This window comes from Ochotona princeps, chromosome 21 (genome assembly GCF_030435755.1).
Source record: "Ochotona princeps isolate mOchPri1 chromosome 21, mOchPri1.hap1, whole genome shotgun sequence".
Lineage (NCBI taxonomy): Eukaryota > Metazoa > Chordata > Mammalia > Lagomorpha > Ochotonidae > Ochotona > Ochotona princeps.
In genome coordinates this window covers 32,300,109-32,441,919 of record NC_080852.1, presented here as the reverse complement: position 1 = coordinate 32,441,919, position 141,811 = coordinate 32,300,109, and the positions used below count along the sequence as shown (strand labels likewise).

The following is a 141,811-nucleotide window of genomic DNA, read 5'->3' as shown; positions in this document are numbered from 1 at the left end:
GTGGAACAGCTAGGGCATGAGCCAGCACCCATATGGGATGCTGGCACCATAGGTGGAGGCACACTCAGTTCACTATGCCAAGGTACGCCTGGCCCCTGCTATTGGTATTTTATCTATGTGAGTGAAGTATAGAAGCCTCCTCTCTTTTCATATTACTTTTTCTCCCTCTTTTATTTATTTTTTTTGTCATAAATATTTTCTATACCTATATTGAAAGCTGCACTGGCCAGTGTGATAGATTTTGTTTAACTTGTAACAGAAATCTTGAAAACTCAAAAGGTAAAGAAATGCCCATCATATTTGCTCATTTTTATTCTTCTTGATCTTCCTTCCAGCCATACCAAGTTCCTTCTTCTTTGATATATAGTTGAAAGAGAGAGATATGGAAGGAAACATCTTTCATCCACTCTTCAGATAGCCACATGGCCAGGGCTGAGCCAGGCTGGAGCCGGAAGTCAGTCAAGTATCCTACATGGGTACAGGGACCTGAGCACTTGAGCCACTTCTTGCTGTTTTTCCCAGGCCATTATCTGGATCACAAGTGGAGCAGCTGGGACTGTAGCCAGTGCCTGTGTGGGAAGATGGTGTTACATGGGGTGGCTTTACTCACTATACCATAATGCCAAACTCCCGGAGTTCTTCCTTCTATCATTTCTTTTCTCTTTCAAGAACTTGCTTTAACTGCATCTGGAAACATTCTCTCATATTTTCTTTGCTCTGAGAATGTCATGGTTTTTCTTGCATTTGTGAAGAATCGTTTTGCTGGATGTAGGATTCTGGATTGAGTTACATTTTCTAAAAAAAGTATTTTGAGAAGATGTTGTGCCACATCCTTCCTGCTCCCATGGTTTCAGAGGAGAAGCATGCCGTCATCCAAGTGGTTTTATTCTCACAGGGAAGATGTAGTGTTTACCTTGTTGTTTTATAGATTTTTTTGTACCTCTGCAATGGTTTTTAAAACTTAGTTTTTGGCTTTCTGTAGTTTTACATAAAAATGTTTTGTGGGATTTATAAATATATGTATATATTTAAAATTTTTATTTTTATTGAAAAGGCAGATCTACAGATAGAAGGGGAGACAGAGAGAAAGATTTTCCAACTGCTGGTTCACTTCCCAAATGGGTGTGATGGCCGGAGCTGAGCCAATCTGAAGCCGTGAGCCTGGAGCCACTTCTGGATCTCCCATCTGGAGACCAGAATCCTAAGGCTTTGGGTCATTCTCTGCTGCCTTCCCAGGCCACAAACAGAGGTTTGGATGGTAACTAGAGCAGCCAGGACATGAACAGGTGTCCATTTTCATTTTTCATTATTTTATGATACAGTTCAATAGGCTCTGTGATTTCCCTTACTCCCTCCCCAAAACCCCTCTCCCCATACGCTAATTTCCCCTGTAATATTACAATAGTATAGTTCTTCATAAACAGTCATAAGTCTATAATTGTGGTCATGAACGATGGCAGAGAGTCCAACATCCTATTGTCAAGCTATATTTAATAGTTTCATTGGGAGTCCATCTTTGATCTGGAATGGAGATGCGTACTGCACCATATCCTCACATCTGAGGATATGGTTTCTATTATATAGTTACTATACATCCCCTTAAATGAAAAGCCACAAAACAAAATCAACAACAGGAAGAAAAAGCTAAATTAACGGCGCCATGAAGTTAAATGATCTGCTACTGAATGACTAATGTGCCCCTGAAGAAATGAAAATCAGGAACTTTCTTGAGGAAAATGATGCTATTGTATGACATATGAATGAGGAATTGAATATGAGAAAAATATGTTTTGAAGAAATGGAAATAAAAGCAAAAATATCAAAATCCATGAGATTTAGCTTCCGCTGATCTTTGTTGGTGAGATGTGTCTCCTGTAGGTAGTAGATAGATGGGTTTTGGCTTTTGATCCAGTCCACTAATCTATGCTGTTTGATTGATGGGTTTAATCCATTTACATTCAGGGTTACTATGGTTATGTGATAATTTGGTTCTGTCATTTAAGCAATAAGTTGTTTATTGTTTTATGTAGTCTTCTGTCATTTCACTGGGATGTTCTCTGCATTTGCCTTTGGTTTTGGTAGGTGCTATTCCCTTTCTCTGTCAAGAGAACATCTTTAAATATCATTTGTAGGGCAGGTATGGAAGAGGCACATTTCTTGAGTTTGTCTTTGTAGTGGAAGAATTTTATTTCATTTTCAAAGACAAAGGAAGCTTTGCTGGGTACATTATTCTGGGCTAACGATTTTTTTCTTTTAGAATCTGGAATATGTTATTGCATTCTCTTTTGACCTGTAGAGTTTTCTCTGAGAGGTCAGAGTCTGATTAGGGTTCCTGTATATGTCAATTGATTTTTTTATATGCACATTTAAGGATCTTTTCCTTATGTTCAACTAAAAAGAGCTTGATTATCATGTGTCGTGCTGAAGATCATTTTTGGTCAATCCTAATGTGAGTTCTGTGCTCTTCTTGTATGTTGTTTCCCAATTCTTTCTCCAGGTTAGGGAAGTTTTCCTTTATTATTTCATTGAATACATCGTTAAACCCAGCTTCTCTTTTTATAGCTTTTGGAACTCCCATGACTCTTACATTTGGACTTTTAACAGTGTCTCTTAATTCCTGAATTTTTTTTTTTTTTAGCTTGACTCAGCTTTACTTCCAGCTTTTTTATTGTTTCCCCATTGTGACAAGAAATATCTTCCAATTCTGAGATCTTCTGTCTTCTGCATTCTATTATTGAGACATTCCATTGAATTTTTAATTTGCTCTGTTGCATCCTTCATTTGCAATAATTAAGCTTGGTTTTATTTCAGTGTTGCTATTTGCTGTGTGGCATATTCCTTAAATTCCTTCATGTGCTTTTTGTTGTTGATATGAAGATTTATATCAAGTGTTTTGAATTCAGTGTATTCCTCAGTTAACTCTGAGGTTGGCAAAGGCTTTTGCTCCTTTGCAGGGGAATTTTCAGTAATATTCATTATGCCTTTGTCTCTTCTTTTGCTCTTGGTCATTGTACTTCTGGTTAGCAGATTCTTCTCCTTAGGGCAGGTTTCCAAGCTGTGTCACCCATAGGTCTTTTTTTTTAATATTTATATTTATGTTATTACAAAGTCAGATATACAGAGAGGAGGAGAGACAGAGAGGAAGATCTTCCGTCTGATGTTTCACTCCCCAAGTGAGCCGCCACGGTCGGTGTGCGCCGATCCAAAGCCGGAAACCAGGAACCTCTTCCAGGTCTCCCACGCAGGTGCAGGAACCCAAAGCACTGGGCCGTCCTCGACTGCTTTCCCAGGCCACAAGCAGGGAGCTGGATGGAAGTGGAGCTGCCGGGATTAGAACCAGCGCCATATGGGATCCTGGCGCATTCAAGGCAAGGACTTTAGCCTCTAGGCCATGCTGCCGGGCCCTCACCCATAGGTCTTCAATTCAATTTTACTGATTGCAATTGGCACACACTTCTTTGTTTGTAGTCAGTTGTGTCATTCCATCCTGTGAGTTTCAGATCTGGGTTCTTATGTTAGACTTCTACCATGGTCTCTGTAGCCCCAACTCCTGGCTTCAGCACTCTGCCTCCTGTGATCCCATGCTGTTGTTGCACTGTTGTCTGTATAACGTTTCTTCCACTTCTAGTTCATGCAGTTCCAAGGATTAGGGAGACACCAGGTATTCTGAATAGCTAGGTTGCTGGCAATGCTGATCTTGCCAGAACCTGTTGGCTGTTAGGTCTGAGGGCCACCCGGACCTATTTTGAGTCATAAGATGCCAAAGTTGGTATTATTTTTAATGTAGGACCAAGGAACGTATTGAGCCTAGTGAGTGCTGGCTGCCTCAGAGCATGCACAGCTCACTGTTGTCCCTGCAGTCTTAAAACCTTTGCCACACTATACAAAATGGTGCCTAATGTGCTACTGCTAGAGTTCTTGATCTGCTGGCCATTAGGTCTGGGTGCTGCCTGTACCTGTTTTGAGTGAAACCTGTAGGATGCCATGTCATTGCAATTCTCCGAGCCCGAAATGAGTTTGCTCCCAGCTTAGTGCAAGTGAAGTCCTGTCTCGTAGACATTGCCTCCCTACACAAGATGGCATCCAATTCAGCTTTATTGTAGGCTTGGGCTGTGAAATTCACCCTGTTGCCTCACCGCCTGTTTGGGATCTGCTGCTCTGTCTCTGCTCCTAGTCAAACCAAATCAGCAGGATGGGCAGTTCTTTGTCTGAGTTCGCCTCCTCAGTTCCTGGTGAACTCCTCTTCCCACCTGGTTGATGGTGGAGTTCCAGCTGCTGATGGAGTTCAGATTGCCACTCGCTGAATGCTGCTGTTGTATTGGGTCACTGCAGCACCACAACATTGTCTCCAGTGCTTTCCTGTGTCAATCAGCCTCCAGGTGCCCCTCTGCTGTCAGTCTGCCCTCTCCTATTTCCTGGAATGTACCCTGTCTGCTTCACCCTGGCTAATGTTTCTCTGTGTGCTTAAATGTGTCCTCGCCCTATTCCTCCACCGTATTCTTGATTCCTTGTTTAGATTCTTGAATCTGGGAGTTGATTTTGAATCTGTGAATACTGATTGAAATAGCTTGAAGTCTAGCATTCTATCTTCTCTCATTGATTTTGTTTGTTTACTTCTACCAATCTCTTAGTGGGCACTAGAGTTTGGCCTCACCTTAACGCAGAGTTTCTGGATATGCAGTGAGTGGAAACTGGGCTCCCTTCTTCTTGCTTCCCTACCTCCTAGGGTTCAGGCTCAGTTCTACATTCTAGGGTAAGGGCACTTTCTCAGTGTTCTTGTCTATAGGAGAACTCAGCCTAAGTCCCCTACCCCTGAGGGACTAACAAAAGAGCTGTTCATTTGTTGGCTGTCTTTCCTGGATTGCGTTTCTATCTTCACTGTTCTTTTTTTTTCCTGCTTCCTCCCCCCCCACCAAAAGAACTTTAATCTTGTGAAGCAATCCATTTGGTCTCAGATAAATCTTTACCTGAAAATGCCCATGCTGTTTCTAGACTTCTCAAGCCACCTTCAGATGGGAATGGCATTCCCAGGTTACATACCTCACTGAGCTCTCAGGCTTGGATGAACCCAGTGGAAAAGAGCCCCAATTTTCCCATCGGATATTCTGGGGTCCAGTCCCAGGCACCACTTCAGAGTCATTCCAAACAAGATCATCTATGATGATTTTGTGTGTGGTATGTTTGATCAACTGGACTTATTTGACCTGCCAGCAGGCCCAAGGTTGGCTTTCATGGGCAAATGGGCAGTGCTTCTGTTCCCCCAAGACTAGGACAACTTGTTGCCTAAGCTGCAGCTTCATGACCATCACTGTAGGGCCCAGAGACCCAGCTTCTCCCCTGCACAAGGAGGGCTATGTGGATGACTACATAGCAAGGGATAATAATTAGTAAGCACCTACTGGGTGCCCTTTAATTTTCACAGTAGAGTGAGGCTGAGTTAACAGACTACATTCCTTTGAACTCAGTAAGGACATGTAGAAATATCTCAAGGGCTGACATTGTGGCATAGCAGGTAGAGCTTCTGTTTCTATAGTCAGCATCCCATGTGGGCACCAGTTTGAGTCCTAGCTACTCTACTTCCAGTCCAACTCCATGTTAAAGTGCCTGGGAAAGCAGCAGAGGATGGAATAAGTGCTTGAGTGCCAGCACCCATGTGAGAGATCTAGATGAAGTGCTAGTGCCTGCCTGTTGGGGCCATTTGCAGGGTGAACCAGCAAATGGAAAAATCTCTTTTTTCTGTCTCTTCTTTTCCTGTGTAATACTGCCTTTTAAATAACTAAAGTAATCTTTTGAAAAAGCAAGTTCTCAGGATGAGATAGCACAGCACAATCACTATATGGTAGGGAACTCTGCCCTACTTCTCCCCAGCTCATCCTCCTCTGATTGCTGCCATTCTTGCCTCGCCTCAACATCCCTCCCCCTGTGTGTGCTTGTGGAGGTGGGAGGGGCTGGGAAATCTTCAAGGAAATCCAAGACTTTACAGATAAGGATTTTTAAGTAACCTCAAAACTATGTGGCGGCTAAAAAAAATTTGACAATAATTCCTTAGCAGTCTCTCCCTTGGCCTGGATTCAGTTGTCCCTCTTCATCTCAAGAGTGTTTTCGCACAATTGAGTTCTTTGTGTGGGGATTCAGATAAGACCCACATAGCTTGCTTTTGGTTGATGAGTCTCTTAAATATCTTTTTTATTGTTGTGCCATTTATTTCTTGGACAGAATCATTTGTCCTGGAAAGCAGTGCCTGCTCTGGAATGAGTGCATGAGGTAGTGATGGCATGATAACTCACAGGAAACCTCTCGAGGCGTGTCTTTGCAGGAAAAATGGGAGAGCAACCTGAGGTTGTGGAGGATGGTACAACTGCAGTACTTGAACTCACTGATTTTTTTTTGCTCAAAATCTTTCTTCCCTGAAACTTGTCTAAGGGGCTGACCCCTGGCAGTGTGTCGGGCGAGAATCTGCAGCTCCTAGTCCCAAACTGGCCTTCTCAGTGAGCCATGGCATTATTTATGGAGACATCCGAGTGACAGGGGGAACTTCTGGCCAGGAACTGCCGGTGGTGTCATATCCTTAACCTGGCTGACATCGGAACCCCCTGGGGGGGCATTTCTCCAAGAAAGGATGGAGGGGTCACAAGCCCCCATGGCATCAATTCAAAGCAATAATAAAGATATCAGAGGGGTGATCTGTCAGGCACAGACGCTCCTGGGCCAGTGCTGGGGCTGGGCAGATGGTGCCGAGGAGAGGGCTGGGGCTGGGAACCAGATGTTGCATTTCCTGAAAATAGACATGTCAGGTCTTTGGGGCTGTCAGGTGCCCCCTCATTAGCCCATCAGCATGAACAGAGCCAGTTCATGCTGACATCTTACTTAGCAGTGGCACCTGGCAGGGGACCCAGAGCCAGAGCCAGCCAACATGGGACTCGGGCCTGGGATTGGAGGAGATTGTGAAGGAAGGGCCATCCTTCAGATAAGGATATGGAGACTTGGAGAGGGGGAGTTGCAAAGGACAGCAGTGACTCCATGGCAGAACTGACTGGGCTGGTTTCTACTTAAGGGCTATGTAGAAAGTCCATGCTCAGGGTCTTCAGGAAAACATGAGAAGAGCTGTAGTGTCTGGGTGTTCCAGATTCTCCCAGCTTATATCATTACCTCCCTACCCTCACCTGCTTTTCACACCTCTTGTCTCTGCTTTTGACACCTCTTGTCCCCTGTTTTCTAGTTAAGCAAGAGGATGCTTGGTCAACAGCCTTAATAAAAGCTCAGCAGACAGCAGTATCATGCGACATAAGTGAAAGGTGATCATAACAACCAGCCAAGTGATTGCTAAAGAAGGATGAAGGATGCTAGCCAGTGTCCATCTCAGGACCCTGAGCACAGTGCCTAGCCTCTAGGTTTGTAGAGGGGACAGGCAAGGATTGGGGGTTGCAAGAGACAGGCAGGTGCCAGATAGGATAGCCTGCAAACACATGTCAGGTGGAAGGAAGACCCTGGGGACAGCTTCATCTTCAGACTGCCAGCATCACTTTGCATCCAGGTCTCATGTGAGTCTGTGCAATGGGAAACTCTAAGTGGCGCTAACCCAGGCCAAAAGAGGGGAAACTTAGCGGCCACACAGTAGCAGCTGACTCTGAGAACCTAACTATGTTTTCCAGAAACCACTGGGTCTTGGTGACCAATGTACACACACACACACACACACACACACACTCACGTGTGTGTGTGACCAGGACCTCAGTTTTCTTAGCTCTACAACAGGGATGAGAATGCTCACTTTTCCAAGTTGTGAGATGTCATGAAGAGGAGATCACTTGTTCAATAGCTGCTTATTGGACACAGTTGTGTGCTGCACATAGTAGGTACTTAACACATGGGCCCTTCTTTCCCTTCTGCAAAGAGACTGGTGTAAAAGCATCATATATATTAGCATCACTAAGCACCAGCACCTGCTTTTCCTGCCTCATTCCCTGCCCCATCCAATAGAAATTCCCCTACCAGGAAACCCACCAGGAAATGGAGACACAGAATTGCTGGCTCAAGTGTGAAGGGACACTGGACAGTGTAGGAGTGGGAGGTTCCCACTGCACCTGTTGTGTGGAGACTCAGATCTATGGAACAGGGGCAGTCTGCCTAGGGCCACCCAGCCTTGATGCCGCCTCCAGGCTGCTGGCTGGTGGGTGCAGTCTTGAGGGCTGGCCTTCCAGCCCTAGGAGAAGAGCAAAGGTTGTGTCTGATTCCCCTGGGGAGAAGAGGTGTCATTATTTCAGCCGGCTGAATGCTGCTGACAAAAAGAAAGCAAGAGGAGGGAGCAATTAGGCTTGCTTTGCAGGCTGCTGGTATTTCTCTTGCAGGGAGCACTGCAGCCTGAGACGCTGTAATTAGGCCTTGGTAATGACAGGCTCGGTATCCCCCGCGCCCTGTCAGGGGGAAGAATCCATCTTATGGGTAATTGCAGGGTTGGCGGTCTTTGAATGTCTCTTTCCGCTAGCCTGGGCCTTTCCCCGGGGGGTTGGGAGGTGGAGAGAGCTGGCAGGTCTCTGAGCCAGTGCTGGGGTGCAGGGTGAAGGTGGGCTGTGTTTGGAGGGACTCCCCTTGTCCTGCTCCAAGCCAGCACCTCTGCCAGGATCCTTCCACAGCCCCCCAGACCCTCATTCTGTCCATCATCCTACCATTCCTCCCCATGCCCCTCCCTCCTTTGCTCCTCACTGTCCATGGCTCCCACCTTGCTCAGACGCAAATGAAAAGCCTCTATGGGGGTCTGCAGGCCTGCATCATCTGTCGCTGTCCATCAACAGCTCTGCCCTCTTCCCCCACCCCACCCCCCGACTCACCAGGTCTCTTTGCTGTTATTGCTGAGTCCCATGCTGTCACCTGCCCACCTCAGGACCTTGGCACTTGCCCTTCTCCAGAGGTTGATCCCTTACCTTCTTCAGGTCCTGGCTTTGGACACTGTCCTCTTGGGCGTGTGCGCTAGGGCCTCTAACATTTGCTATCTGCCCTGCCCTACTTGTTTTTCCTCTCAGCTCATTACTCTCTAACTCCCCACACATTTCACTCTTTGCTTGTTGTCTTCCCTAGAAGACTAGCACCTGCTAGCAGTGAGAGCCTTTCGTCTGGCCAGTTCCCTGCAGGACCCTTGCTGGCCAGTACATTGTAAGTGAACATAAGTGTTGTGGACCCCTACTGGCCAGCACATAGTGAATGCTCCGCAAGTGACATCGGCTTCGTTCAGATGAATGGGCTTCACCTGAGGTTCTGCTAATTCCTGAAGCTTACATAGGGCCTCCCTCTTATAGGGAATCTGCCTGGAATCTTCCAGGAGCTGTACCTACCCCTGCTGAAAACACTTGCTTTCCCTCTGCTCAGCTACCACTTGTGCCTGAATCTGTCACTGGGGATGCCTCCTGGGTCAGGGCTTGGGGCTGAGAGTTCTCATTCCACGTGGGTTGGGCGTTAAGCATAGCAGTTAAGGCAGTTGTTGGGATGCATGCATCCCATATTGGAGTGCCTGGAACTGAGTCATCGTTCTGCTTCCAGTCCAGCTTCCTGCTGATGCATAACTGGGGCAACAGTGATGATGAGGGATCAAGTACTTGGATCTCTCATACACATGTGGGAGAACTGGTAGAGTTCCTGTCTCCTGGGTTCAGCTTGACTCCGCTCTGACTGTTGTGAGCATTTTGGTGGCAACCAATGATGGAAGATCTCTCTCAGTCTGTCTATCTGCATTTCAAATGAAAAAAACAGTAACCTTGTGAGTTAGAACTCGTGTTCTAACTTACCAGATGTGGAGGTTCTTTGTCCATGGGATCCAAACTGCTTTACTAACCACCAAGACACAGTGAAATAATTTCATTACAGAAACTCATCTCTGCAACCTATTAATTTGCAAATTATGAATTAGTCTTATTTGTATAAATTTATTAATGTGGATTTATTAAATATATGAAAATAGGCATCAAATAATGCATTGAAATTTATTTCATGTGCTAATACAAGCATTTGTGTCTACAAGGGCATAAGGGCAGAAGAACACCAAAGAGGTGGGTGGAGGTAAAGAGAACCCCTTGCGTGTTCTTCCTTTCCACAGCACACCTTGCACAGACTCTGGGCTGCCCAGTTCACTGTGAAGCCCAAAAGGCTGAGGATAAGTGAAACCATGCATATGGAACACAGCAGATGCCCCGTGTCATGGCCATGGTGGCCAAGGTCACACACTCTGGAACCAGACTTCTAGGTTGCCTTCTTAGCCATGTGTCCTCATTCAAGTTTCTTAACTTTTGTGAGCTCTTTTCTATTCACAGGGGGAAATGCCAGTAACCTTGACTTCTTTGGTAAGGATTAAATGAGGCCATCTATTTAAAGTGCTTAGAGCAGTGCTGGCTGTCTTGGTAACTGCTAAGACTAACTTCCTCCCAGCTGCAAGGCTGAGAGAGAGGCCAGGGTGAGAAGACTAGAGTCTGGGCATTCTGGAAAGACAGCCTGCCCTTGTCCCCTCTGCTCCCTGTTGCTGCTGAAGCAGACCTGGCACTGAGGCCCTTCTTTGCAGCCAGCACATGATTCAACATGGGATTGTAGAATCACCTGTTTGGGAAAAAAATGAGATTTAACTTTTCTACAAAAGGACTGGCTGGTAAGGGCTCAATGAAATAGGCAAGATCATTGCTGTTATGATTGCCATCATCATCATCATCATTGTTCGGAATGGCTGTGTAACAGGTAAAATCTTCCTTTCAGGAGTTTTGGTTCAGAGAAAAAGATAAAGCTTGGATCCCCCAGGTCAGAGTAAGGCAGCACATTGCCTACTCACACACAAAGGGGCCTGGAGGCCAAATCAGTGCCCGTGTGCCTTCACACACAGTGGGAAGAGCTGCGTGTGAAAATGCTAAGTACTGGGGGTCAGCGTCAGGCCCATGAAGTGCTGCCTCTCTCTTTGCCCTGAAAGCTGAATGGCACACACAAAAGTGAAGGCTGGACGAGATTCAGCAGCAAATGAAGACCCGGGTGCTTTCTTCCATGGAAACGTGTGATGATGGTCAGTGGATTCAGAATGGGCTTTGTTGTCATTTAACACATACCAAATCATGGACACGGAGGGCCATGCCTAGTTTTTTAGTTTTTCACTGCCTACTGTCTCTCGATTGAGGCTGGCCTTGATACACAACTTTTTGCCCTCATTAGTATATTATAAGTAATTTTCAACTAAGCGACAGAGTATCCCATGATGGTGTGATTGGAAATAAAAAATAAGAACATGTGGAAGAAAGCCTGGCACGGGTTGCCACAAGAACACTCTGAGCATGCTCCAGGTTGGTTTGAGGAGTTTTCCTTGTGATTTTTCTAAACTTATTTCTTCGTTATAAATGTTCATTGCAAAGGTAAGGGAATGGGGATTGTAGATCCACATAGGTCACTGATAGGGGTAGAGAGGGTCGGGAGGGGGTTAGAGAATCATGTCCCCGGTCAGGTGGTGGGGAGTGGAGGGGAGGGAGTGTGCCACTCCTTACTGTCAGACAACATTAGGGCTGGGGAACAGAGAAGGCCTCTGGATGTTGCCTCAGGGGTCTTGGTGGGGAAGAAGGTCATGGGGGTGTTACTGGAGTGGTAGGCAGGGAAGACTGACTAGTGACCCTAAGCTTGCTATATAATTGATACGATTCTGAGCCTCGTCTAGTGAATGCTCATTGTTGGCCAGAGGCTTTCCCTTCCATGGCTATGGCTGTGGCCCCTGCATCATCTTGATGGCTCTTAGATGTTGTTGGCTTCGTTGTAGAAAGGTGACATAATCCAGCTGTCCTCACAGGGGCTCTTCATTTTTCTTTTTGTATCAGTTGTGAGACTTGTTGGTTGTCCATGCCTATCTCAGAGTGTCCATCGGCCCAGGTGCTTTCTGTAAAACTTGGTCTGCGGTGTTGTACCATTTGCTCTTCTTTCCATCCTTTGAATAGGTACTTGAGGTTTTCTGTTGGATTAGAGGAGATGATGTCTTGTCTTTCAGGTGCATCTGGGTATGTTCTTCATCCTTTTCCTGGAGTCAGTAACAGGTAGTTTGGTCTTGCAACATGTGCTCTGCAGTCAGACCACATGTTTGTGGATGTCCCTGAGATCTCAGGTACTCATGTGATTCAGGGGGATGCACTCTTGACCAGGTCACTGTACCTGTCTCGTCCCTGCCCTGGCTTGCTCGCTCCGCAGCAGATGTTATTGCCTGGTCTGAACTGCTACCTGCCTTGTCTTCCATACATTTCTGTGATGTGTCAGTCTGGTTGGTGGGGCCCTTTCAGAACCCTTACCAGGTCTGCTGCCAGCCCCTGTTCCCAAAGGCACAGTTAGGTCCAGTGGTCCAGTGGGGGAGATCCCTTGAGCCCCAACTAGGCCATGCCCCAGACTTGGCTCTCATGCACTCCGGTGGGTATTGAGGCCTGATCCTTTTGGCCCCCAGCCCAGCTCTTGCATATACCAGCAGGTGAAACTACCTTGTCATGAAAACCTCTACAGACTCCAGCAGGCCTTTCCTTAGACCTGGCACTTGTGTAGTGATGGTTGTAGTGGTGACCTGGCCCCCTTGCCTGCCCCAGATTCTGTGCATACTGATAGGTGCAGCTACCTGGCCCAGTTGGCCCCCAAACTTAGGTGTTGTGTTTGATGGCAGGTGCCTTGGCCTGTTCAGGGTGAGTCCCCAGAATTCTTACCACACTGACATCTACTTCCCAACTTCATGTGTACCAATAGGTGCAACAGCCCGGCTCCAGATGATTCTCCAGGCACCCTCATCTGGCTGGCCTTCAGGCCTCACTCTGCTGTGTGTTGGCAGGTGTAGCAGCTCAGCCTTGGGAGACTCTCTGGGCCCTACTATCTGCTGTATCACTTATTCACTTACTCACTTGTGGGTGAGTAAGCACTTTCACTCATGTGTGGGTGCAGTGACCTTTTCTATGAAAGACCTTAGCAACAATTTTGGACATTTTAAATAGCCCTCAGGGGCCCACTCATGCCTGTCCCTAGTTTGATGTGCACAGTGGCAGAACTGGGGTCTTGGTGACCCCACGTGGTCCTACCCCTTCCCTGTGATATTTTTAAAAAATTGTTTCTTGCTGGGCAGCCAGTTCATTTGTAGTAACTCAAATAGTTTCTTGGAAACATTATCTTGTGTTTTCATGCAAATATGATTGGGATCAGTATTGTGCCCTTGAATCTAGTTGGAATAAGCAAGGTCAAGCCTTCAGTGAAAATCATCCTGAAAAGCCAGTCCAGGGGCAGAGATTCAGTGTGTTGGCTTTCCTTGTGATATGTGCACAATTAGATGATGCCAGAAATCTATGCAGTATTATCAGAGCCCACCTGAATTTTGCTCAAGGGAATTTGGGATGTGGCAAACAGGAATTGAAAGAGTGACTTTCCATGTTACTCTTATCAAGACAGCAGCATTGAGACTGATGTAGTGACATAATAAGCTAAACCTCTGCTTGTGGCATCAGCAGCCGATTTGGATGCTGGTTTTTGTCCTGGATGCGTCATTTCTGATCCAGTGCTCATCTAATGGCCTGGAAAAGTGTCAGAGGATGGCCTGAGAACTTGGGTCCTTACTATTGTATAGCAGACCCAGATGAACCTCCTGCTTCAGCTTAGCCTAGCTTTGGCCATTGAGCCCAACCGGGGAGTGAACCAGAGGCTAGAAGATCGCTCTTTCTCTCTGTGTGTATCTCTGACTTTCAAGTGAAACAAATCAATCTTTAGGGAAAAAAAAGACAATGGCATTGTTCTTTAAGGATCAATCCATGATTCACATCCTTGTTACTAGGTCTTCCCAGTGGAGGCCATTGCCTGCTGCTGCTTGTCAACTGAGAGTTTACAAAGTGAGTAAATCCTGCGGGCTTCTCCATGCAACAGAAATCGATGCCCCCCACTGCACACCTCAAAGGAGCCAGTGAGCCACACTGCTCCTGAGTGAACTTCAGCAGTCCTGCTCTGGGACAGACATTCAGGGTGCACCTGACAGCTGTGACCTTGTGTCAGTGGTCTTAGCGACTTGCAGAGGAGCCAAGCAGGGGACTGGCTCTTTGGGCTTAGCAGCCTCTGCCCTCAGCATTTCTGGCGCTGTTTTCCCCAGCCCTCCCAGGGCTACCTGTGCAAAGGGTCTGTGAGCCCCACTTGGAGAAACGCCTCTGCATCAGCTCCTGTCTGGGTTTCTTTCAGTGCCTGTTGCATTTTGCCCAGTCCCGTTCTGGGGATGGATCTTCAAGATCCCTGACAGGATGATTTATTACTTGGTGGGTCACAGGGCCAGTGATGCATACAAGCATTGGTGGAATGCCATTGGGGTGTTTTCATGGGGGGCTGTCAGGAGATGGAGGTATGCACAGCAGCAGGGTAGTGCTGGGGCTGGAGGTTAATGAAACCACAGGTATCCCTGGCTTTCTTACGAGACTGCTTAGGACGCATCCTGATGCCTGGTAAGGCAAGCCCCCGAGCATCTTCTGCAGGCATGTCCCAGCTCTTCTTGGCTCACATTTCTGGATACTTTTTATTAAAAAATCAAGACAACTTTCACATTCCACAGAATTCATCATTTTAAAGTGTACAACTAAGAGGTGATTAGTGTGAGTGTTGCCACAATGAGACACTGTTATCTCAGAAGAAACCCTGCACCTGATAACAGTACTCCCCATGGTCCCTAGCAACTGCCAACCAACTCTAGAGACTGGCCTGTTGTGGACCTCCCCAGAGTGTAGAAACATGTATGTGGCTCTTATGACCAGCTTGTTCCATTTGCATCCTGGCTTCAGATTCATCCCTGTTGTGCCATGTGTTTTACATCATCCTTTTTCACATCTACGTAACGTTTCATTGTGTGATTGATCTCATTTGGTTCATCCGTTGGTCCATGGATGTTGACTTTTCCCCAACTTTAGGCTATTGTGAATGGTACTGTTATGAATATTATGTACAAGCTGTTGCATGAATGTCTATGTTCAGTTCTCATGGGTATGAGCCTGGGAGTGGAGTTGCTGGGTTAAAGGGCAACACTGATGCTAAGCTTTGGAGGGACTGCCTGCTGTCTTCCATCATGGCTGTGCCATTTTGCTTTGCTGCCAGGAGGATCTGAGGATTCTGATCTGCCCGCATCCTGGCCAATACCTGTCATCTGTCTTTTTTATTATAGTCATCCTAGTAGATGTGAAATGGCATCTCCTTGTGCTTTTGACTCACATTTCTGTTACGATTAGTGATATTGAGTGTTTTTTTCAGTGTTTATTCATCATTTGTACATATTTTCCTAGAGAACTGTCTATTTGAATCATTCCACATTCTAAATTATGTTTTAGTTTATTGTTAAGTTTTATAAATTCTTTAATCTGAATACTCAAACTCATATCAAATGTATGATTTACAAATATTTTATCTCATTTTGTGGATTGTATTTCTTCTTTATTAATGGTATCCTGTGATGTGCAAATATTTTAACTTCGATAAAGTTGAATTTATCAATTTTTTCTTGGTTAACTTGTGCTTTTACAAAAGTTGTCGCCTAATCCAACAAAGATTTGCAAAGATTTGAGTCCTGTTTTCTTCTTAGGGTTTTATAGTTTTAGCTCTTACATTTAGGGCTTGGGATTGCCTTGAGTTCATTTTCAAATATAATATGAAGTAGAGGTCTAAATTCATTCTTATGCATGTGGATTTCCAGTCATCCCAGAATCATTCATTAAGAAAACTATTGTTTCTCCTTTTGATTGTCTTGACATCCTTGGTAAAAATCAACTGCTCATGTATGCACGGATTTACCTCTGGACTCTCAATTCTTTTCCACTAATCTACATATTTATTCTTCTCTCACTGCTACATTGTTTTGATGATTTGTAGCTTTTTAGTAAGTTTTGAAATTGGGAAGTACGAAGTTTTCCAAGTTTGTTCTTTTTTAAAATGATTTTGGCTATTCTGTATCCCTTTCATTTCTGTATGGATTCTACGATGAGCTTTGTCAATTTATGCAAAAGACTGTTTAAACCAAGATTGTGTGGGGTCTGGCATGGTGGCCTAGTAGCTAAGGCATCCTCACCTTGCATGTGCTGGGATCCCATATGGGAGCCAGTTCATGTCCCGGATACTCTTCTTCCTATCTAGTTCCCTGCTTGTGGCTTGGGAAAGCAATGGAGAATGCCCAGAGCCTTGGGACCCTGTGCCCGTGTGGGAGATCAGGAAGAAGCTCCTGGCTCTTGGCTTTGGGTTGGCTCAACTCCAACTGTTGCAGTCACTTGGGGACTAAATCAGTGAATGGAAGATCTTTCTTTCTGTCTCTCCTTTTTTCTGTAAATCTAACTTTTCAAAAAAAAAATCTTAAAAGTCAATCAATATATAAATTGAGATTGTGTGGAATCTGTAGATCAGCTTGGGAATTAGTATCCTAACATTATTATATCTTTTTTTAAAGAAAGTTTCATTTATTTTACTTGAAAGTCAGAGTTATAGAGGAAGAGATGGAGGGAGAGGCAGAGCGCGACTGAGAGAGAAAGATCTTCCATCCCCTGGTTTATTCCCACAAAACGCTACAGGGACCGGAGGTGGGCTGATCTGAAGCCGTAAGCCAAGAGCTTCTTCCTGATTTCACACGTGGGGGTTGGAGCTACAGCTCTGGGGCCATTCTCTGCTGTTTTCTCAGACCATTATCAGGGAGTTGGATGAGAAGTGGAGCAGAAGGCCCTCATCATTTTGTTCTAGGATATGCCCTGGTGAGAAGAAACTGGGGTCAAAACTGGAGCCAGGAATCAAACCTAGGTACTTGGGACATTGGCACCTTAACTGCTGGGCTAAACACCTGCTCCAGATGAATATGGGCTGTCTTTCTATTTACTTAAATCTTCCTCAATTTCTTTCACCAGTATTTGTAAGTGCAAGGGTATTTCCTTTGTAAAATTTATTTCTAAGTGTTTTGTTATCTTTGATGCTGTTATAAATGAAATTGCTTTATTTTTAAAAATTAGTTTTATTTTTATTTAAAAGGCAGTGAACTGAGAGGAGAGACACAGAGAGAGACTCTTCCTTCTACTGGTTGCTCTCCAAGTGGCTGCTTTTGCCAAAGTTGAGTTGATCCCAAGCCAGGAGCAAGTTTCTTCTAGGTCTCCCACAGGGGTACAAAGTCCCAAGGACTTGAACCATCCTGTACTGCTTTCCTAGGCCATATGTAGGGAGGTGGAATAGAAGTGGAGTAGTCTACGCTCAAACTGTTGCCCATATGAGATGCAGTGCCATAAGCAGAAGTTTAGCCTAGTACGTCGTGGCACTGAGCCCAGCCCCTGGAATTGTTGTTGTTTTTCAAAGATTATTTTTATATTTTTTATTGGAAAGGCGGATAAACAAAGAAAGAAATACAGACAGAAAGATCTGTCTGCTGGTTTAGTTCCCAAGAGGCTACAACTGCCAGAGCTGAGCTGATCTGAAGACAGGAACCAGGAGATTCTTCCTGGTCTCCCACACAGGTGCAGGGTACCAAGGCTTTGAGCCATCCTCGTTTGCTTTTCCAGGCCACAAGCAGCAGCTGGATAGAAAGTGGAGCAGCTAGTGTAAAATTAGTGCCCATACGGGATCCCGGAGGGGGCAAGGCAAGGATTAAGCCACTGGGACACCATGCTGGGCTGTGTTTTGTTTTTTTTTTTAATCTCTAGATTGTCCATTGTCAGTGTATAGAAAAAACTGATTTTTGTGCTTTGATCCTGTTTCCTGCACATTACTTAATTTGTGTGTGTGTGTGTGTGAATGCCAAATAGAACAAACTTACCAAGGACCTAAAAAAATCTGTTAGGGGTTTTGATTTTGTACTGAATATATAGATAAATTGGGGTTGCATTGATATTCGTTGCAACATTAAATATTTCTATCTATTATTATAAAGTATCTCTTCATGAGGTACTTTTAAAATATCTTGCAAAATTATAATTTTATGTGAGCTTTTCATATCATTTTTAAAAAAAGATTTATTCCTTAAATTATCCTTATATTAGCTACTGTCAAGATTATAATTTTGTGTATGTAAGTTCACATATAATTTCTTAGACTTACTGTATTTTCCCAGTGTGACACATATGCCTTAAACATAATGCTTTGAAATACTTTTATTGGTATATAAAATAAAATTGGCATTTGTATACTGATCCTATGGTCGGTAACCTTGCTAGACTTTCTTATTGCATTTGGTCAGTTATCTACAAGTTCTTTGGATTCCTGTGAAATAGGTCTTCCATCCCCTGATTCACTCTCCACATGGCTGCAGTGGCCAGAGGTGGGCTGTGAATCGAACATTAATGCTAGTTTGCTTCTGTGGAGGGCAGGAAGAAGGAAGAGCCAGGGCTGACTTCATTTCAGTAATACACTGTTTGCTTGTCAGTGTTGCACTGAACTTGGCAGTACACCCTGCAACACTTGGTCCCCCTGTGGCACCCATCATCTCCACTGGTTGCCTTGCTGATTCTGGGCTGGAACGTGACTCAATGGACACAAGGGCTTGTCTTAATTCTGGGTGGAGATGGAATCTGCAGAGAGCTCGTTAGTGGCCCTTAGTTCCTTGCACTAGAAGTTGTGGGGGGACACTAGGTGGAGTCGGTTTCTGTAACGTCAGGCTGCATGTAGTAGCTGAGGTTGAGAGTATTGAAAGGGCAGATCACCAACTCTCACAGGGAGACTTCTGAGACAGAGCCAGCTCATGTTTATTGAAAACTTGGTCTTTGTCAGAGACTGCGTGTATCTTAAATGCAATCGACCCTTTAATCTTCCCCATAACCCCCTGAGCTAGCTGCCGCTGTGGTTTCTGGCTCATGGGCAAAGAAGCTGAGGTGCAGAAAGGTCACAGGTATAGTAAGTGGGTGGCTAAGCTGAAGTTGAACTTGGGCATAGACTCTAAAGCTTGTCCTGTGAACCTATGCATTTGGGCACACACTGTTTTATTTATTTGAATGGGAGAGGGAGATGGAGATCTTCCATCTTCTGGTTTCTTCACTCCCCCAAGTGGTTGCAGCAGTCAGGACTAGGATAGATGGAAATTAGGAGCCTGGAGCTCTTTCTGGGTCTCCCACGTGGGTGGTAAGGTCCAAGCACTTTGGTCATCTTCCTCTGCCTTTCCTGCTATATTAGCAGGGAGCTGGATTAGGAGTGAAACCGCCAGGACTCAAACCGGTGCTTTCAGCCTTGCAGATGGTGGCTTAATCCTCTGTGTCGCAATTCCAGCCACTGTGAACTGTCCTCATTATTGTATTCACCAGGGTTATCTGGCTGCACCTTCTCTACCTTTTGCTTCCCACCCACGTTGTACTGCCTCTGCCCCATTGTGCATCACCAGAACTGTGTGAATGCTTTCTAGACAGTAATCCTCCAAGTCCTGTCTTGCCTGTCCCTCTTTATAATGTTGCTTCCTCTGTCTGAAAAGGCATACCATAGTGGTCTGGAAAAACCCACTTCAAAATCTGGTCTGTGCTGCCCAATGTAAAATATCAACCAGTAAGCTTCACCTGTACTTTATATGTGACAGAGAAGAAAAATTCTGCTGGCTAAAATCTGAAAAGTGCTTTCTTTCAAAAGCATTAGCATAATGCTTACCTCAACTATTCACTTGGAATTCTTATTTTATTGTCACAGAAAGAGCTGCTTTACACAGTGTTTTTTCTCCACTAATAATTATTGTGCATAAAAAGAAAACTGCAAGAGAAATGCATTGGTGAGGTTAGTCCTAAGAACTCTTCATGGTTACAATCTGTGAATGATTCTTGGCTGAGCTGTTGATGCCAGTGGTTTTCCACGTGATATTGTCCTTGCATTCTCAAGGAATGGAAGTTACAGCATTTCTGAAGAGTGCTTGGTGTGGGCCTTGGGATGCAGCAGTGTGAGCTCCACTTGCAATGCCTGCAGCCCATATTGGATCACTGGTTGGAGTCCTAATGCTTTGTTTCCATCCAGTTCCCTGCTAATGTGCCTGGGAAAGCAGCGAAAGATAGTCCACAACCTAGGCCCGTCACTCACATGGGAAGCCTGCCTGGTGTTCCTGGCCTTTGGTTTTGGCCTGACCCAACCCTGACCGTTGTAACCATTTGGGAAATAGATGAGCAGATGGAAGATTACTCTGCCTCTCCTTTTTCCCTTGCCCTGCCTTTCAAATAAAAACTGCTCCCTGTTTCTCTTAGAGTGCTTTGTGCCTCTGTGACTTTTTTCTGAAGCTCTGACATTCTTTAAGTCATTCTTTAAATCTTGATGTGGGGATTTTCCTGGCAGGTGCACATAGTCAGTCTCCTGCATGTGTTAGTGACAAAGGTGATAGAACTTCATCTGGCAGTGGGGATCTTGCCTTTGGGAGACTGAACAAGTGTTCTCTGATTGTCTTATAAAAATGTGGTTATTCTTCCTGTGATAAACATTTGTTTCTTTGCTGTTCATTTTTTTTTTTCTCTTTTCCCAGGTCTTTTCTTCATGCACAGTAACTTTTCACTTCAGTGTCAAATGACAGTATAATCTTGCTGATGACATTTTAAGTGGCAATTAAATTCAGCATGTGTCATTCCAACAATGCACAGAGCTTGACAGAGTGATGACAGATGGCCATGTTCACACAAGCAGAGATGATGGGAGATGTGGTCGCCTAGGGATGAGGACAATGAACTGCTGTCCCCTCTCTGGGGCATCACAGTGAGAAGCACAGGTGCAGGGCAAAATAAATGGCATCCACTCTGTGGGTGCTGGGCCCCATCTGAAGGCCCTTGGGCCAGCCTCTTTTAGGTCCTGTATTCTGATGTCCAGTGGTTGATTTTACCCAGGTAACCCTGAGAAACCCATGTGCCCACGAGAACAGGTGATGTGTCTCTGTCCTCGCAGTACCTTCAAGGCCCAGCCCTGGGAAATCTATTCTGTACCCAAAAAATCCACTAAGTCAGACCCATCATGGCTGGACATAGTAATGGCATGGGCGGATTTCAGAAACATTTCCATTCTAGAAGTTGGGGGTGCATGGTATGGGGTCAAAATATCCAGTTTTGCAGAGTAGAACACGGAAGTGTCCCAGTTTCCTTACACAGGACATAACCGGCTGTGGACGTCAGAAAGCCCAAGGCCAGCGTGAGGAACATGTGGAGAGGGCACGGTCACAGTCCATCCCGAGTGGCTTATGGAGGAAGACACTGGGGCTTTAACATCATCTCCTTCTGGCAGTCTCTCTTTCCCTTTTCAGTGCCGCTCCCTGCCTTAAGTTCATTACCATGTCTGCAGAGTGTCTGGATTTAGCTTCCCAGCAACACTCAAAGCTCCAGGCAAGACCCCAATGCTAAGCAGTCTGGGAGAAGGGTTAGTTAGCTTTGAGCCAGTTATAGCCATGCCTCAGATTCCTCTATCTGTAAGGTGAAATAATGATACATACCCTCATTTGTATTTGAGATTTGATGAGAACAAGAATGTGGAAATGGCTGGCATGCATGAGTTCTCGATAAATGTTAGGTTTCAATTTCTGTTGTTGTCAACCTCCTCCCCCGCTGGGCCCTCCTGGCAGTAAGAAACAGTCGTTTTTGAAGTGACTGACTTGGTGCGTGGAGAGTGCCCCTGTATCTGCAGCGTCTGTGGCCCTTCTTTCTGGCACTCCTCTCCAGAGGCCAGACGCTTGGCCCTGGTGAGCTGCACTCGTTCACGACCCTTCCCTAGCCAGTCTGTGCCACATCTCCACTGCTGCAGTGATGGCGAGGATGATCACCACTGAGGTCTGTCCAGTTTGAGACACGGCTCAGCCCTAGGTCTTGGAGCTCTCCTTCAATCAAGGTCTAAGAGCTGGCAAAGGACAGTGTTGGTTTCTCTGAAGTTCTGCCTTCGCCCCGGAAGAGGATCCTGCTGGAGCCAGTACCAAGTGGGTGGATCCCCTATGGGATGTAAGGGAAATCAGGGCCAGGGAAGTGACTTGACCCTTGTGTTAACTAAAGGCTGGTGGATCAACCTCTTTTGTTTTGTTTCAAACTTTTATTTCAAATGTGAAAGACCTCCCATCTGCTGCTGGTTCATCTCCCAAATACACATGATGTCCAGAAGGCCAAAGGCAGGAGATGGGAGTTAATTTCAGGCTCCCAGGGTCATCACCTTCTGCAGGGGGGCCTTAGGTGTGGGCAGCATCAGCAGGAAACTGAAACAGAGAACTGAGCAAGGCCATCCAAGGGACTACAGCAGCTTAGCTTTTGGTTCAGTTTAAGTGTTCAGCTGACTGCCCTCCACCAACTGACTCTTGCCAGTCTCAACAGCCCCAGGCCTTCCTGGCCTCTGAGGGGACTAGAGAACAACTTTACAGCTTTTGTGTTCCATTTACCAGGCCCTGGTCCACCCCTGGTCTGTGGTTCCTGTGCCCACTCTGGCAGCAAGTCAGCTCCGTTTTTTAGCTCAGCTCACTCCATTAAGGAGAAAGGAGCCAGAATGGGCTCTTACCTCTGCTTCCCCTAGCACCCCAGTGTTGGGTTCAGGCTTATTGATGCCCCAACAGAACTGCTGAGATGAGATGAGGATGGAAGTCTACATGTGGGCTTGGGGCTAGAGTTGCTAGAACTTTCCAGACTAGGACATAAACATCCAAGGCAGTGTCATGGAACCCCCTCCCAGGACCTAGGAAAATACTGTTGGGTTATTACGACCCCCACAGCAGGGCAGGACTACAGGGCTCCCTGTCCAGCCCGAAGCAGACTTTGGCATTGCTCTGTAAGCACTGACAAGAACCCATATAACCCAGTACCCACCACTGATGGGGCTGTCCCCTTCCCCCAACCTCTACACCAGTGGATTCCACTCATCTGTGGAGCTGAGGGCCTGACTGACTGACTGAAGGCTGGGGGGCAGGAGACTGTGAGGAGGATGTGGCAGGGAAATCCCTGCAGCCTTCCTCAGCAGTGAGATATACTTGTTTTAAGTCCTATGGACCAAACAATACTAAAACAAAATAGTTTCTGAAAATCCTTCCAACTTGGGTTAGGTTTTTCTGTTATATTCAACCAAAAGGATCTTAAATTGTAGCTTGCCCTAAGGCTGGGTGACATACAAATTTACACGTATTTCCAATTATATTTTAGAGAGAAATTATGCCCCACATGTAAAATACTCTCACAGAGCTGTCGATGCTGCAATCACATGGTACTTGGCCTTTGGCCAGCTTAAACAAGGACATGCCTGGCTCTTGTCCTCAGGGAAAGACCACCTGCCTCCCCCCACACATATCTGGCACCTGAGCTGTAACCAAGCTGTCTTGTGCCAATGCTGCCCTCCTGTGGCCAGGGGCTCTCTCAGCATCTTTCCTACCACGCTGACCCAGGAGAGAATCATTATCATGTTGTATCTCTTCTGATATAGCCATCTTAGCTGAATTCAAGCCATCTTGTAGATTTCTGGCTTTTTAAAATCACTGTTTTTTTTTTTTTTTTTTTTTTTTTTTTTTTTTTTTTTTTTTAGAAATCTTATTTGCAAGATGGAGCATGGGCTGGTGCTATGGTGTAGTGACTTAAGCTACCACTTGGAACATCAACATCTCAAATGGTTGACAGTCCAAGTCCTGGCTGCTCCACTTCTGATCCAGATCCCTGCTAATGGCCTGGGGTGGAGGGGGACAGAAAATGATGGCCTCAGTGTTTGGACACTGCCACACATGTGGGAGATCTGGAAGAAGCTCCTGGCTCATGTCTTTGGCTTGGCCCAGCTCTGAATATCACTGACATTTGCGGAATGAAGGTATTTCTTGCCTCTGTTTTTGCCCATCTCTTTGTGTAACTGTGAATTTCAAATTTCTTTTTAAAAAAAAGCAGCAAACACACACAGAGAGAGAATATTACACTGTATTATTCTCTAGTTGTCTGCCACAGCCAGGGATGGGCCAGGCTAAAGCCAGGACCCAGGAACTCCATCTCAAGTCTCCTGCATGAGTGACAGGGACCTTAGTACTCGAGCCACCCTTTGCTGCCTCCCAAAGTACTCGTGCAAAGGGAGCTGGACTCATGAATGGACCTCCAATATGGGAAGCATAAAGCATTTGAACACTGCACCAGATACTTGCTCCTGGTTGTGATTTGCTTTAGGAGCTCACTCCACATTTCCCACTTTTATCCCTACAGACAGTAACCCCTTGGGTCTTTTTCTGGGCCATGCTTCCATGGCTTAGAACTTGAACCCACTGTCTCCTTTACAAATGAGTGTACTGGGGCCCAGTGCAGTAGCCTAGTGGCTGGGGTTCTCGCGTTGTGCGTGGTGGCATCCCATATGGGCACCAGTTCTAGTCCTGGCAGTCCTGCTTCCCATCCAGATTCCTGCTTGTGGCCTGGGAAAAGTGGCCCAAGGATGGCCCAGGGCCTTGGGACCCTACACCCATGTGGGAGACCTGGACAGGGGGAAGGCTTCTGACTTCTGGCTCCTGGCTTCGGATTGGCACAGCTCCAGCCGTTGTGCCCGCTTGTGGTGTGAGTCAGTGGATGGAGGATCTTCCTCTCTGTATATCTGCCTTTGCAATAAGAAAAAATTCTTGAAAAAAAAACCCAAAAAACAAATGAGTATCCTGCCAATGATGGCATCTGTCCTGGAGTCAGATTCATGGATAGTATTAGCTACTTGTAACCCACAATTTAAATGAATCTATATGATGCCCTGGTGGTCATGTCACAATGAAATGAAAAGGAAAGTAAGAGAGGATACAGTTGCCAGATAATTGTGACTGCTTATAATTGAATGTATGCAGATTAAGGAGAAGTGAGACAGACTATCTGAAAAGGCACATTTTAAATAGATATGTTTATACATATGCATCATATTTGCCATGAATACCACACCTGCAAGCATAGCTGGACCCAGGTAGGGGTTGTTGGTAATAGGGGCTGCAGGTGATTCTTTACAAGGGTGAAAAACTAATTATTGGGCAGAGTCCTGGGAGTGGAAGACATGACTGGGGCTGTCCCTTCCTGGCAAGTTCAAAGCTTTGCAAAGACTAACAGTCACTCTGCCTAAATGAAAACTCAGCTGAGACCCTGTTCACCAGCAGGCAGAAGTGCAGGGATGTTGGGCAGAGCTGAGATTTAGCATTCCAGGATCCCATCTAGAAAATGGGAGCAGCCGCACCAGCCAGCTGCAAATGCCCTTGACCTATGATAGGGTCAATTCCTGCCTGGTAGACAGCACCCTAAGCTGAAAATGTCTTGCATCTGCCTGGCATCTGAACATCCCAGCCCTACAGCACAGCACCCTGGAGGTATTGGTTGTACCTGTGGTTGCTGCCCAGCCACTCCAGACAGGAAGTGACTGTCAAGTGCTAGCCCGGGGGAAAGACCCAAATTCACATCTCCAAGTTTGGAGTCTACTGTGTGTGCACCATTTTTACATCACTGTAAAAGTGAAAGCTCCTGAGCTGAACTGCTGTAACTGGAGACCCACCTGTGCTGGTAGACACAAACACCACATAAATGCACATGTACCCCTGGGCAATCCAAGTCTCTGCCAAACTCTTGTTTGGAAGAGAGTCTGATAGTTCCAGGGGCCCAGGTGGACTTGTGTAGCCACGGGGAAGCTGCAGTGCTCCCCAAACCCTGGTTTTCTCCCTGTAGAAGGGAGACGATGGCCTGTAGACACTCAATGGACATACGGAGGTCAGAGCTCTTCTCTTCTTCTCTCTTGTAATCCTTCCTCAAGCCTCACACCCTCTGCCCTTTGCTCTGTCTCTAGACAGCTGGGATACACCAGGAAGTGTCTGGGCTGACCCGGTCTTGCATGCGAGTGCTCCTACTCTTTTCCTAATGCCTGTGGCAGCCAGAAGCCAAGGTCAACCTCAGTCGGTCTCTAACTGTTTCTGATTCTTTCAATAATGGCTTGGGTGCCAACTGTGTGCCCTCAAAAGCCCAGTGAGGTTATGAAGGGAAGTCAAGTGCAAGATTCATCCCAAATCCTGTGCTGACTGAAGGCAGCAGGGGTGGGCAAGGAGCCCTGGAAAGAGCATGTTGTAGAGGTGTTGGGGTCAGTGTGTGATCAGCTAGACCGTCGAAAATAATCTGAATCACGATCTGCTGCTAGCCTGGCTCAGGTCCTGTCTGTTCCCATCTACGTCATTGTGTAGCCTCTTTGGTCTCCAACCACACCCTGTCAATCCTTCCCTGACAGCTTGCTGCAGTAGGGACTCTGCCCCAAATTCACCAGTGATAGTGTTTGGCCAGCCCCTGCCCAGCTCTCCATGGCCCCTGTCTCCCATCCTCATTGACTCTGCCAGCAGTTCTGGCCTCTGCCACCTTGCTTCATGCCCACAGCTTGTGTTAATTTGTTCCTTCATTCAGCAAGTACATACTTAACTGAGCACCTGCTGTGTGCTAGGCCCTGTTCTGGAGGCTAGCCATATGTAGTAGTATCCTCTTAAGTATCTGTCTTCTATCTTCAGTTTCCTACAGTCCAAAAATATTAAATGGAGAATTCCAGACAGAAACAACTCAAAGCCTTAAAGGACACATCTTTATGAGCAGTGTGATGAGATCTCATGCCCTCCGTGACATCCCACCCCGGATGTCATCCCTGTGTCTAGTGTCTCCGCGCTGTATGTGGCTGTCTGTCCTGTAGGCACCTAGTCATCAACTCTGTTGTCTGATGTGCTGCTGTGGCATATCAGTGCTTGTGTTCAGGTCACCCCTATTTGACTTAATGGCCCCAAGACAAGGGTTGTGATGGTGATATTAATTGTTGTTCTGCTGTAGTCCTAGTGCTGCTAATCTCTTGCTGTGCCCAGTGTATAAGTGAGGCATTGCTAGAGCTACGTATACATAGAAGGCTCACGACTTCCGCTAGCCCAGGGCCAGGGCTTCATTGCTATCTAATGGTTTGTATTCCTAATGCAAGCTCTGGAGAACTCAGACCAGGGACAGGCTGAATGAGTGTGTGAACAAATGAATGCTTTTTCTCAATTGCCAGACAGAGGCCAGAGGCCAGAAAGGGAGGTGCGGCCTGGTGGTTGCTTCAAGGATTCAGGGACTCTGTGGGAAAGCAGGCTGGGCTGCCTGCTGCTCACTGGGCAGGTGCAGGCCTGCCCGTGCCCAGCCCTCCTGTTTCCTCTAATCTCTGAGTCTTTCCCTGCATCTGGGGCTGCCTCCCGGGGCCATCCCCCCTTCTCTCCCCGGGGTCTCTGCCTGCTGAGCTATTCACTGGACCATCTCTCTCCATCTGATGCGCAGTGCTATGGTGGGGGCTCGCTGGGGAGTGAGACAAGTGATGGCCCTCACTGCTGTGGGGAAAATTAATTAGCCTGAGTTCAGCAACTCACTTTGAAAATGAGAAAAAGAAAAGAAAATGCATACACACGGCCTTCATTGGGACGTTACTACTTGAAGGCTCACCTCACTGTGTATGCGTCTATTCCTCTACATTCCTGTTTTTCTAGAAAAGCTGACTTCTTGAAACCCTAGTGCTTTGGTGCTTGGTGCAGGGAGCAGTGACCATGGGTCTTTTCTGGTGGAGCCTCAGTTGCTGGCAACTGGATCCCTGTTGCTGCTGGGGTCTGGGGCTTTAGAGCTCAGCCAGGATTCCCAGCAGAGGGGCCCTGCCTGGAACCTGTCTTCCCTAAGCCCCAGAATCTCTACAGACTGAGGGTCAGCAAAATGTGTGCTTCTGACCTACAGTAGGAACTCAGTCAACAGAGCTCCCGGCTTGTGTCTATGCCTCTGGTGGAGTCTGTCTCCTCTCCTCTTCCCTACCCTCTACCCTGGCCAGCAGCAAAAGCTAGGCCTGTTGTTTGAACCCTGTTTCCCAGCTGCCTCCTCAGGGACCACCCAAGCTATGGGCAGACTCTTGCGCATAAGCACAGGAACAGCTGATGGGACCATGGGCATTCGGAGTGCTGGCTTCCTCTCTACCACTGTCAGGGAGGCCTGGCCAAGACATGGTAGAAGTTTCCTGTGGCAATTATAGACTGAAGTCATCTCTTTGACATGGCCTGAAATGCTCCCATCTGAACCCCCACCCAAAGTGAAAATGGAAGCCTGGAGGTCCAGTCCCAGAGTAACCCATACCCAGCTGGGCTCCCAGGCTGCAATCCCAGCTGGGCTCGGGGAGGGGCAGCTGCCAGGTGGGCAGGTGAGGCTTGGCAGAGGGAAGGTCTGGCAGCTTTTATGGAGTGTTGGGAGTTTGGCGATACTGCCTCGTGTAGACCCCACCCCCTCCTCTTGGGTCTTGGCATACCTGCCAGGCAACAGGTGGGCCTCAGAACCAGCTCATTTATGGCTCCAGGTGAGTGATCATGGGCCCCCCACGAGGGATGGGGGAGGAAGGCTGGGCCTTGGGCTGCAGATGAAAGGCCAGAGGTGCTCTCCCCATTTGCCTTTCTTCCCCACCTGGGGCCCGACGTGTACCATCACCTGGGGCTCTGGGACCCAGAGCATCCCGGGAAACCAAAGTCTGATTCCAACATTTCCAGCACCCTACCTTTCCCTCCTCACTCCCTGGTTCCCTTAACCAGGAAGAAATATTCACAGTGCCCAGTTTCCCAGCAGGCGCCAGACCTACGAGGATCACAGGATGACAGCAATGGTGGGCTTAGCTCAATCAACCTTCACTTTTCAGCCTCAGATTCCTTTTCTGTAAAATGGGCATAACACTAGCCCCTCCCTCATCCCAGTAGGGTTACTGATGAAGTGAAATCAGAAGGAGCTATCAGAGTCCTGTCATCCCCTCAGGGCTCCCAAGACTTCAGTTTATAGCAGTTACTGACAACCTGCGCTGTGGCTGGGCCTCTGCCTCAGTTTTGGCAGGTAGATGGAGGAGAACTGCCCACCTTCTGTCCCTCAGAGTCGCTGGCGTCCACCTGGTGCTGTCAATAGAACTCCCAGCCTGTGTCTGTGCTGGCACCTCTCAGTGCTACCCTTTGTTCTCTTGAGCTGCCAGGGTGTCAAGGGTGATGGACACCATTTGATCCTGGTGCTGAGAACAAACCAGCTTGTTCTGTGTCACTGCACCAGCTGCCACTTAGTGAACAGTCAGGCAACATGGGAAAGAGGCAGCCCCAGGAGCTGAACCCATTGCTGGGCTCTGAAGCCACACAGTGGCTGAGACTCTCTGAACCATAGACACAGGTTGGAGTGGTCTGCAGGATGCTTTGCTCTTCCGGAACCATGGCTCTCTCCTGCTCACACACCTGCTGTAGTTCCCTGGTGCCCACAGGGGTCACACCACTTTTTCCTCTGCCTCACTTTCACCCCAGCCACTCCTTTCTGCCTTCATGCCTCCCCAAACCTTTTGGCCCAGCAGGCCTTCCTACACTCTGCAAAGGCCCAGCTCACACCCCCACAGTCCAGGTTGGAGGGTGCAACGGCCTCACGCTTGAACCCCTGGACTTGCCAGCCAGGAAGGTATAAAACCAAGGTGGTTTTGTTACCTGTTTGGTTTTTCTGTCTTAAATCCTTGAACATACAATAGATTCATATTCTCTCTCTCTCTCTCTCTCTCTCACTCACTCACTCCACACACACATGCATGGCAGACACTCTGGAGAAGAGGACAGCCAAGGCCACAGTCTCCCCATGTCACACCCTCCCCCCGGGAGACAGCTTCGTTTGCAGGGTCTGGCCAGCAGCCTTGCCATCCATTCTGCCACATTTTCTGGAGAGTGCTCTTCTTGAAGTCGTCACTGGTGTTTCTGCAGGTGATGCAAATGCCAGCTTTTTCTTTCCTTTTTTTAAATTGGAAAGATATACAGAGAGGAGGAGAGACAGAGAGGAAGATCTTCCGTCCGATGATTCACTCTGGCCGCAATGCCCAGAGTTAAGTCCATCCAAAGCCAGGAGCCAGGAGTTTCTTCCAGTTCTCCCACACAGGTGCAGACTCCCAAGGCCTTTGGCCATCCTCTGTTGCTTTCCCAGGCCACAAGCAAGGAGCTGGATGGGAAGCAGGGCTGCCAGGACGTGAACCGGCACCCATATGGGGATTCCAGCGCATGCAAGGCAAGGACTTTTAGCCACTAGGCTACTGCATCGGCCCATTCTTTCCTGGTTTGGGAATCATTCCCTGGGGAGGGGTGCTCAGTGAACCTCTCTTCTTTAGCAGACCATGAGCCCCAAAATGGTGAGTGCCCTAAGTCACAGAGGTGGATTGGAAGAGGGTCTTTGCTAGCATCTCTCCAGCCACAGATCAGGGGCTCTGGGAATCCTATAGATGAGGACAGAGGCGTCATCAGGTAACCCCTGGAGCCTGCAAGGTTTGCTGCATGGTGTCAGGGGCCCCAGGCCTTTATTCCCCTCCTCGATGGCTAAGGCTGCACTGGCCCAAAGCAGGTGCTCCATGTGTCTGTTGAATACCTGAATGACTGGGTTATGGGGGCGATGGGAAAGCCCACAGGGCCTTGTCCACGATCCTGCACTTTTGAATCAAGTCTGGGCTGTCCCCTTGGGTGGGGTGAGGGTGGGGAGCCCTGGGGCCAGGACATGGTGGTGCTTCCTGGTAGGGTGGGAGGGCCCCACCCAGTCACCCGCCTGCCATGGGCAGAGGAAGCAGAGGCTGCCAAGTCAGAAGCCTGAGGACAGCCATTTATCACCTGCAGCAATTCAAGGAATGTGGAAACAGGGCAGGCCAAGTTGGAGGGGGAGGGAAGGAGCCCAGGGCCAGCTCCCTCCCTTCTCCCAGGAGAGGAGAGGTCCAGGGCTTGCTCCTGGGATTGTGTGCATCTCATCGTAGAACAGGCTCATGGAGCACCAGTTCTATTGAGTATTTACGTGATGCCCATCACCAGCACCATGTATAATGCCCGAACTTCACAGCTAGTAGGTGCTACTGCACTCTCCAAGATCACAAGGCTGGTGAGTGGCAGAGCTGGACTTCATGACCAGCAATCTGGGGCTAGAGCAGGTTCAGTGATGCTGTGTGCTCTCTCTAGACCCCAAGCCAGGCCAGGCAGGGTCCTGTTGTCTGCCTAACACTCTGTGTGGCTCCCACCTACCAGGGGAGAAGCCATAGCCCTCACAGACTCAGAGCCTATTTGGCTTCAACTTCTACCCTTTTCTTCTGTTCATTCACCTCTAACTGCTGAATCCTGTATACCCCAAGGCCTGTGCATTGATTGTTCTCTCTTCCTGGGAGATCCTTTGCTGTTTAGCTTCCAGGTTATTCTGTAACCTTCAGCCCCCTGCTCAGAAATCACTTCCTCAGAGTACGGGTGATTTTCTGACTACCTTTGCATGAGAGACCCCTCTCCTCTTCACATTACCTTAGCTCTGCACTTCCCAAAGCCTCAACAACTAGCCACAAGAGGCCCACAAACCTTTGAAATGTGGCAGGTTGTGGATCCAGGTGGAAGTGTAGGATACACAGTGATTTCAAAGGCACAGGATGAAAGCAAGAGTGAAAGAACTCATTAATAGTTGTTGACATTGATAACACGTTGGAGCTGGCATAGTGTTTCCACTTATGGAGTCACCGCCCATCTGATTAACAATTCCACCTGCCTCTTCTTGTGTCTGTCAGAGTGGCTCCAAGCCACTCCAGAATGACTGCCCGCATCCCCAGGTCTTATTCTTAGAATGACCATCTCCATCCTTAGCATCCACCTACCTGCCATGCTACTTGGCTACCATACCTCCTTGAGGATCCCCTTCTAGGAGAGGCCATTTCATCACACTGGGGTTTGGGCCTGTTTCATACATGGCTGCACTCTCAGCCTGTGTGACTGTGGGAACTGAAAGTTGGAAGTGCCTGCTGTGTGGCTAACCTTACTGGGGAGTTTGTTCTTAAGGCATGAGTAGGGCTGCTAGCACAAAAGTCCACACATAGGCTCTTGGGTGCCTCAGCAAGGAGAGATGGAGGCCTTGGCCTTTCTGTCCTGTGACCTGTTCCTTCTCAGCCAAAGGTTCCTGCAGAGTCTTCCTGGTCATGAAACTGTCGTGTGAGCCAAGTGATAGGAGGCTGGGCAGTGGCCTTGTGGACTCCTCGGCTGGACGGTTTGACCCAGCCAATCATTCCCTCTAGGGTGGCTGTTGTCTTTGAAGGGCCCTTAAGGAAAGCTATGGCAACAGGAGGGCTGGGTTGGGGCAGGAAGTGTCTGTGCCTTCTGGGGAGGGCCAGGGGTTGGGGACTTGGGAACACACAGGTGAACATGGCATGGTCTGTACTCTTAAGTGGGTCTTTAGATGTTTCCAATCAGCAGAGGTACAATTGTGGGGTGGAGGTGGTTGGATTCCAGAGGCCCGAGTGGCATCTTCCGGGACTGACATCAGGACTGTTTGCTGGAGAAATGCAATTTCCCCTGGGTGGGGCGGCCAACCCAGCCCCTAGAGGCAAGGTTATCCCTGGTGGGGCAGAGTTCAACGGAGCCACAAAGGGGCAGGAGGTATGACGCTGGAGAGTCCTGGCAGTGGTGAGGGTTGGCAGGAGGGCCTGGCCAGGGCCTGGCTGGGCTTGGATGGATTTGGCTTACCTGCAATGGGTGTTGTTACTGCTGCCCCAGATCTGTTCAAAACAGAGCCAGCTACCCAGGGTAAGGAGGGGACAGAGGACCCCCGAGTGTTCTTGCTGAAGGGTAAACCAGCCTTCTATACTTCATCTGTGAGCCCTGGAAGATGGCTGTCCAGCCACAGCTTATACATCTTCCAGTGCAAAGTGCTCCCTTCCTCCAGGACTGCACAAGACTGGGCTGAGCTGTGTGTGCTTCATGTGGCTTTGTACGTCCATGGAAGGCCTACGATGGCTCTGAGTGGGGCCTCTGCTTTCCTCGGAAGTAGGTATACAGCACAGAGCTTCCCTGTAGGGTAGCCAGGCATGCTCTTCCCCTGCCATGGGCTGGGCTCGGAGGGTGTGGGAGCTGCCAGGTAGGCACATGGGCAGGTGGGCCCATTATAAGGCTTAGGGGGCACTGCCTGTGGAACTAACTTCATCCTCCCGCCTCTCCCGCCCCCGACACACACGGAGGCAGAGTGGGAGGGGAGGCAGCTAGGAGCGCAGTGATTTAGCACCTGCATGCAATTATCAAATGATCACCTCCTGGGAGTTATTTTTAGTTTAATCTTTTATTTGGTTCCAAATAAATCGAGAGAGGGCCATGAGAGTCTGGGAGGCAGGCAGCAGGGATTGTGGCCCCTCTCTCACTCTGTCAGTGCACTTGACACTAGGGTCAGGGAGAGAGGATATCCAGCTGGATCGGTGCCCAGCTCACTTGGGAAAGGTAGGACAGAGACCTGTCCTGTTGCTGCTGGGCATATGTACACACATGTGTGTACATGTGCATGTGAGACATATAGTGGGCATGACAATGTGTTGGTATGTGTGCAGGGTGAGGGCAGTGTGTACGCCCCATGGACCGGTCTGTCACAGAGCACATTCGGTCATGGAGCCTGTCTGCATGGGGCTGCCTATGTTCTGTTGGGCCACACGACAGACGCACAGAGAGGGTGGGTGTGTACCATGGGGCAGCTGTCCTTGGGTTCGGATATGAGTGTGTGACTCAGGTAGGTGGGTGGGTGGGAGGGGAGCGCAAGAGCTTATTGTGGGATTGAAAGGTGTGAAACCTGTGGGGATTTAACACCCTGGGGAGGCTCTGAGCCAGTGTGGTTGAGTGGCTGGCTGTGTGCTTGCTGGGGTGAGTGTGCACAGAGCAGAGGATGGAAGGGGTGTGCATTGAGTCTGAGCATAGCATCTGCATGGCCTAGGGAGGAGACAGCTGACTGAGTGACCAGAACTGCTACGTATGACTTGGGTGTGTGTTGGGGGGGCTGAGCGTGGACAGAGTGAGTGGCCCAGCCAGCCATGCACCTGTGAGTTTTGGATAGGGTATTGAGATGCCTGAGCACATTTGAAATGAGCTTGCCCTGCTGGGGTCTGGATGTTGATGTGGGCATTCCGTGAAGTCCCATTAGTTTCAGGCTTGGTCCATCAAGGCTATGCTAATGGAATGAGAAAGGAGAAGGCTTCATCCAGTGATGATGTGGAGGTAGGGCCTTGATGATTGGATTGGGTCATTGGGTGGGGCCTGTGATAGCATCTTGGTGGCTTTATAAGCAGAGGCAGGACAGATGTACCCACTTCCTATCTCTAACCAGAGATGCTCTGAGTCACTTTGCCTGTAAGGGTGCCCCCAGCAGGTGGCAAAGCCATAGGGCTGCCAGCCTTGGGTCATGTTCATCCAGGACCATGAGTAGAACCAACCCCTCTTTTCTCCACCAGTAGCATGTGTCAGGCATTTCATGGTAGCAACAGAAATCTGACAAACACATGCCTGCCCACAAGATGTGGATAGTTCACTGTGCTTGAACTTGTGAATGACAAAATACTGACGTTCTGTGACTTTCCTGAATGCAGAGTTGGGAGAAGGTGTGAAAAAACAGGAGGGTTGTTGGCAAGACTGTATGGGATCACCTAACCTGGGCACATGGTATGGGCTGAGCTGTGCCAAGCAGTGTGCAGTGTGACTGTGCAGGGGGGATTGACAGTAGTGGAGAGAGTACGAGTGGGTGACACGGGGCTGGATATGGTGCTTCTTATGCTCCCTGCCAATCCACGCTTCTTGCTACTCTAGTCCCCCACTACTATGAGAGTGAGACTTTCTCTGTAGTTTGGCGCTGAACTAGAGACTTCCCTACCCTGAGGAGTGAACAGGTGGAGGGGCAAAACATCACTTCCATGCACCCAGAGGACTGGTCTGGAACCCAGCAGGTAGCCCTAGCCACTGCTCAGTGTGTTTCTAAATGCTTGGGTTCCCAGCCCGCTGAGCCTCAGTGGTCCAGCAGAGGGGAGAGCTGCTTGTTTCTAAGCATCTGTGTCCCCTATGGGTAGACAGCCTCCTTTGCTTGGTCTCCTAGGCTCAGGCACCAGGGCATAGGGATTGCTTGGTGCTGGAGAGAGGCCTGCTGTGGGAAGCAGGTGAGGGATTGGTTGGGAGACAGCCAAGATTTGAGGGGGAGATGTAGGAATATTTGAATCCTGCTCTGTGTGTAAGACTTGGAGAAAATCCTCCCACCTTTTCAAGCCTTAGTTTGCTGCTCTGTAAAATGCTGGGGTATGGGGTGGGTGCTGGGCATTGTGTTAAGCCGTTGCTTTGGGAGATCTACATGCCACATCAGAGTGCCTAGTTCAAGTCTTGCCTACTTTGCTTCCAATCTAGCTTCTTGCTAAAGTACACCCTGAGAGGCAATAGGTGATTGCTGAAGAGGTGGGGCCCTGGCATCCTTGTAGGAGATCCAGATGGAGTTTTGGGCTCCTGGCTTTAGCCTGGTCCAACCCCAGCTGTTTGGGAAATTTAGGCAATGAACCAACAAGTGGAAGATCTCTCTCTCTGTCACTCTGCCTTTTAGCTAGAATAAACAATAAGTGAACAAAACAAACAAGATGCCGGTGGGTGCAGTGGGACCTGCCTATGACATCCATCAGGTGCAGGGATGTGATGTTCCAAGACCACATGCCCAACAAGGCCCAGTGTGCCTGCCCGTGCTCTCCCCAGCCTGACCTGCTCTGGGCACTTGTTTTCTGGGACCTGGGTATCAGGGTGCAAGGAGCTGAGTTCCTGGTTTGAAGCATAGCTACTTTCTAGTGGGGTGTGGAAGGATTGGGCAGGGCGTGGTCATGTTGTGCTCCCTGGAGCCCCTCCCCACCTCTCAGAAGCAGACAGAGCTCAATGGGAACCATTGCATAAGCTCAGAGCTATGCCAGTTGTGACTGGGGATATGTTGGTGTAGATGGTTCCATGACTTTAGGATGTTGTGAACATGGCACATGCTGAGTGGACACTGTTCTTTGGATGTTGCGTTTGCAGCTACACGCTCCATGTTTTACCTTCGTGGCTGTAATCAGGAGACAGTCCACATTTCCTTATAAACGGGCTGTCTGTGAGAGGGCCATGCCTGAGGCAGGCTGGTCATGAGCCCTGAGCATATACAGTGGGAAGGCTGAGCCTCCTGCATTTGGTACATTTTGATGAATGTTTTCAGTTTAGGGCAAGGTTGCTAGGACAGAGCCACAATTGTTTTTTTATTTTGTTATTATTATTATTATTTTATTATTATTTTTATTATTTTTATTTTATTTTATTTTTATTATTATTATTATTATATTATTTTTTATCGGGAAGGCAGATTTACAGAGAGGAAGAGAAAAAAAGAGCTTCCATCCACTGGTTCATTCCGTAAGTGGCCACAATGGATAGAACTGAGCCGATCCAAAGCCAGGAACCTCCAGTTCTCCTACATTGGGCCATCCACCACTGCTTTTCCAGGCCACAAGCAGGGAGCTAGAAGGGAAGTGGAGCAGCTAGGATCTGAACCAGCACCCATATGGGATCCCAGTGATTGCAAGGTGAGGATTTAGCCACTAGGCTATAATGCTGGACCCCAGATCCCCGATTGTAAGTTCATGAAACTATTATGTTCTCACTTTCAGACTTTCAGAGCATCCTGGATACTGCTCTGAATTGCTATATATTCTAGGAACCCCAGATGCCTCTGTGTCCACCTGCCAGAGTAGGGGCTTATGGGTGATCATTGAATTTTCTTTGAGGCCTACCTCATGGGGGTCTTGTCAATGCCCTAGCCCCATCCATGGGTGTCTTCTCACTCCCAAATTCACAGAACAGACACCAGCAACCCCCCACAACAGTTTCCAAGGGGAGTTCTCAGGAGAAAGCAACCAAGTAGAAGCCGCTAGACCTTCTGCTTCATGTGGTAACAGTAGATTAAAAATCAGGTTGTGTGATGGGAGGAGGTGTAGGTGGTCACTGCCCAAGGCAAAGATGCAGAACTGTGATGCCCACTACCTGCCTACACTGCATACCCGTCTGATACATTCAGGAGACACAAGGGCCTTAACCATGGAGAAGAATTGGATTGTTGGGAACATCCTGAGGCTCCTTTTCAGCTACTGCTACTTTGTGTTTGATTTAACTGAGAGCGTATCAGTGCAGCGAGCCCCTCACTGTGAAGATCCTGGCCTCCCAATGCAAGGCTTCCTGCATCTTCTCTGGTCCCCAGCCGTATAGCTGGAGGGTAGAATATGTATCACACAGCCAGCCCTGAAATCCTACTGGGCCACTAAACTGTAATGTCACGCCAACTGCACCTGGAAGATAAGGGGTCGTGGGCAGACACAGGTTGTACGGAGGCAGGGAAAAGCCTCCGTCAGGAGACTGCCACCTTGGTGACATGGTACAGCCCTCTGTCAGCTGAAGGCCAGTGGCTATACCTTACTCCTCCTGCCACTGAGAAAGGATGGCAGACCTGGTGGCCCCCTTGGAAGGTGAAGGCCATGCTGAATGCATGGCTCTGACCTTTACCTACCTGTGACCATCCAGAGCATTGCCCCCAAAACAAGATATCTTTTTCACAAGCCACATTCCTTCAGTAACATCCTGTGACGGTCAAGGAGCCAGACTAGAAGCTGAGAAAGAAGTCTGAGACCTCATCTCCAGCTTCATAGGTGTGTGATCATCACCTCCTGCATGCACTGAATAGAAGACGATGAGCCAGGGGAGAGCCTGCTGATTCTCACAACTCTAAAGATGAACACTGCTCCTGCTGCATCCCTTCCCACTGCTGCTGCTTCAGCAGAGCCAGGTCAGTGCTGTGCAGCTGCAAATACCCGAAGTAACCTAAAGCAAGGTTTGTCAAAAGTGGCATATGTCCCCAAGGTCATCAAGATGATTTTAGGTGACACAAGAAAAAAATATTCTCTATTTTAACAGCTCTAGCATGTTGAGTTTATCATAGTTTAGGGAATATGACTGCTGGCAATGACACTCAGTTGGGTCGCAAGTTTACACTGACCTCAGTGGAGTCAAACCACTAGAAAACAGAGGGGATGGAAAGAAGATGGCTCCTGCTGTTCCCAGGTTCAAGGCCCTGGGAAGGCCATGCTACCATTGCCATGGCACACTCACCAGGGATGCACAAACTTATGCTAATCATTAGATAGATCCCAAAGGAACAGTGTGCCTAGTGTACTGCTTGGGATAGAGATGATGTGAGAATCACAGGTAGTGAGGTGCTCTGCTGGGGATCCCAGGCCAGCAGAAACATGTGGGGGAAGAGGGACGAAGGGCCAGTGAGGTCTTCAGCTGGATTTGATGGTGGCGCACCCAACGTCACCTCTGGTGGTTGTAACACTGGCATAACACTGGCATTATGGGAGGCTGGGTGAAGATGCTATAGGCATCATGTAGGTGAAGATGCTATCTTGGCATAGCTGCAGTCGCTCCCCAATAAGCCAAAAACATGAGATTAATGACATCTAAATAAAAAATGAAATAAATACAAAACAGGTCCAGCAGGGGAGACACGGAGAGAGCAGAGACTTAGTAGCAGGTGTAGTGGCAGAGGTCAGTGAAAGCTTGCTCTCGGCGATCTAACTGCTCTGAATTTGACTAGCTCTCTGAAGTTGCAAACTCCAGAAAGTTCAAAGGGATTCTAAACAGTATTCCCACCATCAGAATCCAGATTCTAAATATGTGTTGTTACGATTGGTTGATTGGTGGCCTAGCGGCTACAGTCCTCGCCTTAAACGTGCGGGATCCCATATGGGCGCCGGTTTTAATCCTGGCAGCTCCACTTCCCATCCAGCTCCCTGCTTGTGGCCCAAAGCCTTGGGATCCTGCACCCGCATGGGAGACCTGGAGGAGGTTCCTGGCTCCTGGCTTTGGTTCAGCACAGCACCAGCCGTTGTGGTCACTTGAGTGAATCATTGGACAGGAGATCTTCCTCTCTGTCTCTCCTCCTCTCTGACTTTGCAATAAAAATAAATAAATCTTTAAAAAAAGATTGGTTGACTGATTTTAAAGTCAGAGACAAGGGAGCAAATGAGCAATTTTTTTATTATTTTTTATTTTTTAAAGATTTTATTTTTATTAGAAAGTCAAATATACAGAGGAGGAGAAACAGAGACGAAGATCTTCTGTCCATTGATTCACTCCCCAAGCAGCTGCAATGACCAGAGCTGTGCTGATCTGAAACCAGGAGCCCAGAGCCTCTTCTGGATCTCTCAAGCAGGTGCAGGGTCCCAAGGCACTGGGCCATCCTCTACCACCTACCAGGCCACAAGTTAGGAGCTGGATGGGAAGTGAAGTCACCAGGATTAGAACTGGTGCCCAAATGGGATCCCAGTGTGTGCAAGGTGAGGACATTAGCCACTAGGCTACTGTGTCGGGCCCACAAGTAAGTAAATTTTTATCTAGTGACTCACTCCCCAGGCAGCCATAGAGGTCAGGGCCAAAGACCAAAGCCAAGGGCTTCATCTGGGACTCCCACATGGGTGCAGGGACCCAAAACTTGAGCCATTTCCCACTCTTTTTCCCAGGAACCTTAGCAGGAAGCTGGGTTGGAAATGGAACAGCCGGGATACAAACTGGCATCCATATGGGATGTCAGTATTGCAGGTGGTGGCTTAACCTGCTAATTCTTAGCACCAATCTCTAAATATTTTAAATGAACCAATGGATCAGGCTACAGGAAAGGTCCCAAACTGCCTAAGACTTCACATATTGACCTTGGGTAACGGTGTGCAGACTGCAGGATGCTCTAAGCTCTGGGGCCCAGATCTCAGAGATATAAAGAGGATTGCTAAAAATGCAGATCCTTGGGCTTTGCCCCCAGAGTTTGGGATTTTGTAGGCCTGGGACACTGCATTGCAAAAACAAAACAAAACAAACAAACAAAAAACACCAGTGAGACTGCCATCTGCACCTCTGGGTGCCTCAGAAACCTCTGCCCTCGGGCTGCCCGTCACAGTGACTGGACCAGGTACAGGTAGGATGGATCTGAGAGTGGCAAAGGGTCGGGCATTTCTGGTGGGTGCTGGCCAGAAGGCAGCTGATGACTTAGGGTTCTTGGAGCTCTTATCTCCTCTGCCCTTGCAGCCTTGTCCATCTGCTGGCCAGGGAGCTGGGCCACTTTCAGGGCTGCAGTGTGTGGGCAAGGCAGCCTGACTGTCTCTGGGGCTTGATGAAAGCAGGCCCACCCCTCTGTGGGCTGTGTGCAAGGCAGGGCTGGGCATGCAGTAGCAGGTTGTGGTGAAGACACAACGCACCCATTCACCGTCTCCAGGGCAGTGGCCACTTACATGGGAATCCTTGGCAGCTTGGGGTGGGTGAGAGGATGAGCTGGTATTTGGGAGAACGCCCTTGCCAGTGTCATGACATCGCTGTGGAGTGGGTTTTACCTCTGTCCCCCATCCCCAGAGGCCTGCATTGCAGCCCTGGCCCTGTCCCAGCAACAGTGTCAGGCCCAATTCTCAGGACCTTACTGGATACATTGAATCCTCACAGCATCCCACTAGAAATGGGGAAACTGAGGCCAGAGAAGCCAGGATTCAAGCATGGCAGGTGAGCCCTGAAATGCACTAGCCACTCTACCTGTCCCCTCATGCCAACAGACCCAGATGTCATGGGGAGGTGAGTTTGGGACCCAACCTTGGGCTACGCTCTGCTCCCAGCCCCCACACAAGCTGCACCCAGCTCCCTGCCCCAGTGCCCCACCACACCACAGGCCACAAGCAGTAACAGTGCACTTTCTTACAAGTAACAGGCGTTGCCTTCCTTCCCTCCTACTTCTGTACCTCCCAGCATGGGATGTTAATCTCCTGTTCACCCCTCTAGAATAGGGAATTCAGTCTGACCCAGGATCTGGTGTAACCTCAGAACCAGCCAGTGCCTGGAACCCATGAGGTTCCCAGTGAGCACTAGTGGGAAGAACGTGTGCTGTGAGCGTGGCTCAGAAGCACAGGCAGCAGCCTGCCTTCCCGGAGCAGCCACCTTGCCTTGCCTTGCTTACTTGCTGACATTCCTGCACATGCTTCGCTCCCACAACCACAGCATCCTCCAACCCTTTTCGTGGCTGTGTAATATAGTCCAAAGCTGGTATGTCTTGTCACTCATCTCACTGGCCCCCCAGATATTTGGCTGTGTAAAATTTTTGCTGCTCCCAGCCGTGCATCTCTACATAGAGTCTGTCCAGTAAGTGGCAAAACCTCTGGTTGAAGCTAGCTGAGCTGAGGTGGACTTGGGACTGCAGGCTGGCTAGAGAAGGACATCGGGTTGGGGGATGGGCTGAACCTACAACTCTGCCGTCAATCGCTGGAGACTTGCTTCATAAAAACGCCTGATTACAGGGTGCGGGGGTTTAATTGTCATTTTGGTAATGACCTGCAACTGCATACAAATTATAGGGTAATCAATGCCAGCATACTCACAGCTGCTATGGAGGCCGTTCCATCTGACATGGAATGCCCCCAGCTTGGGTCTCCTGGGCTAGGGCCAGGGCAGGCGTGAGTCTTGTAATGGGCACTAGGGAAGTGACTGGAAGCTGGGTTGCAAATGCTTCGAGGTGTCCCAGGCTGAACCTTGGCCACAGGAACTCAAATCTGAGCTACTTCTGATGAGACCTGCACTGTGGGAAGAGCGTGACTGCTTCCCTGGGTTGGCTTGGAGTGAGGGAAAGCTCAGAGGCAGGAATATGGCTGAATTGGCTTCTCCTGACCCCTAGGGAGAAGATCCTGATCTGTTTTTGTGGCCTTCATGGTGACAAAGCAAGACAGTCTGAAAACCACAGGCCAGGCAGAGGCTTGCTTTTTTATTTTTGAAGATTTATGTACTTATTTGAAAGGTACAGGGCCCAGTGTGATGGCCTAGTGGCTAAATACTTGCCTTGCGAGCACTGGCATCCCATATGGGTACCAGTTCACGTCCTGGCTGCTCCACTTCCCTTCCAGCTTCCTGCTTGTGGCCTGGGAAAGCAGTAGAGGGTGGCCCAAAGACATGGGACCCTGCACTCATGTGGGAGACCTGGAAGAAGCTCCTGGCTCTTGGCTTCATGTTAGCTGAGCTCTGGCCATTGTGGCTACTTGGGCAGTAAACCAGTGGATATAAGCTCTTTCTGTTTCCTTCTTTGTTTAAATCTGCCTTTCTAATAAAAAAGAAAATTAAAAAAAAAAAAAAGAAAGAAAAGAGTAGCAGGGAGGGAGGGAAGAAAAGAAAGAGAAAGATCTTCAATCTACTGATTGACTCCCTAAATGCTTGCACAGCCAGGGCTGTGCCAGGCTGAAACCAGGAGCCTGGAGCTGCATAGTGGTCTGGCACATGGGTAGCAGGGCCCAAGTTCTCAAAGCATTCCCTGCTGTGCACTAGCATAGGTGTGTGTGCATTCACAGGTAGCTGAGCTGGAAGATCTGCGGGGGCTCAAAGCAGATCTTCCCCATGGGATCTGGGAGTCCCAAGCAGAGGCTGCATTACCAGGCAGACCATGATGCCTGTCCCCCAGGCTGACTTCAACCAAATTCCAACGGCTCCTGTTGTCTCCTCAACAATCCACTTCCTGCTTCCTACTCCCACCTTTTCCAGCTGGGACCAGTGAGTGTGGAGCTGCCAGCTTTTGTCCAAAAACATAGCAAGGGCTTTGGGGCTTTGGAACTGATGACCAGTGTTGGTGTTTGTGCCCTGGCCCTGCCTGCTGAGCCACTGTGGGCAAGGAAGTGCTTCCTGAGTCCCTCTGTGCATGGGACTGTCTGGGTCCATGTTTGTTGCTGTAGCAAAATGCCCATGGCTGAGTAGTGACAAAGAAAAGGATTTTCTTAGCTGCTGGTTCTGGAGGTTTCAGGGCATGATGCTGGGTTATATTTGCATTTGGTGGTGGACAGCACCTTGTGGTGGACAGCATCTCAGCAGCAGAGACTGGAAGGCAACACAGGGCTCATCAGGAAGCCACTAGAAGAGACCACTGAACAGGAGGGGCTGCATGTACTCTCAGGGAAACTGCATTTCCCAGGCCAGTACTGATCCTTTATAGGCCCCAATACCCCTGCTCTGTCACCAATACATGAGCCTCGTGGACCACACCCCAGCCAGGTACACAGCCTGACAGGCAGAAGGCATGATTCCCAGAACACGCCTGATGCGAAGCCTCAGCCAATGCTGTCTTAAGCTGTGACACAGCTGCACAATGGTGCTGAGGGAAGAGCATGTCCTGGGCCTAACTATGCTGGCCCACTTCTGTTCCTGCCAGCTGCCTGGCCTGGCATTGGTGGCATTTTCTTCTATAACACAGCATTGATAATCAAAAGTGTTCTGCAGTGAGCTCATGAAAAGGGTTAGAATATTACCTAGTATGCAGTAGGCACTGTTAGCCAGTCAGCACCGTAGACTGGTGAATTGAGGATAGCTTCCACCTCCATGCTGGAGCTAGGGAAGCTGGAGCCCAGGGAGGGAGCGGAATACCCACAGGGTCTCTGGGAGCCTCGGCTGTGTGCCTGAGGCCCTGTTCATGCTGGGTGGGCAGGGGCTGCTGCTGGCCTTCCCTGGTGCGGCCCCACTGGGGGCCTGCAGCCCTGTCCCCCCCAGGCCTAATCCCGTTTTCTGCCCAGCTGAGCAGTGCAGAAAGCTGATTTCTCAATCCATTTTAATGCAAAGGAGGCTGCCGTGCCTGGCTTGTTCTAAGCACACTGACAGTGGCCGTGAATGGGGTCCCCAGTAACGGGGACAAAAATGTGACAGGACTCTCCATCATGGCATTGTGTGACAATCGGGACATTATGGTTGCTCCTGGGACCCTCTCCAGGAAGGAAGGGGCCTCCGCCTGGTATGTTAAGCAGACAGAGGCCTGCCTGGCCTGCCTGGCCTTGGCCTGGTCACGGAGTCCATTGTGTGTGACGCTTGGACCTGAGCAATTCAAAGGGCTTCCCAGCTGCCTGCTCCCACCCGCCCTGAGGTCTGGATGCCAGGGTACAGGTGCAGGGCTCTAAGCCTCCTGCCTCGAGGGAGCATCTGGACTTGCCATGTGACCCCAGACCAGTTACTTCCCCCTCTGAGCCTAAGAGGGTAGTAATAGCAGCAGTGTCTATCATCATAGCTACACAGCAGCCTATGTGCAGCTGTGACATGCAGTCACTCTACCCATGTTTGTGGTGAGACAGTTGTCAGGGCAGCCACCTCAAAGTGACCAGATCAGGAATGGTGCCATGCGCTGGGGTATGGAGCCCAGGCATGTGGAGGGCAGCTTAAGACCAGTTTGGTTAGGGAGGAACACAGTATGAGTCATGTACAAGTGAGAGTCTGTGGCAGTCCTATTTGCCAATATAAAAAGAAGCAGGTGAAATGAACTGAGGGTACAATTCCCATAACTCAATGTAGTAGTGCAGTTTAATTTATGTAGGTGAAAATATGAGCATCTCAGTCTTGATAAACCCCTGGTACAGCAAAAATGCCCTAAATAAAAAATGTGTTACACCAACCTGCTTCCTCTAGGGGAGCAGGCCCATTATGGCCAAAACCTTGTTTATAGTCGAGTGTGGAACGTCTCACACTGTCTGCTGAATACTGCAATGAAAGTCACGGAACAGTGTATGAGTTAGCACCACCAAGTCACAAAAGCATCCTCGTGAATGCATCAGTCAAAGCCCGCTTGTCTTACTAATAGGACATCTTGAATTCCTTATTCACACTGAGCTTTGAGGTTGCCTTGTATGTGGCACACATGAACCATCTCAGGGCATACTCATCCCTGCTCAGGTCTGTGGGTACCACCCATGGCTGGAAGTTGGTACGCAGGACAACACAGCTACAAGAGGGACCCGTGGCTGTAACCACTGTGCACGTGGGCTACTCACAAGGCTCTGCAACCCCAGGAAGTCACTCCAGAGGGCCTGCCTCCAGCTGAGTGGTGAAAGGAACAAAGTGGCTCCCCAGGAGTCTGGCTTGGTCTGGTGGGGGCAGGATCTCCCTGGGATTCTCATTCATTCATTGGTGCTCTATGCTTGCCTAGCCCCATTCCTATGGCTGGTGGGGCTCTCCTCCCTTCAGGAGCCAGCAGAGCTGCCACAGCTTCTGTGCCCTGCCTATGTGGCAGTGGGGGAGGGTAGCTCCTAAGCCAGGGAAAGGTCTTGAGATCACATACCTATGTGAAGTCACTCCACACTGAACCCATTTTGCAGCAATAGAAACACAGGCCCAGAGGAACTTGCACCAACCTCTTACGGCTAGGGGAGTCTTCTGAGGTTCTTCCGCTCAAAAAATGCTGCAGGGAGAGGCAGCTGGGAGAACTTTCCACCCAGAGCTGGGGCTGCTCCCTTGTATTTCCCAGTTCTGGTTAGCTCACTCTTGCCTGGCAACTCCAGGTCAGTTGCCATTGTCGATGACAAGTCCATGATAAGTCCAGGGTCCTCCTGTCAAGGGCAGGCAGGTCAGGGTTGCTAGCTGTGTGGGGCAGATACTGGCTGTAGGTGGAAGGGGACCTAGGGGCACGGATACAGCTGCATTCCCCCTGACTCCTGCACGACCCTGTCCTATTGATTGGAGGAGGCTCACAGCCCCCAGAACCACAGGCTGGGCCACTCTGCCAACTCTAGCTCCTTTCCATTTGCAACTGGATAATATCCAGAGCTGGAGCTGAGACAGATGGTAATGGAGCCTAGCTTGAGTTATGGAGCATCAGGAGACACCTTGTGGGTACTAGGAGTTGGGCCCAGCACAGCCAAGGTATGGTCCCCCTCCTGCCCCACTCCTGTGTCCCCAGCCCTACCCACACTCTAGCTGAGCTTCCCTGTAGCCCCCCAGGTTGGCTGGCAGCTCTATTTTTCAGAATTGGAGACTGGGGATTAGGGAGGGGGCTTGTCGAGGGATGCAGTAACTAGTGAATTGTAGAGTCCAAGGCCTTTCGTGCCCAGGACCGGAGGCTCATGGGGACTGCCCCAGCAGCCTCGCCCATGGGCACTCCACACATCTCCCTAGTGCAGGCTCCACAGTCTACCTTGTCCTAGGTTCTTGGTTGGGCCTGCCTCTCTGGGTCCCAAGGCTTCTCACTTTTCTGCACTGGGTGCCCTTGGCCAGCTCATTGCTCACTATGTCTCAGTTTCTGCTCACTGTGAAATGGGCTGATAGATTCATTCTGCATCTGGGCACATAGTGACCAGGAGCCATCTGAGAATATTCATGAGGGCCTTGGTCCTCTGGGGCTTGCTCGGTGTACCACATCAACCTCATTGTATTGGGGACACCCAGGAGAGCCTCAGTGCACAAGACAATGAAGAGATTCAGGGAGGCAAGCATGTGGCTAGACTGACCTGAATTCAGGTCCCATTCATTCTATGTCCAGAATAAAAGAAGTGAATTTAGTGCTTGATGCTGGATCCTGTCCCTGGGGTTGGCCTGGAAGGAGTCTGCAGATACCATTTGGGCAGGAGCTGGTCTCCATTTGGAGGATGTGGCTGTGGGCAGAGGCCCCGAGGCTGCCTGATGGCAGGGGAAGGAGCAGAGCTTCAGGCCCTCCCTGTAGCCAAAGCAGAGACAGGTTCTGACGTGGCATGGGCACCACAGAAACGGGGCAGGCCATCCATGGTTCTGGGAGCTACAGGAAGTGTGTGTGGACAACCTCACAACAGGGAGGTGCAGAGGGTCTCCCCAGTACAGAGTGCAGGGGATTCTGAGATCTGTGAAGACTCCTGCTCAGAGATGCAGCTTCCGTCAGGAGGCAGGTTCCCAGGGAGCGACATAGAAACCACGGCTGATTACAAATTGCTGGGCGATTTTCTCCAGTTTCCATGGTGACAGCAGGCCTCGCATCTTAAGCAGCAGCACGATGCAGCTGGAGCTGCAGCAGCCCTTCAGGGTCCTTCACGGCCTGACTCTGCTCCCTCATCTCCTTGCTCTTCTAGCGGCTTTAACACGGGCTCCTCTGTGCCCTCCCACCTTCCCCTCCCTCATTCTCTCATTTGCCTGCTGACTCCTGTACTGTGCATGTGGCCTTAGAAACCACACCTGTTTCTCTTTCTAGATCCCATGGTTGCTCCCTGGAAGTAATGTTGGAGCTTCTTGCCCGTGATCTTCAGGGGTTTCAGATTTCCCTATCAGTAGGACAGAAAGGCTGACCTATGCCATGTCCTCCTTGTCCAGGAAACAAAACCCCAACTGGAAACAAACTCTTGTCTACTCGTTTATCTGCCCTTGATGGGACAGTTGCCACCAGCCACCAGTGACTACAGGATACTGGAAATGTGGCTGGTGCCAGGGTTGAGATATCAGGGTTTATGGGGTTAAATAGCATATAGTATTAAAATGAATTGCACCTGTTTCATGTTTTAGAAATTTTCCAGTGACCTGCGGAGCCTACCTTTTATTTCTGTTGGAAATGGTGTTGCACCCAGAGGTGGAACCATGGCAGATGCTGTCGATAGCATGGCATGTGATTGGCCTTGACATGTCAGGTGCTGAGTGACTGCTGTGGGCTTGCAGCAGGGTGGAGATTAGAAGGCTGGGGCAGCTGCCAGGGCCCATCGGGTACACTCTGCAGCCCACAGAGCATGGGGCACATGGCATGTCCCAAATGAGGAGGCACATGGTAATGTGATAGCATGTGCTGGATGTAGGCAGGCGCGGTGTCCTTCGTGTGCAGACTTGGCTCTGTGATCCCTGCTTTTGAGGATCTAGGAGCGGTGCAGGTGCATGACTGGATGAACACAGCCAGGCTGGCTCTTCTAGGCCAGTCCTTTCAGATACTGACTCAATCCTTTGCTGTCCACAGAGACTGTCCCCAGAGCTGGTTCCAAGGCTGCCAGCCCACTGGCTTAAGTTGGCCTGAGAGTGAATAGGAGGCTGAGAAGAGTTCCCGGGCCCCCTTCTTGCTGGGATATAGGTAGCCATGGCTGACCCTCTAAAAACTGCATCTGTGGGTGGGCACAGAAGCTGCCCAGTATCAGCAACCCCTGGTGTTTCAGCAGGCCTCATTGCATTCCCCTTTGGACACCTCTGTCACTGCCCCTGTGCTGGTGACCCTTACCAGAGGCACAACATGCCTTCCTAGGGCTGAGACTTGACAAATGAGAGAATTCATGGAGTAGCATGGCTGACTTACCACTGGTGCTCAGAAAACTACTGTAATGGACGAGGGTAAAGAGAGTAGGAAGGCAGCAGGGGAAGGGCTAAAAGTATGGACTCTGAAGCCAGACAGTGTGGGTTCAAAACCCAGTTGTGCTATATTCTAGCTGAGAGGCCTTGGGCAAATTACTCAGTCTCTCCGGACCTCATTTGTGGCATCAATGACAGTCCCTGTCACGTGGGGTTGTTGTGTGACCTGAGTGCTTTCACATCAGCAACGCTTGAGCAGCAAGTGTGGGCACAGAAGCACTTGGTGCTCCACAAGCACTCATCCTAAAGCCATGACCTCATGGCCTCCAGACTCCTGCCCAGGGCTGACCACAAGGTTTCAGCAGCTCATAGTAGAGGGTAGCCACTGGCCTTGGTCCCAAAAGCATCAGCAAGACCTGCAGAACAGACATCTGGTTGACCAGTAGCACACTGGAAGCTGCCTGTGTGCTCACTGGCCACACAATTCTCAACATCCTCTTCCACAGTATAGTCCAACACAGTCACACAGTTCTGAAGAGCATGTGACCTTGGGCGTGGGAGCAGTCCCACGATAGCATGCCCTCTTCACACCTGCCACCGCCCCACAGCCTTATGCTTTGTACCCTCTTGGCAGCCATCCATGCCAAGGGGACTTCAGCAGGGCCAGCCACTCTGTGGGCCCCCCCAGGGTCACATACCCCCCTGCCCATCCCTCCGTGTAACTGGAGCTGCAGGCGGTGGAGCCGAGCCCCGGTGGCCAGATTGCACAGGTATCAGCTGACTGCCTGTGTCCCGTTTTCCTTCGCTGGAGGCGCAGCTAACAATGGCCGACAGTCCTCACAGGGGGCCTGGACTCCCCCAGGGAGAGGCCCCGGCATGCTATCAGGCCACACGATCTCGCCCCTTAAAAGGCCTGCCCGCTCTGCTGACATCTTGCACAAACGGGGCCTTTACTTGCTGCCAGCGCCCGTCTGCCGCCCGGGGAGTATGGGCCGGAACCTGGCCCCTGTGCCAGCGGGGCCGCACAGCTTGTGCTTCCCCTCCATGTGAACCTGCCTCTCAGTGCACCTGACCATTCTTCTCACCCTGGCCTGGATTACACCCCGTGAAAGCCCTTTGTTCCCCACCCTGCATAAAACAGAGCCTGGCATCACAGGAGCTGCTGCCCTGCCTCTACTGAGGCAGCCATCTGCCAGTGGGCAGTCCCTTCATGCCTCTGGCCACTCTGGCTCTGGGCCACGACTCAAGTTGGGGTGGTGGGTGAAGCTGCAGTAGGTCCCCATAACCTTATTTTGTCTATCCTGATCAAAGATGCTGAGGTTCTGGCTCTAGAAACTTCTTTGCAGCATTTATGGGAAGCCTGGTTCTAGATTCCAAGAGATTGACTAAGACTTTGCACCTTGCTCAATCTTTCTCATCCTCATCTACAAAATAATCATGAAGACACCTGCCTGCCTGTGTGGCTGCAGAGGCTGAATTGCACACCCTGCATGTACTAGGTCCTCGGTCAATGGTAGCTATGGAGGTGCAGCCCTGGCTGAGCGAGAACAGAGGGGAAAGCCAGGGGTGAGACTTGATGGACAAGCAAAAGTAGAAAGACTGGGCTCAGCTCCTGCGTTTGGAGGTTGAGATTTTTACAGATGTGCCTGTCCAGTGGGGGGTAGGGAGCATGAGCCCTGGGGCCTCATTGCAGGCAGGGATTCAGGGTCTAAGTCTATGGGAAAGCCCAGGGCCTGACAGACTTCAGAGCTGCTCTCTTCAGCATGGTAAGTGCTAGGCATGTGTGGCTCTTTACATTTTTTAAAGATTTATTTTAATTGGAAACGCAGATTTACAGAGAGGATATAAAGAGAGAAAGATCATCCATCTGCTGCTTCACTCCCCAAGTGGCCACAATGGCTGGAGCTGAACTGATCCGAAGTTGGGAGCCAGGAGCTTCTTCTTGGTCTCCCACGTGGGTGCAGGGTATCAAGGCTTTGGACCATTCTCTGCTTCTTTCCCAGGCCACAGACAGGGAGCAGCCAGGACGCTCCACAAAAAGTGGAGCAGCCAGGATGCAAACTGCCACCCATATGGGATGCTGGTGCTTGTAGTGTAGGATTAGCCAGTTAAGCCATCCTGCCAGCCCCTCCATAAATGCCTCTTAAGTACACTAGGTCAGTGCTCCAGGGAGAGGCACAGGGTCTCTTCCCGCATCAGGATCACAGGTAGGCAGTGGGAGATGTGTGCTGGAAGCTTGGGAGGAGGAGACAAGATGGGCCACTATGTAGAAATGTGCCAGGTCAGACAAGAATGGGTTCTGGGGTGTCAGAGTTCTGAGAAAAGCCACATGTCTCCCACCTTTGGGCTTCTCAATGAGCCTGAGATGTGCTGTCAGGATGGCAGGAAGGAGAGAATGTTCTCTCTGCACCAGCCAAAGCCAGTCTTACTCTGCTGTGGAAAGAGAGAAAATAGCCATGCCCCCACCCCTTCTTGTCTGTGCTTGAATCCCTGGAGCCTGTGAAAGTACTGCCTTCCATGGCAAGGGTAACTTGGAGTGTGTGGATGAGTTGATGGCTCTGGGAAATGTGAAGATGGGCCTGGGCTATGCAGGTTCACCTGGAGTAATCACAGGATCTTTATGAGAGGTGCAGAAGGTCAGCCCTGGAGGAGAGCATTGTGAGAGGATGCAGGCAGAGATTGGCAGGAGGAAGGGACCACAAACCAAGGGGTACGGGTGCTCTAGAGGCCGAACAAAGCAAGGAGGCAGAGTCCCCTTCTAGAGTCGCTGGGAGGATAGAACCTTGCCCATACTGAGATTTGTGCCCAGTGAGGCTAACTTTGGACCTGCCTTGTTTCAGGCACCAAGATTGAGCTCATTTATCACAGCAGTGGGAGGAAACTGACTTAATATCCCAATTCCTTTAGCCATGGGTTCCTTTGTCATGGCTCCAGTTACCTGTGGTCAGCCACAGTCTGAACCTGTTAGATGGAAAATTCCTTGTTTTGAGAGAGCTAGTTAGTTGCCCAGCTTTGTTGCATTGTACTGTGATCATTGTTCTTGTTTGTATATTATTGTTGTTAATCTCCCACTGTGCCTGATTCATCCACTTTGCCACACAGACCGAAAGGTTTGCAAAGATTTCAAAATTTTTTTGCACCCAAGATGAACTTATCTTTCAATTTCATTTTCCGCTAGTTATTTTAAAGTACCCTCAAATGTATAGGAGAAAACATAAGATATTCATATAGGATCTATGCACAGTTTCAGGCATCTATTTGGAAATATTTCCTGCTGGATAGGTGATGGGTGTGAGCATACAGCACTAGATCAGAGGTCTTGGCATCAAATGGAAATCGATGTGGAATCCTAGCTACTCCTTTTTCAAATTAGATGGTTATGGGCAAGTAGCTTTATTCCTCCCTGCCTCAATTTACCTTATCTGAAGATAGTGCTTGTAATAATACCCACCTAAGATAGTCATTGGGGTGCTGGTGAGAAGTCATGCAAGCAGATGATCCCAAGTGCACTGCCCAATAGTTTCATTTTATCCTTCAAGCGGCAAAAGGTGCCTGAGGAGAGTGCAGTGGCCAGAGAACCAGAACTTCTGGCCAGTGAATCATCTGGCCCAGCCTCACTCTATCTGTAACACTGAGGTGATGACAGCGGTGCTCTGGGCTCTGAGTGACATACTCTGGGGTGCTAAGAATTGGACTTGGCCTCTGGGAAGCATTTTGCCAACTAATTATTATCCATGCTGCTTTATTCCCAGTCCCGACTCTAATCCTAAGGTTCTGCATAGGGCTGCCCCCATCCCTACTGTTGACAGCAAGGCCCCTGGATCAGAGCTGGGTATATGCCAAGGAGGCTACCAAGCAGTTTTCCTAAGAGGAGCCTGCCAGGCTTAGGGGCACAGGCTGGGACCACAGCTGGGCTGAGCTGGTTTGGCTGGGGTTGGCTGTCTCAGTCTTTCCTCCCTCTGCCCCAGTGCCCTTCAAGCTGTCCAAACATGGGCTGGGCACTGGAGGAGAACTCCCAAGGAATGGCCCTGGGAAAGACTGACTGACCACAGTGTGGGGCTGCAGGAAGTGGGCCTTGTTTGCTTTCTCCCAGCCCTAGGAGCTTCCTTCCCTCTGCGTGTTTGCTTTGCTTTCCAGCAGCTGCCCGCTGTGAGGGCCCTGGAGCCTTGGATGCTTGCAGACCAAGGAAGCCTCCTGGAACAACAACCTGATCTCAACCTTGTCTGCTAGCATGCACCCTTGGACTCATCGAGGCCATCGATGCTGGTGTGCACTGCTCGCCCACTGGACACTAGGTCTTGATTGTTGTGGATGCTGAGCCCATCGCTCCACCCCCATCTCCCACCCAGGAAACCAAGGCATGGAGCTGGCAGGCAGAGTGCTCTAGGGCTGCACTTGGTCCTTGGCAGCCTCCTGTTGAAGTCTCTTGCCCTGGGCAATTTCCCAGAGCCTTCTATTTAACATGAGGACTTGAAAGATTTTGTGGAAAAGTGGAATTCAAAGATGAATTTATTTTGGTGCAAAAAAAGGTTTTTTTAACGTCCATGCATACCAGCATGTAGGAGTTCTTTTTTAAAAAGTTCATGGATAATGTGTATCATGAGAAAACTATATGGATTTCAAAAACACACCAAAAATGAAATTATCTCATTATTCCCTTTTTCATGAGCTTTTTGAAATATCTGGTAGGAGAGACTCAGAGTCTTGAAAGCAAAGTGTTTGCAAGTATTATAGAATCTGAGCAGTGGATTACAGCAGTTCTCAGCAGTGTTACAGGATTGGGACAGAAAATTAGAGGCATTTCTTTCTAAGGCTCATCCGGGGTCAATGCCAGAACAGACTGTCCGTGCTATGCTGTCCCCACTCCTTGGGATACTTTTCCTTTCCTTGCAGCCTGCAGTACCAGGCTCTCCCTGCCTTTCTTCCTCCCCTTCTTCCTTGCTTGCATAAATTAGCACCCCTGCTTCTGAACATCTGGTGACAAACAGTGGCACGGGATTCTAAAAGGCTGTGCATTTCACAGACTGCCAGGGGAGGGTGGGATGTTCCACCTTTAGGCTGCCTACCCCCTCCCTCCATCTACGCCCCTCCTCCCAACAGGCTCTTGGGAAAGCGAACAGCATATGAAAGCTGTGAAGGAACCTCAAACTGCTCAGCCAGATCCATCCCCAAAGGATTTGTAGGAAAACAAAACTTGTTAGCGGGAGCAAGTGAACGGCCACTGGGGTGGCACAGATCTTGCTGGAGAGGCACTACACCCAGGCTGGGCACTGCTGGAAGCCCCTTGCTGCCCTCTAACAGGGGAACACTTATACTACCTCCCAGGCTTGGCAGGGGTCCGCTGGGGTCCTTTGGTTACCTGATCAGCCCCTCACCCAGCACAGACATCCTCTGCCAACCAGGGTGTTATTCAGTCCTCTCTTTTAATGAGAAATCCACTACTTAACCCAGAAACACTTGCCCAGTGCAGAAAGAGAAGCCATGGACTCTGTCCATGGCAGTGGATACGCACCTGGAAGCCTCTGCTGTGTGCCTCAATAGGCAGCTAAGGTCTTACTGGCTTCTGTATTGCTCTGAGGGAGCATCTCAAACAGGGTCATTTGTAATGGACAGAGATGTGTTTAGCTCACAGAGCTGGAGGCTGGGAAGGCCAAGATCAAGGGACAGCTGTAACTAGGACCTTGTGGCTGTATCATTTGGTGGTATGTGGCTGGGAGAGAGAGGGACAGAGTGAGAGGGAGCTGAGCTCACTATGCCAGCAAACTCAGTCTTGGGAGGACAAACCCACACCTACAGCAGTGACCTGGTACAGGTCCCACCTCTCAAACCTTGAACTTGGGATTATGTTTCTGACAGATGACATTTGGGGACACCTTGAAACCCTGGAAACCACAATGTGTGAGTGTGTGGTGCAGTAGTTAAGACCTGGTTGGGAATGTTAGCTTCTATACTGGAGTGATGTAGGCAGGGGTATAGCACCACCAGGAAGAGCTGAGCTGTGACATCCTCAGCTGGCCCACACGACAGCCTGTCTCATGTTGTGCCATTTTCCCTGCATCACCCAAAACCTGCCTGCTTTGCCCACTGCCTAAGCCCCCCTGCCATGCACCACCCCACCCCTTCCCCTTTTCTGTAGTGGAAAAATCACAAGTTCCATGGTTTAGTAACTTAGAACCTGCTGGAAATATCCAACATAGCTGCAGGTCACTTCCTCATGATGACCATTAGGTCATTATAATATCATTGTAATAAAATCACCATGGCGGACACTCCCACTCCCATGACACGCATGATGCCATCACATTTTTGAGATTTCCAATGAAGGACAGTACTTAAGCCCTGCTCCAGACTCTGCCCCTCTGAATATTCAGCTAAGCTCCTCCCAGGACACTATCTCCTATGCCTCCAGACCTCATAAAGGGGCAGCCTCCTACATGGTGGATTGTGGTTCCCTCCAGAATTTGCTTGTGCTCCTCCTTCCTAGTGTGAACTTTTGCTTTGCATGTAAACAACTCTTGCCTCTCTCTCCACAGCTGGACCAAGTCTTGCCACATGGGAGTCCCAGGCTCAAATCCTAGCTCCTGCACTTCTGATTAAGCTAATGTGCACCCTGGGAGGCAGTAGTGGTGGCTAAAGTCCCTGGGTCCCTGCCACCCAAGTGGGAGACCTGGATGGGGTTTTGGGCTCCTGGTTTGAGCCCTGCTCAGCCCTAGATATTGTGGGCATTTGGGAAGTGAACCAGAGGATGGAATATCTGTCTCTGTCTTTTCAGCCTTTCCCATGAAATGACAATAAATAAAACAGGAGTAAGGTGTGTGTACTTAAGTATATGGTGAAGATGAGGCTATAACTTATAAATCTGTTGTCTAGAAGAAAAATATGGCTCACATTTGTCTTCACAGAGGTCATTTGTCTTGACCGTGTGGTCATGGTGTCACTAATGGGGAGTAGAATCTGAGGAGATGGTTATATGTTTACCTTCTGCTTTATTTATTTTTAATTTTAGTGACATTTTACTAAAGTTTAGTGAAGAGATAGGATCATACACCTGACAGATAAGGCAGGCATCTCAGTAAAGAACTAAGAGCCCAGTCTGCATTCAGACTGGAGTTCCTATGGATCTGGGTGCAGCCCTTCAGTTATCTATCCCCCAACTCACTTTCTGGGACATACTGGGTGCAGGACTTTCTGGATGTGTGGGATATTGTATAATTTTAAATCAAGAAGCATGTTTCCTTTTGTAATAAGAAAAATACAAAGGACACTTATTTTTTCCCTACTCAGAAACAGCCTGCCTGTAGGAAGAGGCCGGCTCACCTGATCCCAGTTCCTGGCTCCTTGCACTTTACACAGATGAACCTGACAGAGATTGGAAAGATGAACAGTGCTATGGATGTGGGCAGAGGACCCCAGGTGGCCCACATGGGATCAGTGACTAGTGGAACCAATCAAGAAAGCTGCCTCCCAGCCGCCTAGTTCCTACTCAGATTAAGTCATATCTTAGCAATTCCGCTCCTGGATATATGACCCCAGAGGTTCTCATATGGCTCCTCTGGTCACATGCAGTGGATGAAAGGTGTGCCCTGCAGCTCCCTGGGTCCCCCCAGCTTGAGGAGTAGATAGACATGTCCTACCATTTGGACACGGGGAATGCACTTGACCTCATTCTTTCCTTGTAGAAAGAACCCTTCTAATCCCCATTTCACTGCTGAAGAAGCTGAGGCTCAACAGGTGGAATTCCTGTCACACAGGTGGTTGGAGGCTAAGGTGATTGGACCCTAGAGTCAGTTGGGGTCCTCCAGCCCTCAATGATTTTACTCTGCTCCCACTAATGAGGACAGCTCCTATGGAAATGAGGTGACAGGGACTCTGGGAGCCCCTGGGTGGGAAAGGAATAGAAGTATAGAATGGAACCCTCCAGTAGCCCTGAGGGAGGGGGGAGCCATGGGAGAAACATTGATAATGTAAACTTCATATTTCTTGAATCTGCTAAATGCGACCTTCTGTGCAAAACATGTTTACTCTAATGTGAGTTTCCTGATTGGCTCATATATATGACCTCATTAGGATGCGCCTCAGTCAATCAGGGAGAACTTCCTACTTTAGAGACTCACAAAAGTCAGAGCCAGGTAGTCTAGAGCTGCAGCTTCAGGCAAGTAGCCTTCCAGGGCGGACAGCTCCTTGTAGGCAGGCCCTCCAGACTGTTGGAGAACTTTCTCTACTTCTTTGAATAAATGGCCTTTATCCCTTCCTTGTCCCGGTGTCTCATTCTGCATGGTCACAGACAAATGACCTGGCAGAGAAGAGAAGCTGGAAGCTGTAACTCAGAAGATGGTAGTGCTCCAGTATGAATGCACAGGATGCACAGGGGCTGATTGTGCCTAAAGAGTCTGCCACATCTTTCGGGGATGAGACACAGACAGTGCCCTGCCCCCGAGTCTGCCACTACTCCCGCTACCACAACCCCAGGCTACTGGAGCAGAATGAGCTCACAGCCTGGCTAGTCACAGAAGCCTGGCCTGGGGTCCTACCTCTGCCACCCAGCAGTGCCTCCATGCAAGTCATCCAGTGGCTCAGCATTCTCAGTGGTACCACCTGTGAAATGGGCATAATGAGACATATCTCAAAGGCATTAATGAAGTTTCTTATGCCATGCACTTGGCACAAGAGATGTTTTGTTTCCTACACCCCACTCGACAGCTTCAAGGGGAATTTACCCACGGCTACCCCAAGTATGGGCAAAGAAGGCTTCTCACAGAGGGCTTGTTTGATCATGTGAAGTGACTGTGTGAAGTGACCTCCAGGCTGTCACATCCGTGGTATGGTCCTCTCAGTGTCTTCATCTCTTCCATCATTAAGTACAGAGGCTAGAGCAGCTGTGCCAGGTAGGCAGCCCCTCAGCCCCAAGCCACACTGCTCAGTTGTGGAGCAGGGGTCTGGGTGATCTTGAAACTAGAGATCATGATGGAAAAGATGGGGACCCAAAAGGAATGTGAGGTTATCTGCGTGCATAGGCGTGTCGAGCAGCTCTGAGCGGCCTGAGACAAGGCCCCCAACCCTTCTTTGCCCAGCTGCCCCCTCTCCTGTAATCAGCCTAGGCTTCCTGTGCTATTAACCTTGGCCCAGAGGTAATCACAGAGAAGCCTGGCAAACTGCCAGCTGGGCAGGGGCAGTGGGAATCCACAGTCACCTACTACGTGGCCCTCTGGGTTCAGGCTTTAGAGCCTGCCTGGGCGCAGTTCCTGGGTTTTCTGCCTGACAGTCATGCACCCTGGGTATCCTTGCTTCTCTCTGCCACCAAGGGGATTAGGGCAGTGCCTGGCCACAGGCGCAGAGGGCCCTGAGCACACTACCCCCAGCAGCCACTGTGATTACCACTGCCTTTGCAGACTGCTGCACGAGCTCTCCAGGGGAACCTTCCGCAGGACTCCACAGTCAGTCAGGACCAAGGAGCCAATCCCTTGACATCAGGCAGGAGTGGGCAACTTAGGCTGCAGTGACAGATAGCTGTGATTCCCAGGGGCTTAGCAGCAGAAGTTCCCCTCTGGTTCACACCACATCCCACACCCATCCCAGGTGGGCAGAAGCTCTGCCTTGGGGCATTCTCACTGTGGCTCATCAAGGGCCCTGCTGGTCATGGGACTGAGGGCACAGAAGAGGTCTGAGCCGCACTCTGGCTCTCATGTGTCCACCTGCCCTTACCACTCAGATAAGCTTTTTAAAAGTTATGTTTGTTGTAATGGTGGAGAGACAGAAGGAGATGATGAGGAAAGAGATGAGAGATGTTAGAGATGATATGCATGCATGTATGGAAAGATTTTCTATCTGTCGATTGACCTGACCACAACCAGGATCCCAGAACTCTATTCATGTCTCCCATGTGGATGTGTCAGGGGCTCAAGCACTTGGGTCATCTCCACTGCTTTACTAAGTGCATGTGCAGGGAGCTGGATCTAGAGCGCAGCAGTGACAGGCAGTGGCATTACCTGCTGTGCCACAGTGCTGCTCCCTCCCCCTCCTTTCAAAGTGGCTAGGACAAGTTACACAGCTAACCCAAAGGGCAAGAGGCACAGTCCTTCTGTGGAAGGTGGGGAGACAGAAGGTCCCACAGAGGTGCCAGGGACTGTCACGCCTGCCACTAGGACTGTTATAACTGTTGCTGTTGGTAGTTTATTGTTGTTTATTGAAAGGCAGCCCCTTTGCAGACATATATGCGTTCACTTACACACACACCCCTCTGTATCATCAGGGGACTGGTCCCAGGTCCCTGAGAATGTCACAATATGCGCATGTTCTTATCCCTTCAGTAAAAGGCAGGTAACCCACATGTATCTTTCTGCAGACTCCAACTCACCTGTAGATTTCTTACGTGACGAGTGCAAAGTAAGTGCTTGTCACACTGAGTTATTTAGGGGAAAATGGTGCAGACACAACTGTCTCAGACCTACGATGTGGCATACGAATGGTACTCATGGCAAACACTGCTTAGACAAGTGCTGGTGGGAGACAGGAGCTATGACATGGCTGAAGCTGTAGCAGTGTGAACCTGCTGGTTGCTTCATTCACCTCAAGCTGGTGTAGTGCTTGGTGTCAGGCAAATTCAAATTTTGCTTTTTGGAACTTTCTAGAATTTAAAAAATAATTTCCAACTGTGATTGATTGAATCCATGGGTGGGAAACCTACAGATAGGCAGGACCAACATATTTGTTCATCTCAGACCTTGTCGTTTTCATCCTAGACGTGTTGTCTCTGGCAGATCATTTTCTTTCATTCTTTTTTAAGATTTATTTTATTTTCACTGTAAAGTCAGATGTATAGAGAGGAGGAGAAACAGAGAGGAAGTTCTTCCGTTTGGTGATTCACTCCCTAAGTGACCACAACGGCCGATGCTGCACCGATCCAAAGTCAGGAGCCAGCAGCATCTTCCAGGTCTCCCATGTGCATGCAGGGTCCCAAGGAATTGGACTGTCCTCGACTGCCTTCCCATGCCACAAGCAGGGAGCTAGGTGTGAAGCGGGGCTTCCAGGATTAGAACTGGTGCCCATATGGGATCCTGGTGCATTCAAGGTGAGGACTTCAGCCACTGGGCTACCACGCTGGGCCTTAGCAGATAATTTTCTGTATTTTCCTGGTCTTGACTCTGGAATGTAGAACTTGTGGTAATCCTCCCATCAGTGCTACCTCTGGTGCCAGTTATGGGCTGCTTTGGCGGATTCATTTTTCCTGTTGTGAGTGATGTTTTCCAGCCCCTTTGCAGGCCTCGTCATTTCTGATTGGATGCTGAACATTATGAATTTTGCTTTCTGGGTGCTGGGTGGTTTTGCGTGCTTATGAATCTTATCAACTTTTATTCAAAGAGGCACTTAATTATGTGGAAACAGTTGGGTTCTTTGGGGTCTGGCTTTTATGATTGGAGAATTAATCCTAGCCTGGAGGGACTTCCTGAGCAGTCCACCCACTACCTTGCCAACTCAGAGACCTGTCAGCCCGGCTGGAGCAAGCAGCTCTGTTCTAGCCCTGGCTTCCAGTGGTTTCCTCACTCACATGCACTGACTGGAACATTGCTAAACACTCAAAGTGAAGCCAGCGCAGGGCTCCAGAGCTCCTCCCTCTCCTCAGCTACCCTGCTTCCAGTGGCCACAGCAAATCAGTCTTCCCTAAGTCACCCTTCTGCCACGGTGTAAGAGTGCCTAGCAGGAGAGGTGGATTTGTCCTGTGAGGAGAGGAGTCAGTACCCAGAGTTTCAGGATGGACAGCCTGGCACCTAATTAACTGTGTGATGACACCCTTGGGAGCTTCGTCATCCTCATCTGTCAAACCTGTGTCATTGTGGTAGACAAACCCTCAGACCTGCAAACACCCAGGATCTGTGGAAGCATGGAAACTCTGCAGAGCCCTGTGCTCCTGAGACCCTGGGGAGAATATAGTCCTCCCTGAGTCATCCACAGCGAGGGCATTGGGATAGTGGTGGGCTGATTTCCGTGTCTCTGGGGACAAACACTTAATGTAGACCGGACAGACCATTAGAGATCGGGGAGACTCTCAACTGAGTGAGATAGCACCAAGATTGTGACAGTGTAGCCCCTGTTCTGCCCCACTCCACTGTGGGACTGTGACACCCTGTCTGCACATTGGGAAGGAGGAAGCTGGGGGTTCTAGGGTGCATAGTGCTGCATGGAGCAGGGAGCCAGGAGTCAGAGACCTCTGAGGGGCTCCAGACCCAGCAAAGGAAATGCAAGCCACCAGTTACATTTGAATTTTAGATGTTTGCAAGTAAGTCCCATGTGATGTTTGGACACACTGATCTGAATACTTTTATTCTTCTTACTCAACAGAAATTCAGTCTAGCTGGACACTCTGTGTTTGGGCTGGCAGCCCTGCCTGTGTCCAGGGGGCAAGATAAGAGGTGGATGGGACATGGGGTGGTCTCAAGTCAGACTGCCTGGATCTTTGCAAAAAAAAAAATGATTGATTTGAGAAGGAGCGAGATGGACAGATATCCCATATGCTGGTTTATTCTCCAGATGCCCACAATAACTGAGGCTGAGCCATGGCTAAAGCCAGGAACTGGGAACTTAAGCCAGATGTCTTAGCTGGTTGGCAGGAACCAAGGCACCTAAGCCACCCCCTTACCAGGACTCCAGAGCCAGGAGCAGAGCTGGGAATCAAACCTCGGCACTTTGTTATGGGACACAAAGCATCTTAACAAGTGCCTCAACTGATGGGTCAAATGAGCAACCCCAGACTGCCTGGGTTTGAGTTCCGACGGCCATGTGCTGGTCCCAAGACCTCATCAAGCTCCTGGAAGCTTAGCGTGTACTGTACTGAGGCCAGTGCAGGAGCCCTGTGTGCATTCTCTTCTCAGCCCAGGCCTGGACAGTAGGGACAGTGTTGTTTGCTCACTGCTACTGGGATTTCCTGAACACGGGGAGCAGAGGCTCTGGAACCATTGAATGTCTCGCTGGCCAGGTGGGAAGGCATCTCTGCTCAGACTGCTGGATCTTAGGACCCTTAACATTGACAAACATTGCTTTGGAGCTAGATGCCACGTACGCTAGACCCACCGAAATAAAAGGGTAGAAAGCTGGAACTATTTTAAATTTATTTTTAATTTATTTGAAGCATTGTGGTATGGTGGTTTAAGCTACCATTTGTAACAGCAGCATCTCATATCAGAGGCTCAATTCGAGTCCTCAGTGCACTTTAAATGAAAAAGAGCTCTATATTTTAAAATTTAAAACTTTGGTGACAGAGTAACTTTGTTTAAATTTTTGGAAATAGCTTTGATGTGCAAATTAATACAAGGTACTTTTAAAAGATAGTAGAAAATGTAATTCAAAGGTGGGTTTATTTTGGTGTGTAAAAACTTCGATGTCCATGCATATAGGGGTTCCAAAAATACATATAAAATGTGTGTTATGAAAAAAACTATGCACGGATTTCTAGTTTTCCTTGTGTCACAGTAAGCATATTTTTAATTCTCTTTTCTAATGAACTTTGGAAGCACATGTGCAGAAGTTAGGATTGTTACCCACTGCTGCGTTCAGTCCATGACATCATAAGGCATGTTATGACAACACACTAGGCACGGACTCTGGAAGACTCCACCGTACACCATGAGAACACAAGTGTGCATAAGTAAGAATCTCTGTGTTGCTATGAAAATTGTTTGCATCCTTTGATCTTCTGGTCCCATCACTGAGGTCTCCTGATTAGGAGCCCTTTGTCATCCTCAAGGACCAGATGGCTCCCTGTGGTGTGGTGCTGTGGCTGGTAGTATGAGTGCAGTTAGGGGCTTCATGGCTGCCTGCTAGTCCTCAAGCACTAGGGTGGTATGCACGGCACTGCCCCTGCACTTGACTGTGAGGACACTGAGACTCCGAGGGTGGAAGGGCCTTGTCTCCATGGAAGCCCGGATTTGGGGCAGAGCAGGGATTCTGCAGGAAGTGTATTTGTTGTATGTGAAAGCAAGGCCCAAGTCTCATGCTCCAGAATCTTCCTAGGTGTGGCTTTCTGGGAGGTGGTACTGGGTTTCCATCTATCACTGCACCATTCACGCACATGTACACACACATACACACTCAGAGTAGGTGCTAGGGACTGCAGTTGAATGTGAAGTCACACTGTAATCTCCAAGGGAGCCGGGTTTCCTGGGCTGGTGGCCTGAGTCTTACCATAGATGTTCTTCTCCAGGCATGGCCTGTGTGTCACCTTAGGAGCTTCTCATGGGGGTCTGTCTACATGTCTGTCTGGGTTCTGACTGGCCAAAAGGTGTTTACACTGTCCTTCGTGAATGAAAGTCCCTCTAAGCATCTTGCCCAGCATGTTTGTGCACACGTGTCATACTTGGCCTGTTGCTTTCTTTGGGTCAGAGTCTCTTGTTGTGTTAGGGGATAAGCTGGAGGGGGCCACGGGGCTCTCCTTGTCTCTAGCACATTCTTCTCGGGCTAGCAGTGTCAGTGTGACAACCACTTACTGCACCATCAGTGTAGCAGATGTGTCCAGAACCACTTCACAGGGCCTTGGTCTGCCTCTGCAACCTCACTAGGCCCTGCGCAGACAGGACAGGCTGTCCCCTCAGGTCAGGCCCACCCACTTGACCTCCAGCTCTTCACCCCAGATACCTGCCCGAGCCTATCTCTGGCTAGCCCTCACCCTGGTGGGAGCCTGGGGAGGCTGGGGAGAGATTCTGTACCAACATGTGCTGGGTACTGGGAACCTAGTAGCTGTGGAGTATGTGTGTACATCGTAGGAAGCTGAAAGAGCTCTCACTACCATAGCTACCTGCATGCCAGGCTTTATGCTCACCCATTCCCACAGTTCACTCCTGCAGTCACTGGGACAATCCTATTGAGGAAATGCAAGCACAGCAAGGTTAAGTGGCTTAGCCGAAACCAGACAACCAGCAAAGATCAGAAGAGGCATCTGACAGCAGAGTCCAGAGTCAGCCCTGTGAAGATCAGAGGACATGTGCAAGGCCGAGGTGGGGTGGAATGGAAGAAACGTAGTGGCGGTTGGAGCTTCATCCACAATGGACATGTATCCCTTACCTGTAGTTGTTCCTGATCACCTGGCCGTGCAGGAACCTAAGGACCTCCCTTCTGTGACTCCATGACCTATGCCCACAGTCCCCTGAATAGCCATGTACAAAGGCACCGATTGCTTAGAAGCAAAGCATGTCACCTCTGTTCCATGGCCCAAAGGAGGACATGGATGTGGCCAGCCAGGTTGACCCTTGTGGACAACCGCTCGGTGTGTGAATTAAAAGAGAGCTCAGATTCAGGCACAGTTTGAGGGTAGCATCAAACTAGGGGCTTGCTGGTGGATGGGGCAGAGGGGGACTCAAAACTGACCATAAAATGGCACAGCTGACCGAGGGGAAGACACTCCTGACACCGATGTCTTCATGCTAGTTCTGTGGTTTGAGTTTTGTCCCCAAGCCCTTGATCAGATAATTGGGCACATCTTCCCAGAAGGAGGTAGCATCTGCCTCCTGTGGCTTGCTCTGTTGAGTGGTCCCGTATCTGGCTCTAGTCAGGAGGTGCTGGCAGGTGTAGTGCCCTGCTAGCACTGAGCCTACACTCCAGGAAGTCCTGTGGTATCTACTCCCTCTGGCAGGAGCAGTCTAGGCTACGCTACCAGATGGATACCCACAGTTTCCTTTGAGTCAATAGGTGGTGTAGCCTTGAGTGAACATGCCTACGTGGGGAGAGATTTGCCTGATGCTATTGTTTGCAGGCTATCCTGGTGGTAAGCCATGTGTGACCATGCACACAGCTGGAGGATGCCAAGCTTTGTGGGGGTATTTGTGACATAGCATTAGCTGACTGCTATATTCTGTGAGCAGGGAAAGCCTTGGACATGGAACAGGGATATGGGTTTGATTCTGTGCCTGTCCGTGACAGGTGCAGGTCCCTTCATTTCCCTGCCTGTCAGTTGGCTATTGGACCTTATTGGGACCTCTGATTACATCAGCTGAGGAAGAGGAGGGTCCCACTGCAGCATAGGAAGTCTCCTTGGGAGGCAGGTGTTTTAGAGAAGGGAGGTGAGTGCCATGGCAGAGAAAGCAGCAAAGTGTACAAGATAGACAGGGACCCATGAGCCACCGGAACTCTGTGCTGGAGACGAACTGGGTGTGGAAATGAGAGGGGACAGGGGCCTTGCTGGAAGCTTATCTGGCACAGTGTATACTTCATCCATGCACAGCTGTGACCGAAATGCACAAGGCTTCCAGGTGGGTGCTGGGCTGATTGTCTACAGGGCAATGGGGAGTCATGGCTGGTGGGAGGTAGGGTGTGGACTGGTGTGGCCTGAGCTTGGAGGCTAGCTTGATGGGGTATGAGGAGAGGCATGGAGCCCTGGGGAAGGGACAAATGATGGTGGTGGCCAATCGTGACTCAGGTAGGAGGGGGTCCTGGTACAGGTGGGTGGGGTTATTGGTGAAGGTGGGTTGGGTTAGTGGTATAGATGGGGGTGGTGTTTTTGCAGGTAGGTCCAATTATTGGTTTAGAGCAGACAGTGAGGAAATCCAAGAGATTAATGGTGAAACCTCACCCCTGGGCTCTGCTGATGCAGGTCCTGATGAGGGACTGGCTAGACCAGGATGCCACCTGCAGAGTTGTTTAGACCTGGCTTATCCTGCTCTGTGGAGACTTGAACTGGCCTTGAACTCAAGTCTGGAGAGTGGGTATATGCATGTTGCTGTGAGAAGCCTTATCCACGCCAAACTCCCCTCCTCACCCACTCAGTTCCCAGAGGCATGAGTCCTGGACTCTGTCTCCCCTCAGCCAGTGAGCAAGGCCCTGATCCTCTCCAGACCTCAGCTTCTCCATCTCTGGGTCGAGGTTTGGTTCAGGGGCAGAGGCTGCAGGCTGATGGCGTAGACGCCAGGTTCAGTTGCTGTTGTGCTTTGCACTGTCCTCAGGCATTTGCCAACAGATGAACAAAATAGATTTTACTTAAATACCTTTGACCTTTCTGGAAAATAGTTGAAGTGTCTGATTGTAATGAGGCCCACATCCCATGTGGCCACGTGGCCTTGTGCCGAGCACCTCACTGCCTGAGACTGCATTCCCTCCAGAACCTAGGCATCTGTGCCGTCAATATCATCATCTCAGTCATTCTGATATTCTGATTCCACCTGTTAATGTGGTGCCCTTTTTATGTTAGTTTGCTGAAGAGACACATTGCAAATAGATCCAAGGGAATTACCTTTGTCCAACCTGGAGCCAAATATTTATTACCACAAGCTATGCTTAAAGAAACCTGTAATTGTGGGGCAAATAGTGATAATAGTAACTAATAATGAGATTTAGCATTCATCTCTTATTTAGTGTATTATTACTGGAAAGACCCCGCCCCAGCCTGGAAGGTTGATGTCATCATCTTGGTTGAGGAACTGAGGCCCAGAGCATGACTGAGCTGGGCAGCTATGAGAGAGAAGCTACAGAGAGATGCAGGACTGGCATCAGGCTGGCAGGCACCTGGCCCTTCCTACAGGTCAGTCTGCCCTTATTCCAGGCCAGTTTCTCACCTGGATGGCAAGGAAGGGCATAGTGATCATTTTTCTGAGACAATTTTTTATGTCATTAACAGCCAACAGTCATCTGGGGAGGCTGCTCAGAGACTCCCCACTCCCAGGTGCTAATGGAGCCATGGATAGAGGGATTGAAGAAGACCCCCTACTCAAGGGAGATGTAGGTTTTCCAAAGGAGACAGCAACTGTGACACAGTGTGTGTTGTCTACTTACCCACCCACCTACCCATATAACCATTGGTTCATTATCCATCATTCCATTCATGAATCCATCTATTCTACCAGTGACTCACCTATCCATGCCTCAGCCCATCCACCCATTCACCTGTCTAGCATCTGTTCACCCACCCACTAGCCTACCCATCATCCATCCATGAATCCTTCACCATTCACCCATGCATCTACCCACCCATCTACCCACCTATCTACCCATTCACTTACCTAGCTGTCCACCCATCCCTCCACCAATCTGCTCGTCACTCATCCAGCCCATTGTTTCCTCACACAGCCACTCATCCAGGTATCAAAATGAAGAAAAAAAAACTGTAAAACAGAGTTCAAGGGAAGGAGTTGATCAACCATCCAGCCACTTTTATTTATCCATACTGTGATCCGGGCCTGGCACTGTTGTCAGGGGGCTGAACCGAGGCAGAGGGGCTCACAGCACTGTGGCACTATGCTCTTAGAGATCTCTGAGCATCCCCAGCTGTAGGGACAAGGTCCAAAGGTTCCATTTCTTGGAGGCCAACATGATCAGAAAAGCCCCTGCTGTGTGCTACAGACCATGAGCCCTCACCTGCAAGCAATGACCCCACCACCACCACTACCACCACAGGAATAAGCAGAGGGACAGGACACAGCTCCATGTACAGGACCCAGGCTGTGGAGAGGAACAGATATCTGGGGATATACAGGAGCGCATGGAAACAGACATGTACACAGGTGAGAACACCAAAGATGTTTCCAGATGCAAAGTCAAAGGAACGCGTCAAGAATCCCCAAGGTCACACACACACACACACACACACACACACACACACACACGCAGGAGAGTGCTCATAGTCCTCTGGGGTAGATTTCTGGGTGAGAGGCACTGGCATGGCTGGTCCCGAGGAAGAGAGGCTGCCGTGCCCATACCTCACCTGCAGGTCTGACCTGGAACCCATCCTCAGGAAAACGCATGGGGCTGGGCTGCTCATCAGCACCCCTTGTACCTGTTTTTCTGTCCCCAACCCCCACCATCTGAGGACTGCCCCTTACTTCTAGGGACATGCAGGCACTGGCAGGAGTGTCCTGCTGAGGTGGAGGGCTCTCTGAGCCAGCCTCTGCCTGATGATGGTGTATAACAAAGCTCAGGATACCAGGATACGACTCACTATGGTCGCTCCTCCTGGGGCTACGATGCAGTGATCCTGACCCAAACAGAGGCCAGCACTGGCCAAGGCAGAGAATTTGAGTTCCCATTCAGTTAACCCTAATGAGGGCTTAGCCTCAGGTCCCTGGGAGCTCTTGGAGCCTCCTTGGCAAACAGAACTGGAGGATCCAGTTGTGAGAGGCATCCTAGAGGGCCTGATCTCACCCCCAAGCCTCGTACTTTCTTGCCTTAAAGTGAGGCCCAGCATCAAGAAGAGGCACAGGCTATGCAGTGACACAGGCAGACTCAGTATAAATAAAGTATTCATATAAAAATAGCCTCTTACAAAATATTCTCTTATCCAGTGGCTCGCTTTCCAGAAAGATGGACACTGCTAGTCTATCATTCCCACCTCACTCATTCACTCTATTCCAAACTGGATTTTTCTAATGCTGAAGTCTAAACCAGGGAGGGCAGAAGGATGGGGAACATGTTCAGAGAAAACAAAACAAAACAAAAACCTCCAAATCTGGACCAACTTAAAATTCTGGATAAGTAGCAGCAAACAGCAAAACAATAGAAACGTGTGTGGATCTGCCTGCATATACAGGATGTCTGCGCTCGGCCCTAAGCACCCGGTGGTGCAAAGGAAGCACCTGCCAAAGCAGCCAGTTGCAGCTGCTCTGTGTAGTTCCACCAGGCTCCTAGTCCCAGCGACACGGTCATCTTGCCAGGAAAGCAAGCAGTCCACTTTGATTGCAGAAAACGGATCCGACGAGGTGGAAGAATTTTTTAATTAAATAAATTAATATTATTTTCATCAGAGTAAACTGTTAAATATTGCTATGATGAGGCCTGAGGCTCCAAAGTTCCTGCTGCAAAAGGCTTCATGCTTCAGCCGTGGATTGGGCCTGGGCGGCATCTGGGGGAGGGTAGAGCAGCATTGGAAGTGAAACAGAACAGTGGAGATCTCTGAGCGATTTTCTCCAGGGGTGTCAGCAGGAAACCCAGGGGCAGAGCCCCTTCTCAGCAGAAAAAACACACTCGGCATTCTGCGGGCAAGAGAGAGGCAGTGACCTCCTGGGGAGACTGCAGCCTGGAGCTGGGCGGTCCCCGAGAACTCAGTCCCCCTGCAGCCAAGGGCAGCGTGCAGACCTACGGCAGACTCACTTGCACGTGTACATCTCGGTGCGCTCGCTGCACGTGTTGCACTTGACATAGCAGCACCAGTGGAACTTACAGTTGCACTGCCACACACGGGCATACTGGTGAGTGTTGTAGCCTCGGCCGCAGCACATGAGGTCACAGCCACTGGCCTGTGGCGCTGTCTTGTTACAGGCACGGCCCTGTGTGCCCACACTGCCTGTCACTGGGTCCTCCTCGCAGTAGTTGGGCGACTTCTCGATGTACACCAGGTCTGTATCCATGGGCTTGCGGTATGACAGTGGCTTCTTGATTTTCAGGAAGGTGGGCCGCTTGTTGCGGCTGGCACGCACCGGCTCCACATGCACAGCCTCGTTGTACTTGTCTTTGAGCACATAGCCCAACTCTCGGAACTGGGGCAGCGTGGTCCAGCAGGTCTTGGTGGTGCACGAGCCCGACACTCCATGGCACTTACACTCCAGCTTCATGTTCTCCTCCAGGATCTGCAGGGGTATGCAGGGAGAACACAGTGTACATCACTGCACATGACAGACGGCCAAAAAGTGAAGCCTCTGGCCAGGCCTGGGCTCCAGTCTCACGTTGCCTTTCTGCTTGGCAGGAAGCTCAAAGCCCAGCTGCAACCCCTCTCACCTCCAGCCCTGGAGCTGTGCTTTCCAAACCTGGAGATTGCCTGTCCTCCTGGCCCCTCAACTCCTATGTGGTCCAGCCCGGTACATACCAACCAAGGCTGATCTTACAATTGCTCAAGTTTAAAATCTATTTTGAGGCAAATTAGGAGGGTCTGTTTTCAAAGGGAGACTTCGAGGATTTCTAGGCAAACAAGGATTATCTGACTACACTGTGGTGATTTCTCAAACAGATCATGATGGGTGCAGTTGGAGGCTAACCTGCATGTCCCAGGAGCCAGCATCCTGTTCACCCCATTGCTGTCCAGGCACACCTGCAGCTGTACCAGCAGCTGCCTGTTTCACAGATGGTCAGACAGTCCCTCTGTTTACCACTGTCCTCACTGCTACCTACTGCCTCCCTGACCTCAAGCTGTGCTTTCTCAGAGGTCGTCTGTTTAGTCATTTCTGATTCCTCCAAGCCTTTGTGGGTCACTGAGTCTAGGAACCCCAGCCATGATGGTGTCTGCCCTGGCAGCCCTCAGGCAGGGGGGTACCCCTTCTTCACAGCTCCTGATACTTCCTGGATTTCCTCTACTACAGCACAAGAGGCAGCATGTACTGTGGGTAAAGAGTACTGATGTTGTATTGGACATTTAAGCCCTTACCTCCCATGAATCTGCTGCCTGTCCTGGGGCAAGCTACACCAGACTTCTGTGTGCTCACACAAGGAACGAGGACAATAATCACACTGAATTATAGCCTTAAATGAGATGCTATGGAGAAGCCAACAGCAGCAAGGCATTGCTGCACATGGAGAAGACTGTATCATACCCTGGGGCATGAGTTCAAGAAGTGGCTATGCAAGCAAACATGCTTTCAGATTCCTTTTACGTGAAGGACAAGAGCTGACAAAACTCATGGCTGCTTTCCATGCAGACTTCACTTACACATAGGAGCAGTGGGCCACAGCTGGTCCCTGGGGGCATTTTTTGCTCATTCCTATTATGGATCATCTCAGCAATAAAAGAAGGCACCATTCATCACTCACATGGCACAGGATATTTAGGTTATTCTCAGGATGCTTAGAAAAACAAAACACAACACAAAACTCCCCCACTTTCTCTTCCTTCCTTCCTCGCCCTCCTCCCTTTCTCCATCTGTGAGTAATAGGGGAAACAACTCTGCTGAAACTTCTCTTCTTTTCTCCCCCTTCAGCCTGATTTCATCCTAACAGACCCCAAGCTCCTCTGTATTCCAGGCACTTGAGTAGGGATATACCAGTGAGCACTGCTCTGAAGTCAGTGTGTAGGAGCATTCCCATGGTCCTTCCCTCATACTCTCTAGTTGGCAATGAATGAACGAATGACCAGACATTTTTTAATCCCCTGCAGGCACAGTGGACCCAGTGCTTGTATGTATAGCATTTCATTGAACTCCATGAAGTCAGTATGATTATTCCAATTTACAGGAAATAAAACTGGAGCTCAACTAAGTTTCAGAATCTCAGAGCCATCCTGAGATCTTGGGGCTGAAGGGTATGAATTAAGTGCTTGGTAGCCACTTAACTTTGCTGTGTGACCCTGGGGCCATCATCTTCCCTCTCTGGGCCTCAGCTGCCTTAATGTTAACACAGAGTGCAGGCAGCTGTATCTTTTCTGACAAAGATTTGGGTTCTGGAACAGGACTGGACATTCAAAACACAGTTATTAGCTTTCCTCTGGGACTGGACCTATGTGTGATGCTGGGGCCATTCTGGTGACAAGATGAAGACCCTTTTTCCATGAACAAGTTTGGGAACTCCCAGCTCTTAGAGCTCTGCTTCCAGGAGCCAGTGTGGTCTGTCCTTGGGTCAAGAGAACCATTAGGAAGGGGCTACGCCCTATTCTAACCAATGGATGTATAGTTGGATGAGCTGGTAGCACTGCAGGCACCCAATAAACTCAGAACAGGTTAGATTCTCTGCTGTCTGGACACCTGAATGCAGAGGGTCACCTCTGCATAATTCACAGATAACTGGTACTTAGATGAGCAGCTCCTTCCTTTCATGTGTCCTCAAATAACACAGCTGCTCTCCTCACTTGTCCATGAGGGCCAAGTTCCCAAATTTTTTGCCATGACCAAAGTGGGGCAAACAGGTAAGGCGCAGAGTGTGGGGATGCATGGAGGACACTGGCTGAGGTGGGCATTTCTGAGGCATTGGGCCTGGCTTGCTGAGATTTGGTCACATCTAAGATGAAGGGATGACAGAGGAGGGCATTCAAAATGCATTTAAACAATACAGAGTGTTGGGCAGGACGTGGAGCACTTGGAATGCTCATTCCTGGCAAGTGAGAATGTGGTACAAATAGCACAAACCTGTTTTCCAGCAGCACCTATAACTCAGACATTCCACTTCCAAGGCACGTGCCCTGGAGAACTGCATCATGTGTGTGCAGGAAGTAGGTTCAAGAATGTTCCTACAAGTGTTGTGAATCCCTCCCTCCAGCACTGTCACATGGCCAACTCAATGGATACACAGGACAAGGACTGGAACCAGCTACAGCAAACTACACTAACCCATGCTCAGAAGTACAGTGTGGAGGAAAACCATCTCCACAGAACTGTTTCATTTGCATCAAGTTCAAGGGAGGATTTTCGTTGGGTAGCAGCTCAGCCAGAGGGAGACAGTATAATTAAAAGTTAACAACCAAGGATCCCAAATCTCAAATCTGGGTTATCCCTAGAGTGAAGGGGAGTAGAGGCTGGAAGACCAACAGGGTCTTGTGGGATGCTATCTAGATTCTGTTCTTGTGTCATGCTTTGTAATCTTTTAAATGAATAAGGGCAGTTGATATTTCTGTACTTAGGTAGCACTCCACAATTTATAAAAACATGATGGACACATTGCCCAGAAACCCATGAAAAGACGTTACACATCATTAGCATGCAGGGAAACACCAATCAAAAACACACTATGATGCTACTTACTTCACAGTCTGTAGAATGGCTAAAGAAACAGAGATTGCCAGTGGCATGTGCTAATGAGGATATGGAGAAACAGGCACACTCACTTGCTGCTGGCAGCCATGTGAGAGGGTGTGGATGCTTTGGACCACAGTGTGGCAACTCCTTGAATGGTTGCATAGTTAAATTATGACTTAGCAATTTCATTCCTCAATATATTTGCAAAAGAACTGAAAACATAGGCCCACACAAACAATTTTAAACCTATATTCCCAGAAGCCTTATCCCACACAGCCAGAAATTGAAAACCACACCAGTGTTCACTTGATGCATGGAGAAACACAATGTAGTCTACCCACCAGATGCCACATAATTTAGGCATAGAAAGAGGTGAAAGGGCCCCATGTGGTAGCCTAGTGACTAAAGTCCTTGCCTTGCATGCACTGGGATCCCATATGGGCACCAGTTAATATCCCGCTACTCCACTTCCCTTCCAGCTCCCTGATTGTGGTCTGGGAAAAAGGATAAACCAAAGCCTTGGGACCCTGCACCTACATGGGAGACCCAGAAGAAGCTCCAGGCTCCTGGCTTTGGATAAGCTCAGTTCTGGTCATTGCAACCTTTTGGGGAGTGAATCAGCAATTTCTCCCTGTCTCTCCTTCTCTCTGTAAATCTGTCTTTCCAATAAAAAGAACTAAATCTTAAAAAAAGAAAAGAGATAAAAGGTTGATTTGAACAATGCCTAAAAATACCACATAGGGATATGACCACTTTATAGGAAATGCCCAGTACAGGCAGATCTTCAGACACAGAAGGGAGGTTAGTGGCTAGGGAGGGGATTTGAGGGAAGAGAGAGTGATGCTGAAAGGGCCAGGTTTCTTTTCAACGTGATAAAAATATTATAACGCTGACCATGGCATTCGCTGCCCATATCTCCATAAAATTGCTTGATTAAAAATAGGTGGTGGGGCGCCCTGGAAGGTCTCAGAAGGAAAACAACATGAATGTAAGTGTACACTTACATGTTGGGGATCCTAAATGTTATTGTGGTTGTGGATCCTGGGCTGGGATCTGGGACCTAAGGCTGGGCTTCCAGTTTGTGTTGGGAGAAGCTGCCACTGCTACCCCACACAGCCCCTGTACTGGCCTCTCTCTTTCCCACAGGCCACTGACTGCCTGAGGCCATAGAGGCAGCAGTTGGGCCCCAGCTTGGGTCAGGTGATATCCCAGCTAATCCTGCCGATGCTGCGTTTTGAGAGTCTCAGTGATTGCATTGTGTCTGTGGTAAGCCAGGCACAATTGCAGCTGCCCTGGGCAGGGATGTTCACCCAGATGGGCACCCATCCCTCTCTCTCAGGTGGGGACAGCAGCAGAGGAAGCATGGATGAGACAAAGATGCAGTCTTTGTGACCCATTCTCCCCCCGAGGCCAGGCTGGCTCTCAGCTTTGAGCTAGCTGTGAAGGGAGGAGCTAACAAGTCGTCTTCCCACCTGGGAGTAGGCATAACTCTGTATTCTTTCCCAGTACCTGGCACCCAGCAGTTGCCTAGGGAATACCCACCAAAAATCCACCACCAGGGTACATTGAAACTACTCCAGGCTGGGCTTCCCCAGGCTAATGCAACTGATGCTCTAGGTTCCCAAGGCCCTGCTGGACTGGTCAGGCACCAACCGCACATCTCCAGACACAGGGGAGTCTGGGGTCACAGGCAGGAGCCATGGTGGAGAGAGGCGCAGTTGGGAGCTTGGCTCAGTAGGTGGGGAAGGAAGTTGTTAATGTTGATCAGTGGCTGCATCCTTGACCTCAGACTAAAGACAGGCACAAAGTCTTCTGGCATCTGCCAGTTACCATGCTTTGGTACCACAGGTGAATTTTGAGAAGGAAGCCCATGAGCCTGGGGTTGGGCTTCAGGACCCAGAAACTCTCTTTCCACATGACATCTTGATGATAGTCTAGGATCCACAACCCAGCCAGAACAGATTCTACTGTAGAGGCCGAGCTCCCCTCATCTTCACCTTTGGGGTAGGGGGCAGTAAAAAGGCTCAGGACCTGGGCCTCAGGCAGCACCTGCTATATACGAGGACCTACTAGGTGTGAACACAGTGCAGGAACCATGTGGGAACGGGCAACACAGCCAAGGACAAGGTAGACCAAGCCTCTGCTTTTCCAAAGCAGGGCAACAGCGGCTGTGATTTCTGAGACTAAGAATTGAACAGGAGAATGGAGAGTGAGGGTGGAGGGAGGAGGAGGCTAGGTGACAGTGATGGCTGGGGAGGGCTCCCTGACGAGGTGGCCGAAAACAGAACCCAGCACATGGACTCCTCGTTCCATTCCCACTTGAGAGCTAGTAGGGCTGAAGATTGGAGATGTTCACAAAGCAGCGCCAAGACCCAATAGTGACCAGAGTTGCATGGTCAGGACCTGGGGGTGACACAGGCAGGGAAGCCAGCTCCACAGACCAAGGCTCGGAGGTGGAGCTTCAGCTCATTCTGTTTCCAACATAAATTCCCAGAACACTTTAGAATCACAGAGACATCATTAAGGTGGACAGAGAGGCTCTGCCCACTCCACATCCAGTTGCAGCCCACCCCCTCTCCAGGCTTTAGTTGTCCCCGAATGACCCTTCCCTCCTCCATCCAGGAGCCACCTGGCATTCAGTCCCCAGGTACCCTGGGGTAAGGGACTGGGAACTGTTGTGAGTGGGCAGGGAAGCCTCCATGGGCCATAACCAGGAGATGGATTTAGAAATGACAGAGAGAGAGGCTGGGTTCAGGGAAGACTTCTGGGACACCAGTGGGGATGGGCAGTGGGTGGATTAGTCCTGCCTGTCTTTGAGCAGAAGGGTTGGAGCCAGGTGATTCCCAAGGCTACTCCCTGCTCAGAGATGCTGGGCCCTGTGTCCATGCGGCTCTTGCACCTAAACCAAGTGTTTTCTGAGCAACACTAGCATTTGACTTCCACAGCATCCCCTGAAAGTTGGGCATGTTCATCCTACTTCACAGATGGGGAAACTGAGGCTGGGAGAAAGGAAGGGGTTTGTCCAATGTCACAGAGGCTGTTAGATCACTGACCTTTCCCAAAAGGCCAACCTGTGGGTAGGAACAGAGCTTGCTCTAGGACATAAGCATGCCTGGTAGTGGTAGTTTAGACCTGGGACATTCCAGGGTCATGGTAGACAGGCCTTGTCCCTTCCAGGAGTGGGAAGGGGAGAGTCTGACCAGTGCTTGGCATGGCAGGTTCTTAGAGGGCAGGAAGAGGGATGCTTTTAAGAGTTCTTGCCCTGCTTGTTTCCCATCAGGCATGCCAGGATGGCTGAGCTGCCCTGAGGTCTCAGCCCCTACTGGGATGGCCCGTAGGTTACTACCCCTGGTTGTGAGCAGCCCTGCCTTTCTGTTCCCCAACTGTGGCCAACCCTGGAGACTGCACAGTCCTTTGGGCTTTTTTGACTTGGCTCTGCTTTATTTGCAAACTCTTTAACAGTTTTATCTCAAGACAAATCACCTACCATGTTTTTGCTTAAAATGTACCATGTGGCCGTTTATCTGGTATTCACTGAGTTGTGCAACCAACACCACAGGTCTCTCTTGGGCCTCCTGTTTGCAATCCTGCATGACCCCACATCTGCCTCTGCCTTTACTGTCGTGCCTGGTGTACACATGTGTGGGAATAAAAGCACACCAGGGTAGCTCAGCACTGCCCTTTTAAGATTCATTCACTTTGTGGCTGGGGTCAGGATTTCCTTCCTTGTCACAGCTGAATAATATTCCATGCTATAGACAGGTCACATTTGCTGCACCCATTCATCAGGTGTTGGCCAGAGGTCTCCTTTGTCATTCATAGCCATACATCCAGGCACAGCCACAGCCACAGGGTAGAGACCCCTCCATGGTAGGTCTGAGCACCAGCCTGGTGCAAGAGATTCTGGCAGGACTATATCCAAGAGAACACTGTGTCTGCCTCTCTGAGCTTGCCAGCCCAAACTAGGAGCAGCCAAGGGGTGAATAGCCCCTAATCTAATGCCAACTGATGAGCACCATGGAGTGTGTATGGGGACAAGAGGCAGGGCAGGAGCAAGAAGAAAACTTGAACCAGGTGGTGCTGCTCTTATATGGAGTTCAGGCCTCCCTTAAGAAGGCAAGGGCTGGGGCTAGGTGTCAAGGATTAGCTGGAATACATCAACCTTTGGAAGCGCACATGCCAAGGCTTGGCACTGGGAGGGAGGTGGTGAGGCAAAAGGTCAGAGGGCGGGAGTGACTGTGCAGGTCAGGAAGGCATCTGCAGTAATCACCCCAAGCCAAAGGCAGCCATGGGTGCAGGAGCAGTGAAGTCTGGTGTGCTTGGGAGAGTGTCAGGTGACAGCAGGGCAGAGCAGAAGCAGGGGGACCCAGGGAGAGCCCTCCCTTCATCCAGGTACAGAGACCATGTGGCTCCCATCTGATGGTGGCAGCCAAGAGCACAGAAGGAGCTGGCGGTACTTTGGTGGTGGCTCCCCTTCTGCGGGGTCATTTCAGGCCTGGTGGGTGCCCGGGGAGAGGGGTGACTGGTAAATAGAAGTGTGTTTTTGTGCTGCCATAATCTGACTTCAGTCACCTCTAGGGCCAATAGGACTTCACAGGAATGTAGGAATGAACTCCAGGGCAGGATTCAGTCCCTTCCACTGATTAAAACATAAGGCTGAAACCAGTCAGAAGAAGGGAAAACAAGTACAGATTTTTGATAGTTAAAAAAAAAAAGTTGCAAAGTACAGGATGGGAGGGACTGAGAAACATTAAAAGCTTCAGGCAAGCACGAGCTTGATAGGAGCTGAGAAGGCAGTAGCAGTCAACGGTGTGAGGCTCTAAGGACTGAGACGTAAGGTGCACAGCCAGGAGGGGACAGCTGTGGTGTGGTGTGCAGAAGTGGACTGTGCCCCAGGGATGTCCAAAGCCAGATAAAGTATCTGGCAGCAGCAGCTGGAAATACTGCACTAACCAAGGTGAGAAAGGCAGTGCGGAGTCCCTGGTCACTGCCTCACGGGCTTTGCCCACCTATGTGGGGAGAGTGACCAGAAGGTCTGTGTGTTCCAAGGGCAGAGCCAGGACGCAGGGCAGCACAGGGCTCTGGCAGAGGCTTTGGGGTTGCCAGAGAGGTGAATGGCCTCCCATCAGGGAGCTCCCCAGCAGCAGCTGGAATCTGTGAAGGGAATTCCTGTGCCCAGGCAGGTAAGGCTGGACCTAAGCACCTCCCCTGTGTGGAGCAGGTTTTCCTGCACCGCTGGAGGGAGAGAAGGCCACCACTCTCTGATAGGGCCCCAGGAAGCACCAGGCATGTAGCCCAGAATCAGCCAGGGTGGAGTTCCTGGGCCTGGGAGGAGCCTGGGGAGGAACTTGGCTCCAGAAAAGTCCTGATTCTTAACACCAAATAGATAGAATCAAAGACAGCTTCCTGGACCTGGCCCAGCCCCTCGGGGCTGCCCAGGGAACCAGGGTTGTGGGATGGGATACTTCCTGGAGGATGGAAGGGGTCTCAAGACACTTGCTCCTATATTGCCGGTGCCCCTGGCACTCATGGGACTACAGCTATTGGGGGCTCTAACTTTAAAATCTAAGGCCATGTCTACCCTCTTGCATGCAGGCTTGGGGCACCAGGCACACTTGGGAGGACTTCCCACCAACCCGGAATGTCGCCCCATTCATCACTGCAGGGCCCAGGCTGACCCAAGCCTCTACCCAGCTCCACACCAGAGCTGCCCCCAGCCCAGGCAGGCCTTCTGTTGTCTGGCCTTGGTGCTGTGCGAAGCCTCACTCCTCAGTGAGGTTTTCACCAGGTGGGAACGGGAAGCAACCTCAGCCTTTGCCGCTGCTCTCAGTGGTCATTGCCTCATTCCCCCAGATGGCTGTGGTCATCACTGACACAGGTGGGTGACTCAGGCCAGCCCGGGCCCCTCAGAGCCAGCCCAGGACGTTCTATGCAACAGAGACCAGAGCTGCTGGTTTGTTCTCCCTCAACACCAACCGTAGGCAAAGCAGGGCTCAGAGTTGGGGATAGGTGGCTGCAACCCTGGAGCTGAGAATTGTACCCGAGAAGCAAGAAGCTGGGAGGGAAGGGTACAGTGAGCTCTGAAGACTTCGATTTGCACCCTGGATGAACTGGACCTGAATTCAGGAACCCCATGAATGCCTTGAATTCCCTATGTTCCTGAGCTGGCTGGAGTTTGGTATCTGTTCCTGACAGCGTTAACACAACCTCTTGGGCCCAGGAATATGTTCATGTGTGGGAGGAGCAGCTTTGGTGAAGCACTGGCCCACTCCTGCAGGAAGGATTTTAAGTCCCAAGTAGCAAGGGGCAGTTTTGGATATGGGCACCAGGTTCCTTGTGAAAGACTTATTTTGGGAGGCCAGCCCCTTGAGGGCTGGAGCCCTGGGCACCTGCTGCTTCCTCTGCAATCTGCCCGAGGTTGACCAGCCTGCAGCTAGTTCCTGTAGAGGAAGGGGTGGTTCTGGAGCAGGTGCACCCCCGGTGATAAGCAGTGAGCTAGGCCCTCACCATCAGTCTCAGGGTAGCGTGTATGGGGGAAGTGGAGGTAGCAGAGGCAGGGCCAGAACCCTAGTTCAGATCCCCCCTCTGCCACCAGATGCCAGTGATGGCAAAAACAGCTGAAGGGAACAGGACATGCCTGTGACATCCTAGATCTCACAAACTATACCTGATACAGACAAATGTGAGAGAGTGTGTGACTTCTGTTCTTTGTATGCTATGGTGTGATTGCTGCTGCCTAGGCAGCCATCCTGTGACCGACAGGCAAGAGAACCAGAGGCCAACAGGGGAGGGTGTGGCAGCTGATATCTCACACCAGCACCACATGTGTGAGAACTCTTATTGCGTTTACTGAGTGTACTGTGTGGGCAGATGTGGCTCTCGTGAGCTTAGGGAGGTGGCCTCTGGACCTGTGATGGTTTGGTGAATGGTGCTGTGGAGGTGGTCTCAGGGTCAAGTCAGGACTGTTTTTGAATCTGGGCCTCAACATTGACAGTCTCTGTCTCTGTCTCTGTCCACCTGTCCCTGTCCCTACATACACATACCAGGCTGAGGGCCAGAGGGTGCGAGCCATACCCCTGCTCTGGTTTCAAGCACTTGATGATTCAGCAACCAAATGAGGCAGGGTCACTGTCACCCCCAGGTCATGGGGAAGAGTCGCAGTACTGGCCATGGCAATGCAGTTAGAATGGGTTAGAACTGGAACCTGAGCCTAGGCAGGGTGGCTCCAGGACTGCGTGGGGTAGCTGGATACATGGAATGTCTTGCCTTTGGAGCAGACACGCAGAGTGTCTCCGAGGACCTCCTCCTCAACCACCTGGCTGCTGCCGGCCCTGCTGGGAGCTGCCTCACCCAAGGTCCCTTTCCCTGCCTACATGGGACCACTGCAGCCAGCCTTCCTCAGGGGCTGCAGCCTCCTTTCTCTGCCTCCAGCTACCTCCTCATGTCCTTGGCAATGGAACTGCCTGGCCCTTCCCCGGGGAACCCATGGGTACATGTCCATATCAGGGGCGCTTTTCTTTTTTTTTTTTTTAAAGATTTATTTTATTTTTATTACAAAGTCAGATATACTGAGAGGAGGAGAGATAGAGAGGAAGTGGAGCTGCCGGGTTTAGAACCAGCAGCCATATGGGATCAAGGCAAGGACCTTAGCCACTAGGCCACGCTGCCGAGCCCCAGGGGCGCTTTTCAAAGGACCTAAGCAAGACAAGGTGTAATTCTATGGCAGGCAGCCTGGACCCATACTGGGGGACAGTGGACTGCATGCCTCCAGAGGGACAGGCTCCTGCCCTCCCCTTCCTCCCCTCCATCCTCCTCGCCCTCCTCTTCCTCGCCCTATTCCTCTTCTTGTTCCTCCTGTTCCCCCTACTCCTCTCCCCCACCCCCCTGCACCCGGCATCCATCCATCACGAGCAATAAGCTATGTCTCATGGCCGCAGCTGTATTCCTCTGGGCAACTCAGATGAAAGAAGGAAAAAACAGCACCCCGCCCCCGTTTTTGGTAAATATTCGGAGTATTTTCTTTTGGGTTGCATTCTTTAAGTCATACTGGATGCACTGACTTCAAGCAAATATGCCTGTCTTATGCAGGTGGGGCTACTGGGGAAGCTGCATTCCATAGTGCAGGGCCACCGCAAGGCACACTGGGTAGCTCTGAGCACACATGGGGCCCAGGGCTGTCCTGGGCTGTGGGAAGAAGGGCTGCAGCCTAGACTACAGAGACATTTCCTCACCTAGCTTGAGGCTTCTAAAACCCAGCCCCGGCCTGGGCACCATCCCATCTGTGCCTCCTGTGGTCCCAAAGTAGAAGCCAGGCTCTGTTGCCAAGTTCTCATGGCTCTCCATATGTCAGCTTTGCCATGGGGGCAAGAATCCCTCACCCCTGGCTCATTTCCTCCTGGGTCACACTCATGGGCAACCACACCCCCCACACACCTCCCAGGCAGGATGCACTAGCACCCTGCTCCACAGCAGACACACCTGTGCCTGTTTCATCATAGCCACAGCCCCTCTGTGTTCACACTCACACAGCACACGTGAGCTCACGCACTTGTGCTCCTGCCCCTCACAGAGGAAGGAGCCCCGACCACAAGACCAGGCACACCAGCTGGGCACCTCAGCTTCATTCACATGTGAATGGGGCCTACCTTGCCCCTTCCACCCACACACAAACACACGGCCAAGCCCATGTTGGAGGTGGAGGTATTAAAAAATCCCACCATGCGGCCCCTGCCCTGGTCCCTATCTCTCAGTCGAGACCTGGCTGCCTTCATACTCAAGGGCCTGGGTACTGGCTGGCAGGGCCCACTCCCAGAAAGGCTGAGCCTGTCCCTCATGCCCCCTGCATCTGCTGGCACTTCTGGTCTGTTCTCCACATGGCCTCCCCAGGGACCTGCTCAGAGGGCACCTGGCATCCTAAGGGAGAGCCTGCTGAGAGCCATGGCTCCTCTTCTGGCATTGGCTCCTCTGTGCTCCCCTCCATGCGAGGCCTTTGCCAGGCTGCTCTTTCTGCCTGCCCCAGCCCTTCCTCTTTTTCTGTCTGCCCAGCTCCTCCTGAGGTCACTCTTCATCTCTTCACCCCAGTCAGTTCCTCTGTTCCTGCTTCAGTCATACATGCAGGGGGTGGGCCATCAACATTCTGTAAAGGAAATGTGTGTAGCCCAAGCCCAGTGCTGATGCATACAAGGGAGCAATGCTCAGCTGGGTGAGGGGGTCGGGGGGTGGGACAGGGCGCAGGGAAGTACTCTTGGAAAGCTGCAGTGGGAGCAGATAGAAGGGGAGGAGGGAAGTTTGTGTCTAGAGAGTGAGAAAAGGGGCTCTGGGATGAGGGATGGGCATTGCCAAGGCCCTGGGCAGGGAACACCTGGTGAGTTGGAGGATAAGGCACCTGCTGTGACCACAGTGTGGAGGAAACTGGACACAGGACATTAGGGTAGCCAGAGTGAACTGAACAAAGTTGCAGAGACCAGTGCAAGGGAATCCACAGGTTAACCCCCTGCCTAAGTAGCCCCAGTGTTCACCTCATGGTCATCAGCATTATCTTCTCTCCATCTCAGCTTTCCACTACCAGATTGGCCTGAGGCAGACACCAGTGGGATGCCAAGGACAGAGGTGACAGTGTAACCCACAGCACCACAGAAGTCACTGTCATCACTGTCCCACTGCCTCCTCTCCCCCAAGAGAGCATGAGCTTCAGGGGAGCCAGGAAGCCAGCACCAGGGCAGGGGTCACAGTAGGAAGTACATGGTTGATGTCCACTCATGGATGCTCCTGGTAGGAGCTTCTGCATTTGACATCACCCTTGCCCTTAGCCAGGTCTCCAGGTGAGGGAGCTCGTGCAGTGCGCACAGGTTCTGCCCACCACCCACTCAGCACCACACACTCTCCACATGTGCACACTCACACGCTTTCTAGGCTCTCAGCTTGCAGGGCCCCATGGGGACCCAGAGCAGAAGAGCCAGGTGTGCTGGGTCCATGTTGCCCATCAGATTCAAGCCTGTGCCTGCCCAGTCTCATGTGTTCTGCTGGCCACAAACCTGGGGTCTTTCAGGAAGCAGCCCAAGAAAATGCAACTCAGAGTGGTACGGTAGCCATGGTGAGCACTGTAGACAAGCATACCCATGTCAACACTTGTCCCCGAATGCCCCCAAAGCTGAGTCCTTCCTGCCACACTTCACTGTGGTGGAGGAGTGGGCCACAATTCCTGCTTCAGTTGCCTCACAACCAAGGACCCGCCTCTCCTGTGTTCGAGATGATTTCCACTTAGCAACTGATGACAATGACGATGGCACTGCCCACCACAACCCTGAGATCAGCTTTGCCTGGCAGTCGACCCCTCTGCCAGTCAGAACTTGTCAGCCTCTATGAGCACCAGGAGTGCCAGTGAGCTGTATTTGGAATAACGCACCTCAACTTCTCAGGGCTAACTGACTGGAACCCACCAATGGCCACTCAGGCCTGGGCATGAGTGTGTCCCAGATCGCTATCCTAGACTTTGTTCACACCCTGGGAAAGCCCTGTTATTAGAGATTTCCCTCCTAGTTGTGTGACTTTGACATTACAAAGCATGGAGTATCAGTAGTGAGAGGGTTTGTACGCTGCTGGGGTGCTCTGAGAATGCATAGCACCTGGCTGGTGGTCTCTCCAGGGGGCCATGAGATGGAATGTGACACATCCATCAAAGCCCAGGACCCCATTTGGTCCTGCATCCCTGGGAGCTGGGTATCAAGTCTGGCTGCTCCTGCCATGGTAAGGTTCTGATGAATTCCTGCCGGTCTGTCAGCCTCAATCCTTGCCTCTGCCAAACATGGTCAGCAGCTGGAGGTCTCCCTGACCTCTCACTGTACCTCTGAGTCAGGGACAAACAGAACACACTAACCCTAACCCTAACACACCTCCACCTAGAGGCTGACATGGTGGTTTCTGGTGTGGTTTGGCCTCACCACCACTGAGAGATGGTGGTTTCTGCTCCAGCTAGGGCAGCAAGTCTTGCTGTAGGAGATTGGATCAGAACACAGGCCTCTGCACACCACCATGAGGCCAGCAGGAGTGTTCTCTGAGGGTTTCAGACCTGTGCTACCTCAAATGGAAGCTACTAGCCACATGGTCATGTAAAGTGAGACCTGCTATGAGTGTAAAACAAACGCCAGATACCAAAGATGTGTGACAGGAGAAAACAGAATGCCAAAGAGCCTGATATTTTTATACTGATTACATGTTGAAGTGACAATATTTTGGCTATATCAGATAGAATGAAAGACATGATTACATCGAATGTCATCTTACCTTTCTGATGTGACTACATGAACATGTGGTACCCACATGGTCTCTATCCTATTCTTATTGGATAATGCTGGTCAAAATCTTCATGTTCAAGTAGTGTCCCAAGACCAGAGTTTGTCTGTTTTCTGTTGATAATCGAATACCGCAGCTGGGCAAGTATGAAGGATGGAGGTGAATTTATATCATGGTTCTAGAGGCTAGCGGGAATGGGGGATACCAGGACATGGTGCTGGCCTCAGCAGCCTTTTTGGTACATCCTAACCTGGCAGGGGGCATCCCACTGCAGAGGTCTTGCTTCCCCTCCATATAGAGCCACTTAATGCTGTCCTCAGGATCTCATTTCACCCTAGTCACTTCCCGAAGGTCCCAGACCCAGCTGCCCTCCACACATGAATATGGGGCCTCTGTTTCCTACACATGAACTTGGGAGGACATATTCAGACCACAGCAACCAGCAATGTGGCTGTTAGCATTGCTGTGAATGCAGACTCTCAGGCCTTGCCTGCATTTGGTGGTGCAATGGGGAGCGTGTGCAATGATAGTCTGCCTAGGGATTCCATGTGCATACAGGCTTGAGAAGCCTGTAGAATGCTGGGCTGGAGGATGCGGGGGCTGCAGCCTGGCTTCAGGTAGGAGCAGGAGTATGTGGCCCGAGGCCCCCTTCCCACCACGTGTGGTGTGCAATGCTGAGGACTCAGAGTCTGTCCCCCTGGGTGGCACGCCTTGTGTGTGTCTTTCATAGCTGACTCTTACCCAGAAGCACACACTACTTGCCTGAGAAAGGAAGGGCAGGCTAGAAGGGGCCTGGGCACCTGCTGCTTTGTAAAGGCTGAGAAGTAATCCTCAAAAGCAGCTGAGAAACACATCTGCATGTCTATAAAACCCCAAAACTCACCAGTTTCCTCCAAATTCTCCTCTCCTTTCTCTCTGCAAACTTGGCCAATAAGCACTAAATGACACTAAATATAGAACTGGTGAGCAAGTGAATCACTGGGGAGTGCAAGGTGCCCAAGGCCTGTTTCACGCTTCAGCTGTAAACCATTGAGAGCTGGGAGCTGTGATTAAAATGCTGAAGGCCTCCCAGCTGGGCACCAATCCAGGGGGTGCAGGGAGGGTGTGCCCTCACAGGGGCAAATCACCCCAGGCTCACTGTTCTGTGCTGGCTTCCAGGGCACAGCCCACCCCCGAGCCCCTCACCGAGCCCAGGAGTGCTGGGCCAGTGCCCCCTGCACCTTAAACTCCCAAACACCCAAATTCATGGATGTGAGTGCTCCGTCCCCTCCCCCTCTGCGCCCCCCCCCCCCCCAGCTCATTGCTCACTGGGTGAGAGCCACACCAGCCCCTTTGCCTCCAGGCACTTGAACTTGCTGTTCCCTCTGACTCAAACGAGATTCCCCAGGAGCCTCACTTTCTATTGAGACCTCCCTCAGCTTGAGAAGGGACCTCTCCTGATCCCTCCAAAAGAAACGCACCCCCCTCCTTTATCTTCACCACAGCATACCCTATGCGAGGACAAGGCATCCTTCCTCTCTCTCACTCTCCCTCTCTCTCTCGTTAGTAATCTGCCTTCCCCTGGAACATCAGCTCTATAAAGGCGAGAGCCATGTCTGATCCCAGTGCCTAAAACAGTACTGGACGCATAAATAGGCGCTTGATAAATATTTGTTGAACGAATGAATGCATGGATTTCCAACCCTTTATTTCAGCCGGTCTGGTGATCTCACTGGGAAAGTGTCCAACTTTCCAGCAATGAGCTCAGCTTTTCACCCTCCATTCAACTGCCCCTCCTTCCAAACGATTCTCCACCCATTCAGCATCCAAACATCCATCCATCCATCTGCTAACATCCAACCAACCATCCATCCATCCATCCATGTGGCCATTCACCCAGCCATCCTTCCAAATACTGTTCACTTCCTTAAATATCTGTGTCCCTATCCACCCATCCATCCATCCAGCCTACCAGTCAACCATTATCCAAAGGGTTAGTCCTCATATTAGAGAGTCCCTGTTCTCTAAACTTTCTTTTACCAAATCCTCTTCATCCTGTCATGTTTCCATGCAATAATTTACCCTTCTACCCTGCCCTTCAATGTAAACCCCTCAAACATGGAAATTAGGTCTTATACATCAGATTTCTAGGGTTAAGCAGAGCTGACACACACTGGATATCAGTGGATGTTTGCTAAATGAATCTACATCTCCTTTTCTCTTATTTCTTTGCTCAGAACTTCCTACTTGACTGCCTAGAAATAGTTTTCAGTCACTGGTGAATCTCTAAAACTTTGCACCCAACACCCAGAAAAAAACCTCTAGAAACAGTTAATGAATGAGTGAGTGAATGAATGCAAAGAAGAGAACAAATATAGTAAGAATGCAGTCCCCAGATAGATACATGGAGACTGCCTGGATTCATAGCCTGGCTCTCAACTCATTACTGTGTGACCTTGAGTGAGCTGCCGAACTTCTTGGTAAAAGGACATCATGACAGCACTTGCCTCACTAGACTCTCAGGGAGGAGAGGGGAGGGCAGGGAGAGGAAATCTTATAAATGAATATGTATGTCTGGTGTGGAGAATAGTGCCTGGAGTAAGACAAGTGCTGCAGCAGGGTTTTAAATAAAATATTCATGTACTGTGGCCACATTGGCACACACCTATGAAAGGCACAGGCTTGAGTTAGGCAGGTGGGAAGGGAGCCTCTGCCCGGGCCTGTACCTGCAGAGGCTGCTTCAGCAAGTACTCTAGTTTTGCCCAGCCACACCGAGACTGCTCGGCAAACCACCAATGAATGGTACGTCAGCTGATTGAAAGTGCTATGGAGAAAAGTGAAACAGGAAGGAACGGGAAATGGTAAGACAGAGCAGGGCAACTTTCAGGGGGCTGGTCAGGAGAGGCCTCCATTGGAGGGGCAACTTGGAAACAAGGATTTGAGGCCATGCAGAGGTGAATGTCTAGGGGGAGAGTGCCATAAGCAGAGAGAAGTGCAGGTACAAAGGGCCTGGCTTAGGCATGGACTCAGTGTGTTTGGTGGACAGTGAGCATGGGGTAGGTGAGTGAAGAGGAACTGGAAAGAAGGAAACAGAGAGAGGCACAGGGACCCACACCACTCGCAGTCTTGATGGTGGGGAATTCGGCCTCTACTCCAAGGAAGAAGGGGCCCTCTGAGGGTGCAGGTTCTGAAAAGATGCTGCTGGGGGCGACAGAGGAGGGGCCAAGCCACCACCAAGGCTTTGACCTCCACGGTCAGAAGGATGGAGCCACTGTTTCCTGCTCTGTGGGAGGGAGCTCGTGTGGGAAGAAGAGCCCAAGTCAGGCCTGGGGCAAGTGTTTCCGGGGGAAGTGGAGTCCTCCAGCAGTGAAGTGCAGAGGTGGCTGGACACCTAAGGATGGAAGGCTGGGCCTCACTTGCGACAGTGTAGGGTCTGAAATGCAGCGTGACCTGGGCATTTGTGGTGGGGCTGGAAACAATGGGGTGGGACCCTACTCAGACATGACTGATAGACCAGCTGGTTATTGCCTGCCTTGAGGAGGGGAACCGCAGCATGATATCACAACAGCCTGTCCCATGAAATCATCAATCTTGATGGCTTCCTGGTCTGCTCCATCTCCCCAGGACCTTGTGGCATGCTATCAGGCCAATACAAAGAGGCCTAAGAGCTGGGAAGAGCCACTGAAGTAAAACACTGATAATAAAACTTGCATGGTGCACAAAGGAGCCCACCTTCCCTTAAGTGGGGCCGGTGTGCCAGGCAGGGAGTATCCAAGTGCTGCCACAGCCCTGTCCACTGCTGCTTGGGCTCTGCCACTCCACCCCCAGCCCCAGCATGGTCCTCAATGCGGGAAGGGTCTGAGATCAAGACAGCCTTAGGACTGCCTGAGCACCAGGGCTGCTGTTTGAGTCCCTTCTTGGACCTCAGCTGCCCATTGTGATATGGTGTTGACCAGGTGCCCCCTAGGACATAGACAGATTAAATGGGTTTACCCAGGGCAAGTAGGCAGAACCCAGGCCCTGGAAGAGAGCCAGTGCTGGTCTTGGATATATGCTGATGGCTTCTGGATTCCCTTGTCCCAAGTAGGGAGTCCTTTGGGGACATAATCACCTGCATTTGGCCTCCAAAGACATGCAAGTGTCCCAGATCGCAGAAGGCTATAGCTCCTGGGCCAGCTCCTCCAATCACCAGGCTGTCCTTCCACCCCCTCCTCCCCATGGGACCACTTTTACCTCCTCCCCTTGACCGCCTCCCCCACCCTTCCCTGATCCAGGCAGATTTGATAACACCCAGGACTCCCGGTCCCTCCCAAGCACAAAGGCACCAATTGTCCCCAGTGGGCGCCTTATGACTCGGTCTCACCACAGTGTAACTGAGCCCTGACTTTACCTCACCTGGGAGGCTCTCAAGGCCTCGTTCAAGCTGCCCCCTCCCCACCACAGGTCACTTTCAAATGAGCCCCTGACTGAGGGTGGCAGCCACACTGGGAATTCCTTCCAGATGGACAGCACTGGAGACCCCTGAGCTTACTGGAGGCAGGGGTAGGAGGGAAGGAGCCCATTGCTGCACAGACTTTCCTGGGTCCCCAGAACTAACTCCTCTGGCACTATCTTTCTGCCTACCACCCCAATTCCAGCACAGACCCACAGGATTTGTGGCCATGGCCCTGTCCAATATTGTGGCCAGCACCAGTCATATGTGGCTACCAAGCTCTGGAAGTGTGGGCTGAGGACTTATACTTTTAGGGCTTATTTATTTCTTACAAAGTTAGAGTTACAACAGAGACGTCTTTGATCTGCTAGTTCATTCCCAGATGGCTGCAACTGCCAGGGCTGGGCTAGGCTGAAGCCAGCTACCAGGAGCTTCATCCTACGGGGGTGGCAGCGCCCAAACACTGGAATGCCTCCTGCTACTTTCCCCAGGATATTAGCAGGGAACTGGATTTAAAGTGGAGCAGCTGGGACATGAATCAGTGCCCATATGGAATGGTGATGTTGCAGGTGACAGCTTTTCCTGCTCCACCACAATGCCATGTGCTTGTGACTCATCTAAATGTAAAAACCACACGAAGCTTATGGGGGCCCTGCTAGACAGCACAGACATCTGTACATTCACTCCATGTTTGGCCTCTCAGTCCTCCATGGAGCTCTTATGGACTGTTTTCTGATGAAGAAACTGCAGCACAGAGAGGCAAAGAAGCATGCCCAGGGCCACACAGCCAGGAGGTGGCAAAGCCAGGGTCAGACTCTAGATCCCATTTCCTCTGTCACAACAGGGATCCTCATGCTGCCCCACTCAGTGCATACCTCGGAGGGAGTAGCCAGGCAGCTCCCACGCTGACTGCCCACAGCCCCCACGGGCTGTTTCTGGACACTGGCCTGGGTTTGAGGTGGCCCTGTGGCTCCAAACAGGGCTCTGAAGATGCCAAAGTGAAGGTTGTGACCACCTTAGAGGACAGGTAAGCTCTGTAGGACAAGAGGACACAATCCTCCAGCCTGCTCCTCAGGCTGAGCAAGCCCAGAGCCTACACAGGAAGTACCTGGGTCTCTAGCCCAAGCAGGGCTCTCCTGGACATGCCCCATCATGTGTCTCCTTGTCCAGGCTCACCTTGAATATATTCACCTGCTGAGGGAGGTAGCGTGTAGATGCCCACTCTCCACGCAGTCAAACTCCCTCCTGACTTTAAGGGTCCCCTCCCAAGCAGAAGTCGGAGTGCCAGGTCCATAGCACCCAGGGTGGGAGGCGACCACCAGTGCCCACCTCTGACCAGATGGAAGAGTCACTGGGGGCTGCAGTCCATGGTCTCCAAAACCCCAACCTAGGTCCGCAACCTACAATCACAGGACGCCAAGGACCAGGAGAGGATGAGGAAGAGAGCATGGGTATCCAAGGCCCTGGGGTTGCTCAGTGGCTCAGAGGTCTGGAACCAGAATGATTGGATACAGGGTGCACAGGCCAGCTATGTGGCCTGGGGAAAGGATCTTCACCTCTCTCTGCTGCTGTTTTCCCTTTTGGGAAGTGGACAAAGTAGAGCTGGCTAAGCTCATGGGACGATTTGGGATTGAGTTGGTGCCACAGACAGAAAAATGGGTCTCTATATTCTCTCAGCCAAGCAGTAGTTGGACCTTAACCCCCTGCTCCTGGCACAAGCTCTCACCAAAGCTGGAACCCACCTTCAGCCCAAGTGTTCTTCCAGCCCACAGTTCCCGCCTTCCCTGGAACCCTCCCACCAGCCCTTCCTGGTCCATCTATGTAGACTGGAAGACAGCAACGCTCCCCGAGGCTGCCCCACTCCCAGGCTGAGCCATGTAAGCCCTCTTGGGGCCAGATGTCCAGCCACTCCCACTGAGCCTGCCCCAGGCTGCCTGTGTTCGTGCCAGCTCTGGAGTGGGGGTGGGGGAGATTCTGAGCTGGGGAGTAGCCTCTGGGATATTTCCCTTTTCTGTGGGAGGTGCTGCTCCTGGCTGGCCAGGCTCCCTGCCCCCATGGCTGCCCTTATCTTGTCTCCTCCCTTCCCTGGCACTGACCATCGTTATCAACATGGCATCACTGACAGGACCTGACTGGGCCCTGCCCTGGTTGTGTCATCAGAGAAAACTGGAAAAAACTCTCAGGCCCCATGGGTGTCCTCCACCCCAGCCCAGGTTGGCCACCCTCTGGTCTGTCCCTGAGGCTCCTGACCCAGCCCCATCCTAGCTCTGTCCTTTGGGCCCACATTCCCCATCCTGCTCTTCCCACTGGGCTGCTCCCAGTTCTGCCACAACCCTCCTGGCCCTCACTGCAGCCTTCATCTGGGCCAGTGCCTCCAACTCCCACCTTGAATAGCCACAGGAAGGGGTTTTGAGTCAGCAGCTGGCTGCCAATTCTGCTCCTCCACTCTCTTGGAGTGTATGGCCATGGCAAGAACCCTCCATGTCTGAGCTTTGGTTCCCTCTATTAATTGGGCTTAAGACAGGAAGAGTGTCCAGCACTAATCCAATCCCACAGTTATCCTGGGCACTGCCAGAGTCAGCACATAAACAAACATAAACAAATGTTCATACCTTACTCAAGGGATAGATCATGCAGAAAGAATGGCAGAACCTGTAAGACACTGCATGAAATAAGCCAGTCACAGGGGACAAACGCTGTGTGGATCCACCTCAATGAGGTGCCCAGAACAGACACACAGGGATAGTGGTGCCAGGGGCTGGGTGAGGGGCATGGAGACTGACAGTGGTGATGGTGGCACAATACTATGGACATGGTTCATGTGATTGAATTGCACATTTAAAAGAGTTACAATTTTTAACATAAAAAGATAATTTTTAGGTAGAAAACAGTTAGCCAGGTGGTTAAAGTGCCTACATCCACATCAAAGCACCTCAGCTCAGCACCCAGCTCCGGCTGCTAACCCCAGCTCCCTGACAAACACAGACCCTGGGGGTCGGCAGCTCAGGTAATCGGCTTCCCGCCCCCTGGGAGACCTGGATTGAACTCTCAGTTCCTGGTTTCTGCCATGGCCCAGCCCCATCCATTGCAACCATGTGGGGGAGTAAACCAGTGGATTGAAGGTTATTCTTCTATCTTTCACTCTGCCCTTGAAGTAAATAAATGATTGTTTCCAAACATTAGCAATCGAATGAGAAAGTAAACAAAAGACATGAGCAGAAGATCCAAAAGTGGAGACACAGCTGGCCAGCAAGCACAGGGAAAGAGGTTCAGGGTCACAGGCATTAACACTGATGAGGACACAAATGCCATCCTTCCCCAGCCGAGTGGCCACACCAGCTTTGAAGCATCTCTCCAGCATGTGTGCATTCAGGGAAGTAAAGGACCCATGATAGATGCTGCAAACTGAACGAACGCTCACCAAGGGACCCTGAACGGGACTAAGTGAATCCGTACAACTGTATGTTGGATGATTCCATTCATAAAGACTCCAGACAGGACAGAGTGATGTGCGGGGAAAACAGATCCCTGGTGGCTGGAATTAGGGATCCCTCGGGGAGGCAGGGAAGTCGACCCTGTGCCCTGGCTCCGTCGCAACTGATGTCCTTGTGATCAGCAGCCACAGTTTTGCAGATTAAGCTGGTAGTGCATGGGGAGATAAGGGGCAAAGGGCACACAGGGTCTGTGTTCCAACTGCGTGGGTATCTAGTATTATCTCAATCTGTGTTGTATTTAAGAAAAAAACCCACAAACTATTCCGTTAAATCTGATGAAGAAATAAACAATAATATTTTAGTGTAAGTAGGTCCTCTGAAGTATTTGGTACATATTTATACAAGAAATCACTTGTTCATTTCAAATTCAAGCTGAACTGGAATTTCTGTCTTTGGAGGATATCTGGTGACACCACTCTTAGTACCCTTCCTCAAGACAGAGTAGACATCTGTCATTCATTCAGTTTGCAAACATTTCTCCAGCACTTAGATTGTGCCAGGAACCTGTGAACTTTGCCCGCCTCTACCCCATTGGTGCTGGCCTTGGATAAAACCATAGAAAGCTATGCGAGTAAACCAGGGTCATTCCAGTGACTTGACACGGGAAATAAGCAAGATAGTGTACAAAGAGGACACTGGGGAGACAAGTGAGGGACGGTCTCTCTAAGAACATGACGTTTGAGTGGAGACAAGAAGGAATAGAAGGAATTATGTATGCAAAGGTTTCACAGAACATCTTGGATGAGGGGATGGCAGGTGCAGCAGCCCTGATGGGAGCAAAACTGATTCCAGGGGTGCATGACAGAAGAGTGGTGAGCAGGACAGGGTAGCTGTGGACAGGATAGATGCCCATGGTCATACAACCCACTCTTCTCCCCTCACAGGTTAAACCTGGAAGACTCTCCCTATTTCTTCTGTGAAGTTAAGAACCGCAGCTGTGTCTCCTCCCAGAGTGGTCAGGCAGTGCCTGGCCCCCATGGCCCTTGACGTGCCACTGCCCCCACGGCCCTTGACGTGCCACTGCACTCCATCCTGGCAAGTATGCAAGTGGCCCTCGGGACAGCAGAGAGGAGCATAGCTGAGCAAGTCTTATCTGTGCCCCACCCCAGCTGCCAGGCTGGATCCCTAGTGTCCCCTGACTCACTAAGGCTGCAGGAGCAGGAACCCAGCTCCCAGAAGCCACCCGACCCGACGGGCAGGGCAGGAAGGGACAAGACCCACATGCCCCTGTGAGCAAGAGACTGTGCAGGGACTGGGAGGTGACTTTACACTGGGGGAATTCCATCCCCCTGAGCTCACCTCCCTTGGAGCAAGCATGCATTCCAGCAGGGGCCGCCCTGTCCCAGCTGAGCCCCTTGGCCCTCGGCTGCCTCTCCTGGGCTCCACACTCCCAGGAAGGGGGTGCTGAGGGCCCTGCCCTGCCATAGGCCCCCAGATCTCCCTGGTGTATGTGCTTCCAGGTACAGCCAAGCTTGGCTCTGCCAGCCAGCTGCAGTGCTGTCATCACAGAGGCTCTGCCCAGGCAGGAGGTCCTATGCCCAGAACCCACCAAGGCTGACTCAGGGTGTGGCCTGAGCCTCAGGGCACCATCCCTGGGGGGCTCCAGGATGCCTTTGGAAGGGCTGGGGTCTTCCTTCCTCTTCCTGCCTCCCAGCTTGCCCTCCTGAATTCCCATTGACAGCCTGCCACAGTGAATCCAGGAAGTGGGGGTTGCTGGGGGAGATCAGGAGATCACCTCTCACTGGTGGATGCCAGGAAGTGGATACAGTAAGGAGCCCGAAGCCTCCAACATCTCCCTTGTTGTCCCAAGGACCACCCATCCTGTGGCCCAAAGCACCCTACAGCATCCTAATTATGTTCCCGGAAAACCAGTTTCCTCCTCCCAGCTCCTAACCCAGGACAGCAGCCCCCACCCATTCTCACCAAACATAGTCCCCTCCAGTGCTTCCTAAAATGCCTCCCCACACTGACCTGAAGCCCCTTCTGGGGTTAGGCACCCGCAGCAGTCACAGACCCTGCACTGCGATCCCCACTCTGTGGCAGCCAGTGCCACACACCTGCCCAGAGCCCTTCCCACCATGCCACTCCCAGACACCCTGACCTGGCCTTCAAGATCTTGCATTTGCTTCCAGCCCCATCTGCAGCCTCCTCTCCCCCAGCCCTGGTCACACATAGCTTCCCCAAGCTATGCTTTTTGAGGCTATCAGCCATGCAGAGGTGCCTGCTTCCACTAGAACTGTTCTCTTCCTTCTCACGGCTACATCCACCCAGAGGACTGCTACTCAAAGGCCTTAGCAGAGGACCCTTCTCCTACTCCCCTGCCTCCTTGCTAAGCTTGCTCCTGCCGTGTACAGCCAGAATGAGAGTTTTTGCTCCTTTTACTTGACTCACTCCAGGCTGGGCATCCCAAAGGCAAGGAATGTGCCTATTTCATTTCCCACTGCTGCATGCTGGGAAGAAGTGGCTCCACTGCACATTTCATTTCAACTTCCAACTCCATGCTCCACCCTCCCACTCCAACCCCACCTGCCAGGATGTGACCCCAAAATCCACCACCTACAACAACCCAGCTCTATGGGACTTAAATACTAGAATCCCCAAATGCTGATGTGAGAGACTACAGTTCTAGCACCCCACCCCCTTTTAAAGGCTATGAGCAGCCCTGCTGCAATCCCCTAAGTGAATGCTGTGTGACCTGCAGGACAAGGCCTGCAGCCTGCTGCCCCTATCTCTGCAGCCCCCACAGCCGTGTCCTCCAGCCAGGGCCCGATTCTGCCCAGGCACAAACGGCACCTGGAGGCTTATGGGAAGCCCAGGGGCTCACAGCAGCACTGTGCTATGGAAGGCCCTTCTGTCCCTCCTCCCTGGGCCCCTGCCCCCTCTTTCCAGCCCAGCTGCTAAGCAGCGCCAGAGCCTGCAGTCAGGTCGAGTCTTGTCTCCTGGCAGCAGGAGCAAGGCGGCGGGTGCTGAACGCATCTGTGTGCCTTTCCAAGCCACACGCTCATCCAGGAGTGGCGCTGGCCCCTTTACTGCTGTGGAACGCCAGGTGGGGATGGGTGCTTCCTGATACATGGCACATTTCATGGTTCCTGGGAGCTGGCTATCCCAACTGACATGTGGGGAAACGGAGGTCTCATGAGGGGTCCTGCCCAAGTAGATCCATGTCTGGGCTGTTAGGGTGCCCTTGCTTTGGAGAGTGAGGATCTGATCACCTGGGGCAGGGTGGGAGTATACCTTCATGCCCAGCTTCGTGCCCTCTGCCCAAGTGCCTGAGGACCAGCACCACTCTGGGCCTTCATTTTCTTGCATGGCACCACGGGGTGGGGCTGACGGTCGCTCAGGCTTTGCCTATGCACACAGAGGAGCCCCAATTCCACCACGCAGTAATGGAGCAGCACTGGCCAAGCTGCTTCCCCAAGAAGCCACTCCCAGGGGCCTCCCCAGCAAGAACAAGGCTGAGAGGGCTGGATCTGCTCAGAACTTTCAGGTCAGGTGGTCTCTGCCCTGCCCAGACCCCACACCTGGCCCTGCCATGGCCTCCCTGAGCCTCTCAGGAATCTGACTTTATGATGTCTGCCCTTCTCCCTGCTTCAGAACCAGCAGTGGCTCCCCAGAGGCTAGCAGGTGCTCACCCAGTCACTCCAAGTTTATTTCTAGAGTGCCTGGCATGGGCAGGCTCTGGACAAGGCTGGGACTAAGAGATACAGGGGAGGGTAAAGCCACCCAGGCAGAGGCGGCACAGGGGACAAAGAAAGGAAGGGTGTAAAAGGGAAGCTTCCAGGAGTCTGGGATCTGGATTCTCAGGAAAAGGCAGCCACGGGGATGTGGGGCTAGATGGAAGGTTTGCACCCCTGCCCTGGTCAGTGATTCTGCAGACCAGCAGGCTCTGGGCACTCACCTTTGTCGCCTGTGCCCACCCCTAGATCTTGTCCTCACCTTTCTTCTCTGCCCAGCTACATCTCACTCAGCTTCGGGGTGGCTTGCATCCTCCACTAGAGTTGGTCTCGTGAACACTGACAGTGCTCAGGGTCCATCTTGCCTAAGGATGGGTGTCAACTCCACCAGAGAGTGCCTGAGCTTCGTGGCTAGCTGGGCTGGGTGGTCTATGAATCTCTCTCCCAGATGTTCTACCCCAAGCTGATTGGTGTGCTCTCTTTGAGCCCCACTACACAGCCACCACAGAAGAGAAGAAGGCTGCTGGCACTGCTGGGGGATGCCTCCAGCAAGTGAGGGTTCAAGGGCAGGAGGGAGCTAAGACCTGTTGCCTGTGACCCAATGAGCATCTGAGGCAGAGGGAGGGACACATGGCTGCAGGTGTGTGCTTCTGCCCAGGAGCTCCATTCACGACTGGACAGGCAGGGCCTTGTAACTTAACCAGGACAGCACCCCCAGGCAGGCCAGGTGAGCAGCTCCCCTGGGTGACTCACCGGCCCCCAGGAGGCTCTGACACACCGGATGTGGCGGGCGAGCGGAAGGGAGGGGGGGTTGGCCGCCAGGCCCTTCCCATCCCTCTATACCCTGAGACTTGCTTCCCCTCTTGGGAGTACAGCCCTGCCCTGGACTGACAGCCTACCTGCCTGGTCTCCTTTTCTCTTCCCCTCACCTGAGAATGCAGGAAGGAAGTCACACAGCTGCATGTAGACCTGGGCAGCCCAAGAGTCCAGCACAGAGCATGAATCCAGAGAGCTGGGTTTAAATCCTGCCCTTGTTTTTGATTACCTTCAGGACTCAGCCTCTGATGTCACATAACTCAAGCTGGCATAATGACACCCCTTCCTGGGGACTCCTGAGGATTCATGAGTGGACAGACCCAACCGAAAACACTGCCTGGTCCCCAAAGCAGCATTCCCACCACTTTATCACCCGGCCGCCAGCCCACACTTGACCAGCACGTGTGTCTAGTTCAGCCCCAATAAAGAGTGGTTTGGAACTCCCAGTTTTTAAGCTTGAACAGTTAGAAAGGAAATGATTGCCCCTAAAAATTGGGCTGGAAATACAGAACACCACAGACCACACCTGGTGAAGCCCAGCACATGCCCCCCGGACCTGGCCTGTGTGCCGGGGCCATTGCAGTCTGCACACACTTTCTCTTGATTTTGCCCCTGCCCGGCCTCCATGGGTGCCTGTGTTGTGGTCCCTGATGGTGGCCACACACGTCCTGTCACTGCAGTGCTCAGCCTGACCTCCAGACACTCCTTCATGACACTCTATCCTGATGCCAAAGCCCCCTGTACCCTCAGGAGGAGGAAGGCAGCTCTGGGATGTCCTCCCTGGCAGGCCTGTCCCTAGCCCACTTCCATCCTCAGCCCCAGCTCAGGACACAGCCCTGGCCAGGCAGCACTGGCCTGGGGGCTTCACAGAAGCTGCTGAAGCTGCCTCCACTTGAATCCTTCCGGGGGGGAGTGGGGAGCTCACTTCTTTCTTAGTCCCTGATCCATGTCTCAATGGTGGCAAGACCTGCCTGCCTCCCTGTGACACAGCCCACCCTGTGGGTCCTGGTCCCTTCCTCTGGGCCTGCTGAGCCCTTGCTGCCCTCCTCACAGGATAGGGCATCCAGTGTACTTTCTACCCCAGCCTCTTCCATGAGACACGCTAGGACTTCGTTGGAGTGGGGAGTCGAGAAAGAGGGAACGTCTACCTTCTTTGTTTTAAACTCCAGATTTTGAGTAACATCTCCATGAACAGGTTAGCCACTGGGGACAGCTCTCCACATGCTCACCCCAATCCCTACCTCCTCCACATTTTGCACAGTGGGTCCTTGTGGACCCACAGACAGGTATGCACATCGGCCCTCTCTGCCTCACTGAGAGCCAGCCAAGCTGTCTGAAGGGAGATTCAGAAACACAGTATCTCCAGGAGTGGATGTGCTTCCTGCTCCATGCAAGCCCTGAGCAGTGGCAAATCCAAGCAGAAAGAAACCAAGGAAACCTTGCAGCTCCTCCCCAGACACCAAGCCCGGGCTGTATGTGGCTCCATCCCGGCTGCCTACCTTGCGGCCCGCCTCATTATTGTGCAAGTTCATGAGAGTGCGGGCATTCTGCTTGATCTCTCGGGCATCCACAAAGACCTTGGCGAAGCCGATGCCGTAGCGGATGTCAGCAGAGCAGCCACCCCACTTCCAGCCCTCATCCCGGTGGTACTGGCCTTGCTTCTCCTTGTCGCAGCCGCAGTCGCTCAGGTTGCCCTGGGTACAGGCAGCCGTGATGGCATGGGCCACGCCAGCTGCGATGATGGCATACGTAAAGGCAGCCTCCCGGCTCCCTGCAAGAGAAGAGAAGGGTACAAAGTGCAGTCAGCTATTGCCAGGCCGGTCTAGGGGGACAGGCTGAGCTCATTGTCAGGATCCCCGAGGGCTGCAATCCTGCCCTCCAAACAGCTCCCTCTTGGGGTGATACTGAGGCCTGAGCACCCTGGTTAGGCAGTCATCCACTCCAACCTCAATCCTTGGGGGATTCACCAGGGCAGGGAAACGGTCCCTGTAGCCTATCCCCTACCCACTCCCCACTCCCAAGCACACTGGATGTGAAAGCATGGCACCTGGACACATGTTCAACACTCCTATTGACATAAAGCAGCATTTCTCAGGCACCTGCAGGGCGAGCCAGCTCTGGAGCCAGAAGGCCTGACTTGCATCCCAGACACTGCTGTAAGTCTCAGCCAGTGGCCACTATCCCTGGGCCTCGGTGTCCTCAGCTGTGAAATGGGGACATATCAGTGTCCCCTTCCTCACAAAACAATAGAGACAATAAGTCTGTTCAGAAAAAGCTTTTGGCTCCTGGCACATACCTGGCACAGTAGCTCTTGTTCTGGTGGCTACTGCTGTTTCTGTTTTGTGTCTGTCGCCACCTCCAGACTGCCAGCAAGCCCAGTGAAAGTGCCAGGCCCCTGAGAGGCGGCACTGCAGGAGGCAGAATCACACACAGGCCAAAAATAAACATGACACATCACCTCATCCCTGAACCCTTCTGGTCCTCAGTCTCCCCACCTGCAAAGTGGGTCCCCAGGCATGAAGACTGACTGAGGCCCCCCACGTGTTAAAGCCCTGAGTGAGCACCCAGCAAGGAAGCACTCACAGCCAGGGTGTGGGACTGGATTTCAAGGAGGACTTCCTGGAAGTAGAGGCTCAGAGCAGGTGAATCAAGTAGAGCTGACCAGGCCAGTTAGGACCAGGAGACAGTGTTTGGGGACATCTAGGTTGGAGGTAGTCTTGCCAATGGGTAAGAAGGCCAATGAGATGACCATGAGGCTTGGAGCTACATGTCACAGGGACCCTCACTCAGGTGTTTCTTGTGCCTACATCCTCATGCTTTTCACCAGGATGCTAAGTCACCAACAGCCTGTACACTCTCCCACCATCACTGCTGTCCCTGCCACAGGACAGCATCCGGGCCACTCAGGCCAGCTACCTCCAGTGTCCCCATTGACATGGAGCCCAGCATTTACTGCCTAGGACCTGAGCGAGTTCCTTCGCTAGCCAGAGCCTGTCTGCTGGAGCAGAGACAACACCTGCCAGATAGGGCAGACTGAGGAGAGGGTGCAGGCAAACAGTGCAGCCCAGCACCTGACACAGCCAGCGTCCACAGGTGGGGCCTTAGGGGCATGGAGCTTCTGGCCTTGGCATGCCATCAGCCTTTGTGACTAGCCCAGGCTGTTGTGGAGCACCTCCTGGGTCCCTGACTCTCCACATGGATGATTCCTTAAGACTAGAAAACACTCATGGGAGCTACACCACCAGCGGAGGGCCTGGCCCAGGGGAGCCCTGGGGCTAGTGAGCCATGCCTTGGTGCACCTTAGAGGGGAAGCTGGCAAGGCCACGTGTTGAAGACAGCAGGGACAGCAGGGCAGGGCAAGGCAAGGCAGAGCAGCAGGGGATGTGTCCCTACTTGGGCTGCTGGCCTCAGCAGAGGAAGCAGCTTACTCATTCCGGGTTGTGAGGGCACAGGAGGCCAGACCTGGGACCCAACAAGGACGATACTGGGAGAGAGCTGGTGCTGGGTGGTACATTTCCTGGGAAGGGGTGGACAGCATCCCAGCAAAGCAAAGCAGTGAGAGCAGGAGGTGGGGGAAAGTCGGGACCAGAGCAGGGCCTCTGGGAATTGGCAGCCATATTTCTGACTCAAGGCTCAAGTGCATCCCCCTGTGTGCTCCAAGACTAACCCTGTGTGTCCTGAGATGCCTAGAGAAACAGAGAAAGCCTCCACCCCGCCCCCAGCCCCACCCCCGGTGTTGGTCCCAGGGCCCAACTCGATTCCAGGACCTCCAATGCATAAGCGAACAAGACCCAAGGGAAGATGGCCAAGGGCAGGGTGAAGAAATCAGTGGATGCAGGCTAGGGAGGAGTCCTACTGTGCACTCCCATGTGGATCCTCAGGCAGCGGGGCTGAGAACAGCGCCCTCTTCTGATGGTTGGCCTCATCTGTGTGTACGGCATTAAGGCCACAAGGAAGTGGCCTTGCACACTAGCATTATTGCAGCTCCTTTCAGTGATGGCAGTGACAATTCCTAACGAGGGAACTACAAGGTTAACACTGGGCACTCTCATCTAGGGCTGAGGGCCCTGAGGCTGGGGGAAGGTCTAGCTTGCTGTGAAGCAGAGGGGGAGGGGAGCAGGTAGCACTGCTGAACCTGGCTTTTTCAAACCACACCCAGGGATCAGCAGACTCCATGCTGCCACAAGTGGTGCTGGGTGACCTTGACCTTGGGAAAGTCACTTGACCTCTCTGAGCCACCACATCTTCCTTGGTTAATAGCACCCACCCAGGAGGGAGAAGCAGATGGTGGGGGACACACAGCAGGTGCTTCAACAAATAGTGGTGGGTATAACTATGCTTGGGATGATTACGAGCCACAAGGGAACCCTCCCCTGTGTTAGGATGGCTGGCACCCAATCACCCCCACTGCCCTGGAAGGCCAGCATATTGTCCTGCCCCTTGCATCATGTTCTTGGAGCCCTGTACTTAACAGCTACAGCCACTTGGCACTGAATACAGGGACACCTGCTGACAGCATGTGGTTGGGCCACTTTGTCATTGTGTGTGCAAACATGGTAGAGGGCACCCAGGCACACCTAGACAAGGAAAGCTCATTACAGGACACAGCTTTCTGATGTCCTCGAGAGACAAGGTCCTGCTGTGCCCATCACACAGTACGCTGTTGGGCACACAACAGGAATAATTAAAGTCACAATTGCACAGTACCCACACAAGTCAGCACCAAAGCTGGGGTTCCTAACCAGTGTCAGACACCAGACATTGCTGTGTGTGCTGCACCCTAATTTGTGTACCGGGGTGGACACCTCCAGTGGCAAGTCTGGGGGAACCCCAATCATCCACATATCCATCAAGAACAGGGAAATGGTTCTACTGAGCCTGTGACAGTACCAAGGATCCACTGAATGAATGCAAGCAAGTTCTGAGCAGACACCAGTGGTCTTTACTGCATACTTGCCATTGGCCAGAAGAAGACGCCCCCTGACTCCCAAGGAAGCAGCTTTGTACCAGCACCCTTTCAAGACCAGGCAGGTGCCAGTAAGGATCTTCAGCCCTCATGGCCCTGTTTCCCCTACCCAGACAGCAGAACTGGTACCACCTCGGCAGCTCTGGGGTTCGAGAATTCTGCGTGGCATGGGGTGGAGGAGCAAACAGGAAGCACCACTTGTGTGTCAGCAGACACCCATTTGCCAAGATTCTACAATTGAGGAAATGAGGGCTCTAAGAAGGAAAGTGATTCGCTGGGATCACCCACCTTGAAACTGGCCAGCACTGAATTCAAGGCCCCAGGTGGGTGTGCCCACCCTCAGCCCACACACCTCCCTTCCTGGCCTATCACTGCACCAGATAGTGATTCCTTTGGGATCCTTTGGGAGCAGAGCCTCCACTCTGGTCCAAGGCACTAATGGCCACCAGGAGAGGGCACCCAGATGTGAGTAGTTACAAAGTATCTTTAAGAACTGCCAGATCCACTTATACCTGTGTGCACAGAGCTGTGGCAGGGAAGGAAGTGGAAAAACATCTTGGCATGTTCAAGGGTGGACACTCAGGGAAAGAGATATCCATACCTCCTTCCCTTACTCTGGGGGTGGGGAAGTGAAGCTCAAGTGTGGGAAGCTGCCCAGGTGAAGCCAGGATTTGCAAACCTGGAGGTCACGTGCTGTCCCCAACCACTCTAGAGAACTCCCCCAGGCAAGAACGGCCCCCAGTTGGAGAATTCCCTGATTAGTCTTGTGTAGTTACATCTGAGCCTGTGCTACTCTGACATCTCATTCATTGCTGCAGTGATAGCAGATGGGACACTTAGCTCACAGAGATCCAGAGATGGGCTAAGACCCTCAGGCACGCAGCGCAGCCAGCTAACCCCCACACAGAGTTAGGAAGGAGCCACTGGGTGGAGCTGTCACCAACCATGGGTATTCCAGGAAATCCTGGCCCTCTCTAGCAGCAGAGAATTGTCTGCCCTGCGGGACACGCTCCTGCTCATCCCTCTCCCCAACCTGGAGCAAGCCACCCACCTGTCCTGTCACTCAATGGATACTTGGCTATGCGCCAGGCACTGTGCTGGGGCTGGGGACCCTGAGGTGAGGGCTGCAGACCTGCATGGCCTCTTGGCAATGACGACTCTGAAGAATGACAAGAGGACAGTGGTGGAAGCGGCACTGGATGCTGCTGGCCGTGGGGCTGTCAAGCAGGGAGGCAGAAGCTCCCTGTGGGCAGAGACAGGGTTCCAAGCCTGGGAGCAGCCCCAGTGACAGCCCTGGTGGGGTGTGGATCATGGTGGGAGAGACGAGCTGGGGGCCAGGGAGGAGGTGAGGTGATGACAACGGACAGCTGTGCTCCTTGCCAGCCCCAGCCCTTCTGCCCAATGAAGAGGGTTTCCCCATCCCCAGATCCAAAGAATAGGCTCCCCAAGTTCCATTCTTGAGTCCAAGGGCTCCTCCTAGATGACAGATGGTACAGCGCAGGGGACCTGGCCTAGGTCACCAGCAATAGTGAGACTGAGGTCTGGGAACAAGAATCTCCAGCTTCCGTCCTCACCTCTGTCACACCCTCCTCAACTTTCCCTGCACTCTCAACTCCCTGCCAGGTTTCTATCTGCAAGCCCAGGGAGCCACCATCTCAGGATATCTGGGTGATTCCAGCTCTGAACTCAGGAAAGACAGAGCCTGCCAGTGCTTCCTCCACTCCTGATGCGGCTGGGTGCCCCCGAGCAAGGGCTCTGCCTTCCCAGGCCTCAGTCTTCCCACCTGTGAAATGGGAGTCCTTAGGAGCCCATGGCCAAGTTGCCACAAAGATTAAATAAAGCTCCCATGGAAAGAGCCCCCAGCAGGTGCTGGCTGGGGAACTATAGGGATTTTCCCTGAGCTGAGAGGGGCCACAGGGACACTCTGTGTACATTCCAGCCCTGTAGGACCCTGACGGGCACAGAGGAAGTCAACTGATGTCCAAGCCTGCCCAAAAGATTCCATCCCACTGCCCTGTGCAGCCGCTGTAAGTGGTTTACACCGGAATATTATCTGGGTGTATTTACGGTATCTTACTGGAAACCACAAAGTGCATTGTATTTTTTTTTTCTCTTTTGCTATTTAAAGCCAATGGGTCAGAGAGGGAGCACTCTGCAGTGACACAGGCTGAAATAGATGATTTGGAAAAGATACAGATGGAAAAAGGTGGCTCTGGCTAGCCCCGTGGCATAGCAGCTCAAGGCCTTCTGAGCCCAGATGCCATACCCAGCCTTCTCTGTTCCCAGGAACCAGGGAAGGTACTCTGTGAGCAACGAGTTGATGTGTTGGTGCAGGGAGCATGTGCCAGGGTGAAGCCTGCTAGGGTCATGGGTCCAAGGAGCTGGTGCATGCCCAAAGCATGCTGCTGACCATCTGCCAACAGTCCAGGCCATTACATCTGCTGGTACCCTCTGCCTGGAAGTGCCCTCCCTGTCCCATCTGTCCGGCAAGGGGCAGCAAGTGCTGATTTTAAAGCAGGCCCTGGAGGCCACTAAGCTTGGGTACACATCCTGGGACTCGGTGACTGGACCCTGGACAAGTAACTCACATCTTCAGGCCTGGATTTCTTGCTCTGTGAAATGTGAAGGACAAAGGATCTACCCTCAGGGTTGTTAGGAGGACTCAGTGTCCCTCAATGCACATGGTAGGCTGAGCCAGCCGTGAGCTCAGGGTCCCAGATAGCAGCTCTTCCTAGATGCCCTGTTGGTCAGCACCACATCTCTCAGGCCCAGCTGCACGTCCCCTCCTGTGGGGGAACCCTCCTGATCCCCCTCCCCTTCACAAGTGGCCAGCTCCCTGTCCAGCCTATTGTATTGGACTGAATGGCCTGTCTGCCCCCACCTCGGATTGTGGAGAGCTGGATTAGGTATCTGTGAAGCCTCAGCAGTCGACTGAATGCATGACTGTGTGTGAGAAAGCAAGTGTGTGCGGCTGTGTGTGTGTGCGTGCGTGTGTCTCCCGTCCACCACAGGAAAGCTGCAAAGGGAGCCTTCTCACAAAAGACTCATCTCAAAGAATAGTGTCAGGAGAGCTCAGACCCAGGAGGAACCAAGGCTTGCAAAAAAAAAAAAAAAAAGCAAAACGAGACAAAAAGTCCTTTGTTGGCTGTGTTCTAAGCGAGAATGGGGGAAGAATGGATCTTTTGCTTGGGCAAGATGGCGTATTGTTAAGGAAAGGCAGAAAGTGGAGCTGGCCCGCCCCTCGCTCTGTGTCTCTCCTGGAAGGGGCTTCCAGTCCATCCCTGCCCACATTCACCAGCTCAGCACACTGGGCTGCACTCTCACAGCCCCAGCAGGCACAGAGAGACATGCGGCCCTGCTACATTCATGGCTGCCTAGGCTACAGCCAACTACAAGAGAGGAGAGGTTGCAACCAACCAGACAGAAGCCCAAGCCCGGGGGCCCAGGAGCGCATCAGGTGGAGGCACAGGTCAGGCCATTGCCATGGCTCCACTGGTGCTAATGCTGGTGATACAGTCTTCCTGAGTACGATCCTCCCAGGATGAAGTCCCTCTGCCACTCCCCTCCTGGGCAGACCCTCTGAGACCCTTCAGTCCCAGCCTCATCCTTGCCCTACTCAGGAGAATCCCTGTTGCCCCAGGTTTGCTAGGCCCGCACGGCTCTGGCTTGCTCCCTCCCTTCCGCTCCTCAGTTGGGTGACCCCTGGAGGCAGCCTCATACCACGTGCACTGCCTGGCCTCAGTGTATAGCTCAGCCCTAACAGACACTGACCACCACAGCTGAGCCCACAGGTGATCCCCTCCAACCCAGTTCAAACATCTGCAGGGCATGCTGGGGAATAATTTGGGGGAAGATGTAGGGGTGAGGAAGGGGGTCTCATCTCATGAACAGTTAACCTGGAAATTTAACCAATGGCTCCTTGGAGAAAATGAACTGCAGTAAGACAAGGTTTCATGGTGGACCTGTGCAGCAATGCCTGACACCAGGACATGGAGGCAAATGTTGACTGGCAGACCCCTCAAGGGTAAAGTGGACCAGCGCACGTTTCATTCTCCACATCAGGGTCAGAAGCTGTGAATTACCTCTCCCGTTCCCTTGCACAAAGATGTCAGTAATGGGGCGGGCGGGGGAGAATTCCAGGCAGGTCCCAGACCATGTATGGAGATGATGGGCAACCTGAGGGGTCTCCAGCCTGTGTTGTTCTGGGGGCCTCTGCAGAACTGGCTGTGAATTCATGGGTGGAAGAGCATGGGCCTCAGGAGAAGCTTGCTCAGGCTGCCTTCTTATCTGCAGGATTGTCCCGGGGTTTAATCTGCTACTGCCCCCCAAACTCAGCCTCTAGGAGTAGGGACATCACCTGCTGAGTTTTCCAAACTTAGGGTCCACAGATGCCTTCCTCCATTTCTGTGTCAGCCAGTAGGGGGAAGGGGCAGAGGTGGGGAACAGTGTCACACCTATACGTATCTTCCTTGGGTCCTGACACGCTCAGTGATTTTATCTCCTTTAAAGCCAATGCAAAGGGGGCAGAGGGAGCTAAGGAAGGGGCAGGGGAGAGTCTGCTCTGGGTTTCAGGACCACAGAAACATGGCAGGGACCCCCAAAAGTTCATGCAAGTAAAAGCAAACAACAAGCACACTTGGGGGCAAGAAATTTGAAGTCATGCATGGTTTATTCACGTGCCTTCTGGGGGCACCCCTATGCACAGCAAATTCCTGTGCTGGAAGGGCATGGCAAAGATGCAGCACTGCATGGCTGGTGGGTTGGGGCTCAAAGAGAGGAGATGGAGGGACATTCAAAGGTTGATGCAACTGTCCAGGCAACAGCTATGTGAGGGCAGGAGGAGGGAGACTTAGGGATGGTGAGAAGTGGATAGAGTTAGTGACACATTCTAATCAAGAATAAACTCTACAGCAGGCACCCAGGTGCTGGAGCTTGTGTCTCAGAGAGATGCAAACCCAGATGAGGACAGGCTTGCACTTAAATACCCCCTGGCATTGAACTCTCCCCAGAGTCGCATCCCTGCCCCCCTGCAGGCTGCCCCCCCATCCCCAGGACCCCGTTCACTGATGGTTGAATTGCCTTTTACCCTGTCAGGCCCAGGTCAAAGGTCATGTCCACATCCAGAATGTCCCGCCCTTCTCATTTCATATCCCATCGCTGAGCACCACCACACTGTGTCATTCCAAGAAGCACCAAGCCTCTGTGTCATGGCTCCCTGCTATGGACCCTACATGTCACCCTACATTCCAGTATTGACATTCTCCCCTTCAGTGCCTTGGGATGCAGCTCTAGTAGGGACTTTCCAGAGATGGTCTAGGCTGGTAGGGTGGACCCTGCTCCCACAGGACTGGCATCCTTGTGTAGAAGTGGAGATAGGGACACTAAGCTGGACTGTGTGAGGACACAGGACAAAGAACCATCAGCAAGCCCAGGATGGGAGCCTGGGAGAAACCGTCCCTGCCCCCAGCCTTCCAGCTTGGGAACAGTTTCAGGCTTTGGTCAACTAGGAGCAAAGGCACATGCATGAGCACTCCTGCCCCCTGGGAACATGGCCAGGGTGTGGCTCTGAGATCTGGCCAACACAAGCACGTTGCTTTTGGCCCCTGTGCTGGATGTGGCATGGACACAGGACCCAAAGCCAAGGTTCCAGAGTCGCTCCAACCACAGTGAGCCCTTGCATGTCTGCAGGTGCCACCCCAGAAAGGCTAAGGCTCTTGGCTGCAGAGCTTAAACTCAAGTCAGTCCTGGCACTGGGGTTGCAATGCCCTCTTGATACCCCAAGAGGCAACCCTGAGGCTGCTGGACACCTGCTCTGGTCCAGGCCACTGTAACAGCCAGCATCATCTACTAGCCTGCCAGTTCCTCAGGCAGACACAAATCCTCCCTTTTGCATAAAACAATCTCAAGTTTAAGCACCCCAGGGGGTCTTGCCTGGTGCAGTATGCTCTCTGCTACTTGAGATCCACAAAGGGAACCCTGCCCATTCCGAAGGGAGACAGAGCCAGGGAGCACAGGTAGAGCCTGAAGGGACAGGGCAAGGCTTGGACCTCGGAGTAGGAGAGAAAACCTCTGCTGCCCTCCAACACATTCAACTTCCCTTGCTCCTTGGGTAGAGACCCTTCGTGGCTCTCATGGCTGCTTCAGATGAAAGACTACACTTCTCAGCTTGCCTTTCAGTTATGTGTGTCTACGTCATAGCCAATGAGATGTGAGCAGAGTGGGCAGAGCTTCTAGGTCTCTTAAAAGGTAGACTGTGTGTCCTGCCCAATGCAGATCCAAAGTCAAAAAGTTCACTCCTAGGAGGCAGCCCTAGTGAGCTGGGCACTCCAGAAAGAGGCCACTCCCAGGTTGTTAGGTGGAGCTCTGGGGAAGCACCACGGGGTCACAAACCCCAGCTTTGGTGTCCGTGAGCTGCTGCAGGCTCTGCTGACAGAAGTCAGACTGCCAGGGTCTCCTTTGGTCTGCTCTTCCTTCCAGGTTCTGCCACTAAGCATGGTGGGCTGCTTCCTTCCCAGCTGATCTTCAGGTCCCTTGCTGCCTCCAACACAGTTCAGACCTTCACTGCTCTCATGCAGGCCGTGGCTACCTACACGTACTGCCCGGAAGACATGGCCACACCCCTGATCCTGAAGCTGTAGAGTTGCCGCAGAGTCTGCCATCCCTTCCCTTCCCATCTCTTTCAGCCAGCAGAATCCAAGCACGTGCACGCATACACGCACACACGCCCAAACATTAGCCGCCAACCACTCAGGCCCCCAAGCAATATCCACTGGATGCATGGATGAATCAGCAATGGTGTCTTGAAGGAATGAGTTCTGAACCCATCCTTGAAGCCGTCTTCCAGAATTCCTATCAGGTTGACTCATAGGGTGGTGATGTTCCTGTGAGTCAAACACCAGCGAACAGCGGCCGTGACCTTTGATTTGACCTACACCTTGGTACTCATGCATGCAACCTCAAAACCAATCCTCACACACTTCCTGACTGGCTCTACTGCCTGCTCCCTTAAGGCCCTTAAAACCACATGGCACAAGCATCACGACCTTGGCCTTATGTGAATTCTCTATGGTCTCTTCTGTCCCCTACCTGCTAGAACACCCCTGCTTCTGCTGGTAGAAATGTGCAAATGCAAAGGCCACAGGGATCAGGTGGATCCCATGATGGGGTTATGCAGGCTGGGGCACAGAAGGGAGAGGTGGGGACTACGGTAGTGGGTAGACTGTCCAGGCCCTGCTGTTCTGTCTTAACCATGAAGAAACACCTCTAAGCCTTGAGTAGATACGCCAAGTTTTCCAAAGAAGTCAGTGGATACACCATTTACAAAATGCCACATGGAGGGGCATCCTTGCAGGGGCCAGGAAAGGGGTCGCAGAGGGTCCCTAAGGTGCTGCTGGCCTCTCCACCTGGCACGCGCGGCAGGTAGGGGGTATCAAGACAAGTACATACCCACTTTGAGCTCCTTCCCGAAGACAGTGCGCTCGCCCAGCGCCGAGCAGTTCCAACGGCCGTTGCGGAACTGAAACTGACACTCGTCCAGGCCCATTTGCGAGCCTTCTCCTATGACGATGATGGCGTCGGGCCGGCTTTGGCAGATCGCCCGCTGTCTGGGAGCCAGGCCTGGGATCTTGTTACAGATGATGCTCGCACCCAGAGCTACCACTGAGGAGAAGCCACTGGGGGTGGGGGGAGGGGGTGAAACATACAGAGATGAAGCATTAGAGAAGCAAAGGGGAGGGTAAGCACAGCCTAGGGACCTTTCCAAAGTGTCCCCAGCAAGGGTCTCCCAAGTCATCTCTCTCAATCCACGTGTATTCATCTGCAAATTTCTAGGCTCCAAAGGCGCACGCATGAATCCTCTATTTGGGATTAGTGATGTCTGTCTTCCTGTTCGAAAACAAAAGGGCGATGGCTGTCACCAGCATGATGTGGAGTGAAAAGGATTTGAAGTTGATGCTGAGATGAGAATTGAAAACATGTGAGGGATGGGCCTCATGGGGCAGCATGTTAAGCCACTTTGCCACTTGTAGTGCCAGCTTCCCACATGAGAGCGCTGCTCCACTTCTGATCCAGCTTCCTGCTGATACACGTTGGCAAGCAGTATAGAATGACCAAAATGCTTGGACCCCCTACCACCCACATGGGAAACCTGGATTGGAGTGACTGGCTGCTAGCTTCAGCTTGACCATTGTGGCCATTTGGGGAGGGAACCAATGGATGGAAAATGATTTAATTCTCTCCCTCTTTACCTGTCAGATAAATAAATACATTTTTTTAAAGATTTTTATTTTTTTTATTACAAAGTCAGATATACAGAGAGAAGGAGAGACAGAGAGGAAGATCTTCCGTCCGATGATTCACTCCCCAAGTGAGCCGCAACAGCCGGTGCTGCGCCGATCCGAAGCCAGGAACCAGGAACCTCTTCCAGGTCTCCCACGCGGGTGCAGGGTCCCAATGCATTGGGCCGTCCTCGACTGCTTTCCCAGGCCACAAGCAGGGAGCTGGATGGGAAGTGGAGCTGCCGGGATTAGAACCAGCACCCATATGGGATCCCGGGGCATTCAAGGTGAGGACTTTAGCCGCTAGGCCACACCGCCGGGCCCAATATATACATTTTTGAAGTAAGATGAACGTAAGAACCTGAATTGGCTGGTTCAGAATCATTTGTGCAAGTGCGAAGGCAGGAAGGAGTGGGGGAGGGGAGGGCTGCCGGGTGCCAGGCAGCAGGTGTGCTGAGGTAGTGCTGAGCACACAACTGTTGGCTAAGTGGATCTGTTCCCACCTGTATCAGGCACTCCTCTGTACGCATCGGTTTGATTACAAAACAGTCCTTTAAAAAGTAATTGTAAATACAAGTCCTGGTACTCCCTTCCTGCCCACCAGTGGAGTATGTGTCCCTCATCCTGAACCTGAATGGGCTGAAGCATCCTGGCAACTATATTAGAGTTAGATGGAGCTGTTCAGCAGACAGACACCTATTGAATATGTGTTTGGTGCCAAGCAGCACGCTGGGAGCCGGCTGTGTGTCCCACAGACAGGCAAGACCTTGCCTGCAAGAGCTATGGAGGAGGGGGGAGAGAGCATACATGCCATCGAGGACCAGAGCAAGCCACTGCACACAGGAATGTGCGCTGGGAGAAGACGAGCCGAAGGGCTGCCATAGCAACCAGAGGCGGGGAGGCTAGGGAGAAGGGACCAGGATTGGCCTTGTGAGCAAGGTTGGCTGTTACTTGTCACGCCCAAATCCCATGTCGGTGTTGGGTTCGAGCCCTGGCTCCTCTGCTTCTGAGCCAGCTTCCTGCTAATACATGTGGAAAGGCAGAGGATGATGACCCGCATATTTGGGTTCCTGCCACCTACTTAGGAGACCTGGAAGGAGTTCTAGGCTTCTTCCTGCCTTTGGCCCAGTCCAGCCCTGGCTGTGGTTAGCATTTGGGGAGTGAACCAGCAGATGGAAGATATCTCTCTCTCTCTCTTCATCTCTTTCACTCTATCTTTCAAATAAGTAGATCTTTCAAGGGTGAAGTGCCATATTAACTGCAGTGATCAAGGAGGACTGTCCCGAGGAAGTGGTCTGAAGAAACATTTTGGGCATGGGGAACAGGTTAAGTCCTGGGGAGGGGGAGACAAACTTGAGCTCTCCAAGGACTGGAAAGAACTCATGCAAGCAGATGTAAACCCATGGTTGGTGTGTGGGGGAGACTGGGAAGAGGAGGCTGCTCGGGGCTGGAATTGTCTCTGGTGCTCTAGCACAAATGCAGGACACGGACATGCTCCAAGGTCCCCCAGGGAGGGAGGCTGAGCAGGTGCAAGGGGGCAGTGACGGGACAGTGGCAGGTGGAGCTGACAGACATGCTAGTAGACTGCTGGGCAGGGAGAGTGCTGTGGACAGGTCACAGAGAAACATCTGCAGGACCCCACTGTCTGGGCTGCTGACACTGTCAGGGTGACTCCAGACAGGGGCCAACAGGCAGCCTGACCGTTGCACAGCATGTGGTCCACCTACCCACCCTTTTTACCTTAGCCTTTGGATGCCACCAACAGCTCTAAAGGAGGGGCTCCTCCACCCTCCCATTGGGTACAGCCGTGAGTCCCTGTGTGCCGGGGACTGCTCACCCCAGTGCTCAGCTCAAGAGGCTCCCAGCACCCAGGTCACTCAGAAAGGGGGCGCTCGCCTTTCCAAGGCATACTGACCATCCCTGTTCTCCCTGCCCTGCTCGCCCCACGCCTGCCTTTTCCTGCCCAAGCTCCCCCTCCAGGGGAGCCCCCTACTCTCTGTCAGCACCTACTGAGTCACCTCCCCGAATACCTCCTCCCCGCCCCATCGCTCTTCTTCCCCAGATGCTCTTCATCATCCACGTCTTCCGTAGCACCCCAGTGCGTGAGTGTGTGCCTGTTTTCAGGCTGCCTTCTTGTCCATGGCTGCCTGCCTACCTCCTACCTCCCAGGGACTGCTTGAGGCTCCCCTAACTGCTGCCAGAAGGATGCAGTGGAACACTTGCCCAGGGTGGGCACCTGTTACATAGCAAGTGCTCCCATGCAGGCACTGATGCCTGGGTAACACTGTGGCCTCTCTGGGTGCTGCCACACACAGGATAAACATTCCACACCCCAATATTGGGCAGGAGTCACCACAGTCCCCTGACATGTGTGAAATTGGGGGTTCCCACAGGCCTGCGGAAGCCCTTGGCTACAGGTGCTGCTGGTGACAGTGGTCCTCTAATACTAAACAGAGTCCACCCGCGGCTCGAGATGTGAGGCGTGAGGGGGAGGGACTAGCAGGGACCCACCATGGGGATGCCTTGGGTGCCAGTAGGTAGATGCCTGCACACCTGGCTGCCCCAGGAACCGGCAGAAAAGGGAATGATTATGTTCACAGAACAATAGCTTAGCACCTGAGTTTGGCTAGGGCTTCCTTCATCACCTAGCTGCATGACCTTGGGTAAGTTATAAGTCCTCTCCGTGTTTAGGATTCCCCATGGCTGAACTAAGGGTATGAATAAGGGGTCCCCAACTGGATTGCTGTGAAGCCCAGATGTGCCACGAGGAGAATTTTAGCAGGTGCCAGGGACCAGGCTCCAGATCTTCACACACACACACAGACACACACACACACAGACACACACACACACCAGACAAAGGGCTCCTGCTGGCTGGAGGCCAAGGAACCCCTTTCGGACTTCACCCTTCAAGCCTATTTTACAGATGAATAACCCGAGGCCCTCCAAACAGCCTCGGGGCAGAGGGACCGGGCGGCCTCCCTGTCCCTCCAGAGCAGCTGGGCCCCCAAGCGGGCCAGAGAGGCTGCTGCGCCAGCGGGGAGGTAGGGCGGGGCGGCCAGGGGAGGCTATTTTCTGCTCTTTTCCCCTTTCTCTCTCTGGGCTCCCGGTCCCTCCGCCCCGTTTCTAATTAAAAAGGAGATAAAGCCACACCGTCAGAGCCAATGGCTCGATCAGCTTCCTGGATGCTGGATTCAAGCAGGACGGCGGGGCGCAGGCCAACGTGAAGATTAAAGCGGAGGGGGGCGGGATGGGGTGGAAAGCCACCCAGACGCGGGCGAATCAATAACACTTAAAACAGCGGGCAGACGCTCAGCGCGCGAGCCCGGTGGCTGCCTCTCGCGCCCGCAGTCCGGGCTGGGGCCAGCCGTTGCCCCGCGCGCACCTGCTTGCCACCGGGGCCATTCTCGCTCCACAGACGCGAGGTGGGGGCCTGCGGCGGAAGGGTGGGGGTGGCAGTGGCAAAACACAAAGGACCTGCCCCACACACCCTCTCGCCACAGCGCCCAAGCGGTCTGCCCTTATGCAAAAGGGGCGGTCACGCTGGGGGGCGGGGGTGGAGAGGCTCTGGCTGTGGAACCCTCGGCACCCGGACCTCTACCAACCTCTTAGGCCCCTCAGCGCCACCCGTCCGCGCCTCGCACGCGTTATCTCCCAAGTACAAAGGGGACCAAGCCGCGTCCCGAGACATCCATTCCACCTTGCAGCCAAAGCGTAGCTCCCGGCCCCTTGGGCCGAAACGCCGGCTGCTCCGCGGGCGCCCTGGCGGATCCCGCTGTCCGGTCCCAGGGGCGGGGTGTCCTGTCTCGCTTTGGCGCTGGCTTCGCGCGCTGGTTCTCCGTGGGTGTCTCGGGGATCTCTCCTGCTACCTTTGTGTTTGCTGGGGGCGGGGTGGAGTGTCTCTTTGGGCGGGTAAGGGGTTCTGGGGGTCCTAGGATCCCTGGACAGCGGATGGTGCCACGGCTGTGTGTAGCAGTTTGTTTTCCCCGAGCAGCGACCCTCCCTCCGGGTACCTGTTCCCTGTCCGCCCGAGCGGCTCCATCTGCCACCCGGAGACGCTGTGCCCGCGCCTTGGCGGGCAGAGTTCCTTTCCCCAGCTCCCCCGGACGGCCGTGGTTTTGGCCCGTGTCCTACGGTACCTGCTATCTCCGTGCAGGGTCTGACCCTCTGCACCAGCCAGGCTCTCTCCTGAGTGCCCCCTATGGCTGTGTCCGTACGTGGGAGTTTCCGGACCCAGGCGTCCTCAGAATGTCTCAGGATGTGTTCCCCTTACCCTCCGCCGAAGCTGCATGCGCCCGACCCCCGACCCCGTCCGTCTCAGTGGGGGGTCTTTGTGCGCCCACCGCTCGCGTGCCGCCCCCACCGAGCCTCGCAGCGAGCTGAGCAAGTTGGTGGTGGGGCGGCTGTTCGAGGACAGCACACCGCCCTCCATGGGCCTCTCCAACTTTGCCGAGACGCGCACGGAGGGTCGCCAGAGGCCCTTACCCGATCCGGAGGTAGACCATGCCCAGGCTGAGAAAGAGATGGCCCAGACAGCGCCGCGCTTTCCGGTTCATAGTCCCCGCTGCTCGCCGGGGCCGCGGACCGGGCAGTGCAGATCCCGCGGGCCGGCCCCTGCGGGGCAATCAACATAGCCCGCCCGGGAGGCGCGGGCCGAGGCGTCCCGGGGGCAGCCGGTGGGTCGGTGCGCCCGTCCGCGCGCTGCGCGCCTGAGACTCGCCGAGAGCGCGGGAGCCACGGAACAGGAGGAGGGAGGGAGGCGCGAGCGCGGCGCGGGGCGACGCTGGGCTGCGCGCGAGCGACCAGGGCGAGTGTGCGAGGCGCGGGGAGTGCGGGGGCGCTGCTGCCGTCCGCCCCCGCCCCTCCCTCCACTCTCCCTCCTCTGCCTCGCCCGCCCCCTCTCCCGCCCGCCTCCCCGGAGCGCCCGCCCCGAGCCCGAGTACCCGCGGGACAGGGCTGCCTGCCCCAGGCGCGCACTCGCGCCTTGCCCCGCGCGCTTCCGCCGCGCCCCTCCTGCTCCTGGGCGCAGGTGGGAGGCGAGGTAGGGGTAGGGTGTGAGGAGCCGGTGAGGGGGCGCTGGAACCCTCTTGCGTCCCCTTTCCGTCACCATCTCGCAGGTGGCGCTGGGTGAGGGTGAGGAAGGATCAGGTCTTGGAGAGGGCGAACCTCAGGTCCCGGCCAGCTGCCCTGCCCTCCGGCCCGGCTCCGGGCACCGGGAAGCGGGGACGGGGGAGACAGGTCGCACCCAGGTTTTCCCTGCACCAGGTTTGCCAGCCCGGCTTCAGGGGAAGGGTCTCTTTCCGCGGAGCTGCTGGCGTACAGAGGTACTGGCTGAGCACAGTCCTTCCTCTGAGGGAGGGGCGGCAGCTGAGGACCCAGACGTGGTCGCTTGTGTGGCTTCCCAGGGCCAGGGCCGGCGGGGCTGGGCTTGAGGTGGCTGCCCCACACCGAGCCGCGCCGCGCGCGGGCTGCCCGAGGGTGCCGAGTGCACCTGGCGACCCAGAGCGCGCTCACCGCGACACCTGGCGGACGCGGCGGGTGGTGCAGTCCGTGCCCCGCGCCCTGGGTCGGACCGGGACAGAGGCTTTCCAAGTCCTCGCTGACCAGAGGGGCCTACCCCTTCCTTTGACGCACGCCTCAGTCCGTGGGTCAGACTCAGATTTCAGCGCAAGAAAGGGAGGCTCTGGAGGCGAAAGTGTCTTTCCGAAGTCCTCGGTTAGTGAGTAAGCGGAGTACCCAGTTCTAGTGACACACCCCCCAGGGCCGGCCGCTCCTGACATTGTTTCTGTCAATCACACTCACGTGCATGCACACGCACCCATACCACCCCTCTCCTGAAAGCCACCGGAAACCCATTCACTCACAGTGCCAGGCACTCTGGGTACCAAAAACAAGAAAATCTTGGAATAGCAAGAGACAGGAAGGGAGCAGATACCGCGAGGGACACCGTTCCTGCCAGAGGAGACCAACCACCTCAAGGGCGGCAGAGGGCTAGTTAGATGGGAGGGAGCAGCGCTGAAGTTAAGGCCTGATGGGCAGCTTACTGGGAAGGTGGGCTAGCAGGTGCAAGAGTTCAGAGGTGGCTGTGAGCTGTGCTCTCGGGAGAGGGTGTCTCTGGGGGTCAGAGGAAGGGGCCGGAGGGAGGGATCAGGGCCAGGCTGAGCCCGGAAGGCCAGATGGGAAGACAGGCAGAGGTGCAGGAGAGGCTGACTCATATGGAATGGGTGTTGCAAGGCCCCCTGGGTTGCGCTGTGGAAGCTGCTGGAGGAGTGGAGGAGGGCCGGGCAGAGTGGAGACCCCAGGGCTGTCAAGTCTCGGTGAAGGTGGCTTGGGCTGGGCAGTGTGGGCTGGGGTGCACGTGGGCTGGGCAGCGTGGCTGGGGGTGCTTTTAGCACACAGCCACAGAACACTCTGCGCTGCTGCTGTGGCCAGGCGGGTTCCCTCGGTGGACTCCTTGCTGGCCTCTGGGTGTGCTAATGAAAGAACTGCCAGGCTTGGGGGGAGGGCTGAGGGAGAACAGCCATGTGGTTGGATTTTTGCTGGCTACAGCGTTCATGCTGGCACTGCCAAGCAGTGAGGACGCCCAGGTGGAGAACTGGTGGAGCGCTGGTGACCCAATGACCTGATACCAGCAGCGTGGCAGAGGGGAGGCTGTGAGGGGCATCTGGAGCCAGACCATGGAACCCTTTTGGGGGCTAAGGTTATGCGAATGAGCCTTTCTCTGTTCTTGTCTCTGATCCCTCTTCCCCCACCCCACCTGCAAACCCTCCTCTCCTTCTTTGCAGGATGAATTTCCTGCCCCCCCCCCCCCGGCTGACACTTAGCCATTACTTCTGACCTGCAGTCACTCCTTTGCCCCAATGGAGTCTTCAAATGCTGCTGAGTCTTGGGGGCTCTGGCCTGCACTTTTCTTCTGGGTCATTCTCAGCCCACCAAGGTACCCCACCCACACCTGAACCCGGAATAGCTGCTCACATGAGCCCACCAGAAACAGAACGTAAAGTACCAGAGGGCATTGCACTCCACTGCTTCCCGCTGTGTTGGGGTGTGTAGGGCAGGTCCTGTGTGGGTGTGCTGGGGAGTGCGTGTCAGTGGGAGGTACACAGACATTGCTTGCTTGCTTGCTAGCTTGCTGTGGAGTTTTTTTCCCTCCCCTCTCTGTCTGACCCTCCAAGATCCCTCCCACCCCACTCGTCTCTGCCCCCATCTATGCTGTCTCTGCTAGACCCTTAACCACATCCTCGCTCCTCCATTCTTGGGTCTCAGGGAGGACGGGAGAGTGCCTGGCCTGCACCAGGGCAGGGGTTCAGCCCCAGGCACGTGGCCCCAAAGCCCCCTTTGGGGAGCATGCATTTCAGTGCATCTGTTCCGGGGCTCCTGTGGGTCCTGGGCTGTTAAGCCCAAGGTCCAGCTCTGCCACATAAAAGCTGTATGATCTAGTGTTGTTTCAGAGGTCCAGACTTACTGAGCTTCCTTTGGGGCTCATCATTTCCAAATCATTGCATCCTTCTCCTGACTGGAAGAGGCTCTGGAGGAGAGCTGTACCTGATTCGTTGTAAGATCAGAAGCCAAGAGTTAATAACAAAGAAAGAGAATCTTTTATCTGCAGTTCACTCCCTGCCTCCAGATATGCACAACAGCCAGGGTGAGGCTAGAAGCCAGGAACTCCATCCAAGCCTCCCTGGTGGGTGGTGAGGGCCCAAGCACTTGAGCCGTCATCTGCTGTCTCCCAGGATGCTTTAGCTGGAGGGTGGCCCTGGAGCAGAGCAGCCAGGATTCAAACCAGCACACCTGCATGCGATGCAGTCCTTGCAAGGAGCGGGCTTGACTAAATAACTGTTTCGTGGCTCAGTGCATCCCATTGCAGAAAGTCTGAATTCAGCAGTATTGTGGCAACCCAGAATCTTCCAAATATTTAGCTCCCTCTGCTTGGCCCAAGGGAAGGGAAGAGCTTGTCTCTGCAGCCAATTTAATCAATGAGTTGTGCTTTGGCGCCCCTGCTGGTGATAGGAGAGGCTGCGTGGCTCCCAGAGGCTGTAGTAATTACATTAGTAGCTCTCACTGAGTCCTACTAGGTATATAGCTTACTACTGTAGGCTGAGGACTCCAGGGGGAGCGGTTTTACCACTTTTCTGCCATTTATTGGCATGTATTTTGAACTACCAGAATGATGACTTTGTCCCTGGGAGCTATGCTCAAATTGTTTTCCCTGCTCGAGTTTGTGCTAATGGCCACCAGCTTGCCAGTTAAAACCACTCGCATGACTTGCAGTTCGTGAGCCAAAAGCCAAGGGTGATGTTGTGTGAACAATGTGTTGAGGTCCGCACTGAGCATAGGGAGAGCTAAGCAGCCCTGGACCCGACTGGATGAAAGGCACAGGAGGCCGATTCCCTCCCTGACACAGGGCAATGCTGGGGGGCAGCATTTAAAGACACTCCCCTCCCCCGCCCCATGTAGTGGCTGGCATTGCTACAGATAGCTACAATTCGCTTCTGGCAAATCAGCATTGTCTGCACACACTGGGCTCACTGCTTTCGACGGTAGATGTGTAGTGGCGACGAGGGTGGTCTTTCACACTGCCACTTAGGGCATGGTGGGTTGAGAGTGGCAGTGCCTGCCACCTGGTCTTCTGGATGTGCCTGTGGAAGCCACCACTTGTGTCCTGGGGAGGAGCCCCTGTTTTAAAGAGACTGTACTTGCTCAAGTTTGAGGAACAAAATATCCCTGCCGACTGTGAAGGTATACTCTGGACAGCTGGTGAGCCCACAGATGGGCTAACAGGTTCAGAGGTTTCACTCCGGAACTGAGGTTGACAGTGGTAAGGGTGCTCTGCTTTAAACACTATTGTGTGTGTGTGTCCAGAGGAGGGGCTTTTAAACGGAGGGTCACTCAGTCCCTAGCTGAAGATCAGCCCATTGCTGGTGCGGCCTGGGGATGTGCATTTCTATAAATAGTCTCTCTCTTCCAAATTACAGCCAGAGGGAGCTATTTTTTTTTTAAGATTTATTTATTTTTATTACAAAGTCAGGTATACAGAGAGGAGGAGAGACAGAGAGGAAGATCTTCCGTCCGATGATTCACTCCCCAAGTGAGCTGCAACGGGCCAATGCGCGCCGATCCGAAGTCGGGAACCAGGAACCTCTTCCGGGTCTCCCAAACGGGTGCAGTGTCCCAGTGCATTGGGCCGTCTTCAACTGCTTTCCCAGGCCACAGGCAGGGAGCTGGATGGCAAGTGGAGCTGCCGGGATTAGAACCGGCGCCCATATGGGATCCCGGGGCTTTCAAGGCGAGGACTTTAGCCACTAGGCCACGCCGCCAGGCCCGGGATGTGCATTTCTAACAAGTCTGCATGATGCTGGGCATTTAGAACACACACTGGTCAAGCTGGCTGCCAGCTGACAGGCTCTGGACCCCACCCCTGCCCTTTCTATGGTGAGGCGTTTGGACAAGTCCAGGGCTACCTCCAGAAGCAAGCATCAGTCTTGAGTCCCGGTGTGGAGTCCAGACCCTGAGCATGTCATCCGGGAAACTTCCCATCCACCCACAAAACACCCGGATGGGCAGGGAGGGAGGATGGTAGCACTGTCTGCCTCCTGCTTTGAGGAAGCCAACAGGCAGCGACACGAAGGTCTTGACTCCCATGCCGGCCAAACATGGATACAGATGCCTTCTTCGTGTTGGGAGGCCACAGAGAATCCCCTGCCAAAATCACCTTCCGCACAGGTGTTCTGGGGTGCCCGACTGTGCTCCCAGCTACACATGGCCTTGCTCGTCACTGGCCAGCTGCCTATGGGCTCCTGGTCACCTTGGGAGGAGGGTGCTTATCACAGCTCCATTCCCCACAAGGTCTTCCTCCGGGTTAATCTCTGGCCTGGGTGACTCATCTTGTGGGCTGAGCCCTTCCTCCCAGGGGCCATCACCATTCCTGGGTCAGGCCAATGACCCTAGCCTTGTGACTTCCTCTGGGAGCTGGCCTGGGCCCTTGCCCGCAACCCTCCAGGCACCAGATAGTGACAAATCAGGCAGAGCTCAGCTGAGGGAGGCGGAAGCCAGCAGCCTGTTGTGCTGGGGAAAATCTGTGTCCCCACCTGTGCCTCAGGGGCTGGGCTTCCGCCCCACTTCCTGGAGTGGCCCAGCCTGGTTATCACCCGGCTGCCACCTGGCACCCTGCCCCGAGAGCATACACATGCCCTGGGAGGCTTGTGCAGCCAACTGGGCCTGGAGATCGGCAAGGAGGACCCATGGCTGCCTTTGCCTGGGGCCAAGGACAGCTCCTTGGGAAAGGTAAGGAAATGTGAACGCACAGCCCAGCTCCACTGTGGCCTTGCTATGGGACTTGGGGGGAAAGTGAGTCTACCTCTCTGAGTCTTGTTGTCCCTGATTTTAAATACACAGGAAAACACTTCCACGTCCAGTTGTAGTAGGATGAGATAAGATGAAGCAGGTGCACTGGTGCTGGGGCCTTAAAATCAGTCTCCCGGGGAGTAGATCTTGGGGCACTGTTTGTGTGGAAAGTTTCTGGGAGATGCAGTGGGGGTGGGGACCACAGTGTGGGGTGACTGTTAGTGGCTGGAGCTTTGGATTGGACTACCGTGGCACTGAGTTGGTTCTGTGCTGTGTGGTTGTGGCTGCTGGGGTGGGTCATCCCCATCTCAGTGTTTCTTCTTGCTTGGCTATGGCACGGGGGTAACATCGGTCACTTCCCAGTGCTGTCGTGGGCCTTAAAGAGGTAGCAGGTGATTTGCGCCGAGTGCATCTTAAAGACGCCAGGCAACTGCAGGTCCCTCCACTAGGCACAGTCACAGCATGTTTCTAAATGAGGGGGTGTAGTGGTGCCCGCTGGGGTGCAGTGCAACGCCAGCTATCCTGAAGGTAAAGCATCTTCTCTGATCCACTTCAAAACTACATCTCCCAACAGCCTCTGTGGCCAGGGCTGCAGGGACTAAGTCCTAAGCCCCTGGGATGGACCTGGAACCCCCTTAGCCCCTCCGGTTTCCCCCTTCTTTCTCCATGCCTCAGGCAGCCATCAAGAAGAGTGGGGGAATGCGAAACATGTGTGTCCCTGGGACATGGGGGTAGCACAGTCCAGACCACCCACCTGAGGAGATTTGCTCCCCAATGAAAGGAGCCCCCTTGCTGCTTAGACCTCTGGTCAGGACTTTTTTCTAGTAGGATTTCCTCACTGCCACATCTTCCATTCCCAGCCCCCAACCTCTGGAAGAATCTAGGCCAGGAGGACTAGGAGCCTGGCCGCTAATTCCTCCTGGAAATCCTGGAAGCGGAGTGCCAGGCAGCTCAGGGGACCTTTCCAGCCCCTAGCCTGACGCTCCAAGGCCCTTGGCCCTGAGTCAGGTCCAGGCAGAGGGCATGGCCATCCCCAGCCGTCCGGCTGCCAGAGCCCACCTGAACAGCCCTCCAGGAGTCAGGCCAAGAGTGGTTAGAACCCAGTTCTGAGGCCGACTTGCCTGACATTCCCAGCTATCAAATGAGACTGTGCCAACAGGACCTGGGAAAGCAAGAAACCTGGGGTGCAGCTCCATGGGGACTGAGCCCTGGTGGCAGGGGGTGGCCTTCAGTATCATAAAATGTACCAACGGAAATGGCACCTAAGTGGAGGGGAAGAAGGTTTCTAACCGCCCAGTATTCTTCATCAGGCTGGGAGGACCCCTAGGAAGTATCCACTTCAGTAATAGATTCAACAGCTGCTCCTGTTCCACTTGGATTTCTTGTTCTTTCATTAAATTCAACTGGAAATAAGCTGGTTTTTTTCCTAAGAAATACCTGTTTTTATTGGAAAGGTATGTTTCATAGAGCAAAAGAGAGACAGCGACAAAGATCTTCCATCTGCTGGCTCACTCACTCCCCAGATGGCCACAGTGGCTGGAGTTGAGTCGATCCGAAGCCAGGAGCCTGGAGCCTTGAGCCTCCATCCAGTCTCCCTACCAAGGGTGCAGGGTCTCAAGGCCTTGAGCTATCCTCTACTGCTTTCCCAGGCCATTCTGAGCTGGATTGGAAGTGGAACTACTAGGACATGAACTGGAGCCCATATGGGACGCTGGCACTGCAGGCAAGGGATTAGCTGGCTACCCACAATGCTAGCCCCTGTGTCCAGTCTTAAAACTCGCTCCTGCAGAATATTCTCATTCTAATACCACTCTTCCTTCCTTTGCCCCTGTCTCCCTCCCTGCCTAGAGGTGCCTGGGAAGATCTTTGCCGCAGTATTTTCTAATATTAATTCTAGGGTATCCAGACCCTTGAACTGCTGGCAAACCGCATCTCCTCTCCATGGTTGCAGCGTGAATTCTTTCAAAAACACTTACCATTTTCAAATGCTCAATTTAGAATTTTTATAACAATGCAACTACTCATGGCCCCTCCTATGCGGGGTGGGGGGTGGAGCCCACGAGGGTGCGAAGGTGGGTGGGGAGCAGGGCAGGCGGTGACCGTTGGGGGAGGCATCACCCCTCCCTCCCCGTGGAGATCCTGTCGGGGTCGCCCACGGCCTCGGCCTCTCACAGCTGCCCGGCCGAGGGGGCAGGACCTCGGTCCCAAGCCCAAGAGGAAACCTCTGAGGAGAATCCCATTTGGCGATAGCCCCACTACCGTGTGTCAGATGAAGGCTGTGGAGGGTGACCTGGCGCCATGGCGTCCCAGGACTGGATTACGAATTAGGTTACAGATAGATTTTTTTTTTCCGACTGGCAAGTGGGTTGGACGTTGCGTCCTCCGCTGTGGCCTCGTGGGGGTTTGGGGTCGGAATGGGGAGCCTTGGTGTGACCGGCACCTGCGGTACCGGGTCCTTGGTGGGGGATTCGCCACGGGACCACGAGCACGTGCGGTTCCTCTCGCTGGGATCCCAAAGCCTGGCTTGGGCAGCGGGCAGGGTTCTCTGGAGGCCTGGGCTGGGAGAGAATCCCGAGTCTGGGAGCTGGGCCTGCCTTAGTGTGTCAGGTGCGGCCGGGCACAGGCTTGAAAGCGGTGCCCTCATCCAAGGGGGCGCTCCGCGGAGCGGGGATGGGGGGCAGGGGATGTTTTGGATCATCTGGACTCTGATGGTATGATCATGTCGTGTCATCAGATACCCTGAAATACACCTCCCCTTTTCCTTTTGAAGTGTGAGCTTCTAGGTAGCTTAGTGTGTCTAGACGCCCACTGGCCTCCTCGCGGGAGGCGGCTGCGCTTCCAGGGTAGAGCCCAGGAACTCAGGCAGTAAGCAGAGGGCAGTGGACGACTGACCCGTTAGGCACCTGTCGTTGCTCTCCATGCCTCGTGTGGCTAATTCTGGAATATTCTAACAGCTCACCTGTCGTCGTGTCAGTGACTGAGATTCGGGCCTCCTCCAGCAGCCGGCCTAACCTGCTGGTCCCGTGGCGTCTCTCCCACATTTTCTGACGCTCCTGGCTGCAGACCTTCCCGGTAGGTAGCCCGCTCTAGGTACGTAGACGTGCTGCGCTCCATGGTGGACACCAGGTGGCACCAAAACTCCTCTTCAAGCTGCCTCTACTGAACAGTAGGGTTGGTTTATATTGGAGCTGTTAGTGTCTGGGCACAAGTGTGGACACAAGTGTGTTTGAAGTGCATCTCTCCTTGAATTTAGGCACCAGATTAACTTTCCAGATACTGAAAAAAAGGGAGAGTGCTATGACACTGTACCATGTCTCAGTACTGACAAATACTCCTGTGTGAGAGAGTGGCGCACTTTTATCCACATGGTTCACATTCATTCGTCATATCTTCCTACAACCTTTATTTGCAAGATGCTTGCCAGGGCAGGGGTGTGTAGGGAGCGGGTACACATGGCTGCATTTGGAGACATGAGCTTCTCTGCTAGGCTCAGATGTTGATAAGGTGAGAGGCAGAGTTCTTAAGGCTGGTGTTGTGGTGCAGCACGTTAAGCTGCTGCCTGGGGTTCCCATATTCTGTAGGAATGGAGGTAGAGCCAGCTTTGTGCCAATGCATGGAGGAAAGCAGTGGAAAACGGCCCAAGTGCTTGGATCCCTGCCACTTCTACATGGGAGACCTGGACAGAGTTTTTGGTTAGTGACTTGAACCTGGCTCAGCCCTGGCCTGCCCCATTTGGAAAGTGAACCAATGCAGTGGCTGGAAGGTAGCGCTCCCTCTCTTACTGTCTTTCTGTCTTTCAAATAAATACATTCTAAAAAAGAATTCAGTCAGAAAAAAAAAAAAGAATTCAGTCAGAAGAATCTCTACCCCCCAAGCTAGTATCAAACAAAAAATCATATACTACCTGCCCAGTTTTCTCAGTGAAATGTCTTTGCTTTGAAATATGTGAGAAGGGGGAGGGAGCTTCTCCCCATCTTAGGGGCTGCAAAACAGAATTTCTTCCAAGATAAAGCAGTGGGTGTGGCCCCGTTTCAGCTGGCAAGCCGTGAGGGCCCGTGTTCCACAAAGACAGTGTGTTGGAGTGGGGGTCCAGGATGGAGAGAAGCAGCTGCTGGGTGGCTGTGTACTTTTCATGGTCTGCCGGTTGCAGACGTCAAACCTGTGTTTTCTAGGTCGAGACGCTTGCAGGGCAAATGGCCGGGAGTCTTGTTGGGCTTTCCCAGGTTCTTCTGGCCCAAGGTGGATCCCGGGCCTAGGAGCTTCCCTCAGGCCCTGTGTCCTGTGGAGACTGTCTTTTCCCACATCTCAGCCTCAGCTTCTGCATCTGTCATGGGATGTTCGTAAGGCCCACCTGCCAGTGCTGTGAGGCTTGTGTGAGGCGGTGTGTGTGAGAAGCTGTGACAACCGTGGTGCTGGGGGCAGGAGGAAGAGCGTCCTCCATCCACAGAGTAGCTCTGGGCACCTGTGGTGTGTCCTGGGGTATCCCACCTGTGATGGGCTGCATGGCTTGCATTCCAGCCTCGCTGGCCCTCTAGATGTCCTCTGTAGTCACATGGTTCACATCCAAGTCCAAACAGCAGGGATCTGCCCTGAACACTTCCTCTGTCCGCAGGCCCCTGGTCCCTGCCACGCTGACCGTGCCCTGAGAGCCAGAGCTGGCTTCTTTGCCTACACGGGTGCGCACATGGGACCCTCGGCTCTGACTCCTGCATAATCAGTAGGATTTGCCCCAAGGTCAGCTTTTTTTTTTTAAAGATTTGGTTTTTTTTTTTTTAATTTGAAAGGAAATTTTACAGAGAAAATGAGAGACAGAAAGATCTTCCATCCACTAGTCACTCTCCAAATGGCCACAATAGTTGGAGCTGTGTTGATTCAAAGCCAAGTGCCAGGAGCTGCTTCCAGGTCTCCCACACAGGTGCAGAATCCCAAGGCTTTGGGCTGTCCTCGACTGCTTTCCCAGGCAACAAGCAGGGAGCTGGATGGGAAGTGGAGTAGCCAGGACAAGAACCTGCACCTATATGGGATCCCATTGGCTGCATGTGGAGGATTGGCCTGTTGAGCCACCATGCCAGCTGCCTAAGGGCAACTTTAAGTCTTTCCAATGTGACCACTTTGTTCTGTGTCCCTTTCCTACCCCCTACTTGTGCATATACCTCTGTCCCCACCATGTTGCAATGGTCTCTCCGGTTTCAGCTCCTCTGCTGGCTGTGCACAAGATGAAGAAAGTGAGAACCAGAGAGGAGATCCCTGGGGATCCCAGTGACCTCCAGGTGAGCTTGGTCCATATGAAGAGTGGACACCCTGGGAGGAAATTGTCCAACTGTGCAGAGTTGTCCAAGACTGGAATGCATCACTTGTTCACCACCTGGTGCCTGCCTGGCTGTGGCACCCTGGACAAAGCCCATGGAGACAGTGAGCCCCGGGAAGGGAGTGAGCAAGGGGCATTGGTGACAGGATAGGACACGGCATGGCCAGGAGGGCATGCAGGGCTTGTCTGTTCAGTTTAGCTATCATTTGTAGCTGACACATATGCATTTCTTATCCTGGTGAAAAAAAATTTTTTCATCAGCTTAGGCTGAAGTTCACGGTGCCAGCCACACCCACAGAGGACTCTCCCAAGTTGTCCATCTCTGTGTGTGGTTTACATATGTGCTGGGTGGAGTCCAGGTCAGCTGTGGTGCCACAAGGGTTTGTGGTCTCAGTTGCTCAAAGTCTAAACGTTTGTTTCTTGTTCTCTGGACAGCATGATATGGTTGGGAGGGGTCACTGGACAGCTGCCTCAGCAAATATTGGGGCCTGGCTGAAAGGACTTGGGTTTTCCTTAGCATGTTCCCCTGCTTCTGCCCTGTGAGAAGACTGAATAGGGGTAGGGGGGTGTGCTGTTGGAGATAGTGTGCACTAATTCCTTCCATACTCCAGTACCCAGAACTCAGTTGTCATAAAGTAATGGCCAAGGAGACTAGGGGACATCATGTGGAGTGGGGGTGATATAGGAACATCTGGTAGATCTTGCCACTCCAGGTATGGGAATCTTGGAGATGTCTTGCGTAACTTGGTGGCCTGTGTAGGGAGGAGCAGAATAAAGGTGGCTGGATGGGGCCACATCTGTGTATTTTTGGGGCTCTGTGATTCACAAAACTTGTTCATGGATCAAAGCAGGGGAAAAGGAACAAAAGGAAGTAAAGGTCATTCATGAAGTTTTGCCGTGTATGACCTAGGGGGCTGTATAAAGTGGACATTGTACAGTGGACAAAGAAGGGTCTTGGGACAGGGAAGGTTCACTGAGTGCGTGGGTGTGTGTGTGTTCTGTGTTGAGAAAGAAGACAGAGATTATCCATCTGCTGTTTCACTTCCCAAATGGCTATAACAACCTAGTGTGGGGCTAGGATGAATCCAGGAGCCAAGAACTCCATCCTGGTCTCACACATGGGTACAGGGGTCCAAATAATTGGGCAATCTTCCACTGTCTTCCCAAGCACATTAACAGGGAGCTAGATTGGAAGTGGAGTAGCTGGGACTTGGATCAGCACTCCAGTAGGGGATATCGGCTTCTCAGGATGTGTCTGTGCACTACAATGACAGTCCCAAGGTTAAATTTCAACTTGAGTTTTGGTGAGAACATTCCAACCACAGCAACTAACAATCCCCAAACTGGAGATAATTTTCGATTACAGCAGCATCAAAAAGTAACACAATTAGGAGTAATTTTTTAGAAGAAACATAATACACTGAACAAACGTATTGTTGAAAGGAATGTGAAGAGATTTTGATGTTTGTGAATTAAACTTAGCATTGTAATGATGACAGTGTTCCTCAGATTGGTCTCAGATTAATATCAACTGCTATCCCTTATTAGCTCCAGTTTAATTTTTGCTAGTTAAAAAATTGTGTTTATTTGAAAAATGGGAAAGGAGAGAGGGAGGCAGTGACAGAGGGAGAGAGAGAGAATGAAGTTGCATGCATTGGTTCACTCCTCGAATGACCACAACATCGAGGGCGGGACCAGGCCTAAGCCAATAGCTGAGAGTTCCATTTGGGTTTCCTAAAAGGGTGATGGAGCCCAAGTGCTTGCGTGTCTTTCACTGCCTTCCCAGGCTCGTTGTCACAAATGTTAGATTGGAAGCAGAGCAGCCTGGACTTGAACTAGGGTTCCTATGTGCAATGCCGGCATTGTGTGCGGCAGCTTATTCAGCTGAGCCACAGTGTTGATCCTATCTTATTCATTTGAGTGTTCTCTCTTCTTTCTCTTGGTTAGTCTGGCTAATGGTTTATCCATTTTTTCTTTCATCTTTTTTTTTTTAAAAAAAATAGCTTTTCATTGATCTCTTGTATTATTCTTAACATTTATATTGTATTTATTTCTGATTTGTATTATGTCATCCCTTATACCACTTTTGAGTTTGTTCTTGTTCCTTTAGGCTCTTGAGTTAATTATTTCAGCTTTTTTTGTTTAGCCGTTGTCGGACATTTGGCCTGTTTCCAGCCTTTTATCTCTATAAGCATTTTGTCATTTCCTCTTGCAAATCTAGAGACATGAACTGGATACTAATCCAGGTGTGGAATTGTGCCACCACGTCTGTCACTTTGCTACCTGAGCACAGGAGGTCTCTGGCTCGACACTGACGCCATCTGGGGTCTGGTAGTGCTGCAGGGGGGTTGCTTGTGCATAGCAGGATGCTCACAGTAGCCCTGGCCTCTTCCTCGGGGACATTTGGAGCCCAGACCCTTGAGGGGCAAACCAGGTAGGAATCCTGATGCTGGGTCCCAATGTCAGCTGCCTTCCTCTTTCTTGAAGATGTTCAGAGAAACAGGAAAGTCACAGTGGACATTGATGGTGGTGAGGCTGCAAAGAAAACTGTTTTCTGGGAAGGAGAGATGGGGACAGGTCTGTTCCTGGCAATCACCACGCAGAGAGGTCAGAACCTGCCACCTGCCTGCAATGTGGTGGTAGGGATGACGTCCGCCTTCTCTGGCATTTCAGGCTCTCCTCTGTGGAGAGCAGGCTGGTCCTGAGGGTGTCTGTGGTGCATGCCCTGCCATGGCTCCTTGTACACAGAGTGGACTGGACGAGAATGGACTTGCTGTTCCCATCCTGCTGTCTTCTCGCAGTAGGAAGCAGGAGAACCTGGAAACCCCAAAGCTCAGGCCCTGTCCGTGGTGCTGAATCATAATGCTGATACGGTTTGAGGGTAAAGGAAAGAGAAAGTTTAATGTGGTCGTGATGAGGACACAGTAGACTATCACTCTCAAGCTTCTGTCCTGGCTAACAAGCATGACCTGGTGTCCTTAAAGGGGCTGTAGGGCAAGTTGGGCTGCTGGATCAGGCGTTGAAGTTGTTGCAGGTCTGATAACAGGTGTCAAACACCTCTGACCTTGGTTTCTCTGTACGATGGCTTGCATGCCCATGTCCCTTCAGATTTCACCCTGAAACTTGATTCAGTTCCAAAGATTACGAGGTGGGGAGGTCAGAGGCTAATGGGATCATAAGTGTTCTAGTTTGCTGGATTGGATGCATGACTTTCTCAAAGGGCTTAAAAGAGTGAGCTCCTCCCTTCTACCACAGGAGGGAGCCATTTTGGAAAATCTGTTGGAAAGATCTGGTTGGAGAGATTGATCTTCAGTGTGCCGGTTTACTCCTCAAATGGCTGCGGTGGCTGGGGCTGAGCCAGGCGAAAGCCAGGAACCCAGAACTCCGTCTGGCTCTCCCATGTGGATGAAAGGGACCCAAGTGCTTGGGCCAATTGCTCTGCTTTCCTAAGTGTGTTAGCAGGGAGCTGGATCAGAGATGGAGCATCCAGGGCTTAACCAAGTGCTCAGATCTGATGCTGGTGTCACAGGCAGTGACTTAGCTGTTTTGCCCTTGATCCCTAGTTGGTTTTGTTGTTGTTGTTGTTGTTGTTGTTTTCACTTGTGAGGTTTGGATAAGATGTCGTCCTTGCACATTTGTAAGGGCACAGCACAGCTTCCAGCACTTATACCTGGCTTGCACTGACCCCACCGTGCAGCCAGCCTTTCCATGGCCTTCTTTCCCTCTGGGAAGAAGACAGCAGTCTAGAAGCGGGGAGGGAGCAGATCTTCTCAGACATCAGACCTGCCGGCAGCTCGAGCTGTCCCTTCTCCAGGACCAGTGGAGGGGCCTGTGTCACAGTGGCCCACAGCCACTCAGACACACATTTCTCAGTCGCTTACATGGCCTTTCACACAGCCCTGCAGCAACCCACTGCCTTCTGGTGCCCCCCGGGTCTCGAGGAGCAATCTAATGGTGAATTTAGGGGAAGTAATGATGACAGACACGCCCTCTTAGACCTCCCTGATGCACCCGTCAGTGTCTTAGTGCAGCGTCGTGATGCCATGAGGTTATGCCATCATTTTGAGACCTAACATTCAGAGGACAAAGAAAATGGAATGGATAGCTCCAGTGTAGACATGGTTAGACCTTCAAAAGGGAAGGTTTGTTGTTTTATTTTTAGAAGACTTTTAAGTCAAAAACAAAAAGATGATTGAAATATCCTATGATCTTTAATTTTTCAAAACATAAATATCAGGGGCCTGGTAGAGTAGCCTAGTGGCTAAAGTCCTCAACGTGCATGCACTGGGATCCCATATGGGTGCCAGTTTGTATACCGGCTGCTCCCTTCCAGCTCCCTGCTTGTGGCCTGGGAAAGCAGTCAAGATGGCCCAAAACCTTGGGACCCTGCATCCACATAGGAGACCCAGAAGAAGCTCCTGGCTCCTGCCTTCACATTGCCTCAGTTTTGGCAGTAGTGGCCATTTGGGGAATGAACCAGTGGATGGAAGATCTTTTTTGTCTGTCTCCTTCTCTTTGTAAATCTGATTTTCCAATAAAAAAATAAATAAATCTTTTAAAATATCTGTCTCTGCCACCGACAAGAGCAAAACCCTTCGCAGGCCCTTGTTTTTATATACCTGGAAGGTGCTAGAGACAAGCCCTGTGGCCTGTCCACTGCTGGGATTGTCCCGCTTGCACTGGCATCACGGCAGTGGCTGCGGAGTGACTCCAGAGTCTCCAAAGGCCCCGACGTGGCCTGGGTTGTTGTCCTCACTGGCCGGAAACTGGTCTTGGTGACCCCTTGGACTTGGGCTGAGTTCATGCTTTTGCCTGAAGGAAGTTTCCTGCCAGGGAGATGCATACATAAGGGGTGGGATTTCACACAAAATCAGAGAAAACTCTGTGTGTGTTTTGCTGTTTTTTGTTCCCCATTTTGTCTGTCTTTGCAGTTGACATCATTTTTTGCTTTTCATTTAAGAAGCCCAGTTAGACTTACTGGTATTATTTGTGCAGTTACTACACATTTCTTCTTTGCAGTTTTCTTCATATTTATAATTCAGATGGCACTAAGTCTCACTGCTTCTTGTAGTTAACATAGTTACTGTTGCACATCAGCTGTTTTAGCATCCTTAGTACCCTTGTTTGTTTCAGCAGGTGTCATGGTGGCGTTGATGAATGTGCATTATGGTTAGTGGAGGCCACAATGCAAGGGCCCTCTGGCTTCCCCAGGGAGGCGGATATCCTAGACGGGTACAGGTTCCTGGGCTTCATTGGCCATGGCAGCTTCAGCGAGGTGAGGCTTGCTTGCCACCTGGGCACAGGGACCGAAGTGGCTGTGAAGATTGTCCGTAGAGACCCGGGGGACACCTCCAGCTTGCAGAGACTGCTGGCCGAAGTGGATATCATGAAGGACATGTGCCACCCCAACATCCTGCAGCTGCTGGAGGTGAGGCACTCGGCGGCCTGCTCGTACCTAGTACTGGAGTATGCAAGCAGGGGGGAGCTCCGGCGCTACGTGGCGGAGCGCGGCCACCTGTGGGAGGAGGAGGCCTGTTTCCTGTTCTGCCAGACCCTGTCGGCCGTGCACTACTGCCACCGGCACAGTGTGGTGCACAGGGACCTGAAGCTGGGCAACCTGCTGCTGGATGCCAACCTGCACATCAAGCTTGCTGACTTCGGCCTCAGCTGCCGAATCACTGAGGGCCAACAGCTGGACACGTTTTGCGGGACACCCCAGTACTGTGCCCCGGAAATGTTCCTGCACAAAAGCTACGATGGCTTCAAGGCTGACGTTTGGAGCCTAGGGGTGATCCTGTACACAATGCTGATGGGGTCGCTGCCCTTTCATGGCAAGAACCAGCAGGAGCTGGGGGCCTGTGTGCTGCGTGGGCGGTACCTGCTTCCAGGCCACATCAGTTCCGCGCTTCAAGAACTCTTGAGAAAACTACTGAGCTTGAACCCCAATGAGAGGCCCACAGTGCAAGAAATCAGGGGCCACTGGTGGCTTGGCTGGGGTGCAGAAGAGCCTGAAATAACTGATGTGGAACCCCTGAGCTCTGCCCAGGACCCTGAAACCCAGGAAGACCTGGCGGGCCTGGACTTGGATCCAGGGTACGGAGAAGAGGCCCTGTCTGGCAGCCACTGTGATGCCACCTTGTACACCACACTGCTCTCCCAGAAGGACTACCCCCGGGTGAAGCCCACACCTCTGGCTGAACTCTCCTCTGCCAGCATTGATGTGTGCAGCCCCCATGTGCTCCAGCCCCAGGGGAAGACCCCTGTTAGCCTGCGCCCCTCCTCCCAGCCCCCACTGTCCCAGGGCAACCAAGAGGGGAAGCTGCAGGCCTATAGCAGAGCCCCCATACCTGACCCTGCCCAGTGTGGCCAGCTGCAGCTTCTGAGCCCTGGACCAGGCCCTGGGGCTGCCCCCTGTGCCCTGAGCCCTAGGAGCCCTGAGGGCCACTTGGCAGAAGGGGGCCACCCCCAGGGAGTGGCAGAGCAAGAAGCTGTCCCAAGGGAGCAGCCAGGGCTGGAGGCTGGAACACCAGCCCCTGCCGGAGATGGGAGCCAAGCCCACCGGAGTGTGGGCAGGAGGCTGGTTGAGTTCCTCCTGCGGGTGTGTTGCATTCTACCAACCTCAGAGGCAGGCCCTGGGACCCCCAAGGGAAAAGGGGCTCCCCGGTAGCCTCCTGCAGGAGTATCCTCAGGAGAGGGTCCCTCCCAGCACAGCGGCCTGAAGGATGTTCCCTTCAGCCTTTGTGAATGATTGCCATGAATAAAAATCCTAATTATGCGCATGGAGCCAGTTCTAGGTGCCTCTGGGAAGCCTGTGTATTCTGTGGAACTGTTGTGTTGTTGCCTGTCAGGGATCGCATGGAAAGAGGGGCTGATTCATCCAGGGAGCTGACTTCATGGAAGCCAGGAAGGGAATGATGGCTGCTGGGGGCGGGGAGCAGAGAGGCACAGGAGGGTGGGCGCTGAGCTCCAGGGCACCAGGGCCCTCCTGCTCTCCAGTGCTGTCCAGAAGAGCTGAGAGCCACGTCTGCAGGGCCGTCCTGGGGCAGGACTGCAGGACCACTGTGTGTGTGTGTGTGTGTGTGTGTGTGTGTGTGTGTGTGTGTGTTCGGCTCCCGAGGCTGACAGCTCTCTGCCCTAGGGCACTCGCATCCTCCTCCGTGATGAGGACACTCATCACATGCTGGGGACACTCTACTCGGCTAGCACTTGGTATTTTCCATCTTTCCCATAAGGCCTTTCTGGTGTTGTCCAGAGGAGCTGCATTAATTCTAGAAATTCCATGATGAAAATATGTGCACTTGGAGAAAAGCTGAAACTCTGCCTTCCCACACACCTGTGACCACTTGAAGTCTTTTTGGATTCTATGTTCATCCTGTCATGTGCTGGTCAGCCCGGCCTCCCGACGTCTCCGTGGAGAGCAGGGCACAGAGTTGACAGCAATGCATTCTGGCAATCAAGCCTGCACGCAGCTCCCCACAGCTCAGCATCAGCTAGTGATGCCCCCCATCCTGCAAATGCACACACCTATGAAGCCCACACACTTGCTGCTTCAATTTTCCCCACTTCCCCCATGTCCTAGCTGAGTTAGTGCCTCTTCCAAGTAGCCCTCCCAGACTGTACCAACTTGCTTTGTCACTGGTGCTGAACAGTGTGGAGGGAGAGACACAGTCCAACCCCTCATCTGCCAGGGAACCCCTAGTGCACAGCACTGAGTAGGCACTCAGAAAATAGGGAGCTGCCAGCAGCCAAGGAGAGCGGTGTTATGATCCAGAGCAAAAGCACCACCGCTCTCCGTCAGTGAGCACGTGTCCCCAGGTCAGGGGAGCTGGGGGGCTCAGTGGAGAGGTGCCTGTGGTGTCCTCAGCCAAGGCGTTTTCCCAACAGCAGCCAAGTGGGAATGGAATTCCCAAACCAAAGTCCAGCAGGGAACCAGTGGAGTCCAGGTGGCGCAGCAGCTGTTGTGGGGGAGGGATCCTGGTAAGACCCTCCCTCAGGGTGTGAGCCAGCCTGCCCTGTGCACTCTGACCTGGGGAAGGAGGGGGCTGGGAGCTGCAGCCAGGTCCTGTGTGTCCTGCCCCTGTGGTCTCCCCTCCACCGCAGATGTGGGGTCTGTGCAGAGCACTGCTCCCTCCATCCCACCGGGCTTCCTGAGCTGGGGTCCTGATGCCGCCTGCTCAGCCAGCCCCAGCTGAGCTGCCTCCTTCCACAGCTGGCCCCAAGTGCAATCCTAACAGCTCTGTGTCCCTTGAGTTCCCCAAAGCGGCCGGGACCACGGCCCTGCTCTATTTAGAAACCTTCAGTGGCTGCCTTCTACCTAACACTGGGTGCAAAGTCCTGCCACCCCAGGTCCACCACACAGGCGGGCAGGCGCCATGGGCTTGGGCACTTCCTGGCCCTGGCCCAGACACTTCTGCCCTTTTGATGCCATCCAAATGCCTGCCCAGGTCTCACTTCTACTCCACAGCTCCCAGCCCTTCAGGTTTCTCTGTCTGCAACCCAGAGTGGAATCTCCTCACTGCTGGGCCCACCACCTTGCAACACCAAGGCACTATTGCTAAGGGGCAACCTTCCACCAGGCTGAGGCTCTTCTCCTGCCCTGGGCCCTCTGCTTAGGAATCTGGCCTGGACCCACTTCCCATCCTGGGCACAGGTTCACTTGGCAGTGAACCTGTCAGGGCCAAGTGGGCACAGTCACTCAGGGTGACCATCTTGCTGGCCCTGCTGGGCACCAGGCCATGAATACTCAGGGGCAGTTCCAGGCTCTGGCCTACTTGGGCCTCCACCTGGCACAGGGCGAACTCCAAGCTGCTGGACTTTATCACGTACACCTGGGAGAGGAGGCAGGTGGCTGGGCTCAGCAGTGCCGTCAGGAGAGGCTGGCCACTGCTGGAATCAACAGAGAACTTCCGAGTGCAACACCCAGAGAACAGGTAGGTGAGAAGGCCGGGCTGGGCAGGATGAGAACTCAGACCAGAGAGCTGTGGGACTCTAGGCGCAGGAGGCCTGGGCTCAGGCTGGGCACCTGCACTGGGTCCAGCCAGAGGGCCAGCATGGAGTCGGATTGTAGTCGCTGAGCTTTGGCTGGTCTCAGGCGACTGTTGCCAATTAACAAAAGGAGCTGTAATCCAGGAGCTAGTTGAGTTGTCCAACCGACTGATCGACCAAGTTTTGGCCAATTATGTTGGTTTTTCTAAATGAGCATGTTTTTCCTGTTAGTTGACACGTGGCAAATGCAGTGAGAGAGCCACAAGTGACGCGTATGGATACAGTGTGTGGCGGTCAGCTCAGAGCCGCTGGCTGCTGAGGACAGTCCTGCTGTGCTAGGTCAGTGCCAGTTCCTCCAGCCAGCAGTGGGGTTATTGGAGCCAACGGTCACCGTGTTCTTGCTTTTTTCTGACGAGCCTTGAGATAGTTTGGCAGAATGGCCCCTCCCTCTACCCCGGCCAGCGTTTCTTCTGTGTCTTTTGATGCCATGCGTCCTAACTGGGCAGGGAAGCTGACATGTTGTGCTCCTGATTTGCATTTTCCTGATGATTGGTGAAGAGAATATTTGCATATGCTTCTTAGCCATTTGCATAGGCTCTTTTGAGAAATGCTTGTGAGGGTCATTTGCTCACTGTTTAATTGAACTATTATTTTGGTTATTGAGTTGTTGGAGTCCCTTCTCTGTTCTGCACACTAATCTCCCATCAAATGAATAGTTCGAAAAATATTCTTCCCTCCTGTAGGCTGTATCTTAACTGTGTTGATTGTTTTCTTTGAGTAGATCTTTAGTTTGATGTAATCCCATTTGCCAGTTTTTGTTTGGGGAGGTCCAAGAGTTCCTGACCCGTGCTAATGCTCAGAGGCGTCTCCCCTGCAGTTGAGTGGCTTCCAAGTTTCAGGTCTTACACTTCAGCCTGACCCCTGAGTGAAGTTTGCTGTATCATGAGAAGGGGGGACAGAAGTGTCTTCATCTGCCTGAGAAAATCCACTTTTGGCAGCTTCGTTTGGGGATTTTTTTCTTCCCAGTGTGTGTTGTTGCTGCCTTTGTCAAAACAGCCATTGCCTGTACATACATGGATTTAGTCCTGGGTTCTCCATTCTATTCTACAGATCTGTTTGTCAGTATTTTTATGCCAATCTCATGTTGTTTTTGGATACTGACAGGGCAGAGCTAATTGGGAACCAGGAGCCAACTTCAGATCCCCCATGTGGGTGTAGAGTCCCAAGGTATGAGCCATCTTTCACTGCCTTCCCAGTGCCACAAGCAGAGAGCTGGATGGGAAGTGCAGCAGCAGGACACAAACCTGTGCCCACATGGGATCCTGGCACTTGCAGCTGGAGGATTAGCCAGTTGAGCCATCATGCTGGCTCTATGTAGGACTCTCTTGAGCATCCTTTTTGGAAGGCTGGTCTAATGTTGAGGAATTCCTTCCATTTTTTACTTATGCAGAGTCTATCTCTCTTTCATCTAAAAGGATGGGTTTTTGTAATATTTTTGTTTTTGTTTTCCTTCAGAATTTGGAATGTGCCAAATTCTTCCCTCCTGGCATATAAGGTTTCTGCTGAGAAATCTGCCATTAGTTTTATGGAGTTTCCTTAAATGTAAGTTGTCCCTTTTCTGTAGTATTTTGCTTTTAAAATAATTATTTTAAAATGCAGAGAGAGAACCATCTTCCATCTGATGGTTCTTTCCCCAAATGCCCACAGCTGGCAGGACTGAGATGGGATCCTTGGTCTAAATTTGGGTATCCTGTGTGGGGGGGAAGGGTTCAAGTGTTTGAGCCGTTATCCATTGTCTGCAAGGATGCTCATCAGCAGGAAGTTAGATTCTGAATCCCAGTTCGAACTTGAATCCAGGCACCACATCATGGGATGGTGAATCCCGCATGGCATTTTAACTGGGGCAACAGGTGCCAGAATGCTCTTCCTGCTCAAGGCTGGACACCCGCGCGTTGTGTGGATGGGCCACTTTCTGTTAGAGTTCCTGCATCTAATGCTGTTGTTATATATGCACAGAGTAGAATTCCTGGGTCACAGGGTAGTGAGTTTATGGCTAGTTTACCCTACTAGTTAGGCAAAAGGCATTATTGACATACTGAAAATTTGTAAGCTGTCGCATGCTACCCAGGCCATGACAAGGCCATGACACCTCACATGTGCCCCTTCAGAACCACCCAGAAACAAGAAACTCAAAGAAGCAGGTGGTTCCATGACCTATGAGGTGTTTCCCATACATGTCCAGGACAGGAAGCAGTTTTGGGGGAAAAGTGTAGCTGTATTCTCATGGGACTCAGGGAGCACGTTTTCTGAAGCTGGTGCAGTGGCTCATGGAGAGACATTTCTGTCACCGAACTATTACTCATTAGCTGTCCTCCCTGACATGAACTTCCAAAAGGGAACTATACGCTTTTCTGCACTGAGGAACACAAAGGGACTGATGATGGCATAGCCATTGGCCACAAAAATCTGGATGCAGTACATAGTTGGGTCATGGTTCGACATAAATCTGAAGGTGGAGATGACATAGTCCAATGTGGACAGGAGCATGAAAAATCCCATGAGCAGCAGGATGGTGCGCGTGGCCCTCAGCTCAGGGGAGGCTTGTGGAGAAAGGCTGGTGCTGTGAAGGTGTTGGGACTGCTTCTTGTGCCTGCACAATAGGGTCACCATGTAGCCACTGGACAGCACCATGAACCCTATGAGGGGGCAGTCCCTGATGGGCACCAGTGCAACCAATAGCTGACTGAAGGACTGACCTGAAGAGGAGCAGGATTCAGTGACGTACAAGAGACTGTCTGAGGTCCCATTGGGGGTGGCCATGATGGTGTATATGTGGTGACTGCTGACAGCCATATAGAAGACCCACAGGAGAAGGAGAGAACCCAGGCTGTGACAGGAGGGTGTCTGTTTGAACTTAGCCAACCAGGAGCTCCTGGGGCTGAGGGTGATGGCCTGGAGGACACTGAGCAGGCAGGTGATACACAGTGAGAGGCCCCGCAGCACCCGGTACACGTAGACAACTGCTTTACATGTGATGTCATCCCAGATGCCCCAGGACCCAAACATGTCTGTGGCCATGAACCCTCCGAACAACAGCATCACCAGGTGGGTAAGGGCCAAGAAGCCAATGGGCAGGTCTGTGGGCCTGGGTCTGTGTTGGAAAAAGAATGTGAGGATGTGGAAGAGAAGGAGGAAGGCGTTGGCTGAGATCCCAATGCTAACTTCAGAGAGAAAGATATTTCTGAGGTCAGTGTTATTATACAGTTTGCTGTTTACATTCATTTTTGATGGGAGCAGGGAAGCATCCATCAGGAGATGGGGGAAAGCCAGAATAGTACCTTCTCACCAACTGACTACTTGGGCAGTCTTAACCAGCACAACTGTTGTCACTGGGTGGAGCTCCATCCCCATATGTGTTCTTCTGCTTTTTGACTTGGCTCCACCTCCCGCCCTCTGGAAGCCCTGCCCCTCCTCACTGTCCCAGAACCTTCAGACCTTGGCTGGTTACCAGAGCCACTGCTGGACTGCCTCGCATGCAGCTTGTCTGCCTACTGGAAATGGCCATTAAGCACAGGAAGTATTTGTTGTCGTTATTATTATTATTGCCTCATTGTTCAGTTTGAGTCAAGAACCCTGTCTTACTGGGTTTGGCCTGTGTCACCTGATGAAGAGCCCTGCACATGATCAGGCCGCGCAGTGACTAAGGACCTGGAATTTGGCAGGTGGCATAGAGTGGCGATAAGAACTCCCACACAGAGATTGTGTGACAGACATGTCCAGTGTGGCACTTTTCTATCCTTACTCTGCTTCATTTCTTGCCAGACCAAACTTGTTCATGTATTACAGGCAAATGTTCGCCAAGTGCAGACTGAAGTCAGCTTGCTGAAGTTGATGTCGCCAGAATCACATTGACGACACGTGTGACTGAGCCATCCACAAGGCTGAGCTCTGGTCAGGTCCCCTGTGAAAGATGGTCAGTCATGTGGCCTCGTTCTTAGAGCTACTGTGTGTATAGAAGCAAGTGATAGATACATACCGACCACAGGCGCAATTCCAGCACATATTGATGGCTGTAGAGATGTCAGCCACTAGAGTGATGTGAACAGGAGACTTCATGCAGTTCTTGTAGTGACTGGTCAGCTGTGTGCCTCCCTAAACGAGAGAGCATAGACACTATTACCAACGTAAGGGCATGTTTTAGCAACTTCCATTCATAGTGTGATTTTGCGATTTTAGACTTGGCTCTGAGTTCCCCCAGATTGCACCCCTCTAACCTACTGTTTTCCCTCCTTGTCGGAAGAAGGCGCCTGTGTGAGCAGAGGCCAGGTAGTGGGGCTCGTGGGAGCACACTCCCAGCTCTTTCTCTGTTCATGTCTGTGGAGTCAGGGTGGTAAAAATGACTGCAATTAAAATAGCCTAAAGGTCATTCCATTTTAGGGTTTCAGGCCCGAGCATGCAACCAACCCCTGCCCGAAGGGATTGCTTCAGATCAGCAGCAATATTTCTGCAGTCGGAAGAGCCCTGAAAAATCCTCCCTCCCCCCCCAAAAAAAAATTAAACCAGAAAATGGGTTGCTAATTCTGGTGGAATGTTTCCTGCTAAACACTCTTTTTTACTTCTGTGAAGGCCTCAGGGAGTTGAGATGCTTTACAACATCAAGTGTTTCCAGTTCTGAGCCAAAAAACGAATACTGTCTGGGATGAACTGGAATTAAAGCTAGATCCTATTGTGTCTCTTTAACCCGCAGGAATATGTCTTATAAGATGCTGGAGAAACAGAAATGCTACAGGGTTGTGACCTGAGCTGCCAGTCTCCTCTTCAGAACGGAGCTGGGCACCTGCAGGAAATGCTGGACATAGGGATTGTTTTAAAATGAAACGTCCTTAGCGGCATGAGGGCAAGTTCAACTCTTCTCCAGCTGCTGCTCAGGCAGAGGGATGCGACTTTTCCCCCGGTGTGGGTGGTGGACACGGGTTTGCTGCCATAAGAAGTCCAAGAGAAACAGTGGGTAATCATCCTTGAAAAGACCACAGGCCATGCATTCCCAGTGATATCCAGGAAAGAATGGCACCAGTGGGTCGCTGCTTTAAAGCCCCTGGAACATCTGTAGGCAGAAGGTATAATTCTAGGCCAGGAGTGGGAAGCGTTCATCTCCTCCTGCAAGTGTGGATGGAGGAAAGTGACTTAGTCTGATGTGGTCATGAGAGGCTGCTAGCCCTTCTTCCACACGTGGCAGGAGAGTGGTATCTCTGGTTGTCAGCAGTGTCCAGGGGCTGGACCACACCTGCTGCTTGTCAGTAAGACATGTGTTGTGTGTGCAGCTCACACGCACATAAATGTTGTAAGTAATTCTGATGCACGAGGCATCTATGATTGCTGCAGAGTAGTTCCAGGCTGATGCGTCATTTTCACAGCAACACTCTGCTGATGATGAACCCTGAAAGTAAACAAGCTAAAAGTCTTCTGGATGAGCCCTGTCTCAGCTACACCCTGTCATGCGTGCACAGGAACTACCTGACACGGGCCAGGAGGCCGGGGAGCAGGACAGGAGCTCTGTGCCGTCAGCAGGAGGGACAAGGAGACCTTCCCCCCTTGACTTGGCTTGTGGGCATGACGGAGCCGCAACACAACTTGCGGGTCCTGCAGTACCTGTGTGCTGGAGTCACACCCTCCAGCAGCTTGACATCTCGTATACAATGTCAACCCCATGGGTTCCTGATGAAGGTCACGTTTGGGGAGGCTGTCTCAGATAGCAGGAAGGAAGGCTAAGTGGGCAAGTTTGGCAGGTGAAACATACACAGAGGAAAAAGATCAAAACAACACCTGAGGGCCCAGCGTAACAGCGTAGTGGTTAAAGTCCTCACCTTGCACGCCCGGGGTCCCATATGGGCACCAGTTCTAATCCCGGCAGCCCTGCTTCCCATCCAGCTCCCTGCCTGTGGCCTGGGAAAGCAGTCGAGGTCAGCCCAAAGGCTTGGAACCCTGCACCCATGTCGGGGACCCGGAGGAACCTCCTGGCTCCCGGCTTCAGATTGGCTCAGCTCCGGCCATTGTGGCCACTTGGGGAGTGAACCATCAGATGGAAGATCTTCCTCTCTGTCTGTCCTCCTCTCTGTATATCTGACTTTGCAATAAAAATAAAATAAATCTTTAAAAAGAAAAAACAGCACCTGAGCCTTTTGGGTGGGAGCAGGTAATGAAAGCAGCAGCACCTCAGGAGAAACAGGGCACAGTTCAGACCCATTCATCAGGGGGAACAAGGAAGCACCTGCTGTCACCAGAGCAGTGGACGCTCTCGTGGTAAATGACATCATCAGACGGGCCCCCCGACCCTTGACAGGGATGTGCACCTGCACCAGTGGTCAGGAGAAAATGTGAGGGGGTAACTGGGAGGGGAAAGTCCTGAGACCGCAGGGCAAGCTCGGGTACCTGTGACCTTAAGGGTGGACAGGTGCAGGTGAAGGATGGAAGATTGGTGCATCTACTCTCTGATGTCCAGCATGAGCGGGATTGTGCACACCACAGCACAGGAGTGGAGAGGACATGGGTGTGCTGGAGGTGTGGCCTCTTGTGCGTGAACCAGCAAACTCTGGTTTGCTTCTAGGGGTCAGTCTCTCCATCAGGAAACCCTGGGCCTCACTATGGTCACTGTGTGTGTGTGTGTGTGTGTGTGTGTGTTTGTGTGGACATGAACTTGGACACGACGGATTTGTTGGGGGTCGGGGGAGAAGAGCTGTTCTGTTCTGTGCTTGTTGGCTTGGGATTGGGCCATGCTGTCCCCAGAGCACAGAAGGAGGCTGCGACCTTGGTTCTTGTCTTACATGAAAGGAGATGTCCCTGCGGACAGATCAGGGAGCAATTCAAGGTTTATTAAAGACAGAAACCTCCTGCCACAATAGTCGGGGCATGGGAGGGATCTTTAAGAGAGAAAAACCCAACAACCGGTGAGGTTTTAAACTCAGCTTTCGAGAGAAATAGAAAAAAGAAAGGGGGAGAGCAACTAACAAGCCACAAGCCATTAGAGGATGGGAAACAAACTCATCAGAGGCCAGAATGGGTAATTTTGTCTAGTTTGCTCAGAACAAGAGCCTTCAGAAGGGCGTGATTGTTGCCTTCTGTTCTCATGGTGACCAGTGGGGTCACTGACTCCTTGCCTTCTCCCAGTGGAACTGGAAACTCAGAGGAGAAACCAGCACTTTGCCCCTTTTCCCTCAGGGCAGTGGCAACCCCACCTAGCCTATTAGGTAGACCTGTGGATTTTCAAAGAAACTTGCCCTGTTTCTCACTGCACCGGGGGCCCTGTCCATTAGCCCACCTAAGGCCTTATAGTAGCACAACCTGCCTGCTGTACCTCGCAAACCAATCCCAGCTGGGAAACCCTGGAGAGCACCAAGATGAAGTGGCTGGCACAGCCAGGAAGGCACCGTCACCCCACACAGGTGTCTGTGCTGTGTGCAAAGATGCTGTGAAATACAGGAGCCAAGGAGTGTGAGGGAGAAACCCTCAGGTACCATGCCGCTTGAGTGGCAGGTGTTTTTAACAAGAAGAGTGAGAATTTAACCATGTTTGCCACTGAAGGGATGGCAAAGTTCAGCTCTGAGTTTGCTCTGGTAGAAGGTGCTCTCATCATCAATGCTGCAAAGTCTTAAGGAAGATAAGTAGGCCAGGATCCGTATAAGGTAGAGAGAGTCCCGCCCTCCAGGAGTTGCATTACAGACGCTGCTATTGCTGTCCTGTCCTTACCGGAAGTGAGATTCCTGCTGGCGGTGCTGATCCTCCAGAGCTTGGGGGAGAGGCGTGGGAGGTTTTCAGGCTGAGCAGCCAGCTCGCCTATGCCCTCATGTTCTCTCCATCTGAACAACAAAAGACAAGATATGGCTTCACGTTGATCCTGAAAATATAGAGCTTGGGTGGGGAGGGGAAATTCTGTAGTCTGAACACAGATCACATAGAGTGGGATTCACTTTCCCTAACCGATCCTTCAGACACAGTGAGTCCAGGCACATTGGTGTGTAATGATTAGCATACGGAGAAAAGCTTTGTGGACACAGGAAGTGCCATGTCTAGGTCTTCTGGCATCAGGAGAGGGCGGTGACCATGAGGGTCACTTGTGCCTGTAATTCTGAACATCATTTCAGCCTTATGACCGTGGTCTGCTCATTGGAAATGCCCGAATGGCAGAGCATGGCTAAGGATGATACCACTAATTTGTACACAGTAAAGTTTCAATTGGAACAAGCAGCTTTCAAGAGAAAAATGTTGGTAGGTACTCACAATGGAGTGATTACAATCTGTGAGATGACATCGGCCCTGGAGAACCCCGGAGAGCTTTGAGGATCTTGAAATTTTAAATTGACTTAGTGATGCAGCCATTCATAGAAACAATGGCTCTGTTTGCTTATGGCGATGAGAGAGGCAGAGCTGAGCATGTTTAATAAAATATTGAAATAGAAACTTACAGCCTTCTGGATAATACATATGAATAAGTCAAGTTTTAGTTTAACTCATGGGAGAGCATAATGATATGTAACTGGGATACTGATTTAGGTAGTTAATTTTAAAAAATTGAAACTTTAAATTACTTCTGGTGCCAGAACGGGATGATTTTGGGAGTCTCCAAGCTGCAGAAGCAAACACCCTCAGAAGCACCTTGCCCTCATCGCCTTCCGCGGAAACTGTTCTTGGGGCTGAGCAGGGCTGAGGGAGCTGAGCTCTCCCCTGAACCTCGCCCACCCCCACGCTCGACTCTACCTCCCCTGCAGCCCTTGCCCGGCAGCCCTGCCCAGCAGTCCCCTGGTCCCTTGTGTGGATTGCGGGGGAACTCACCTGAGCA

General features: G+C 51.8%; 3 protein-coding genes across 5 annotated transcripts; 1 reads left to right on the top strand and 2 right to left on the bottom strand.

Annotated features, from left to right (window-relative positions):
• Nucleotides 1–66,692: 66,692 nt before the first annotated feature.
• WNT7A (Wnt family member 7A) lies at nt 66,693–113,174 on the bottom strand. Of its 2 annotated transcripts, none has more exons than XM_004581370.2 (4): nt 112,827–113,174; nt 107,512–107,738; nt 96,599–96,870; nt 66,693–68,325 (listed from the first exon to the last, which is right to left on the bottom strand). In XM_004581370.2, exons 1-4 carry the CDS (start codon nt 112,895–112,897, stop codon nt 67,846–67,848), a joined length of 1,050 nt encoding a protein of 349 aa, XP_004581427.1. In that variant the 5' UTR covers nt 112,898–113,174; the 3' UTR covers nt 66,693–67,845. The 2 variants fall into 2 exon arrangements, with proteins under 2 accessions (XP_004581427.1, XP_058534636.1); XM_058678653.1 differs by lacking the exon at nt 112,827–113,174 and adding an exon at nt 109,423–109,534.
• Nucleotides 113,175–120,826: 7,652 nt separating this feature from the next.
• On the top strand, nt 120,827–130,763 carry LOC131482892 (serine/threonine-protein kinase MARK2-like). 2 transcript variants are annotated; one of them, XM_058678991.1, is made up of 4 exons: nt 120,827–121,013; nt 121,640–121,757; nt 123,879–123,955; nt 129,130–130,763. In XM_058678991.1, exon 4 carries the CDS (start codon nt 129,179–129,181, stop codon nt 130,658–130,660), a length of 1,482 nt encoding a protein of 493 aa, XP_058534974.1. In that variant the 5' UTR covers nt 120,827–121,013; nt 121,640–121,757; nt 123,879–123,955; nt 129,130–129,178; the 3' UTR covers nt 130,661–130,763. The 2 variants fall into 2 exon arrangements, with proteins under 2 accessions (XP_058534974.1, XP_058534975.1); XM_058678992.1 differs by having other exon boundaries at nt 129,127–130,763.
• A 4,570-nt stretch (nt 130,764–135,333) lies between these two features.
• Nucleotides 135,334–136,260, bottom strand: LOC101522197 (vomeronasal type-1 receptor 94-like). Its single transcript, XM_004581703.2, has one exon. It carries the CDS (start codon nt 136,258–136,260, stop codon nt 135,334–135,336), a length of 927 nt encoding a protein of 308 aa, XP_004581760.2.
• Nucleotides 136,261–141,811: the final 5,551 nt, after the last annotated feature.

What these genes read in the sequence shown, in the direction of transcription:
- LOC101522197 (XM_004581703.2), bottom strand. Translation starts at nt 136,260, where the DNA reads ATGAATGTAAACAGCAAACTGTATAATAACACTGACCTCAGAAATATC.
- LOC131482892 (XM_058678991.1), top strand. Translation starts at nt 129,179, where the DNA reads ATGCAAGGGCCCTCTGGCTTCCCCAGGGAGGCGGATATCCTAGACGGG.
- WNT7A (XM_004581370.2), bottom strand. Translation starts at nt 112,897, where the DNA reads ATGAACCGGAAAGCGCGGCGCTGTCTGGGCCATCTCTTTCTCAGCCTG. An exon ending in ATGGTCTACCTCCGGATCGG is followed by an intron (nt 107,739 to 112,826) that starts GTAAGGGCCTCT and finishes CCCCACCCCCAG; the next exon opens with TGGCTTCTCCTCAGTGGTAG. An exon ending in ATAATGAGGCGGGCCGCAAG is followed by an intron (nt 68,326 to 96,598) that starts GTAGGCAGCCGG and finishes ATACCCCTGCAG; the next exon opens with ATCCTGGAGGAGAACATGAA.